We start from the raw sequence: 144,179 nt of genomic DNA on the forward strand, positions 1-144,179 counted from the left end.
GGGGTCTGGGGTGTGTGAAGCTGGGGTCCTTCTTCTTCGAGCAGAATGGCAGTTAATAGTTGTGTTCAACATTGTGAAGAGTTTTTATAAGAATAAAGAAGTTTGACTGCAATTAGACAGAGCCTTGGTGAGATCACACATTATGGGCGGCACAGTGGCGCAGTGGTTAGCACCGCAGCCTCACAGCTCCAGCAACCCGGGTTCAATTTTGGGTACTGCCTAGGTGGAGTTTGCAAGTTCTCCCTGTGTCTGTGTGGGTTTTCTCCAGGTGCTCTGGTTTCCTCCCACAAGCCAAAAGACTTGTTGGTAGTTAAATTGGCCATGATAAATTGTCCCTAATATCGGTAGGTGGGAGGGAAATATAGGGTCGGTGGGGATGTGGTAGGAATATGGGATTAGTGTAGGATTAGTATAAATGGGTGGTTGTTGGTTGGCATAGACTCGGTGGGCCGAAGGGCCTTTTTCAGTGCTGTATCTCTCTGTGACTCGAGAGATGTGGATGCTCAATCATTGGGTATATCCAAGAGAGAGATCGATAGGTTTTTGGATACTAAGGGGATCAAGGGATCTGTGCTAGTGTGGTAAGATGGAGTTGATGTAGGAAATCAGCTGTGATCTTATTGAATGGCAGAGCTATTTCGATGGGCCGAATGGCCTACTCCTATTTTTTATGTAAAGTTCCATTCCTCTCAGGGAATATTTTATTTTCAAAAAGAGAAATACTGCACACACTGGAAATCTGAATAATAACAGAAGATTCTGGAAACACTCAGCAGTTCCAGCAGTATCTGTGGAGAGAGGAAGGTAGGAGCAATGTTTCAGGCCTATAGAAGGGTCACAGAACTGGACCATTAACCCGAGCTTCTCTTCTCCACAGTTGTTTCCGGACTGGCTGAGTGTTTTCAGTATTTTAGGCTTTTTCTTTCTGTATTTCATCCATTTCCCATTTGACTATTTGCTGTGAAACTTTCAGCGTTGTGCTCAATTCTTTGTGTCGTTGTGTTTTCTTTATTTGAAGTAATGTAAATAGTATCCTGAAATGAATTTGCCAAATGGTTGGGCAAATTGTTACAACCAGTTTTTGAGCAAGTTCTCCACATACACAGTGAAGGATTCCTTCACATTTGTGAAGACCATACAGGACTTGCATATCGATAGCAATGCCGTGTCCATGTGTTCATTTGACATTGCTAGCCTATTCACCAATGTACCACTTCAGGAAGCCATAGATATTTGCACTGCAGTGCTATATCATGGCGATATAGACCCGTCACCATTGTGTGAATCCGTATTCATTGAACTTATGAACTCGGCAACTTGCACAGTTGAGTTCAGTTTTATTGACACCATGTATCGCTGGTGTTGCCATGGGATCCCCTCTAGGCCCAGCTCTCACAAACATCTTTGTTGGATTCCATGACAAACCTGTTTATAAGGGAATGACACCTAACCTCCGACCTCTTGCATATTTCCAATATGTAGATGATACGTTTGCTATATTTGAATCCGCAGCTGCATGAAATAATTTCCTTGCACGTCTTCATGGGCTCCATCCTACACTCAAATTCACCTTTGGAATGGAGCAGTCAAATGAGTTCCCTTTCCTTGATGTACTAGTTGAGAAATCTGCTAAGTGGTTTTCTACCACGGTCTACCGCAAACCTACCTTCACTGGTCAATACACGCGTTGGGATTCTTACAGTTCCACGCGCTATAAGATTGGTCTTATCGACAACCTCATAAATAGGGCTGAGCCATTTGCTCACCATGCAAGCTTGATGCTGAAATAGGGCGAATCAAAGACATCCTGCATTACAATGGCTACACTGATCAGATCATTTCTATCTGTATATCACACAAACTTAGAAACGGGCTGAAGGACGTCATTTTGAGCCCTGAAAAGTGCCCAGTCTCCCTCAAATTACCCTGGAAGGGTAATATATCCCCAGTATTTGAGTAACAGGTGAAGCTCGCTGTTTCCTGCTGTTACTATGCAGGAGCAACAAGTGTGGTGTTCGCCACTAACAGGATGCTGCTGTCAAGCAAAAGAGACATCCTGCCTATCACACAAATAAGTAACGTGATATATGAATTTCAATACCAGTGTGATGCTAATTTTCTAGACCGTACATCCCAAAACTGGCGGATTGTATCAAATAACATGTCCCTTCCGCTGTTTGCAATGGGCCCTACCCAACCAACCCGTGCTTGCAAAACTCAAAACACAGTATCCAACATGAGATGTGATTCCACAATAGGACAACATTTGCTAAATAATTCTCAGTGTGCTAAGAATTACGTTGACAACCAATTTAAGACTGTCAGTAGGGCTCGCAGTGTGGTGCATTGGTGTGTACTGTAAGCTACATATATTAATACACAGGGCCCTGTTCTTTGCAGATAGAAAGAACATGCACACATATTGTGCCAGTTTCAGCTAAACAAAATAAGTGACAGCCATTCACTGGCTCATTCCACAGGGCAATGCCTTGACCAATCAGAGTCAAGCTGCCTGGTTTAAATTTCAAACAAAGCTGGGCAGTTATCTGTCAGTTACCATAAACTGATGCATTCTGAATGGCAATGCCTCGCCCAATCAGAGTTCACTTGCCAACCAATCAGCATTCTCTTCTCATACAGAAGAAAGTTGTTGTTTTCCCTTAAATTGGTATTCTTGTGGATTGCCCTGCTGAGTGCAAGACGAAAACAACTGGCTACCAAAGTTTGGACAATATGTCACTATTTTCACGAAATAATTACTTTTATTTCCAATATAAAAATATAAAGCAATATGAGTGTAACATTTACAGACAAATTCTATTACCTCACATTGCCTGATTCTTTCACACTGACAGACTGTGTGAACTACTGTCCCGATTTTGCAGTTCTCACTTCCAGTTAGCAAATGTCAGCAATCTGTGATACAGTGCAGTTTACAGACCAGACCGTCAATCACAACATGCAATAATTGTTCAGCTTATGTTGGACTGGTGGGATTTAGAAATACTAGGAATTGAGATGAGCTGTTATTGCATTTAATTATTTGTTTCATGGGATGTGGACGTCGCCAGCCAGGCCAGCATTTATTGTCCATCCCTAATTGCCCATGAGAAGGTGGTGGTGAGCTTCCTTCTTGAACCACTGCAGTCCATGTGGGGTAGGTACACCCACAGTGCTATTAGGAAGGGAGTTCCAGGATTTTTACCCAGCGACAGTGAAGGAAGGAATGTTGATATAGTTCCAAGTCAGGATGATGTGTAGCTTGGAGGAGAACTTTCAGGTGGTGGTGTTCCCATGCATCTGCTGCCCTTGTCCTTCTAGGCAGTAGAGGATGTAGGTTTGGAAGGTGCTGCCTGAGTAGCCTTGGTTCATTGTTGCAGTGCATCTTGTAGATGGTACACACTGCTGCCACTGTACGTCAGTGGTGAAGGGAGTGAATGTTGTGGATGGGGTGCCAATCAAGCGTGTTGCTTTGTCCTGGATGGTGTCGAGCTTCTTGAGTGTTGTTGGAGCTGCACCCATCCGGGCAAGTGGATAGTATTCCATCACACTCCAGACTTGTGCCTTGTAAATGGTGGACAGGCTTGGGGAGTCAGGAGGTGAGTTACTCACCGCATGCTTCCTACCCTCTGACCAGCTCATGTAGTCACACTATTTATAAGGCTACTCCAGTTCAGTTTCTGGTCAATGGGAACGCCCAGGAAGTTGATAATGGGGGATTCAGCGATCGTAATGCTGTTGAATGTCAATGGGAGATGGTTAGATTCTCTCTTGTTCGAGATGGTCATTGCCTGGCACTTGTGTGGCGCGAATGTTACTTGCCACTTATCAGCCCAAGCCTGGATATTGTCCAGGTCTTGCTGGATTTCTACATGGACTGCTTCAGTATCTGAGGAGTCGTGAATGGTGCTAAATTTTGCAATCATCAGTGAACATCCCCACTTCTGACCTTATGATTGAAGGAAGGTCACTGATGAAGTAGTGAAGAAGGTTGGGCCGAGGATACTACCCTGAGGAACTCCAGCAGTAATGTCCTGGAGCTGAGATGATTGACCTCCAACAATCACAACCATTTTCCTTTGTGCTAGGTACGATTCCAACCAGTGGAGAGTTTTCCTCTTGATTCCCATTGACTCCAGTTTTAGTCTGGCTCCTTGATGCCATACTCAGTCAAATGCTACCTTGATGTCAAGGGCAGACACTCTCACCTCACCTCTTGAGTTCAGCTCTTTTGTCCTTGTTTGAACCAAGGCTGTAATGAGGTCAGGAGCTGAATGGCCCTGGCGGAACCCAACTGAGCGTCACTGAACAGGTTATTGCAAAGCAAGTGCCCCGTCGATGACATCTTCCATCACTATACTGATGATTGAGAGTAGACTGATGAGGCAGCAATTGGCTGGGTTGGATTTGTCCTGCTATTTGTGTACAGGACATACCTGGGCAATTTTCCACATTGCCGGGTGGATGCCAGTGTTGTAGCTGTACTGGAACAGCTTGGCTAGGGGCGCGGCAAGTTCTGGAGCACAGGTCTTCAGTACTATTGCTGGAATATTGTCAGGGCCCGTAGCCTTTGCTGTATCCAGTGCCTTCAGTCGTTTCTTGATATCACGTTGAGTGAATCGAATTGGCTGAAGACTGGCATCTGTGATGCTGGGGACTTCAGAAGGAGGTCGAGATGGATCATCAACCCGGCACTTCTGGCTGAAGATTGTTTCAAATTCTTCATCCTTGTCTTTTGCACTGATGTGCTGGGCTCCCCCATCATTGAGGTTGGGGATATTTGTGGAGCCACCTCCTCCTGTTGGTTGTTTAATTGTCCACCACCATACATCATTGGATGTGTCAGGGTGTAGATCTGATCCGTTGGTTGTGGGATCACTTAGCCCTGTCTATTACATGCTGCTTCTGCTGTTTGGCATGAAAGTAGTCCTGGGCTGTAGCTTCATCAGGCTGACGCCTCATTTCAAGGTATGCCTGGTGCTGCTCCTGGCATGCCCTCCTGCACTCTTCATTGAATTAGAGTTGATCCCCAGCTTGTTGGTAATGTTAGAGTGGGGGAATATGCCGGGCCATGAGGTTATAGAATATGGTTGACTGCAATTCTGCTGCTGCTAATGGTCCACAGCACCTCATGGATGCCCAGTTATACATTGCTAGTTCTGTTCAAAATCTATCCCATTTAGCACAGTGGTAGTGGCACACAACACGATAGAGGGTATCCTCAATGTGAAGACGGGACATCATCTCCACAAGGACTGTGCAGTGGTCACTCCTACCAATACTGTCATGGACTGATGCATCTGCGGCAGGCAGATTGGTGAGGATGAGGTGAAGTATGTATTTCCCTCTTGTTAGTTCCCTCACCACCTACTGCAGACCCAATCGAGCAGCTGTGTCCATTGGGACTTGGCCAGCATGGTCAGTAGTGGTGCTACCGAGCCACTCATGGTGATGGACATTGAAATCCCCCAGCCAGACTACATTCTGTGCCCTTGCCACCCTCAGTGCTCCCTCCAAGTGGTGTTCATCAGTCTCTCGCTGTCTCTTGCTGGTTTGCTCAGTACCTTTCTCTGTCTGTTCATTTCTGAGTCCTGATAATCTCTTCCTGGTTTTCTGTGTGTCTTTCTCTGCCTGCCTCATTGTCGGTGCTGTTACTCCGTGTCCTTGTGTCATTGCGCAGTGAGGGTGAGTCCGTCAGCACGTGTGTTGCTGAGGCCAGAATTCTTGAGCATTCAGACGACAATCCTATTTTTATAAAAACATTGGGGAAATGAACATATTTCACTAACGGGCAGCTAAAATTTAAGCCAACAGTTAGCAGAGTGGCGCAGCGGAAGCGTGCTGGGCCCATAACCCAGAGGTCGATGGATCGAAACCATTCTCTGCTATTTATGTTCGGTAGTAACACAAACAGTTCACTTTCAAAACATCAAGTGTTTCCCTATAATTACAAGATGCGCTCGATTGCGATCTGCTGGTTTGCTCAGTACCTTTCTCTGTCTGTTCATTTCTGAGTCCTGATAATATCTTCCTGGTTTTCTGTGTGTCTTTCTCTGCCTGCCTCATTGTCGGTGCTGTTACTCCGTGTCCTTGTGTTATTGCGCAGTGAGGGTGAGTCCGTCAGCACGTGTGTTGCTGAGTCCGGGATTCTTGAGAAATCCGACAACAATCCTATTTTTATAAAAACATTGGGGAAATAACACAAACAGTTCACTTTCAAAACATCAAGTATTTACCCATAATAACAAGATGCTTCCAAACGCACTCTATTGCAATCAGCTTCTTCTTTCTAGTGAACACATCAATCAGCAACAAAATCACTTTTGCTCACACGAACACAAGCTGCAAACACGGACCAGCCGAGTCTCTCCCACTTTGTCAACCCCTTCCTGCAGAGCCTCCTCTCCACCACCAGATAGTGATGTTGGCCACAATAAAACCAGGACAAATGGTCACAGTGAGGAGACGGTCAGGAACAGCAAATAAAACAATAACAGGGAAAACCTTTACACAACAACAGGGTACATCTTTACACAACAGAAAACATATTTACACACCACGAAATACCTTTAGACAACAGGGAGAATACAATCATACAAATGCCTTGTTTCTCCATCTCAGTTTCGTTGTCTCTCTCTCTGTCCCTCACTTTTGCTTCTTCACAGTCTATTCTTGGTTTTCTGTGTGTTTTTCTCTCTGTCCCGTTGTCGATGGTGTTACTCAGCGTCCTTGTAACATTGTGTAGCCAGGCTGAGCCTCCCAACACCTGTGTTGCTGTAATAAAAACAGAAAATGCTGGAAATGCTCAGTAGGTCTGGCAGCATCTGTGCAGAGAGAAACAGTGAACAGTTCATGTCTGTTTCGTTAGCTCACATTAACTTTGTTCTCTCTCCACAGATGCTGCCAGACCTGCTGACTATTTCAAGCATTTTCTGTTTATATTTCAGATTTCCAGCATCTGCAGTATTTTGCTTTTGTACGTGTGTTGCTATGTCTGGGACTGTTTGAGTGCAATGCTATTGCTTTATAAACAGCATTGAAACAAACATTTATCTCGTTAACACACAGCACTAATACACAGCTGGATATAAACAGCAGCCTGCAGCAGAGGGCGCAGTGGAAGTTTATTAACACAAATAATTCACCAACACTATATTTACTGCTATCCACAATCACACCACGCTTCATCTTAACACGTTTTACTCTTTATTTACATCAACTTCTTCCTTCCAGTAAACACTTCAATTTGGAACACAGCTTCCAAATCACCTTTATTCACAAACCCGAACACACACCAGCCCAGACTTTCCCCTTTCTGTTAACCCATTCCTGCATCACTGCCTCTCCACCAACAGTTGTTGCTAGAATCATACAATCATAGAATGGCTACAGCACAGAAGGAGGCCATTCGGCCTGTCGAACCCGTGCTGGCTCTCTGTTAGAGCAACTCACCTCATTTCACTCCCCAGTCAGTTCAATTTTGGAGGTGGGAAAACTGCTCGAAAGAATAATTTGGGACAAAATTAATAGTCCCATGGACAAATGTGGGTTAATTCAAGAAAGCCAGCATGGATTTCTTAAGGGAAAATCATGTTTAACTGTCCTGCTGGAGTTTTTTGATGAGGTAACAGAGAGGGTTGATGAGGGCAATGCTGTTGATGTGGTGTACATGGACTTTCAAAAGGTCTGGCAGCATCTGAAAGGTCACTGACCTGAAACGTTAACTTTGCTTCTCTCTGTACAGATGTTGCCTGACCTGCTGAGTATTTCCAGCATTTCTTGTTTTCATTATGGCACAGAGTTCCCTTTTCAAACTTACAGAATTAACCACAATAATGTACTCAGAGATTCAAGTTAAATACCAGCCCAATATTTACACACATTATGAGTTTATAAGTTTCAGTATTAATTCCCATTAGTGCATCCTGACATATACATTAGATATAACATAACATAAGAACAGAAGAAATAGGAGCAGGAGTAGGCCATTCGGCCCCTCAAGCCTGCCTCGCCATTCAGTAAGATCATGGCTGATCTGCCCCAGACCTCAACTCCTCTTTCATGCCAGCTCTTCATGGACCTCAACTCTCCAATATTTCAAAAATCTATTTACATCCTCTTTAAATACTTTCAGTGATTTAGCCTTCAATACTGTCTGGGGTAGAGAATTCCAGACATTCATTACCCTCTGAGAGAAGAAATTCCTTTGCATCTCAGTTTTAAATGAGTGTCCCCTTATTCTGTAACTATGTCGCCTAGTTTGAGATTCCCCCACGAGTGGAAACATTTTCTCAGCATCTTCCCTGTTAATAAAAACAAGAAATGCTGGAAATACTCAGCAGGTCTGGCAGCATCTGTGAAGAGAGAAGCAGAGTTAATGTTTCAGGTCAGAGACCCTTCTTCACCCTGTTAAGCCCCCTCAGAATCTTGTACGTTTCAAAAAGATCACCCCTCATTCTTCTAAACACGAATGAATAACCTGTTTAGCCGTTCTTGATAAGTCAACCCCTTCATCTCAGGAATCAGCTGAGTGAATCGCTTTTGAACTCCTCCAATGCCAGTACATCCTTTCTTAAGTCTAAATCTCAAGTGTGATATCAGATTGAGAGAATCTGAAAGATAGTATAACCTGAGATACAAACTGAGAATTCAGTTTAAAACTCCCCCGGATTGTGAAACTAAAAGATACAATAGCAATTCAATTTGTATAGACTGTGCTTTGGATCACATTCCAGCCCTCATACAGTATCAGACTGGAAGATACTGTAGCAATTCCATTAGTGCAGACTCAGCTCTACATTACAGAGCAGGGAACATATTTAAACAACCGGGAACACTTTTACACAAGACGGATCATATTTACACAACTGAGAAGATCTTGACCCAACAGGGAACCATTTTACACAATAACAGAGAACATCTTTACACAACAGCGAATACAGTAACACAACAGAGAACATATTACACAGCAGGAAATATCTTTAAAAGAACACAGGGAACATCTTTACACAACAGAGAACACAATTACATAAATCATCAGTCTTTCGCTGTCTCTTGCTGGTTTGCTCAGTTCCTTTCTCTGTCTGTTCCCTTCTGGGTCCTGATAATCTCTTCCTGGTTTTCTGTGTGTCTTTCTCTGTCTGTTCCCTTCTGGGTCCTGATAATCTCTTCCTGGTTTTCTGTGTGTCTTTCTCTGTCTGTTCCTTTCTGGGTCCTGATAATCTCTTCCTGGTTTTCTGTGTGTCTTTCTCTGCCTGCCTCATTGTCGGTGCTGTTACTCAGTGTCCTTGTGTCATTGTGCAGTGAGGGTGAGTCCGTCAGCACGTGTGTTGCTGAGTCCGGGATTCTTAAGAAATCCGACCACAATCCGATTTTGATAAAAACATTGGGGAAATGAACATATTTCACTAACAGGCAGCTAAAATTTAAAACAGCAGTTAGCAGAGTGGCGCAGCGGAAGCGTGCTGGGCCCATAACCCAGAGGTCGATGGATCGAAACCATTCTCTGCTGTTTATGTTTGGTAGTAACACAAACCGTTCACTTTCAAAACATCACGTGTTTCCCCATAAAAGCAAGACGCGCTCGATTGCAATCAGCTTTTTCCTTCTAGTGAACACATCAATCAGTAACAAATCACTTTTGCTCACACGAACACAAACTACAAACACGGACCAGCCGAGTCTCCCACTTTGTCAACCCCTTCCTGCAGAGCCTCCTCTCCACCACCAGATGGTGATGTTGGCCACAATAAAACCAGGACAAATGGTCACAGTGAGGAGACGGTCAGTAACAGAAAATAAAACAATAACAGGGAAAACCTTTACACAACAACAGGGTACATCTTTACACAACAGAAAACATATTTACACAACAGGAAATACCTTTAGACAACAGGGAGAGCACAATCATACAAATGCCTTGTTTCTCCATCTCAGTTTCGTTGTCTGTCTCTCTCTCTCCGTTCCTCACTTTTGCTTCCTCACAGTCTATTAGTTTTCTGTGTGTTTTTCTCTCTGTCCCGTTGTCGATGGTGTCACTCAACGTCATTGTAACATTGCGTAGCCAGGCTGAGCCTCCCAACACCTGTGTTACAGAACATAGAACATAGAACAGTACAGCACAGTACAGGCCCTTCGGCCCACGATGATGTGCCAAACCTTTAACCTGCTCTAAGATCAAAACTACCTACATACCCTTCATTCTACTATCATCCATGTACCTATCCAAGAGACGCTTAAATGTCCCTAATGTATCTGCTTCTACTACCACCGCTGGCAGTGCATTCCATGCACCCACCACTCTCTTGTGTGAAGAACCTACCTCTGACATCTCCCCGAAACCTTCCTCCATCACCTTAAAATTATGCCCCCTGGTGATAGCCCTTTCCACCCTGGGAAAAAGTCTCTGGCTATCCACTCTATCTATGCCTCTCATCATCTTGTACCCCTCTATCAAGTCACCTCTCATCCTTCTTCGTTCCAATGAGAAAAGTCCCAGCTCCCTCAATCTTTCTTTGTAAGACATGCCCTCCAGTCCAGGCAGCATCCTGATAAATCTCCTCTGCACCCTCTCTAAAGCTTCCACATCCTTCCTATAATGAGGCGACCAGAACTGAACACAATATTCCAAGTGTGGTCTAACCAGGGCTTTATAGAGCTGCAGCATAACCTCGCGGCTCTTAAACTCAATCCCCCTGTTAATGAAAGCCAACACACCATACGCCTTCTTAACAACCCTATCAACTTGGGTGGCAACTTTGAGCGATCTATGGACATGGTCCCCAAGATCCCTCTGTTCCTCCACACTACCAAGAATCCTGTCTTTTCGCCTGTATTCTGCATTCAAATTCAACCCTCCAAAATGAATCACTTCACACTTTTCCAGGTTGAACTCCATCTGCCACTTCTCAGCCCAGCTCTGCATCCTGTCAATGTCCTGTTGCAACCTACAACAGCCTTCCACACTATCCACAACTCCAGCAACCTTCGTGTCATCGGCAAACTTGCTAACCCAGACTTCCACTTTCTCACCCAAGTCATTTATAAAAATCACAAAGAGCAGAGGTCCCAGAACAGATCCCTGCGGAACACCACTGGTCACCGAGCTCCAGGCTGAATACTTTCCATCTACTACCACCCTCTGTCTTCTATGGGCCAGCCAATTCTGTATCCAGACAGCCAACTTTCCCTGTATCCCATGCCTCCTTACTTTCTGAATGAGCCTACCATGGGGAACCTTATCAAACACCTTGCTGAAATCCATATACACCACATCCACTGCTCTTCCTTCATCAATGTGTTTTGTCACATCTTCAAAGAATGTAATAAGGCTTGTGAGGCATGACCTGCCCCTCACAAAGCCATGCTGACTGTCTCTAATCAAACTATGCTTTTCCAACTAATCATAAATCCTGTCTCTCAGAATCCTCTCCAATAATTTGCCCACTACCTACGTAAGACTGACTGGTCTATAATTCCCAGGGTTATCCCTATTCCCTTTCTTGAACAAGGGAATAACATTTGCCACCCTCCAATCATCTGGTACTACTCCAGTGGACAGTGAGGATGCAAAGATCATCGCCAAAGGCGCGGCAATCTCTTCCCTCACTTCCCTTAATATCCTTGGGTATATCCCGTCTGGCCCCAGGGACTTATCTGTCCTCATGTCTTTCAAAATTTCCAGCACATCCTCCCTCTTAACATCAACCTGTTCGAGCATATCAGCCTGTTTCACGCTGTCCTCACAAACGACCAGGTCCCTCTCACTAGTGAATACTGAAGCAAAGTATTCATTTAGGACCTCCCCTACCTCCTCCGACTCCAGGCACAAGTTCCCTCCACTATCCCTGATCGGCCCTACCCTCACTCTGGCCATCCTCTTGTTCCTCACATAAGTGTAGAACGCATTGGGATTTTCCTTAATCCTACCCGCCAAGACTTTTTCATGTCCCCTTCTAGCTCTCCTAAGTCCATTCTTCAGTTCCTTCCTGGCTACCTTGTAACCCTCTAGAGCCCTGTCTGATCCTTGCTTCCTCAACCTTAAGTAAGCTTCCTTCTTCCTCTTGACTAGCTGTTCCACATTTCTTGTCATCCAAGGTTCCTTCACCCTACCATCCCTTCCTTGCCTCATCGGGACAAACCTATCCAGCAGTCGCAGCAAGTGCTCCCTAAACAACCTCCACATTTCTGTCGTGCATTTCCCTGAGAACATCTGTTCCCAATTTATGCACCCCAGTTCCTGCCTAATAGCATTGTAATTCCCCCTCCCCCAATTAAATATTTTCCCATCCCGTCTGCTCCTGTCCCTCTCCATGACGATAGTAAAGGTCAGGGAGTTGTGATCACTATCACCGAAATGCTCTCCCACCAAGAGATCTGCCACCTGGCCTTGTTCGTTGCCAAGCACCAAATCCAACATAGCTTCCCCTCCAGTCAGCCTATCTACACAAACAGGTCAGTGGCAAGTGGTCCAGAGGAAAACCACAAAGAAAAAACATCCCAAAGCCACCACCCAAACCAGTGGCAAGAGGAGGCTCTCTTCTGAATCAGACTGCAACAACTCCTCTTCACTGGACGGGGAAATGCTGGAACGACAGCCCCTTCAAAAGAGGCGGCAGAACTCCGAGATGGATGATAGAGCATCCCAGCCCCCGGGCACTGGAAGCTGTGATGGGCCCGGCGTGCCCCAACCCCAATGCCCCACACGTAACGACGTGGCCAACGCATCTCAGCTCCGGGACACCGGGAGCAAAGACACGTCTGGCGCACCTTAGCTCCGGGAGACCGGGAGCTGTGATGTTTTCGAGGAGGAACAGATGGAAGCAGCTGAGGACAACCCAATGCTCTCTGCCTACAAGACCCCCCCGATGTCACCCGAGCGGAACAAACCCTGCATGAAAAATCAGGAGGGGTTTCTGAGCCCAGTCAACGTGAAACTGCTTGCGCTTACGATGGGTATGCAGGAACATCCCGAAGGGGAAGGACTGGGACTAGCGAGGACAAATGGTATGGGAAGCAACAACTAATTTTTAGTAAAAAATGGGTGTAAGAATTGCTTCCATTAATGTGCGTAGCATTAAATCTACTACGCGATGTATTTCAACCTTGGATTACCTTGCCAAGGTCAAAGCTGACCTACTGTTTCTGCAGGAGTGTGGAATACCACACCTCAGCACCGACAGGCAGTGGTCGCGATGGTGGTCCCACGGGCCATCGATCTGGTCGGGGGGTATTGACTGCCGTTCCTCCAGCCTGGGTATTCTGCTGCGGGGAGGTAACTTCACCATCTCCGAAGTTAAGGAGGTGGTGGGCGGCCGCCTCCTCATAGCAGACGTGATGTACAACAACGCTCCGCTCCGGTTGATCAACGTGTACGCCCCGGTACAACGCAGCGAGCGGCTGACCGTCTTCCAGCAGCTCCCACTGCTGCTGGCGACGTCCAGGCCGGTCATCCTAGGCGGTGACTTCAACTGCATCATCGATGCGGCTGGACGATCCGGCAGTGACGACAGCAAACTGGACGCTACGTCCAGATTCCTAATAGAAACAGTTAAAGATGCCAAACTGCACGACGTCTTCAGAAAACCTGCAGACGGAGCGCAGCGCAGATACACATGGTCAAGATCGGACGGGTCTGCCCGTTCCAGGATTGACTTCCTGTTTGTGTCTCGTGCTGTCACGGTCGGATCCACCGACGTCAAGCCGGTGTTCTTCTCCGACCACTGCCTCTTACTGGCCGACTGTCACTTACAGGACGTCCAGCGGGTTGGCAGAGGGACGTGGAAACTCAATGCTACACTGCTGACCCCAGAGAACGTTGAGGAACTCAAAAGGGATTACAAAGGTTGGAGGACCGTGAAACCCCTCTTTGAGTCTCCAGTTCACTGGTGGGAAGCGATTAAGGAGAACATCAAGAGGTTCTTCATCCACAAAGGTGTTCAGAAGGCGAGAGAGAGACAGAGGGAACTGTCCCGACTCCAGAAAATTATGCAAAATCTACTCCGGTTGCAGTCAATGGGGGTCAAGGTCAAGGAGGACCTCCAAGAGGTGAAGAGCCAGCAGGCCTCGCTCTTTGCCAAGGAGGCCTCCAAGATCATCTTCCGGTCCAGAGTCCGCTCCATCGAGCAGGATGAGACGTGCTCGCGTTACTTCTTCCAAAAGGTACACAGAGAGAGCTCTGTTATCAGCAGCCTGAAGGAAGAAGATGGCTCGGTAACGTCTTCGCAGTCCGACATACTAAGGATCAGCAAATCCTTTTGTGCTGGGCTGTATGACGCGAAGCCCACAGACAGCAGAGCCTCCCAGTCCTTCCTGTCATCTATCACAGAGGTCTTAGATGACAGCAGGAGGGAGAGACTGGACAAGCCGCTAACTCTGGACGAGCTGACAAAGGCCGTCGAGCCTTTCGAGACGAGTAAAACTCCCGGGAGCGACGGCTTACCGGTCGAGTTGTACTCGGCCCTGTGGGACTGGGTTGGCCCGGACCTGCTGGAAGTATACGAGAGTATGCTCCTGGCCGGCAGCATGTCAGAATCCATGAGAAAAGGCATCATCACGCTCATTTACAAGCAGAAGGGGGAGAGGGCAGAAATCAGAAATTGGCGGCCCATCTCACTGCTTAATGTTGATTACAAGATTCTGTCCAAAGTCATAGCCAGTCGAGTCAAGTCTGCTCTGGAGTTGGTGATTCACCCCGATCAGACCTGTACTGTACCCGGCAGGAAGATCTCTGATTGTCTTGCGCTACTCAGGGATACGATCGCCTACGTACGGGACAGGAGGGTGGACACCTGCCTCATCAGCCTGGACCAGGAGAAGGCTTTTGACAGGATATCGCACACCTACATGATGGACGTGCTTTCCAAAATGGGGTTTGGGGAGGGAATCTGCAATTGGATCCAACTGCTCTACACAAACATCAGTAGCACAGTCTCAATCAACGGGTGGGAATCTGAAAGTTTCCCGATCAAATCTGGAGTCAGACAGGGCTGTCCTCTGTCCCCGGTCTTGTTTGTTTGCTGTATTGAACCCTTTGCTGAGTCTAGTAGGAAGGATGTGAGCATAAGAGGGGTGACAATCCCAGGCAGCGGAGGCACTCAGGTCAAAACCTCCCTGTACATGGATGACGTCGCCGTTTTCTGCTCGGATCCGCTGTCCGTGCGCAGACTGATGAGCATCTGCGACCAGTTCGAACTGGCGTCGGGAGCCAAAGTTAACCATGGCAAGAGCGAGGCCATGTTCTTTGGGAACTGGGCTGACCGATCCTTTGTCCCCTTCACTGTCAGGTCAGATTACCTGAAGGTGCTGGGGATATGGTTCGGAAGGGCCGGGGCGTGCACCAAAACATGGGATGAGCGAGTAGCCAAGGTACGACAAAAGTTGGGCATGTGGGGGCAGCGATCTCTCTCCATTGTGGGTAAGAACCTGGTCATCGGGTGCGAGGCGCTCACGTTGTTGCCCTATGTGGCGCAGGTCTGGCCCATACCCCACTCCTGCGCCGTGGCAGTCACCCGAGCCATTTTCCGCTTCGTCTGGGGATCTAAAATGGACCGGGTCCGGAGGGACGCGATGTTCAAATCTCTGGACATGGGCGGGAAAAATGTACCCAACGTGGCCCTCATCCTGATGACCACCTTCGTGTGCGGCTGCATCAAGCTATGTGTAGATCCCCAGTACGCAAACTCCAAGTGTCACTACGTGCTGAGGTTCTATCTGTCCCCGGTGTTGCGAAGGATGGGCCTGGTCACATTGCCGCGGAACGCACCATGCAGTTGGGCGGCGCCGTACCACCTATCCTTCGTGGAGCAGTTTCTGCGGAAAAACACCTTTGACCACCGGTCCATCAGGCAGTGGTCTGCACGGAATGTCCTCAAGGCCCTACGGGAAAAGGAAACGGTGGATCCTGTCAGATGGTTCCCCGAGCAGACCGTCAAAGTCATTTGGCGGAATGCCTCATCACCAGAACTTTCAAACAAGCACCAAGACGTAGCTTGGCTGGTGGTGAGAAGGGCCCTCCCCGTCAGATCCTTCATGCACACCCGAAGTCTCGCCCCCTCCGCACAGTGCCCCCGCGTTGGCTGTGGTGGGGAAGAGACGGTCGCCCACCTCCTCCTGGAATGTGCCTTTGCAAAGCAGGTGTGGAAAGAGATGCAGTGGTTTTTGTCAAGGTTCATCCCAAGCAGCTCTGTAACACAGGAGTCTGTGCTCTGCGGGCTGTTCCCAGGGACGCACACCGAGACAAACATCAACTGCTGCTGGAGGACTATCAATTCGGTGAAAGACGCCCTTTGGTCTGCCCGAAACTTGCTGGTCTTCCAGCGCAAAGAGTTGTCCACCACCGAATGTTGCAGACTGGCACATTCCAAGGTCCAGGACTACGTGCTGAGGGACGCACTAAAGCTTGGGGCAGCCGCAGCAAAGGCTCAATGGGGAAAGACCACAGTGTAAGGTTCCCCCACCAAGCTGGACTGAGGGGCTGGAACCATGGGAAACCCCTCGAACTGTATCGTTAATATTCTCAATTGCTGTAAATGTAAAACTGTAATTGACATGACAATTGTGAAACGGAAGGGTTGGGAAGAAACTCATGACATTATTGAAAGAAACTGATCTCTTTTGCAATGTTTGTATTTTTTGGTGCTGTTTGGAAACTGTTTGGCAATGTAATTTTTACAGATTTTTATGAATAAAGTATATTTTGGAAATAAAAAAAAAAAATCTACTCCGGTGGGTTTGGTGAGGGAATCTGCAATTGGATCCAAAAGCTCTACACAAACATCAGTAGTGCAGTGTCAATCAACGGGTGGGAATCTGAAAGTTTCCCGATCAAATCTGGAGTCAGACAGGGCTGTCCTCTGTCCCCGGTCTTGTTTGTTTGCTGTATTGAACCCTTTGCTGAGTCTATTAGGAAGGATGCGAGCAGAAGAGGGGTGACAATCCCAGGCAGCGGAGGCACTCAGGTCAAAACCTCCCTGTACATGGATGACGTCGCCGTCTTCTGCTCGGATCCGCTGTCCGTGCGCAGACTGATGAGCATCTGCGACCAGTTCGAACTGGCCTCGGGAGCCAAAGTTAACCACGGCAAGAGCGAGGCCATGTTCTTTGGCAACTGGGCTGACCGATCCTTTGTCCCCTTCACCGTCACGTCAGATTACCTGAAGGTGCTGGGGATATGGTTCGGAAGGGCCGGGGCGTGCACCAAAACATGGGAGGAGCGAGTAGCCAAGGTACGACAAAAGTTGGGCATGTGGGGGCAGCGATCTCTCTCCATTGTGGGTAAGAACCTGGTCATCAGGTGCGAGGCGCTCACGTTGTTGCTCTACGTGGCGCAGGTCTGGCCCATACCCCACTCCTGCGCCGTGGCAGTCACCCGAGCCATTTTCCGCTTCGTCTGGGGATCTAAAATGGACCGGGTCCGGAGGGACACGATGTTCAAATCTCTGGACATGGGCGGGAAAAATGTACCCAACGTGGCCCTCATCCTGATGACCACCTTCGTGTGCGGCTGCATCAAGCTATGTGTAGATCCCCAGTACGCAAACTCCAAGTGTCACTACGTGCTGAGGTTCTATCTGTCCCCGGTGTTGCGAAGGATGGGCCTGGTCACATTGCCGCGGAGCGCACCATGCAGTTGGGCGGCGCCGTACCACCTATCCTTCGTGGAGCAGTTTCTGCGGGAAAACACCTTTGACCACCGGTCCATCAGGCAGTGGTCTGCACGAAATGTCCTCAAGGCCCTACGGGAAAAGGAAACGGTGGATCCTGTCGGATGGTTCCCCGAGCAGACCGTCAAAGTCATTTGGCGGAATGCCTCATCACCAGAACTTTCAAACAAGCACCAAGACGTAGCTTGGCTGGTGGTGAGAAGGGCTCTCCCCGTCAGATCCTTCATGCACACCCGAAGTCTCGCCCCGTCCGCACAGTGCCCCCGCGTTGGCTGTGGTGGGGAAGAGACGGTCGCCCACCTCCTCCTGGAATGTGCCTTTGCAAAGCAGGTGTGGAAAGAGATGCAGTGGTTTTTGTCAAGGTTCATCCCAAGCAGCTCTGTCACACAGGAGTCTGTGCTCTACGGGCTGTTCCCAGGGACGCACACCGAGACAAACATCAACTGCTGCTGGAGGACTATCAATTCGGTGAAAGACGCCCTTTGGTCTGCCCGAAACTTGCTGGTCTTCCAGCGCAAAGAGTTGTCCACCACCGAATGTTGCAGACTGGCACATTCCAAGGTCCAGGACGACGTGCTGAGGGACGCACTAAAGCTTGGGGCAGCCGCAGCAAAGGCTCAATGGGGAAAGACCACAGTGTAAGGTTCCCCCACCAAGCTGGACTGAGGGGCTGGATCCATGGGAAACCCCTCGAACTGTATCGTTAATATTCTGAATTGTTGTAAATGTAAAACTGTAATTGGCATGACAATAGTGAAACGGAAGGGTTGGGAAGAAACTCATGACAGTATTGAAGGAAACTGATCTCCCTTGCAATGTTTGTATTTTTTGGTGCTGTTTGGAAACTGTTTGGCAATGTAATTTTTACAGATTTTTATGAATAAAGTATATTTTGGAAATAAAAAAAAAAGTTTGAAGTGACTATGTGCTGAGGTTCTATCTGTCCCAGGTATTGCGAAGGATGGGCCTGGTCACATTGCCGCGGAATGCTCTGTGCAGTTGGGACGTGCTGTACCAGTTGTCCTTCGTGGAACAGTTTCTGCGGGAAAGCACCTTTGACCACTGGTCCATCAGGCAGTGGTCTGCACGGAATGTCCTCAAAGCCCTACGGGAAAAGCAAACGGTGGATCCTGTGGGATGGTTCCCCGAGCAGACCGTCAAAGTCATTTGGCGAAAAGCCTCATCACCAGAACTTTCAAACAAGCACCAAGACGTAGCTTGGCTGGTGGTGAGAAGGGCCCTCCCCGTCAGATCCTTCATGCACACCCGAAGTCTCGCCTCCTCCGCCCAGTGCCCCCGCGTTGGCTGTGGTGGTGAAGAGACGGTCGCCCACCTCCTCCTGGAATGTGCCTTTGCAAAGCAGGTGTGGAAAGAGATGCAGTGGTTTTTGTCAAGGTTCATCCCAAGCAGCTCTGTAACACAGGAGTCTGTGCTCTACGGGCTGTTCCCAGGGACGCACACCGAGACAAACATCAACTGCTGCTGGAGGACTATCAATTCGGTGAAAGACGCCCTTTGGTATGCCCGAAAGTTGCTGGTCTTCCAGCGCAAAGAGTTGTCCACCACCGAATGTTGCAGACTGGCACATTCCAAGGTCCAGGACTACGTGCTGAGGGACGCACTAAAGCTTGGGGCAGCCGCAGCAAAGGCTCAATGGGGAAAGACCACAGTGTAAGGTTCCCCCACCAAGCTTGCCTGAGGGGCTGGATCCATGGGAAACCCCTCGAACTGTATCGTTAATATTCTCAATTGCTGTAAATGTAAAAGTGTAATTGACATGACAATTGTGAAACGGAAGGGTTGGGAAGAAACTCATGACAGTATTGAAGGAAACTGATCTCCCTTGCAATGTTTGTATTTTTTGGTGCGGTTTGGAAACTGTTTGGCAATGTAATTTTTACAGATTTTTATGAATAAAGTATATTTTGGAAATAAAAATAAAAGTTTGAAGTAATGTAGTGGTTTTTGTTTTGGTTCATTCCAGGCAGTTCAGTAACACAGGAGTCTGTGCTCCATGGTCTGTTCCTGGGGATGCACACTGATAGAAACATCAACTGCTTCCAGAGGACTATTAATTCAGCAAAAGATGCCCTTTGGTCTGCTGGAAACTTGCTGGTCTTCCAGTGCAACGAGTTGTCTGTGACACAATGTTGCGAAGAAGGGTCACTGACCCGAAACGTTAACTCTGCTTCTCTTTCCACAGATGCTGCCAGACCTGCTGAGTGATTCCAGCATTTCTTGTTTTTGTTACAGAATGTTGCAGACTGGCTCAAGGTCCAGGACTACATGCTGAGGGGCGCACTTAAGCTTGGGGCAGCTGCAGCAAAGGCTCAATGGGGAATGACCACAGTGTAAGGTGCCCCCACCAAGCTGAACTGGGGGGCTGGATCCATGGGAAACCCCTCGAACTGTATCGGGAAAATTCTGTGTGCTGTAAATGTAAAATGACAATGAAATGGAAGAGTTGTGAGGCAACTCATGATTGTATAGAAGGAAACTGATCACCTTTGCACTGTTTGTATTTTTTGACTTGATGCTGTTTGAAACTGTTTGGGAATGTAATTTTTACAGATTTTTATGAATAAAGTATATTTTGGAAATAAAGAAAAAAGTTCTCCCAGGATGAGGCTAACCTATTGTACTGTGGGTTTGCTGATGCCTGCGATGTCTTCAAATGTGGGATACTCAACTGCAGAATTTGTGATAGTTGGGGGTCTGCTTTTGCGCTCACCCCTGATTATATGAATCAAAAATAGAATTTACTAGCTGTTGCTGGACAGTGTTTCTGCTCCCAAATATTTTTTGCTATAAACACTCGTGCTCGTTTCTTCGCAGCTCCAAGTACGCACTTCTCCACCTCAATGCTTGGACTTAGCTGGCAGGGGAGAGACCGTGATCAGTGGCGTTTGATAATGCAGGTGCTGTTTTTGTGTTTTTTTGGGGGTGGGAGGTGGTTTCAGCACCGTATTTAGGGCATTCCGCCCTTTGGGATTGGAGATCTACCGTGGTGGTGGTTTCCCTGTCAGTTGAGGATTTAGTACTTGTCCCAGGAAAACGTCAAGTAAAAATGGCTGCAACCAACACCAGAGCTCCAGGCCAGGGGGTGTGTAACACCGTTAGGGTGGCGGTGAAAGATAGTGAAGGAGGTGCACCCATCGACTGCGCCTACTTCATTAAGAATTTTGTTTTTCCAAAATATACTTTATTCATAAAAATCTGGAAAAAAACACTGCAGCCTCACAGCTCCAGCGACCCGGGTTCGGTTCTGGGTACTGCCTGTGTGGAGTTTGCAAGTTCTCCCTGTGATCGCGTGGGTTTCCGCCGGGTGCTCTGGTTTCCTCCCACAGCCAAAGACTTGCCGGTTGATAGGTAAATTGGCCATTGTAAATTGCCCGAGTGTAGGTAGGTGGTAGGAGAATTGAGGGAAGGTGGGGATGTGGTAGGGAATATGGGATTAATGTAGGATTACTGTAAATGGGTGGTTGGTGGTCAGCACAGACTCGGTGGGCTGAAGGGCCTGTTTTAGTGCTGTATCTCTCCATGACACTATGACATTCCAAAAAGTGTGAAAGAAATCAGTTTTCTTCAATAGAGGAGTGAGTTGCCTCACAACCCTTCCATTCCATTTTACCTGCCATGTACATTTTACAGCAAAACTATATTTGGTGTATACAGCCCGAGGGGTTTCCCATGGGTCCAGTTCCTTAGTTCACTATGGTGGGAGGACCTTACACAATGGTCTTTCCACATTGAGCCTTTGCAGCGGCTACCCCAAGATTTAGTGTGTCCCTCAGCATGTAGTCCTGGACCTTGGAATGTGCCAGTCTGCAACACTCGGTCGTGGACAACGTTTTGCGCTGGAAGACCAGCAAGTTTAGGGCAGACCAAAGAGTGTCTATCACCAAATTGATAGTCCTCCAGCAGCAGTTGATGTTTATCTCGGTGTGCATCCCTGGGAACAGCCCGTAGAGCACAGACTCCTGTGTTACAGAGCTGCTTGGGATGAACCTCGACAAAAACCACTGCATCTCTTTCCACACCTGCTTTGCAAAGACACATTCCAGAAGGAGGTGGGCAACTGTCTCTTCCCCACCTACTCAGCAGAGATGACATCTGTTATTGAAGCAAAAAGCAGAACCGACCTGACGCACAACATGAAACCAGCAGCCAGAACATTATATGACTTGAAATTAGCCAAGGCAGTTGTGCAAGAGACAGTGAGACACTGCGCAAATAAACACTGGACAAAATCACAAATGTAACAATGCTTTCAAAAGCAAATCTCCCGAGTATGCTCACACTCGTCAAGCAGAGGTGACTTTGCTGGCTCAGGCACGTTTGCAGGATGGAAGATGACACATTCCCAAGGGTATTCTGTATGGGGAGGTAGCCGGAGACAGAAGACCAGTTGGATGCCCAAAGCCCCACTTCAAGGATGCCTGCAAGCAGGACATGAAGGCCCGAAACATCGATTTTCACACATGGGAGACACTGGCCAACAACAGAGGGAAATGGTGATATTACCCCTGGACTGGTGTGTGCGTCACCATGACGATCAGTGACTACAGCAGCTTGACAGCAGGTGCCAACATGGAAAACAGCAACACCTGATAATCCCACCTCATATGTGTCACTTGTGGAAGAACCTGCCTCTCACAGATTGACCTCTTCAGCTATCGGACAAAGTGCACCATGGGAAACTATCCCATCACCAATGGATTTGCTGCAAGTCCATCATCTCACATAGAAGGAAGGATGACGACGACGACATCTACAACCAGGGCGGCCCATCGTGCCTGTGGCAGCTCTTTCATTTCCTTTCAACTATTTATCAAAATTCCCTTTTCAACCTTACGATTGAGTCTCCTTCCACCATTCTCTCAGGCAATACATTCCAGACCAAAAACAACAACAACTTGTGTGTAAATTTATAGAGCACCTTTAACGTAATACAGCGTCCCATGGCACTTCACAGGAGTGTCGGAAAGCAAATTTGGACCCCAAGCCACACAAGACCGTATTAGAGCAGATGGCCAAAAGCTTGGTCACAGAAGTAGCTTCCATGAGTGTTTTAAAGGAGGGAAGAGAGGTCGAGAGGCAGAGAGTTCAGGGAGGGAAATCTCAGGCTTCGGGCCTGGACAGCTGATGTCACAGCTGCCAGCGGTGGAGCGATAAAAATCAGCGATGCTCAAAAGACCAGAATTGGAGCAGGGCCGGAATCTCGGGGGGAGTGAACCAAATAAGATCCGGTCCTTTGTATCCCCCTCACAGCTTACATTCCCACCGAGCTTTTTATTATCAATCAATTTCCCTCTTGCAGTTCTATTTCACACCAAGAGATGTCAGTCTCATGCCATTTCACAGCAAGCTGCATGCAAGCTTACTTTACTGCCAGTCTAATACTGTGTTGAGTGGACAAGGATGTGTGTGGTGTGCAGTGTGTGGTTTGCAGCAAGGTTAGACTCAAACCAAAGAAGCTGCATCACTCCAAGCGGAAGGGCCGCCTGCGCATCAACACGAGCAGAATTTCTTATCCACAGCTGTTACGTAAGTTTCTAAATTCACTTGATAAAGTCCTTCAAAACACTCCGACAAGGGATGCAGAGACCAAGTGGGCCCACATCAGAGATGCCATCTATGACTCAGCTATGATCACCTATGGCAAACGTGTGAAGCAGAATGCAGACTGGTTTCAATCACACTTTGAAGAGCTGGAACCTCTCATAGCCGCTAAGCGCATTGCACTGTTGAACTACAAGAAAGCCCCCAGCGAGTTAACATCCGTAGCTCTTAAAGCAGCCAGAAGCGCTGCACAAAGAACAGCCAGGCACTGTGCAAATGACTACTGGCAACACCTATGCAGTCATATTCAGCTGGCCTCTGACACTGGAAACATCAGAGGAATGTATGATGGCATTAAGAGAGCTTTTGGGCCAAACATCAAGAAGATCGCGCCCCTCAAATCTAAATCAGGGGACATAATCACTGACCAACGGAAGTAAATGGACTGCTGGGTGGAGCACTACCTAGAACTGTACTCCAGGGAAAATGTTGTCACTGAGACCGCCCTCAATGCAGCCCAGTCTCTGCCAGTCATGGATGAGCTGGACGTACAGCCAACAAAATCAGAACTCAGTGATGCCATTCATTCTCTAGCCAGCAGAAAAGCACCTGGGAAGCACAGCATTACCCTGAAATAATCAAGAGTACCAAGCCTGCTATACTTCCAACACTCTACGGACTGCTTTGCCTGTGCTGGGACGAGGGAGCAGTACCACAGGACATGCGCGATGGCAATATCATCACCCTCTATAAGAACAAGGGTGACCGTGGTGACTGCAACAATTACCGTGGAATCTCCCTGTTCAGGATAGTGGGGAAAGTCTTCACTCGAGTCACTTTAAACAGGCTCCAGAAGCTGGCTGAGCGTGTCTACCCTGAGGCACAGTGTAGCTTTCGAGCAGAGAGATCCAACATTGACATGCTGTTCTCCCTTTACCAGCTACAGGAGAAATGCCGTGAACAACAGATGCCCCTCTACGTTGCTTTCATAGATCTCACCAAAGCCTTTGACCTCGTCAGCAGACATGGTCTCTTCAGACTACTAGAAAAGATTGGATGTCCACCAAAGCTACTAAGTATCATCACCTCATTCCATGACAATATGAAAGGCACAATTTAGCAAAACGGCACCTCATCAGACCCCTTTCCTATCCTGAGTGGCATGAAACAGGGCTGTGTTCTCGCACCTACATTGTTTGGGGTCTTCTTCTCCCTGCTGCTCTCACATACGTTCAACCCTTCAGAAGCAGGAATTTTCCTCCACACAAGATCAGGTGGCAGGTTGCCCGTCTAAAAGCGAAGACCAAAGTACGGAAAGTCCTCATCAGGGAACTCCTCTTTGCTGACGATGCTGCATTAATATCTCACACTGAAGAGTGGCTGCAGAGTCTCATCGACAGGTTTGCGGCTGCCTGCAACGAATATGGCCTAACCATCAGCCTCAAGAAAAAGAACATCATGGGACAGGACGTCAGAAATGCTCCATCCATCAATATCGGCGACCACGTTCTGGAAGTGGTTCAAGAGTTCACCTACCTAGGCTCAACTATCACCAGTAACCTGTCTCTCGATGCAGAAATCAACAAGTGCATGGGAAAGGCTTCCACTGCTATGTCCAGACTGGCCAAGAGAGTGTGGGAAAATGGCGCACTGACACGGAACACAAAAGTCCAAGTGTATCAAGCCTGTGACTAAGTACCTTGCTCTACGGCAGCGAGGCCTGGACAACGTATGTCAGCCAAGAGCGACGTCTCAATTCATTCCATCTTCGCAGCCTCCGGAGAATCCTTGGCATCAAGTGGCAGGACCGTATCTCCAACACATCCCCAGCATATACACCCTAGTGAGCCAGTGGCACTTGAGATGGCTTGGCCATGTGTGCACATGGAAGAAGGCAGGATCCCCAAGGACACATTGTACAGCGAGCTCATCACTGGTATCAGACCCACCGGCCGTCCATGTCTCCGCTTAAAAGACGTCTGCAAACGCGATATGAAGTCCTGTGACATTGATCACAAGTCGTGGGAGTCAGTTGCCAGTGATCGCCAGAGCTGGCAGGCAGCCATAAAGGTGGGGCTAAAGTGTGGCGAGTCGAAGAGACTTCGCAGTTGGCAGGAAAAAAGACAGAAGCGCAAGGGGAGAGCCAACTGTGTAACAGCCCTGACAACCAATTTTATCTGCAGCACCTGTGGAAGAGTCTATCACTCTAGAATTGGCCTTTATAGCCACTCCAGGCGCTGCTTCACAAACCATTGACCACCTCCAGGTGCTTACCCATTGTCTCTCGAGACAAGGAGGCCAAAGAAGAAGATTCTTCCACCTCTCTGAGATTTGGCTACATATTTTCTCCTCTATCTCTTCCTGTCTGTTTAGAGGCCTGTAGGACACTCCCAGCCAAGTGATTGTCCCCTTTTTGTTTTTAGGTTCTACCCATATGGCCTCATTTGAGGAATTTCTAAGATATCATCCTTCCTTACTGCAGTAATTGACTCCTTGATCAACAGTGCAATGCCACCTCCTCTTTTACCCCTTCACCTGTCTTGCCTGTAGATTCTGTACCCTGGAATACTGAGCTGCCAGTCCAGCCCCTCCCTCAACCATGTCTCTGTGATAGGAATAAGATCATAATCCCATGTGCTAATCATCGCCCTCAATTCATCTGCCTTATTAGTAAGACTCCTTGCATTAAAATAGATGCAATCCAGCCTTGCATTTTTCACTTGTGCCATAACAGGTCTATATTTGCTCTGCCTTCCAGACTGACTCAGTTTCTCTTTTAAATTTGACTGTGATTAACCCCCTACTGTACCTCCACTCTGTATCCGACCCCCCTGCCAAATTAATTTAAACCCCCGCTACCCCGCAAAACAGCACTGGCAAACCTCTCAGCAAGTATGTTGGTCCCGTTCCAGTTCAGGTGCAACCCGTCCAACTTGGACAGGTAGGTCCCATCTTTGCCAGAAACAGACCCAGTGGTCGAGGAAACTAAGGCCCTCCCTCCTGCACCATATCCTCAGCCAAGCATTCATCTGCTCTACCCTCTTACTCCTATACTCATTAGCAATTGGCATTGGGAGTAATCCAGAGATTACAACCTTTGAGGTCCTGCTTTTTAATCTGCTATCTAGCTCCCTAAATTCTGGTTGCAGGACCTCATCCCTCTTTCTACCTATGTCATTGGTGCCAATGTGTACCATGACCTCTGACTGTTCACCCTCCCCCTTGTCCTGCAGCCACTCTGTGACATCCTTGACCCTAGCACCAGGGAGGCAACATACCATCCTGGAGTCACGTTTTCAGCCACAGAAATGCCCATCTGTACCTCTTACGATAGAATCCCCTATCACTATAGCTCTTCTACTCCTTTTCCTCCCCTCTTGTGCAGCTGATCCACCTGTGGTGCCACAGACTTGGTTCTTGCTGCATTCCCCTGAGAAGCTATTTCCCCCAACAGTATTCAAAGTAGAAAATCTGTTAGAAAGCGAGATGGATCCAGGAGACTCCTTCACTACCTGTCTAGTTCTTCTACTCTGCATGGTGGTCACCCATTCACTTTCTGCCTGAGCAGTCTTTACCTGCGGTGTGACCACCTCCCTATATGTGCTATCCACAATGATCTCAGCCTCGCGGATGCTCCACAGTATCTCCAGCCACCACTCCAGATCCGAAACGTGGATTTCGAGTAGCTGCAGCTGGAGACACTTCCTGCACACGTGTTCGCCCTGGACACTGGAAGTGTCCCTGACTTCCCACATTGCACAGGAGGATCACTCCACATTGCTCAGCTGCCCTGCCATGACTTACCCTTAATTTATCCCCTTAAATTACCCAAAAATAAAATTATTTACACTAGGGACTTTGATTCTCCCCCAAAAAACACGACCTCCTTTATTGAAAAAACTGTAGACCTTTCCCTTTACTTTTAGTTACTTACCCAGCTATTTAGAGTAACTCCCTAACAGCAGATACTCACCAACCAATCACCTTGCAGCCTTCCTGTGACATCACTGCTCACTTTGTTTTCATACTCCGGCGTGCCTGGACTGCTCTCCGCTTCTCACCCGGAAGGTGAGTGACTGGGCCGCAATCCTCAGGCTCAATTTATCGGCTCCACTCTCGGTGTTCTCCCCACAGGTCCGCTCCTCTCCCGGAAGGTGAGTGACTGGGCCACGATCCTCAGGCTCAATGTATCGGCTCCACTGTCGGTGTTCTCCCCACAGGTCCAGACCTCTCCCGGAAGGTGAGTGACTGGGCCGCGATCCTTGGGCTCAATTTATTGGTTCTGCTCTCGGCGTTCTCCCCACAGGTCCACTCCTCTCTGCTCCGCTCCCGGAAGGAAAGTAAGTCTAGTATCTGTGACGGACAATGAGGAGAAACACAATATAAGGAGATGGTGAAATACATTTTACTCTTTAGACGATATTATTTATTATATTTCAGCTGTTCCTTGTTTCACAAATATTTTTGCGGGCTTTTCAAATTTGTGAATGGGTTTCAGCTCTGACAATTTGCCGCTGCCAATCTCCGCCCCATTTTCTCATTGCCCTTTGATGATCGGCAAAATAGCAGCTACCTGATTGGTGACATGAACCAGCCAATGAGATTCAGCAGACAGTAACCAATCAGAAGTAGCCGGACTGCATTCCTCCAGAAGGTAAAGCAGGGAAGTGCGGGAGGAATTCCTCACTCTTTGTGAAAGTATTTGTGAGATTGTGGAAATGTCTGGAAGAGGAGCAGGGGAGAGACCATGATCCTGTCTCAGGTAAGTTTTTGAGTAAAATGGCTGTAACCAATTCTGTAACTTCAGGCCAGGGAGTGTGTAACACCATTCGGGTGGCAGTGAAGGATAAGGAAGGAGATGCACCGGTTGATCGTACCTTCTTCATTAAGAAAATCCTTATTGATTGCTGTGGATTCCAAGCTGTAAACATCTTCTGCCTGCAGGACTTCCCCAGCTGTGTATATTTTGACGTGACGTCCAAGAACATGGCGGATGCATCAAGTTCCTGAAGGTGTTCAAGGAGAAGGGAAACCAGGCGCCGCTGTAGATCCTCACAATGGAGCCGCTCTTCACACTGCCATCGCAACGTGACTGGGTGGTGAGAATCCACCTCTACAACCTCCATGTTCCTGTCGTGGATGTACTCACCTTCCTCACCAGGCACGTCGAGGTGGCCGGCGGCAGCACTGATGTCAAGGACACATTTGGATTTGGACCAGCAAGCGTCAGGTCAAGGTGACCTTGAAGGTCAATGCCAACGGAGCCATCATCCATCCTCCCTCCAGCTTCACTTTCGGGGGAAGTCGAGGCTTCATGGTCTATGCGGAGCAGCCCAGAGTTTGTCGTACCTGCGGCAAATCTGGTCACGTGGCAGCTAACTGCAGCACAGTCGTCTGCAAGAACTGCAAGAAGGAAGGCCATCACACCAAGGACTGTAAACATTGTAAGTACTGCAACCTGTGAGGTGGGGCAGGCCACCTCTACAAAACCTGCCCCAAACGCTGCCTCAGTTATGCTCAGGCAGCAAGGACCAAGGAAAGACCGGGTTAAGGAACAGTGAACATGTCTGGTGCTGGGAGGGAAACAAGCAATCCTCCCCACAGCGATGAAAGTCTATCTGAGAAAGAGAAGAAAGGGGAAGCAGCTGCAACCAGAGACCCAACACCTACTCCGTGCCTGGAAACTCCTCCTCTACAGACAGAATTAATGGAGGAGGAGGCAGCAGATGGACAAACAGGTCAGTGGCAGGTGGTACAAAGGAAGACCACAAAGAAAAAACCTCCAAAAAAAGAACAGGTCACCACCCAAACCAGTAGCAAGAGGAGGCTACCGTCTGAGACAGACTACAGCAGCTCCTCCTCACTGGACGAGGAAGGGCCGGAACGATGGCACCTCCAAAAGAAGCAGCAGAACTCAAAGGAGCTGGAAGATAAAGCCCCCCAGCTCCGGGGCACTGGAAGCTGTGACACGCCCAGCGCACCCCAAACCAAAAGCATGGAACCCAAGGAGATGCTCCGTACACCCCAGCTCCGGGAGACCGAGAGCAGCGAAGTGTCCTGCGCACTCCAGCTCCAGCTCCGGAAGTCAGGAACAGTGATGTCTTTGAGGAGGGACCGAGGGGAAAGACACCAACAGCAGAGGACAACCCAAGCCTTGCTGCCTACAAGACCCGCCCCCCCACCCACCGATGTCACCCCAGTGGAACAAAACCCTCATGAATAACCATGAGGGGTTTCTGGGCTCAACGAATGTGAAACAGCTTGCGTACACTATGGGTATGCAGGAACATACTCAAGGACTGGGACTAGCAAGGACACCTGGTGTGGTGAACAACACCCAACTTTATAGTGGATATAAAGATTGCTTCGATTAACATGCATTGTGTTAAATCCACCACGTGATGTGTTTCAACCTTGGATGACTTCGCAAAGGTCAAAGCCGGCGTACTGTTTTGTCAGGAGTGTGGAATCCTGCACCGCAGCACTTACAGGCAATGGTCACGATGGTGATCCCATGGGACATCGATCTGGTCCAGGGGAAATGATTCCTGTTCCTCCGGCCTGGGGATTCTGCTGCGGGAAGGCAATTTAACTATCTCTGAAGTTAAGATGCTGGTGGGCGGTCGCCTTCTCGTAGCAGATGTAATGTACAACAATGCTCTGCTCCAGTTAAGCAACGTATATGCCCCGGTCCAATACAGCGAGCGGCTGACCATCCTCCAGCAACTCACACTGCTGCTGGCGACATCCAGGCCGGTCATTCTTGGAGGTGACTTCAACTGCATCATTGATGCAGCTGGACAATCTGGCAGTAACGACAGAAAACTGGATGCTCCGCACAGATTCTTAAAAAATGCCAAACTGCACAATGTCTTCAGCAAACCTGCAGACGGAGAGCAGCGTAGATACACCTGGTCAAGATCGGACGGGTCTGCCCGTTCCAGGATTGACTTCCTGTATGTGTCCCCTGCTTTCACGGTCAGATCCACCGACATCAAGCCGGTGTTCTTCTCCGACCACTGCCTCTTACTGGCTGACTGTCACTTACAGGATGACCAGCGGGTTGGCAGGGAGACATGGAAGCTGAATGCTACAATGCTAACCCAGAGAACATTGAGGAACTCAAAAGAGATTGAAAAAGTTGGAGAACAGTGAGACCCTCTTTGAGTATCCGGTGAACTGGTGGGAAGTGATCAAGGTGAATATCAAGACGTTCTTTATCTCCAAAGGTGTTCAGAGGGTGTGAGAGAGACAGAGGGAAATGTCCGCACTCCAGAAAAGAATGCAAAATCTGCTCCGGCTGCAGTCGATGGGGGTCGAGGTCAAGGAGGTGCTCCAAGAGGTGAAGAGCCAGCAGGCCTCGCTCTTTGCCACGGAGGCCTCCAAGATCATCTTCCGGTCCAGAGTCCGCTCCATTGAGCAGGATGAGAAGTGCTCACGTTTCTTCTTCCAAAAGGTACACAGAGAGAGCTCTGTGATCAGCAGCCTGAAGGAAGAGGATGGCTCGGTCACAACTTCGCAGTCCAACATACTAAGGATTAGCACATCCTTGAATGCTGGGCTGTAAGACGTGAAGTCTATGGACAGCACGTCCTCCCAGTCCTTCCTGTCATCGATCACAGAGGTCTGAGATGACAGCATGCAGGAGAATCTGGACAAACCGCTAACTCTGGACAAGCTGACAAAGGCCATCAAGTCTTTTGAGACGAAGAAAACTCCCGGAAGCGACGGCTTACCAGTTGAGTTGTATTCGGCCCTGTGGTACTGGGTCAGCCCAGACCTGCTGGAAGTATACGAGAGTACGCTCCTGGCTGGCAGCATGTCAGAATCCATGAGGAAAGGCATCATCACCCTCATCTACAAGTAGAAGGAGGAGAGGGCAGAAATCAGAAATTGGCGGCCCATCTCACTGCTTAATGTAGACTACAAGGTTCTGTCCAAAGTCATCGCCAGTCAAGTCAAGTCTGCTCTGGAGTTGGTGATTCACCCTGACCAGACCTGTACTGTACCCAGCAGGAAGATCTCTGATAGTGTCGTGCTACTCAGGGATACTATCGCCTCTGTACAGGTCAGGAGGGTGGACACCTGCCTCATCAGCCTGGACCAGGAGAAGGCTTTTGACAGGATATCGCACACACACATGATGGACGTTCTTTCCAAAATGGGGTTTGGGGAGGGAATGTGCAATTGGATCCAACTGCTCTACACAAACATCAGTAGCACAGTACAAAAAATTGGGTGGTAATCAGAAAGTTTCCAATCAAATCTGGAGTCAGACAGGGCTGTCCTCTTTCCCCTCCCTTGTGTGTTTGCTGTATCGAACCCTTTGCTGAGTCTATTCGGAAGGATGCGGGCATAAGAGGGGTGACAATCCCAGGCAGTGGAGTCACTCAGGTCAAAGCCTCCCTGTACATAGATGATGTTGCTGTATTCTGATCGGATCCGCTGTCCATTCGCAGACTGATGAGCATCTGCGACCAGTTCGAACTGGATTCGGGAGCCAATGTTAACCATGGCAAGAGCGAGGCCATGTTCCTTGGGAACTGGGCTGACCGATCCTTTGTCCCCTTCACTGTCAGGTCAGACTACCTGAAGGTGCTGGGGATATGGTTTGTAAGGGCCGGGACGTGCACCAAAACCTGGGAGGAGCGAGTAGCCAGGGTACAACATAAACTGAGCATGTGGGAGCAGCGATCTCTCTCTATTATGGGTAAGAACCTGGTCATCAGGTGCAAGGTGCTCACGTTGTTGCTGTATGTGACGCAGGTCTGGCCCATACCCCACTCCTGCGCTGTGGCGGTCACCCGAGCCATTTCCCGCTTTATCTGAAGACGCAAAATGGACAGGGTCCGGAGGGACACGATGTTCAAACCTCTGGATAAAGGCGAAAAAATGTACTCAACGTCGCCCTCAACCTGATGGCCACCTGAGTATGTGGCTGCATCAAGCTGTGCGTAGAGCCCCAGTATGCAAACACCAAGTGTCACTACATGCTGAGGTTCTATCTGACCCCAGTGTTGCGAAGGATGGATCTGGTCACATTGCCACGGAACGCTCCATCCAGTTGGACCGTGCCTTCGCGGAAATGTTTGTGTGGAAAAACACCTTTGACCACCAATCCATCAGGCAGTGGTCTGCACGGAATGTCCTCAAGTATATTTTTGGAAAAGTCTGGAAGAGGAAAGACCGGCGGGAAAGCTCGGTCCAAGGCCAAGTCTCGCTCCTCCCGGGCTGGACTGCAGTTCCCGGTGGGCCGTGTACACAGGCTCCTGAGAAAGGGCAACTATGCTGAGCATGTGGGTGTCGGAGCCCCGGTCTATCTGGCTGCTGTGCTCGAGTATCTAACCGCTGAAATCCTCGAGTTGGCCAGTAACGCGGCCCAGGACAATAAGAAGACCCGCAACATCCTCAGACACCTACAGCTGGCTGTCCAGAATGACGAGGAGCTCACCAAGCTGCTGGGAGGGGTGACCATCACTCAGGGCTGTGTGCTGCCTAATATCTAGGCCATGCTGCTGCCCAAGAAAACAACGTTCGCAGACCTCCAATCCTCCGGCACCTCCCCCATATTCAGTGAGGATTTGAAGATGATCCTCAGCGCATCCACTATTTCCTCCCTGGCTTCCTTTAACAACCTCAGATGCAAACCATCTGGCCCTGGTGATTTATTCATTTTGAAGGATGTCAGACTCTCTCGTACTTCCACTCTCATTATGCTTATCGTATCTAATATTTCACACTCCTCTTCTTTTCCTACAATGTCTGCATCATCCCTCTCCTTTGTGAAGGCAGAGACAAAAAACTCATTAAGAACCCCACCCACATCTTCTGGATCCACACAGAAGTAACCTTGTACATCTCTGATAGGCCATACCCTTTCCTTAGTTATCCTCTTGCTCTTAATGGACTGATAAAACATCTTTGGGTTTCCTTCACGTAGTTGTATCCAGTCCACATCCACCAAATCACCTCTCAGTTTTGTAAAATTTGCCTTCCCCCAATTTCGAACTTTTACTTTTCGAGCTGCCCTGCCATTACTTAGCTTTACAAACTCATTATTGCTCGTGTAATAAGTGTAATAAGTAGAATTATTTACCAGTTACTCACCGATCAGCTTCTTCCCCTGTATCATGGAGGCTGAAAAGGCAGAAAAGAAAAGAGAGACCAAAGAGCACCTCCTTCCCCTAGTCAGTGAAGTCCCTCACACATCAACTCACAGCTTTACACTCTGTCCAAACAGCACTTTCTAATTAGTAATTATTCATAAATTACACTAACTAAAACATTAGTAACCTGACAAGGTAGCTATTTGAGGGTTTTTAAACAAAGAGCTTTTTTCCCTCTCCTGATTTCAGGCCCCACTCTGGACACTTGCTTTTGATTCCAGGACACTGAGGGCAGGGTGCTGCCGAATATCCAGGCCGTGTTGCTGCCCAAGAAAACCAGCGCTCCGGGCACCAAAACCAAGTCAATCTGCCAGGATTTTATCAAATATCCAAAGGCTCTTTTCAGATCCACCCACAGTATCTGAAAGGGCTGATTACTGTCTGAAGTCTGCTGTACCCACACCTCTGTCTATCCCTCTTCATCTAGAACAACCAGTGTTATCTTCCATTCCTTTCACCATCATGTGTTTAACTCGCTTCTCCTTATAGACAGTCAGATATCAATGTAATAATGAAATGATCTGTGTCAGTGCTGGCCATTTCCCTGTCCTGATTTCAGACCCCACTCTGGACACTTGTTTCCCATTCCAGGACCTTCTTGTATTAATATTCAGCACCACCTGTCAGTCAGAAACTTGTCTCAATTAACCGATCCTTTTACTGAACTTCCAACTGCTGCTGTCTATTTCTCGAGGGAAAGAGCTGCTCACTGTATAAGGATGTGAGGGGAATGTAACCCGGCTGCTGGTGAGAAGGTCCCGTCTTCTCAATCAAAAGCCTTTTATTTTACTTCAGTGATTCCCAGATTCCCAGCTGGTCCGTTGAGGATTTTGTTTTCACAGAAATAACTTGTTAAATACAAATCTGATTCCAACATGTCAGTAACAGGACAGAATGGGAACCTTTTAAAAGGATGAAGCAACTATTTCAGTGGCTTCTCACTGTCCCCCTGAAGCCTGTGTGAAGGGGAATTACCAATAGTCTGTAATTTATTACTTCCACACTGAGTTTGAGTTATTTGTCGTGTGAAAGATTGCTGAACGGAGTCTTTTACTGTCAGTTACGGATAAGAAGTTGACAAAAATTGGCAAAATAAAGCTGTTCATAAAATAGCACCAGCAATTTGAGTCGGTAAAAGCAAAATTGTGTTTTAAAAGTTTATTTAAACCGCTACGGGAAAATAGATTTTTATGTACTTTTCCAGTCGATCACTTCTTTTCCAAAGTGAAATTGGCGGCTTTCACAAATTCAAATATTCTGCCAGGTTGACAGGTTCAACCAATGATTTGCTGTATTTTGTGCTTCGAGATTCTCTGATTGAATCATTCCTGTGAGTTAATGGCCGTGTGGCCTAATGGATAAGGCGTCTGACTTCGGTATATTCTATGATGTTATCAGAAGATTGCAGGTTCGAGTGCTGCCACGGTCATTTTGACCCAAAGGGATTATGCAGGGCTTTGGGGAACGAGTCGGGGACTGAACAGATTGGAAACCCGACATGGACTTAATGGGGCGAATGGCCTCCTCATGTTCTGTCACTGACTTTATGAGAAGAGGGTGACCAATCAGAAGTGGGCTGGGGTTACAGCGGGCTCAAACTGCAGGAATTCCAGGTCCCTGAATGACTGAGCTGAAACTGATCAGTTTCACAAACCCTGTCAGTTTCACTGCAGGAAACACCGTCTCGGGGGAAATAACATCACAAATAATTCCATTTGACTAATTATTCAGTTATAAAACAATGGGCAGATGTGACGGTGCGATGTTACTTTTCACTGTGAGGGGAGAATCCGCCATCTGGGTAAATCAGCAACTTTATAACATCGTCTGTACGTTTGGAAAAGAAACGATGAAAACTCTCCCCATAACCCTGGTGTGGTGGAAAGGCTCAATTCAGAGATTGGAATATAACGAGAGCACAACATAAATCATTAACTGATATTTCCGGCATAAAACACACCCCAGCTCCTGTTCCCATGTCACTGCTGTCCCTATGAGGCGGTGGGTGACTCTGAAAAGAGACTTTGTTTTGTGTTTCTGCAGGAAAACCACAAAGATCCTCCCAGGCAGTGAAACTCATCTTCCCAGAATCTCCATACCAGATTGAAACAGAAAACACAAAGACAGTGAAAAAGTTCCAGAGAGTTACTGAGCATTAAAACCAATGAAATAAACCAATTCTAGAGAGATGTTGGTGCAGCTTTTTCAGAGAGATTGTGGGTGGCTCTTAAAAGAGCCGTTGTGTTTCGAGTGTTTTCACTACATGGTGGAGTTTTACTTGGAGTTGATGTACTTGGTCACTCACTTTGTCCCTTCTCACATTCCGAGCGCTTTGTTGGGTGGAAATATTTATTCAGGCAGTTTCAACAGCTCAGAGCCGACATTGAGTCAGAAACCAGAAATGGGAGTACGGGACACAGACAAGGAATTGAGGCTGAACCTTTCTAAATCTCACTGGTTATAGGCCTCAGCTAGAGCATCGTGTCTAATTCCATGCTCCACACTTTAGCAGGAATGTCAAGGCCTTAGAGAGGGTGCAGAGGAGATTTGCTAGAATGTATCAGAGATGCAGGAATTCAGCTAATGTGGAAAGAATAGGGGTCTGGGGTGTGTGAAGCTGGGGTCCTTCTTCTTAGAGCAGAGATGTTAATGGGGCAGTTAATAGTTGTGTTCAACATTGTGAAGAGTTTTTATAAGAATAAAGAAGTTTGACTACAATTAGACAGAGCCTCGGTGAGATCACACCTGGAGCACTGTGTACAGTTTTGGCCCCCTTATCTAAGGAAGGATATACTTGCCTTAAAGGAAGTGTATCAAAGTGTCACTCGATTGCTTCCTGGGATGAGGGGATTGTCCGATGAGAAGAGATTGAATAGACGAGGCCGATATTCCTCAGAATTTAGAAGAGTGAGAGGTAATCTTACTGGCACCTAAAAATCTTAAGGGATTTAACAGGGTAAATGCTGGGAGGATGTTTCCTCTGGCTGGGGAATCTAGAACTAGGGATCACAGTCTCAGTATAAATGGCTCAATCATTTAGGACTGAGAAGAGGAGAATTTTTTTTCACTCAAAGTATTGTGAATCTTTGGAATTCTCTACACGCAGTGGTTAGCACCGCAGCCTCACAGCTCCAGTGACCTCGGTTCCGTTCAGGGTATTGCCTGTGCGAAGTTTGCAAGTTCTCTCTGTGACCACGTGGGTTTCCGCCGGGTGCTCCAGTTTCCTCCCACAGCCAAAGACTTGCAGGTTGATAGGTAAATTGACCATTGTAAATTGCCCCTAGTGTAGATAGGTGGTAGGAGAATGGTGGGAATGTGGTAGGGAATATGGGATGAATGTGGGATTAGTATAAATGGGTGGTTGTTGGTCGGCACAGACTCAGTGGGCCGAAGGGCCTTTTTGAGTGCTGTATCTCTCTGTGACTGTAGAGATGGAAATGCTCAATCATTGGGTATATCCAAGAGAGAGATCGATAGGTTTTTGGATACTAAGGGAATCAAGGGATCTGTGCTAGTGTGGTCAGATGGAGTTGATGTAGGAGATCAGCTGTGATCTGATTGAATGGCAGAGCTATTTCGATGGGCCGAATGGCCTACTCCTATTTTTTATGTAAAGTTCCATTCCTCTCAGGGAATATTTTATTTTCAAACAGAGAAATACTGCACACACTGTAAATCTGAATAATAACAGAAGATTCTGGAAACACTCAGCAGTTCCAGCAGTATCTGTGGAGAGAGGAAGGTAGGAGCAATGTTTCAGGTCTATAGAAGGGTCACAGAACTGGACCATTAACCCGAGCTTCTCTTCGCCACAGTTGTTTCCGGACTGGCTGAGTGTTTTCAGTATTTTAGGCTTTTTCTTTCTGTATTTCATCCTTTTCCCATTTGACTATTTGCTGTGAAACTTTCAGCGTTGTGCTCAGTTCTTTGTGTCGTTGTGTTTTCTTTATTTGAAGTAATGTAAATAGTATCCTGAAATGAATTTGCCAAATGGTTGGGCAAATTGTTACAACCAGTTTTTGAGCAAGTTCTCCACATGCACAGTGAAGGATTCCTTCACATTTGTGAAGACCATACAGGACTTGCATATCGATAGCAATGCCGTGTCCATGTGTCATTTGACATTGCTAGCCTATTCACCAATGTACCACTTCAGGAAGCCATAGATATTTGCACTGCAGTGCTATATCATGGTGATCTAGACCCGTCACCATTGTGTGAATCAGTATTCATTGAACTTATGAACTCGGCAACTTGCACAGTTGAGTTCAGTTTTATTGACACCATGTTTCGCTGGTGTTGCCATGGGATCCCCTCTCGGCCCAGCTCTCACAAACATCTTTGTTGGATTCCATGACAAAACTGTTTTTAAGGGAATGACACCTAACCTCCGACCTCTTGCATATTTCCAATATGTAGATGATACGTTTGCTATATTTGAATCCGCAGCTGCATGAAATAACATCCTTGCACGTCTTCATGGGCTCCATCCTACACTCAAATTCACCATTGGAATGGAGCAGTCAAATGAGCTCCCTTTCCTTGATGTACTGGTTGAGAAATCTGCTAAGGGGTTTTCCACCACAGTCTACCGCAAACCTACCTTCACTGGTCAATACACGCGTTGGGATTCTTACAGTTCCACGCGCTATAAGATTGGTCTTATCGACAACCTCATAAATAGGGCTGAGTCATTTGCTCACCATGCAGGCTTGATGCTGAAATAGGGCGAATCAAAGACATCCTGCATTACAATGGCTACACTGATCAGATCATTTCTCACTGTATATCGCACAAACTTATAAATGGGCTGAAGGCCGTCATTTTGAGCCCTGAAAAGTGCCCAGTCTCCCTCAAATTACCCTGGAAGGGTAATTTATCCCCAGTATTTGAGTAACAGGTGAAGCGAGCTGTTTCCTGCTGTTACTATGCAGGAGCAACAAGTGTGGTGGTCGCCACTAACAGGATGCTGCTGTCAAGCAAAAGAGACGTCCTGCCTATCACACAAATAAGTAACGTGATATATGAATTTCAATACCAGTGTGATGCTAGGTTTCTAGACCGTACATCCCAAAACTGGCGGATTGTATCAAATAACATGTCCCTTCCGCTGTTCGCAATGGGCCCTACCCAACCAACCCGTGCTTGCAAAACTCAAAACACAGTATCCAACATGAGATGTGATTCCACAATAGGACAACATTTGCTAAATAATTCTCAGTGTGCTAAGAATTACGTTGACAACCGATTTAAGACTGTCAGTAGGGCTCGCAGTGTGGTGCACTGGTGTGCACTGTAAGCTACATATATTAATACACAGGGCCCTGTTCTTTGCAGACAGAAAGAACATGCACACATGTTGTGCCAGTTTCAGCTAAACAAAATAAGTGACAGCCATTCACTGGCTCATTCCACAGGGCAATGCCTTGACCAATCAGAGTCAAGCTGCCTGGTTTAAATTACAAACAAAGCTGGGCAGTTATCTGTCAGTTACCATAAACTGATGCATTCTGAATGGCAATGCCTCGCCCAATCAGAGTTCACTTGTCAACCAATCAGCACTCTCTTCTCATACAGAAGAAAGTTGTTGTTTTCCCTTAAATTGGTATTCTTGCGGATTGCCCTGCTGAGTGCAAGACGAAAACAACTGGCTACCAAAGTTTGGACAACATGTCACTATTTTCACGAAATGATTACTTTTATTTTTAATATAAAAATATAAAGCAATATGAGTGTAATATTTACAGACAAATTCTATTACCTCACATTGCCTGATTCTTTCACACTGACAGACTATGTGCACTACTGTCCCGATTTTGCAGTTCTCACTTCCAGTTAGCAAATGTCAGCAATCTGTGATACAGTGCAGTTTACAGACCAGACCGTCAATCACAACATGCAATAATTGTTCAGCTTATGTTGGACTGGTGGGATTTAGAAATACTAGGAACTGAGATGAGCTGTTATTGTATTTAATTATTTGTTTCATGGGATGTGGACGTCGCCAGCCAGGCCAGCATTTATTGTCCATCCCTAATTGCCCATGAGAAGGTGGTGGTGAGCTTCCTTCTTGAACCACTGCAGTCCATGTGGGGTAGGTACACCCACAGTGCTATTAGGAAGGGAGTTCCAGGATTTTTACGCAGCGACAGTGAAGGAATGGCGATATAGTTCCAAGTCAGGATGATGTGTGGCTTGGAGGAGAACTTTCAGGTGGTGGTATTCCCATGCATCTGCTGTCCTTCTCCTTCTAGGCAGTAGAGGATGCAGGTTTGGAAGGTGCTGCCTGAGTAGCTTTGGTGCATTGTTGCAGTGCATCTTGTAGATGGTACACACTGCTGCCACTGTACGTCAGTGGTGAAGGGAGTGAATGTTGTGGACGGGGTGCCAATCAAGCGTGTTGCTTTGTCCTGGATGGTGTCGAGCTTCTTGAATGTTGTTGGAGCTGCACCCATCCAGGCAAGTGGATAGCATTCCATCACACTCCAGACTTGTGCCTTGTAAATGGTGGACAGGCTTGGGGAGTCAGGAGGTGAGTTACTCACCGCATGCTTCCTACCCTCTGACCAGCTCATGTAGTCACACTATTTATAAGGCTACTCCAGTTCAGTTTCTGGTCAATGGGAACCCCCAGGAAGTTGATAATGGGGGATTCAGCGATCGTAATGCCGTTGAATGTCAATGGGAGATCGTTAGATTCTCTCTTGTTCGAGATGGTCATTGCCTGGCACTTGTGTGGCGCAAATGTTACTTGCCACTTATCAGCCCAAGCCTGGATATTGTCCAGGTCTTGCTGCATTTCTACATAGACTGCTTCAGTATCTGAGGAGTCGCGAATGGTGCTAAATTTTGCAATCATCAGCAAACATCCCCACTTCTGACCTTATGATTGAAGGAAGGTCACTGATGAAGTAGTGAAGAAGGTTGAGCCGAGGATACTACCCTGAGGAACTCCAGCAGTGATGTCCTGGAGCTGAGATGATTGACCTCCAACAATCACAACCATTTTCCTTTGTGCTAGGTACGATTCCAATCAGTGGAGAGTTTTCCTCTTGATTCCCATTGACTCCAGTTTTACTCTGGCTCCTTGATGCCATACTCAGTCAAATGCTACCTTGATGTCAAGGGCAGACACTCTCACCTCACCTCTTGAGTTCAGCTCTTTTGTCCTTGTTTGAACCAAGGCTGTAATGAGGTCAGGAGCTGAATGGCCCTGGCGGAAAGCAACTGAACGTCATTGAACAGGTTATTGCAAAGCAAGTGCCACTTGATAGCACAGTCGATGACATCTTCCATCACTATACTGATGATTGAGAGTAGACTGATGAGGCAGCAATTGGCTGGGTTGGATTTGTCCTGCTATTTGTGTACAGGACATACCTGGGCAATTTTCCACATTGCCGGGTAGATGCCAGTGTTGTAGCTGTACTGGAACAGCTTGGCTAGGGGCGCGGCAAGTTCTGGAGCACAGGTCTTCAGGACTATTGCCGGAATATTGTCAGGCCCTGTAGCCTTTGCTGTATCCAGTGCCTTCAGTCGTTTCTTGATATCACGTGGAGTGAATCGAATTGGCTGAAGACTGGCATCTGTGATGCTGGGGACTTCAGAAGGAGGCCGAGATGGATCATCAACCCGGCACTTCTGGCTGAAGATTGTTTCAAATTCTTCATCCTTGTCTTTTGCACTGATGTGCTGGGCTCCCCCATCATTGAGGCTGGGGATATTTGTGGAGCCACCTCCTCCTGTTGGTTGTTTAATTGTCCACCACCATTCATCATTGGATGTGGCAGGGTGTAGATCTGATCCGTTAGTTGTGGGATCACTTAGCCCTGTCTATTACATGCTGCTTCTGCTGTTTGGCATGAAAGTAGTCCTGGGCTGTAGCTTCATCAGGCTGACGCCTCATTTCAAGGTATGCCTGGTGCTGCTCCTGGCATGCCCTCCTGCACTCTTCATTGAATTAGGGTTGGTCCCCAGCTTGTTGGTAATGTTAGAGTGGGGGAATATGCCGGGCCATGAGGTTATAGAATGTGGTTGCCTGCAATTCTGCTGCTGCTCATGGTCCACAGCACTTCATGGATGCCCAGTTATACATTGCTAGATCTGTTCAAAATCTATCCCATTTAGCACTGTGGTAGTGGCACACAGCACGATAGAGTGTATCCTCAATGTGAAGACGGGACATCATCTCCACAAGGACTGTACAGTGGTCACTCCTACCAATACTGTCATGGACTGATGCATCTGCGGCAGGCAGATTGGTGAGGATGAGGTCAAGTATATTTTTCCCTCTTGTTAGTTCCCTCACCACCTACTGCAGACCCAATCGAGCACCTATGTCCGTTAGGACTCGGCCAGCATGGTCAGTAGTGGTGCTACCGAGCCACTCACGGTGATGGACATTGAAACCTCCCAGCCAGACTACATTCTGGACCCTTGCCACCCTCAGTGCTCCCTCCAAGTGGTGTTCATCAGTCTCTCGCTGTCTCTTATAATAAAAACAAGAAATGCTGGAACCACTCAGCAGGTCTGGCAGCATCTGTGGAAAGAGAAACAGAGTTAATGTTTCGGGTCAGTGACCCTTCATCGTTCCGATGAAGGGTCACTGACCCGAAACGTTAACTCTTCGTTCCGATGAAGGGTCACTGACCCGAAACGTTAACTCTTCGTTCCGATGAAGGGTCACTGACCCGAAACGTTAACTCTGCTTCTCTTTCCACAGATGCTGCCAGACCTGCTGAGTGGTTCCAGCATTTCTTGTTTATATTTCAGATTTCCAGCATCCGCAGTATTTTGCTTTTATCTCGCTGTCTCTTGCTGGTTTGCTCAGTACCTTTCTCTGTCTGTTCATTTCTGAGTCCTGATAATCTCTTCCTGGTTTTCTGTGTGTCTTTCTCTGTCTGTTCCTTTCTGGGTGCTGATAATATCTTCCTGGTTTTCTGTGTGTCTTTCTCTGTCTGTTCATTTCTGGGTCCTGATAATATCTTCCTGGTTTTCTGTGTGTCTTTCTCTGTCTCCCTCATTGTCGGTGCTGTTACTCAGTGTCCTTGTGTCATTGTGCAGTGAGGGTGAGTCCGTCAGCACGTGTGTTGCTGAGTCCGGGATTCTTGAGAAATCCGACTCCAATCCTATTTTTATAAAAACATTGGGGAAATGAACATATTTCACTAACAGGCAGCTAAAATTTAAACTAACAGTTAGCAGAGTGGCGCAGCGGAAGCGTGCTGGGCCCATAACCCAGAGGTCGATGGATCGAAACCATTCTCTGCTATTTATGTTTGGTAATAACACAAACAGTTCACTTTCAATACATCAAGTATTTACCCATAATAACAAGATGCTTCCAAAGGCACTCTATTGCAATCAGCTTCTTCTTTCTAGTGAACACGAACACAAGCTGCAAACACGGACCAGCCGAGTCTCTCCCACTTTGTCAACCCCTTCCTGCAGAGCCTCCTCTCCACCACCAGATGGTGATGTTGGCCACAATAAAACCAGGACAAATGGTCACAGTGAGGAGACGGTCAGTAACAGAAAATAAAACAATAACAGGGAAAACCTTTACACAACAGGGTACATCTTTACACACCAGGAAATACCTTCAGATAACAGGGAGAACACAATCATACAAATGCCTTGTTTCTCCATCTCAGTCTCGTTGCCTCTCTCTCTGTCCCTCACTTTTGCTTCCTCACAGTCTATTCTTGGTTTTCTGTGTGTTTTTCTCTCTGTCCCGTTGTCGATGGTGTTACTCAGCGTCCTTGTAACATTGTGTAGCCAGGCTGAGCCTCCCAACACCTGTGTTGCTGTAATAAAAACAGAAAATGCTGGAAATGCTCAGTAGGTCTGTCAGCATCTGTGCAGAGAGAAACAGTTAACAGTTCAGGTCTGTTTCCTTAGCTCACATTAACTTTGTTCTCTCTCCACAGATGCTGCCAGACCTGCTGATTATTTCAAGCATTTTCTGTTTATGTTTCAGATTTCCAGCATCCGCAGTATTTTGCTTTTGTACGTGTGTTGCTATGTCTGGGTCTGTTTGAGTGCAATGCTATTGCTTTATAAACAGCGTTGAAACAAACATTTATCTCGTTAACACACAGCACTAATACACAGCTGGATATAAACAGCAGCCTGCAGCAGAGGGCGCAGTGGAAGTTTATTAACACAAATAATTCACCAACACAATATTTACTGCTATCCCCAATCACACCACACTTCAACTTAACACGTTTTACTCTTTATTTACATCAACTTCTTCCTTCCAGTAAACACTTCAATTTGGAACACAGCTTCCAAATCACCTTTATTCACAAACCCGAACACACACCAGCCCAGACTTTCCCCTTTCTGTCAACCCATTCCTGCATCACTGCCTCTCCACCAACAGTTGTCGCTAGAATCATACAATCATAGAATGGCTACAGCACAGAAGGAGGCCATTCAGCCTGTCGAACCCGTGCTGGCTCTCTGTTAGAGCAACTCACCTCATTTCACTCCCTAGTCAGTTCAATTTTGGAGGTGGGAAAACTTCTCGAAAGAATAATTCGTGACAAAATTAATAATCCCATGGACAAATGTGGGTTAATTCAAGAAAGCCAGCATGGATATCTTAAGGGAAAAATCATGTTTAACTGTCCTGCTGTAGTTTTTTGATGAGGTAACAGAGAGGGTTGATGAGGGCAATGCTGTTGATGTGGTGCACATGGACTTTCAAAAGGTCTGGCAGCATCTGAAAGGTCACTGACCTGAAACGTTAACTTTGCTTCTCTCTGTACAGATGCTGCCTGACCTGCTGAGTATTTCCAGCATTTCTTGTTTTCATTATGGCACAGAGTTCCCTTTTCAAACTTACAGAATTAACTACAATAATGTAGATTAGATTAGAGATACAGCACTGAAACAGGCCCTTCGGCCCACCGAGTCTGTGCCGAACATCAACCACCCATTTATACTAATCCTACACGAATCCCACATTCCTACCAAACATCCCCTCCTGTCCCTATATTTCCCTACCACCTACCTATACTAGTGACAATTTATAATGGCCAATTTACCTATCAACCTGCAAGTCTTTTGGCTTGTGGGAGGAAACCTGAGCACCCGGAGAAAACCCACGCAGACACAGGGAGAACTTGCAAACTCCACACAGGCAGTACCCAGAATCGAACCCAGGTCCCTAGAGCTGTGAGGCTGCGGTGCTAACCACTGCGCCACTGTGCCGCCTTAATGTACTCTGAGATTCAAGTGAAATATCAGCCCAATATTTACACACATTATGAGTTTATAAGTTTCAGTATTAATTCCCATAGTGCATCCTGACATATACATTAGATATAACATAACATAAGAACAGAAGAAATAGGAACAGGAGTAGGCCATTCGGCCCCTCAAGCCTGCCCTGCCATTCAGTAAGATCATGGCTGATCTGCTCCAGACCTCAACTCCTCTTTCATGCCAGCTCTTCATTGCCCTCAACTCTCCAATATTTCAAAAATCTATTTACATCCTCTTTAAATACTTTCAGTGATATCGCCTCCAATACTGTCTGGGGTAGAGAATTCCAGACATTCACTACCCTCTGAGAGAAGAAATTCCTTTGCATCTCAGTTTTAAATGAGTGTCCCCTTATTCTGTAACTATGTCGCCTAGTTTGAGATTCCCCCACTAGTGGAAACATTTTCTCAACATCTACCCTGTTAATAAAAACAAGAAATGCTGGAAATACTCAGCAGGTCTGGCAGCATCTGTAAAGAGAGAAGCAGAGTTAATGTTTCAGGTCAGAGACCCTTCTTCACCCTGTTAAGCACCCTCAGAATCTTGTTCGTTTCAAAAAGATCACCCCTCATTCTTCTGAACACGAATGAATAACCTGTTTAGCCGTTCTTGATAAGTCAACCCCTTCATCCCAGGAATCAGCTGAGTGAATCTCTTTTGAACTCCTCCAATGCCAGTACATCCTTTCTTAAGTCTAAATCTCAAGTGCGATATCAGATTGAGAGAATCTGAAAGATAGTATAACCTGAGATACAAACTGAGAATTCAGTTTAAAATTCCCCCGGATTGTGAAACTAAAAGATACAATAGCAATTTAATTTGTATAGACTGTGCTTTGGATCACATTCCAGCCCTCATACAGTATCAGACTGGAAGATACTGTAGCAATTCCATTAGTGCAGACTCAGCTCTACATTACAGAGCAGGGAACATATTTAAACAACCGGGGACACTTTTACACAAGACAGATCATATTTACACAACTGAGAAGATCTTTACCCAACAGGGAACCATTTTACACAATAACAGAGAACATCTTTACACAACAGCGAATATAGTTACACAACAGAGAACATATTACACAGCAGGAAATATCTTTAAAAGAACACAGGGAACATCTTTACACAACAGAGAACACAATTACATAAATCATCAGTCTTTCGCTGTCTCTTGCTGGTTTGCTCAGTACCTTTCTCTGTCTGTTCCCTTCTGGGTCCGAATGATCTCTACCCGGTTTTCTGTGTGTCTTTCTCTGTCTGTTCCTTTCTGGGTCCTGATAATCTCTTCCTGGTTTTCTGTGTGTCTTTCTCTGCCTGCCTCATTGTCGGTGCTGTTACTCTGTGTCCTTGTGTCATTGTGCAGTGAGGGTGAGTCCGTCAGCACGTGTGTTGCTGAGTCCGGGATTCTTGAGAAATCCGACTCCAATCCTATTTTGATAAAAACATTGGGGAAATGAACATATTTCACTAACGGGCAGCTAAAATTTAAAACAGTAGTTAGCAGAGTGGCGCAGCAGAAGCGTGCTGGACCCATAACCCAGAGGTCGATGGATTGAAACCATTCTCTACTATTTATGTTTGGTAGTAACACAAACAGTTCACTTTCAAAACATCAAGTGTTTCCCCATAATAACAAGATGCGCTCGATTGCAATCAGCTTTTTCCTTCGAGTGAACACATCAATCAGTAACAAATCACTTTTGCTCACACGAACACAAGCTGCAAACACGGACCAGCCGAGTCTTTCCCACTTTGTCAACCCCTTCCTGCAGAGCCTCCTCTCCACCACCAGATGGTGATGTTGGCCACAATAAAACCAGGACAAATGGTCACAGTGAGGAGACGGTCAGTAACAGAAAATAAAACAATAACAGGGAAAACCTTTACACAACAACAGGGTACATCTTTACACAACAGAAAACATATTTACACAACAGGAAATACAGTTACACAACAGGGAGAACACAATCATACAAATGCCTTGTTTCTCCATCTCAGTTTCGTTGTCTGTCTCTCTCTCTCCGTTCCTCACTTTTGCTTCCTCACAGTCTATTAGTTTTCTGTGTGTTTTTCTCTCTGTCCCGTTGTCGATGGTGTCACTCAACGTCATTGTAACATTGCGTAGCCAGACTGAGCCTCCCAACACCTGTGTTATAGAACATAGAACATAGAACAGTACAGCACAGTACAGGCCCTTCGGCCCACAATGTTGTGCCGAACCTTTAACCTACTCTGAGATCAAAACTACCTACATACCCTTCATTCTACTATCATCCATGTACCTATCCAAGAGACGCTTAAATGTCCCTAATGTATCTGCTTCTACTACCACCACTGGCAGTGCATTCCACGCACCCACCACTCTCTGTGTAAAGAACCGACCTCTGACATCTCCCCGAAACCTTCCTCCATCACCTTAAAATTATGCCCCCTGGTGATAGCCCTTTCCACCCTGGGAAAAAGTCTCTGGCTATCCACTCTATCTATGCCTCTCATCATCTTGTACCCCTCTATCAAGTCACCTCTCATCCTTCTTCGTTCCAATGAGAAAAGTCCCAGCTCCCTCAATCTTTCTTTGTAAGACATGCCCTCCAGTCCAGGCAGCATCCTGATAAATCTCCTCTGCACCCTCTCTAAAGCTTCCACATCCTTCCTATAATGAGACGACCAGAACTGAACACAATATTCCACGTGTGGTCTAACCAGGGCTTTATAGAGCTGCAGCATAACCTCGCGGCTCTTAAACTCAATCCCCCTGTTAATGAAAGCTAACACACCATACGCCTTCTTAACAACCCTATCAATTTGGGTGGCAACTTTGAGCGATCTATGGACATGGGCCCCAAGATCCCTCTGTTCCTCCACACTACCAAGAATCCTGTCTTTTAGCCTGTATTCTGCATTCAAATTCGACCTTCCAAAATGAATCACTTCACACTTTTCCAGGTTGAACTCCATCTGCCACTTCTCAGCCCAGCTCTGCATCCTGTCAATGTCCCGTTGCAACCTACAACAGCCTTCCACACTATCCACAACTCCAGCAACCTTCGTGTCATCGGCAAACTTGCTAACCCAGACTTCCACTTCCTCATCCAAGTCATTTATAAAAATCACAAAGAGCAGAGGTCCCAGAACAGATCCCTGCGGAACACCACTGGTCACCGAGCTCCAGGCTGAATACTTTCCATCTACTACCACCCTCTGTCTTCTATGGGCCAGCCAATTCTGTATCCAGACAGCCAACTTTCCCTGTATCCCATGCCTCCTTACTTTCTGAATGAGCCTACCATGGGGAACCTTATCAAACGCCTTGCTGAAATCCATATACACCACATCCACTGCTCTTCCTTCATCAATGTGTTTTGTCACATCTTCAAAGAATTCAATAAGGCTTGTGAGGCATGACCTGCCCCTCACAAAGCCATGCTGACTGTCTCTAATCAAACTATGCTTTTCCAACTAATCATAAATCCTGTCTCTCAGAATCCTCTCCAATAATTTTTCCACTACCTACGTAAGACTGACTGGTCTGTAATTCCCAGGGTTATCCCTATTCCCTTTCTTGAACAAGGGAATAACATTTGCCACCCTCCAATCATCTGGTACTACTCCAGTGGACAGTGAGGACGCAAAGATCATCGCCAAAGGCGCGGCAATCTCTTCCCTCGCTTCCCGTAATATCCTTGGGTATATCCCGTCTGGCCCCAGGGACTTATCTGTCCTCATGTCTTTCAAATTTTCCAGCACATCCTCCCTCTTAACATCAACCTGTTCGAGCATATCAGCCTGTTTCACGCTGTCCTCACAAACGACCAGGTCCCTCTCACTAGTGAATACTGAAGCAAAGTATTCATTTAGGACCTCCCCTACCTCCTCCGACTCCAGGCACAAGTTCCCTCCACTATCCTTGATCGGCCCTACCCTCACTCTGGCCATCCTCTTGTTCCTCACATAAGTGTAGAACGCATTGGGATTTTCCTTAATCCTACCCGCCAAGACTTTTTCATGTCCCCTTCTAGCTCTCCTAAGTCCATTCTTCAGTTCCTTCCTGGCTACCTTGTAACCCTCTAGAGCCCTGTCTGATCCTTGCTTCCTCAACCTTAAGTAAGCTTCCTTCTTCCTCTTGACTAGCTGTTCCACATTTCTTGTCATCCAAGGTTCCTTCACCCTACCATCCCTTCCTTGCCTCATCGGGACAAACCTATCCAGCAGTCGCAGCAAGTGCTCCCAAAACAACCTCCACATTTCTGTCGTGCATTTCCCTGAGAACATCTGTTCCCAATTTATGCACCCCAGTTCCTGCCTAATAGCATTGTAATTCCCCCTCCCCCAATTAAATATTTTCCCATCCCATCCGCTCCTGTCCCTCTCCATGACTATAGTAAAGGTCAGGGAGTTGTGATCACTATCACCGAAATGTTCTCCCACCGAGAGATCTGCCACCTGGCCTGGTTCGTTGCCAAGCACCAAATCCAACATAGCCTCCCCTCCAGTCAGCCTATCTACCATGTTCAAATCTCTGGACAAGGGCGGGAAAAATGTACCCAACGTGGCCCTCATCCTGATGACCACCTTCGTGTGCGGCTGCATCAAGCTGTGTGTAGATCCCCAGTACGCAATCTCCAAGTGTCACTACGTGCTGAGGTTCTATCTGTCCCCGGTGTTGCGAAGGATGTGCCTGGTCACATTGCCGCGGAACACTCCATGCAGTTGGGCGGTGCCGTACCACCTATCCTTCGTGGAGCAGTTTCTGCGGGAAAACACCTTTGACCACCGGTCCATCAGGCAGTGGTCTGCACGGAATGTCCTCAAGGCCCTACGGGAAAAGGAAACGGTGGATCCTGTCGGATGGTTCCCGGAGCAGACCGTCAAAGTCATTTGGCGGAAAGCCTCATCACCAGAACTTTCAAACAAGCACCAAGACGTAGCTTGGCTGGTGGTGAGAAGGGCCCTCCCCGTCAGATCCTTCATGCACACCCGAAGTCTCGCCCCCTCCGCACAGTGCCCCCGCGTTGGCTGTGGTGGGGAAGAGACGGTCGCACACCTCCTCCTGGAATGTGCCTTTGCAAAGCAGGTGTGGAAAGAGATGCAGTGGTTTTTGTCAAGGTTCATCCCAAGCAGCTCTGTAACACAGGAGTCTGTGCTCTACGGGCTGTTCCCAGGGACGCACACCGAGACAAACATCAACTGCTGCTGGAGGACTATCAATTCGGTGAAAGATGCCCTTTGGTCTGCCCGAAACTTGCTGGTCTTCCAGCGCAAAGAGTTGTCCACCACCGAATGTTGCAGACTGGCACATTCCAAGGTCCAGGACTACGTGCTGAGGGACGCACTAAAGCTTGGGGCAGCCGCAGCAAAGGCTCAATGGGGAAAGACCACAGTGTAAGGTTCCCCCACCAAGCTGGACTGAGGGGCTGGATCCATGGGAAACCCCTCGAACTGTATCGTTAATATTCTCAATTGCTGTAAATGTAAAACTGTAATTGACATGACAATTGTGAAACGGAAGGGTTGGGAAGAAACTCATGACAGTATTGAAGGAAACTGATCCCCCTTGCAATGTTTGTATTTTTTGGTACTGTTTGGCAATGTAATTTTTACAGATGTTTATGAATAAAGTATATTTTGGAAATAAAAAAAAAAAAATCTACATATTGAGTCAGGAAACCTTCCTGGACACACCTGACAAAAACTGCTCCATCCAAACTATTTGCACTAAGGAGGTTCCAATCAATATTAGGGAAGTTGAAGTCACCCATGACAACAACCCTGTTACTTCTGCACCTTTCCAAAATCTGCCTCCCAATCTGTTCCTCCGTGTCTCTGTTGCTATTGGGGGGTCTATAGAAAACTCCCAATAAAGTGACTGCTCCTTTCCTGTTTCTGACTTCCACCCATAATGACTCAGTAGACAAACCCTCCTCGATGACCTCCCTTTCTGCAGCTGTGATACTATCCCTGATTAATAATGCAACTCCCCCACTTCTTTTACCTCCCTCCCTATTCCTTTTGAAACATCTAAACCCCGGAACATCCAACATCCATTCCTGCCCCTGTGATCCCCAAGTGTCCGTAATGGTCACAACATCGTAGCTCGAAGTACTGATCCATGCGCTAAGTTCATCACCCTTATTCCTGACACTTCTTGCATGAAAATGGACACACTTCAACCCATCATACTGGCTGCAACTTTGCCGTGTCAACTGTCTAACCTTCCTCACAGACTCTCTGCACTCGGTATCTGCCTGTTCAACAGCTACCCCATCCACTGATCCATAGCTCCGGTTCCCATCCCCCTGCCAAACTAGTTTAAACCCTCCCGAAGAGCTCTAGCAAACCTCCCGCCCAGGATATTGGTGCCCCTCCAGTTCAGATGCAACCCGTCCTTCTTGTACAGGTCCCACCTTCCCCAGAAGGTATCCCAATGATCCACATAACTGAAGCCCTCCCTCCTACACCAGCTCTGTAGCCACGTGTTCAGCTGCACTCGCTCTCTGTTTCTAGCCTCACTAGCACGTGGCACCGGTATCAATCCTGAGAATACTACTCTGCTCGTCCTGTCTTTTAGCTTCCAACCTAACTCCTATATTCGCTTTTCAGGTACTCATCCCTTTTCCTAGCTATGTCATTGGTACCGATATGCACCACGACTTCTGGCTGCTCCCCGTCCCCCTTAAGAATCCTGTAGACTCGATCTGAGACATCCCTGACCCTGGCACCCAGGAGGCAACATGCCATCCGGGAGTCTCATTCGCGACCACAGAATCTCCTGTCTGTTCCTCTAACCATTGAATCTCCTATCACTATCGCTCTCCTATTCTCCACCCTTCCCTTCTGAGCCGCAGAGCCAGGCTCAGTGCCAGAGACCTGGCCGCTGTGGCTTTCCCCTGGTAGGTCCCCCCCCCCCAACCGTATCCAAAACGGTATACTTATTATTGAGGGGAACGGCCACAGGGGATCCCTGCACTGTGTGCCTATTCCCTTTCCCTCCCCTGACGGTCACCCAGCTACCTTTATCCTGTGACTGAGGTGTCAGTACTTCCCTATAACTGCTCTCTATCATCCCCTCTGCCTCCCGCATGATCCGAAGTTCATCCAGCTCCAGCTCCGGTTCCCTAACGCGGTCTGTGAGGAGCTGGAGTTGGGTGCACTTCTCACAGGTGAAGTCAGCAGGGACACAAGTGGTGACCCTTACCTCCCACATCCTGCAAGAGGAGCATGCAACTGCCCTAGCTTCCATCCCCTCTGCTCGAAATTGACAACAGAGAATAAAAAAATATAAAGGAAAACCTTACCTTACCAAACCCTCCACACAAGAGTCCTTTTATTTGGTTGGAGGAGGAGGATGGGTGGGAGACACTACACATGTAGTGTTTCGGGTTTAGCCACTGCCCGAATATATAAGTTCACTTACCCAGCAGTCCCCGTGTCCGCGTCCGCCGAATCGCCAGGTCAGTACTTTATAGTGAAACGTACCTTCCCAGCTGCCCCCTGGCTCGCACTATCACCGCTACTGCTGATCAAAGGTGTTGCTGTAATAAAAACAGAAAATGCTGGAAATGCTCAGTAGGTCTGGCAGCATCTGTGCAGAGAGAAACAGTTAACAGTTCAGGTTTGTTTCCTTAGCTCACATTAACTTTGTTTCTCTCTCCACAGATGCTGCCAGACCTGCCGACTATTTCAAGCATTTTCTGTTTATGTTTCAGATTTCCAGCATCCGCAGTATTTTGCTTTTGTACGTGTGTTGCTATGTCTGGGACTGTTTGAGTGCAATGCTATTGCTTTATAAACAGCGTTGAAACAAACATTTATCTCGTTAACACACAGCACTAATACACAGCTGGATATAAACAGCAGCCTGCAGCAGAGGGTGCAGTGGAAGTTTATTAACACAAATAATTCACCAACACTATATTTACTGCTATCCACAATCACACCACGCTTCATCTTAACACGTTTTACTCTTTATTTACATCAACTTCTTGCTTCCAATAAACACTTCAATTTGGAACACAGCTTCCAAATCACCTTTATTCACAAACCCAAACACAAGCTGCAAATGCTGCAAACACACACCAGCCCAGACTTTTCCCTTTCTGTCAACCCATTTCTGCATCATTGCCTCTCCACCAACAGTTGCTGCTAGAATCATACAATCATAGAATGGCTAAAGCACAGAAGGAGGCCATTCGGCCTGACGAACCCATGCTGGCTCTCTGCTAAAGCAACTCACCTCGTCTCACTCCCCAGTCAGTTCAATTTCGGTGGTGGGAAAACTTCTCGAAAGAATAATTCGGGACCAAATTAATAGTCCCATGGACAAATGTGGTTAATTCAGGAAAGACAGCATGGATTTCTTCAGGGAAAATCATGTTTAACTGTCCTGCTGGAGTTTTTTGATGAGGTAACAGAGAGGGTTGATGAGGGCAATGCTGTTGATGTGGTGTACATGGACTTTCAAAAGGTCTGGCAGCATCTGAATGGTCACTGACCTGAAACATTAACTCTGTTTCTCTCTCCACAGATGCTGCCAGACCTGCTGAGTATTTCCAGCACTTTTTGTTTATATTTCAGATTTCTAGCATCTGCAGTATTTTGCTTTTATTGACTTTCAAAAGGAGTTTGATACAGTGCAACACAACAGACTTGTGAGCAAAGTTATAACTCATGGAATAAAAGGGACAGTAGTAACATGGATATGGAATTGGCTGAGTGACAGGAAACAAAGAGTAGTGAGCAATGGATGTTCTTCAGGCTGGAGGAAGGTTTGTAGTGGAGTTCCCCAGGAGTCAGTGTTGGGACCCTTGCCTTTCCTGATATATATTAATGACCTAGACCTTGGTGTACAGGGCAGAATTTCAAAGTTTATGGATGATACGAAAATTGGAAGCATTGTGAACTGTAAGGATGATAGTGTAGAACTTCAAAAGGACATAGACAAGTTGGTGGAATGGGAGGACAGATGACAGGTGAAGTTCAATGCAGAGAAATGTGAATTGATTCATTTTGGTCAGAAGAACATGGAATGACAATATAGAATAAAGGGTACAATTCTAAAGGGGGTGCAGGAGCAGAGGGACCTGGGGTATAAGTCATTGGTTGAGAGAGCGGTTAATAAAGCATACAGTATCCTCGGCTTTAGTAATAGAGGCATAGAGTACAAGAACAAGGAGGTCATGTTGAACTTGTATAAGACACTAGCCTCAGCTGAAGTACTGCGTCCAGTTCTGGGTGCCACACTTTAGGAAAGATGTGAAGGCATTGGAGAGATTATGGAAAAGATTCATGAGAATGGTTCCAGGGATGAGGAACTTCAGTTATGAAGATAGATTGGAGAAGTTAGGACTGTTTTCCTTGGAGAAAAGAAGGCTAAGAGGAGATTTCATAGTGGTATTCAAAATGATGAGGGGTGTGGACAGAGTGGATAGGGAGAAACTGTTCCCACTTGTGAAAGGATCGAGAACGAGAGGGCACAGATTTAAAGTAATTGGTAAAAGAAGCAAAAGCGACATGGGGTAAAACTTTTTCACGCAGCGAGTGGTTAAAGTATGAACTGCCTGAGAATGTGATGGAGGCAGGTTCAATTGAAGAATTCAAAGGGGAATTAGACTGTTATCTGAAAAGGAAGCATGTGCAGGATTATGGGGAGAAGACGGGGAAGTGACATGAGGTGAATTGCTCATTTGGAGAGTCAGTGCAGACACGATGGGCCAAATGGCCTCCTTCTGTGCAGTAACAATTCTGTGATTCCAATATTCAAGTCATTTATATATATGGTGGTCCTGACACTGACCCTTGTGGACATCACTGTTCACCATCTTCCATTCTGAAAAACAACCAAATACCACAACTCGCTTTTCTTGATATTTCATACATTTTTTAACCTAAGCAGATACTGACCCTCCTATTCCAGGAGCCTCAGTTTTGTTACCCAGCCTTTTATGTGGTAGTTTGTCAAACGCTTTCTGAAAATCCATATGGACAACATCCATTGCTTTCCCTTCATCAACCTTTTCTGTTATTTCATCAAAAAAATCAGTTATTTATTAATAGATGCAGCACTGAAACAGGCCCTTCGGCCCACCAAGTCTCTGCCGACCAACAACCATCCATTTATACGAATCCAACATTATTCCCATATTCCAGACCACATCCCCCACCACCGACCTCCACTGGGGGCAATTCACAATAGTCAATTTACCAATCAACCTGCAAGTCTTTGGCTGTGCGAGGAAACACACGCAGTCACAGGGAGAACTCAAACTGCGCACAGACATTAGCCAGAACTGAACACGGGTCGCTGGAGCTGTGAGGCTGCGGTGCGAAACACTGATCGCCCAAAATGACGGTAGCAGGACTCGAACCTACAATCTTCTGATAACCTCATTAAATATACCAAAATCAGACGCCTTATCCATTAGGCCACACAGCCAATAGCGAAGGATTGGAGAGGTGCTGAACCTCTCAGTTTTCGGTCTACCCAAACCAAGTTCAAGACCTGAATAATGAACCGATTGCCTCATTAGTTCTGTGAATAATACAATGATTTAATAGACAAAGTTTTGAAACATTCCTGCCCATAAATCTTGATAACAGAGAGTGTGTGAATCTCCTGACTCAGAATGTTTAATGGATACAGTCCTCAGATCCGACAAGGAACCCCTGAACATCCACAGTAAAGACAGTGTGGATGAGGAAATGTAAGAGCCGGGAGCTGAAACTCAGGGACGGCCGAGCTCTCCTGTCATTGAGCTTGTGTGTCTGCTCTGCTCGCCGCACTTCCGGCTCTACTTTGTTTCCAATGAAAAGATGAAAAGGGCCGTTTGGTTTTCCTCTCACTGACAGCGTGTTTCACTCGGGTTAATATAACCCGGGTCTTTTGCTGCTGAAATGAATTCTGCAAGGTCCCAGCAAACACACCGGCTCCCTCCTTTCTCCCCTCTTTCCATCGGATTGTTTTACCAGGAGGGGCTCAATAATAACAAACCTCCTGCAGGGAATGACCGCAAATTGAACATCTAAATGGGGCAAGTGGGCAGCTTTCTGGGTTCTAGGTTCCCCCTACCCCGCCCCTCCCTCCCTCCAGTCCAAGCCCCTCTTCACTTTCTTTGGGACTTTGATGAGGGTGAAATGGGGAAAGTTCCCATTGATGTTTGAATGCTGAATTGCTGCAGAGATCTGCGCACGCGCGGTGTTGCTCCGCCCCCTGTGGGACGTCACTATGAGGAGTGGAGCGCATGCGCAGCCTTTCCCCAACCCAGTCTGTGAGGCCATTCACTCAATCAGGGGAAGATGCTTTAAATCAGCTGCTAATGGAGACTTCCCGGGCCCGGGGGAAGGGAACAAACAGCATCTGCTTCCAGCAGCCACTGCTTTGGGAGCGTGTCCGCAGATGTGCTCAGAGATTAGCATTGAGTGGTGGGAAGTTGAGGGGGAGTCGGGGAGTGTTTGGAACAGACACTGTGGAGCAGGAGCTGCTCCCGGAACATGGAGTGAGCCGGGGACACGGGGAAGGGAGAGTTCATTCTCGGACAGTGTCTGTACAGGCTCAGGGAGACACAATGGGAAGAAATCACTATTGAAAATCACTGACAATTTCACCACCCAAAGGAGAGGGAATTTTCCTGCTTTAGTTCCAGTCTCTCACTGTTTGTTGGATCGTGAACAGTGACGGAAAAATAGCCGCAAAATAACGAGCGTTTATTGCAGACACCAGGTGAGAAGTGTGAAAGGCACATTTTAAATAGTGGCTGCTTGTTTTCCGTTGAAATAGAAATGTGACTGTGTAAAGGTCACTGCTCTATCGGACAGTCCCAGTCATTGAGCAGTGCAGGGCTTGTGTTGTTTCTGAATGTCACAAACTTGTTGTAAAACCACTGCAAACACCTGGTAAACAGAAGCTGAATACTGCAGTACTGCAGTGGAGTCAGACACTGACACTGTTTGTGTTCCTGGTTTTCATTTCGCGATTGTTCATAATGATTATTATTGGGACGATTACATTGATCGCTTTTGTATCTTCTATCTCACCAGTTCTTTCATTCCTGCAGGAAAATACATGAAGGAACCTGAATGGATGTGGTGATTCTTGGACACAAGGAAAAGTGCAGCGAGCTCGTTCCAACACACAGTCGGTACAGGATCACTCCCAAAGCACAGAGATACTGCCAGCTCATCAGTTCCACTGGAACAAACAAAAGAAGTAGTCAGACAGACACTGATCCCAAAGTCGAGAGAGACACATTTTCAATCCAACAGTCAAACAACAGCAGGAGAGACAGAAGTTGTTTCCATTTCACTCCAATTCAATACAGCTGACAGGTTGATACATCAATCACAGTCCAAAAACAAACCCATCATCAGATCTAAATAAACTCTGTCACCATGGTTACATTTTAAATATAAACCTTGAAACAGAACAGACAAAATTTGCATGATTGAAAGGTACAGAATAAATGCAAGGAGGCTTCAAGGGGATTTGGACAGGGTAAGTGAATGGGCAAGAACATGGCAGATGGAATATAATGTGAATAAGTGTGAATTTCTCCACTTTGGGAGAATAAACAGAAAGACAGAGTATTTCTTAAATGGTGAGAGGTTGAGAAGTGTCGATGTCCAAAGGTACCTGGGTGTCCTTGTTCATGAGACACTAAAAGCTAGTGTGCAGGTGCAGAAAGCAATTAGGAAGGCAAATGGTATGTTGGCTTCATTGAAAGGGGATTTGAGTACATGGTTAAAGATGTATTGCTTCAATTGTATAAAGTCTGGCTGAGACTGCACCTGGAATATTCTGTACTATTTTGGTTTCCTTATTGAAGGAAGGATAGACTTGTCACAGAGGGAGTGCAACAGAGATTCACCGGACTAATCCCCTGGGATGGTGGGATTGTCTTATGATGAGAGACTGCAGAAACTGGGCCGAAATTCTCTGGAGTTTCGGAGAATGAAAGGTGATCTCATTGAAACTTACAAAAGTCTTACAGGGTGTGACAGGGTAGATATGGATAGGATGTTTCCTTTGTCTAGTGAGTCTAGAACAAGGGGACACAGTCTCAGAATAAGGGCAGGCCATTTGAGACTGAGATGAGCAGGAATTTCTTTACTCAGAGGGTGGGAAATCTGTGGAATTCTTTATCCCAGTGGGCTGTGGAAGATCAATCATTGAACATATTCAAGACAGAAATCGATAGATTTCTAAATACTAACAGGATCAAGGGATATGGAGATCGCAGGAAAAATGGCGTAGAGGCAGATGATCAGTCACGATCTGTTTGAATGTTGGAGCAGGCTTGATGGGCTGAATGGCCTAATGCCCCTATTTCCTATCATCCTTTGAATCCCAATAATGTACATCAGAACGTTAGACCAAGTTATGCATTATATACCAGTTCAAAAATCCCACAGAGATTAAGACTGAAAGATACAGTATCAATTCCATTACTACAAAATGAAGGACTTGGGGCTTGCAGACCAGCCCATGTATAAGATTGAAAGTTATATTTTCATTCACAATCGTTTTCACAGAGCTAAATATTAAATACCAGTCCACAACTTGTACAGGACTACCAAATAAAACCTACAACTGTAAAATACAGTTAATCCATATTTTAAATTAAACACAAGGCAAACAAATATTGATACATTAAGAGAGTAGGAAACAGTGAGAGCAGAGTGGAGCATCAAGAGCCCAGGAGAGAGAGGGAGCAAGAGTTCACTCGGAGAGCAGGGAACAGCGAGAGCACGCGTCAAAAAAGGCAAAGGAATCCACAATTAATGGGAAAACACTGAATGGTGTAGAGGAAGTGAGGGACGTTGGAGTGAATGTCCACAGATTCCTGAAGTAGCAGTACAGGTCAATAAGGTGGTTCAACAGGTATATGGAATCCTTTCCTTTATTAACTGAGTTATAGAATATAAGGGTGATCTGGGTGTCCATGTCAATAAGTCACTGACAGCTAACATGCAGGTGCAGCAAGCAATTAGGAAGGCTAATAGTATGTTAGCCTTTATCACAAGAGGATTTGACTACAGGAGTAGTGAATTCTTGCTTCAATTGTATAGAACCCTGGTTAGACCGCACTTGGAGTACTGTGTGCAGTTTTGGTCTCCTTACCTTCGGCAGGATATTATTGCCATGGAGGGAGTTCAACAAAGGTTCATCAGACTTGTTCCTGGGATGGTGGGATTGTCCTATGAAGAGAGATTGGGGAAACTGGGGCTGTATTCTCTGGAGTTTTGAAGAATGAGAGGTGATCCCATTGAAACCCACAAAATACTTAAAGGACAGTCAGGGTAGATGCAGCTAAGATGTTTCTCCTGGTTGGGGAGTCGAAAATCAGGGGACACAATTTCAAAATAAGGGGGAAGCCACTTAGGACAGAGATGAGGAGAAATGTTGTTACTCAGAGGGTTGTGAATCTTTGGAATTCTCTATCCCAGAGGGCTGTGGAAGCTCAGTCGTTGAGTATGTTTAAAGCAGAGATTGACAGATTTGTAAATACAAATGACATAAGGGAATATGAGGAAAGTGTGGGAAAAAGGGCATTGAAGTGGATGTTCAGCCATGATCATATTGAATGGCGGGGCAGTCTCGATGGGCTGAATGGCCGACTCCTGCTCCTATGTTTCGATGTTCCTAACTCCACATTATCGATGAGACACAGCCTCAGGCCGACTTGTCGGGTGGTGCAAACAGATAACACTGCTTCTGATCTTCACCAGAACAGAGACTGAGATGTAAAATTGATCATCAAACAGACTGTGAGAGAATACAACAGAATAAAACACATGGAGAGACACTGTGGAATAACAAATAGATTTGATTGGAATGTTGAATTTTGATTGGAATGGATAAAACACCAGAAACAGCAGATTAAATTGGGATTCTCATCATTATATTGATCTGAGACAGAAAAGAGAAACTGATGGGAAGAAGGAAGAATGGAACTGTTAAGTTTTTTTGAGTTTTTCACTCACCCATGAAAGCTGATTAAAAAAAGATGCAAATAACAGAGAATTTCACCAAAAAGGGAGATTAAATGCTGCCGAAACCTTGGATCGAAGGATGCCCCAACAGATCACCTGTTTAACTGTCTCCTCACTGGGGGATTTCAATCAGTGAGCAATATTATTCGCTACCTTTTTTTTGTTAAATGAACCCAGAACTGTCACTTGGAATTAATATCTGCATTCCGACTCCTGAATATACTACACTGTCTGTCCAAACAAATGGGTGGAGGGAACTTCCTTCATTTATTCAAACACTTGAAAATCAACTCAAAGCCATCAGAGAGAGAGAGGGAGAGAGAGTGTCAGAGAACTTCCTGCATCCAGTCCTGACCCTGTCACACTCAGCAGCTGCTCACCCAGACCCCACTCTCCTCAACACTGAACATTGTTACAGAGACCCTTCAAATAATGTTTATAAAAGGCGGAAAAATTCAAAGTTCATCGCAGCCGGATTGAATGGAACAAAGTTTAATATCTTCTCACCGTCTCTCAATACCCACGAGACATAGGTTTTCTTATTTGGTTCCTTTGATTTTTCTTGTTCCTGATTGACAAATATTCCAAACCTCGGATCAACCTTCCCACTCGTGTCATGTCCCCAGTCTCGGTTAAAAGCAACACATAACGACACAAACACTCTGAAACATACAACGCAGTCACACTTTCCTTCAGTGAGATTAATGTCGAGCTGTTTTCCAGATTGAATGTAACCGTGAACAAATTTGTATCAAAGAAGTTGCCTTTGGCGTATCAGCACTGAATTTCTGGACAAGGAGGAACAGCCATTCCCAACTCACATCCTTCACAAAGGCTGTTTTCTCCTGTGACTGAAATTCATCATGTAATTTGAATTCCAAGTTCAAGTTCACAAAACAGAGATATAAATGATTGACAAGGAAACTTCTAAAGCATATCACAAATGTGAAATAAGGCTCTGCTGGGAGTTGAACCCAGGCTCTTCTGTTTACTAGACAGGTGCTTTAACCAACTAAGCTACAGAGCCAAATCACAAATGCTTGTGTAGTTGAAATCAGAGGAGGATCTGTTTATTCTCATCACACGTCTCCACTGGTCACAACATATTTTAACTTTTCCTACTTACTGATACAGTCATATACTCTATTTTTCCCAAAACTGAGAATGGAGGTGGAGGGGCGACATGATAGAGGTTGACAAAGTTATGAGTGGCAGAGACAGAGTGGATAGTCAGAAGCTTTTTCACAGGGTGACAGAGTCAGTTACGAGGGGACATAGGTTTAAGGCGAGGGGGGCAAAGTTTAGAGGGGATGTGCGAGGCAAGTTCTTTACACAGAGGGTGGTGAGTGCCTGGAACTTGCTGCCGGGGAAGGTGGTGGAAGCAGGGAAGATAGCGACGTTTAAGAGGCATCTTGACAAATACATGAATAGGATGGGAAGAGAGGGATACGGTCCCCTGAAGTGCAGAAGGTTTTAGTTTGGACAGGCATCAAGATCGGCGCGGGCTTGGAGGGCCGAATGGCCTGTTCCTGTGCTGTACTGTTGTTTGTTCTTTGTACATAGATAACACGTTTATAGATGTGGTCACCCCACAGCTTAAGAGTATGCAGGGAGAGAGGGAATGGGTGACCACCAGGCAGTCAAAAAGAATCAGGCAGGTAGTGCAGGACACCCCGAGTGCGTCTCACTCTCCAGCAGGTATTCAGTTCTGAATACAGAGGACAATGATGCTTCACCTGGGGAGTGCAGCCGGAGCCAAGTCCATGACACCATGGGTGACTCAGCAGCAAAGGGGAGTACAGGGAAGACTGGAAAAGCCATAGTTGTAGGTGATTCAATCGTCAAGGGAACAATCAGGTGTTTCTATGGCCACAGACGTGAATCCAGGAATGGAGTGTTGGCTCCCTGGTGCCAGGGTCAAGGATGTCATTGAGCAGTTACAGAGCACCCTGAAGCGGGAGGGTGAACAGCCAGCAGTGGTAGTCCACATCAGAACCAACAACATAGGTAGATATAAGGATGTTGTGCTGCAGTCAGAACTTAGGGAGTGAGGTAAGAAATTAGCAAGCAGGACATCAAAAGTAATAATCTCTGGATTACTCCCAGTGCCACGTGCAAGTGAGTACAGGAATAGATGGATAAGACAGATGAATGTACAGGAATAGATGGATAAGACAGATGAACGTGTGGCTGGAAAAATGGTGCAGGAGGGAGGACTTTCGATTTTTGGGACAGGTTGGACGGGTTTGCACCTGAACCGAGCCAGGACGGAGTTCCTTGCAGGATGTTTTGCTAGTGCTGTTGGGGAGGGTTTAAACTAGTTTGGCAGGGAGATGGGGACTGGAAGGTAGAGTCAGATCAGAAATGAAAATGGAAGGCAGAAAATTAATGGAGTCTGGAAGAGAGAGGAAACACTGATTAGAAAATTCAAAACAAAAAATGTTGGCAGTGCTCAAGGATATCTAAATCAATGCAAGGAGTATAGCAAATGAAGCAGATGAGCTCAGGGCACAGTTAGACACACGGCAGTATGATATCATAGCTATTACACAAACATGGCTAAAGGAGGGACAGGCATGGCAGCTCAATCTTCCTGGTTACAGGGTTTTCAGACGTGAGAGGGAAGGGGATAAAAAAGGAGGGGGAGTGGCAATTTTGGTCAAAGAAATTATTACAGCTGTGAGGAGGGATGATATGTTGGAAGGTTTATCAAATGAGACCGTATAGATTGAGCTGAGGAACAAAAAAGAGGCAATCACACTGCTGGGAGTGTACTATAGACCCCTAAACAGTCAGAGGGAGATGGAAGAGCAGATATGCAGGCAAATATCTGAGAAGTGCAAGAACAATAGGGCAGTAACAGTGGGGGATTTGTTCCACCCAAACATTAACTGGGATACTTTTTGTGTAGAGGGAATTGAGGGAGCAGAATTCTTGAGGTGCATTCAGGAGTACTTTTTTAGCCAATATGTAGCAAGTCCAACAAGAGAGGGTGAAGTTTTAGACTTAGTTTTAGGAAATGAAGAGGGGCAGGTGGAAGGAGCGGCAGTGGGACAGCAATTTGGTGGTAGTGATCATAATTCAGTCAGTTTTAATATAATTATGGAAAGGACAAGGACAGAACAGGAGTTAGAGTTCTCAATTGGGGTAAGACCAACTTTACTAAGGTGAAGATTGATTTACCGAAAGTGGACTGAAAACAGGTAGTTGAAGGTAAATCAGTGTCAGAGCAGTGGGAAGAATTCAAAGGGGAGATTCCAGGGGTTCAGAGTCAACATGTTCCCACAAAGAAAAAGGGTGGGAAGGCCAAATCTAGAGCCCCATGGATGTCAAGGAGTTTACGGGTATAATAAGGCAGTAAAGGAAAGTTTATGCCCAACACAGAGAACTGAATACTACAGAAAGCCGAGAGGAGTATAGAATGTGGAGGGGGGAAATCAACATTGAAATTAGGAAAGTTAAGCGACAGCATAAAAGAATATTGGCAATCAAAATTATGGTGAACCCAAAGATGTTTTATCAATACATTGAGAGTAAAAGGATAAATAAGGAAAGAATAGGGCACAGAAAAGACCAAAAAGGTAACCTATGTGTAGGGCAGAAGATGCTGGCATTGTTCTGAATAAATACTTTGCATCTGTCTTCACAAAAGAGGGGGAAGATGCATATATTGTAGATAAGGAAGAGGGGTGTGAAGTATGGATGTGATCCATACAGAGGGAGAGAGGACATATTAATGGGATTAGTGTATATGAAAGTTGATAAATCACGAGCGCCGGATGGTTTGCACCTCAGGCTGTTAAAAAGAAGCAAGAGAGGAAATAGCAGAAGAGCTGATCATCATTTTCCAGACCTCACTGGATACAGGTTTTGTGATGGAGGATTGGAGGACTGCTAACCTTGTACCTTTGTTTAAAAAGGGAGTGAGGGAGACCAAATAATTACAGGCCAGTCAGTCTAACATCAGTAGTGGGCAAATTATTGGAATCTATTCTGAGAGACAGGATAAAATGTTACTTCGAAAGGCACAGATTAATCAAGTATAGTCAGCATGGATTTGTTAAGGGAAGATCTTGTCTAACCAACTTGATCGAAATTTTGAAGAATTAAGAAGGAAGATAGATGAGGGTAGTGCAGTTGATGTAGTCTTCACGGATGTAAATGTAGGGGGTATGAGTTTGCAGATGGCACAAAGATTGGCTGTGTGGTAAATAGCAAGGAGGATAGCTGTAGACTGCAGGAAGATCTTCATGGTCTGGTCAGATGGACAGAAAAATGGCAAATGGAATTCAATTCAGAAGTGTGAGTTGATGCACTTGGGGAGGTTAAACAAGGCAAAGGAATACACAATTAATTGGAGAAGACTGAGAGGTGTAGAGGAAGTGAGGGACCTTGGAGTAAATGTCCACAGATCCCTGAAGGTAGCAGGACAGGTCGTTAAGGTGGTAAGAAGGCATATGGAATCCTTTCCTTTATTAGCCGAGGTATAGATTTAAGAGCAGGGAGGTTATGCTGGAACAGTATAAATCATTAGTCAGGCCACAACGAATACTGTATGCAGTTCTGATCACCTTATTACAGAAAGGATGTAATTGCACTAGAGAGGGTGCAGAGGAGATTCACGAGCATGTTGCCGGGATTGGAAAAATGCAGCTATGAGGAAAGACTGGATAGGCTGGGGCTGTTCTCCTTGGCACAGAGAAGGCTGAGGGGAAATCTCATTGAAACATACAATATTTTGAGGTGCCTGGATAGAGTTGAAGTGAAGGGCCTATTTACCTTAGCAGAGAGGTCAGTGACTGGGGGAAACAGATTTAAAGTGATCTACACTAATGGAATTGATTCTGTATCTTTCCATTTCACAGTGTGGGTGAGTTCTGAACTGGTATCTAATTTGTGTCTCAGGTTACAATATCTTTCAGCACCTTAGAAACTTTCTCTGTAATGAATGTTGAACTTGTATGTAACTTGTATCTCAGGGTACACTATGGGGATGTTTAAACATCCTTTATCATGAATGGATGTGAGCTTTGATTATGGTATTTAATTTAAATCTCAGGGTACAGCATTACGTTAGATTCTGTGCCATTCAATCAATACTGTGTGCCAATTCTATCTGATATTTAATTGATAGCTAAGTCTGCATTATATTTAGATTGACACATTGTATTTCAATCTGTTAATGTGTGTGATTTTGACTTGGGATTGATGTATCTGACTGTCAATGGGACTGAATTGGGGTGAAATGGAAACAACTTATTTCTCTCTTGCTTTGTTTGATTGTTGGATTGAAAATGTGTCTCTGGAATTCGGGATCAATGTGGGCCTGACTACTTCTGCAGTCTGAGACTAGGGAACTGATGAACTGTCTATCCCTCTGTACTCTGAGTGATAATGTACCTACTGTGTGTGAGAGGAGCTGGCTGCACTGTTCCTTGTGCCTCGAGTGCAGCAACCATCACATTCATCACGATTCCTTCAAGTATTTGCCTGTATGAAGAAAAAATATGTCCTAACTCAAGAACAGGGGAGGTGCAAAATATCAAAGAGGTGAATTTAATTTCGCAATTAATATTCATTAAAAACACCCACAAATGAAAACCAGTGTCAGTATCTGTCTCCACTGAAGTACTGAAGTTCCCAGCTCCTGCATCACAAGTATTCTGGGCAGATCCATCCAGACAAAACACTGCACTGGGATCATCCCAACTGCTCGATGCTCGACACATATTTCCAGCCACCCTGCTTCATATGCACAAATAAAGAAAAATAAAGCCCCATATGTATATCCCTCAATTCCTTTCTTCCCATACAGTTGTTCCACCTCCCCTTAAATGCATCGATATTATCGCCTCGACCTCTCCCTGTGGTTGCAAATTCCAGATTCTAACCACTCACTACATTAATACCTTTTTCATGAATTCCTCATTGGTTTTATGAATGTCGATTTTATATTTTTGGCTCTTGTTTCAGACACCACCACAAGTGGAAACATATCTGCATGTATTCTATAGAAGCCCTTCACTATTTCCTCACTTTTTTCATTTGTTAGTGTGATGTAGGCATCACTGGCTATGCCAGCATTTATTGCCCATTCCAAATTGCCCTTGACAAAATGGTGGTGAGCTGCCTTCTTGAGCTGCTGCAGTCCTTGAGATGTAGGAATTCCAACGGTGCTGTTTGGAAGGGAGTTCCAGGATTTTGACCCAGCGACAGTGCAGGAATGGTGATATAGTTCCAAGTCAGGATGGTGTGTGGCTTGGAGGGGAACTTGCAGGTGGTAGTGTTCCCATGCATCTGCTGCCCTTGTCCTTGTTGGTGGTAGAGGTTCCAGGTTTGGAAGGTACTGTCGAAGAAGCCTTGGTGTGTTGCTGCAGTGCATCTTTTAGCTGGTACGCACTGCTGCCACTGTGCATCAGTGGTGAATGGAGTGAATATTGAAGGTGGTGGATGTGGGCAATCAAACAGGCTACTTGAGTGTTGTTGGAGCTGCACTCATCCAGGCAAGTGGGCAGTATTCCATCACACTCCTGACTTGTGCCTTGTGAATGGTGGCCGGATGTGGGGAAACAGGAGGTCAGTTACTCGCCGCAGAATTCCTAGCCTCTGACCTTGCTCTTGCAGTCACAGCACTTATATGGCTGGTCCAGTTCAGTTTCTGGTCAATGGTAACCAATGGTCAATGTTAATGGTGGGGGATTCAGTGATGGTAATGCCATTGAACATCAAGGGGAGATGATTAGATTCTCTCTTGTTTGAGATGGTCATTGCCTGGCACTTATCTGATGCCAATGTTACTTGCCACTTATCAGCCCAATCCTGGATGTTGTGCAGGTCTTGCTGCATCTGGACATGGGCTGCTTCAGTATCTGAGGAGTCATGAATGGTGCTGAACATTGGGCAATCATCAGAAAACATCCACACTTCTGGCCTTGTGATGGAGGGAAGGTCGATGATGAAGCTGCTGAAGATGGTTGGGCCTAGAACACGAGCCTAAGGAATTCCAGCTGTAATGTCCTGAGACTGAGATGATTGACCTGAACAACCACAGCCATCTTCCTTAGTGCCAGGTATGACTGCAAACAGCAGAGCATTTTGCCCCGATTTCTATTTACATTGGTTTTGCTAGGGCTGCCTTGTTGCCATACACGTCAAAGGCTGCCTTGATGTCAAGGGCAGTCACTCCCACCTCACAATGCAATGTTTCTTTAACTCTAAAATAAAAGCAAAAGTCTGTAGATGCTGGAAATATGAAATAAACAAAAATGCTGGAAATACTCAGCAGTTCAGGCAGCATTTGTGGAGGGAGAAACACAATTAACATTTCAGGTCTGTGTCCTTTCATTTTACAATATGCTTTATGTCCTGGTAGATAACAGTGCATTCAGTTTGCAGTAATGGAATTAATACTGTATCCTCCAGTCTGACCACTTGTGAGATTTGTGGAGTGGTGTGTAACATGTAGCTCAGTCTGCAGTCTGGGTACATTATTGAGATTAATTCTGTACTTTACAATCAGGGACTGTTGTGTCTGTTCTATCTGACATTGAATTTGTAGTTCAGGCTGCTCTCTTGTGACAGTGACACAGTGCCTTGCAATCTGATAGTGGGTGTGATTTTGGACTGGGATTGATGTATCTACCTGTCAGTGGGACGGAGTTGGGGTGAAATGGAAACAACTTCAGTCTGTCATGCTCTGTGTGACTGTTGGATTGACTGTTAGTCTCTGGAACTTGGGATCAGTGCCAGTCTGACTAGTACTGCTGGCAGTGATTGTGGAACTGATGTCTCTTTTCTCTCTGAGTGATACTGTCCTTACTGTGTGTGAGAAGCCGGCTGCACTTCCCCTTGTGCTGAGGCATCATTCTATTTATTCTGCTTCCTTCAAGTATTTGCCTGTAGAAAGAAAAAGTATTTATTATAATTCAGGAAGAGGTGTGGTGGAAGTTACAAGAGAGACCAAAACAATCTTTGAATGAATAATCATTGTGAACAATCACAAAGGAAACCCAGCAATACAAACAGAGTCAGTGTCTGATTCCACTGCAGTCCTTCAGCCCCCAGCTACTGCACACCAGGGGCTTTGGCCGTTTTACAACAATTAAATGACATCCAGAAACAATCCACTGGGCCATGAATGGGACTGACCGACGGAACAGGGACTTTTACACAGGTCAGATTTCCAGTTCCCGCTCCCATGGTCTAACCGTTCAAGCGAAACCAAACAGCCGCTGTTCAAAATGTGTCCTTCACACTTCTCACCTGGTGCCTATAATAGATTCTCTTTGAGTAAATCCCCACATCCTGACTGTCCGCTTCTGTTTCCACACTTCACTGTCCAATAACAATAAACTGCGGGACCAGGCTGGATCGCTCTCTTTGAGCTGGCACGGACATGTTGGGCCGAATGGCCTCATTCTGCGCCGGAAATTTTCTATGTTTCTGTTTGCTGAATTGTTGCCTGAATCTGCGCCTCCGCTCCCCTCCCCCAGCACTGCCTGTGAGCGGAAGAAGATGGTTTGAAACAGTCGCGAATGGAGAGATCCTGTTCCCGGGGGAAGGAAGCAAACAGCAGCCTCCTTCCAGCAGCACATCGCTTTGGGAGCGTGTCCGCAGATAGACTCAGAGATCAGCATCGAGTCCGGGGCAAGTTCAGGGGCAGGCGGGGGCTGTTTGTAAGAGGCGGAATGGAGAATCAACTGGTCCCGGAACATGGGGTGAGTGGGGGAAGGGAGAGGCCATTCTCAGGCTGTGTGTCGACGGGGAAAGGAGACAGAATGGGAAGAACCTGTTACTGCAGTGCAGTCAAACAATGATAATATTTGTATGACTGGGCTTCCTTTGTGGGGGCTCATTATTATTCGAGAGATTAAATTCATTAAAATCCTGTATCTTCTATCTCACCTGTATTTTAGTTATAAACATACTTTTGTTCAAACAGACAAATAATTGAATGAACCAGAATAAATGTGATGTTTCCTCCACCCAAGTTACAAGGAAGAGTGTCACCAGCTCCTTCTCACACAGTCCGTACATTATCATTCACAGAGCGCAGAGACACAGACAGGTCATCAGTTCCACAGTCTCAGACAGCAGAAATAGATCCAGAGACACATTTTCAATCCATCAATCAAACAGAACAGGAGAGACGGACGTTGTTTCCATGTCACCCCAACTCAGTACCACTGACAGGTAGATTCATAAATCCCAGTCCAAATTCTCACCCACTATCAAATTATCAGTGTGTCAATCCCACAATAGTGCAACCTCAGCTACAAATTAAATACACATAGAACTGACACATGGTTCCCTTTTCAAAGTTATAGAATTAAGGGCGGTGCAGTGGATGGCACCGCAGCCTCACAGCTCCAGCGACCCGGATTCAATTCTAGGTACTGCCTGTGTGGAGTTTGCAAGTTCTCCCTGTGTCTGCGTGGGTTTCCTCCAGGTGCTCCGGTTTCCTCCCACATGACCAAAAGATTTACAGGTTGATAGGTAAATTGGCCATTATAAATTGCCCCTAGTATAGGTAGGTGGTAGGAAAATATCGGGACAGGTGGGGATGTGGTAGGAATATGGAATTAGTGTAGGATTAGTATAAATGGGTGGTTGATGGTCGGCACAGACTCGGTGGCCGAAGGGCCTGTTTCAGTGCTGTATCTCTAAACTAATATAATCTGAGATTCAAGTTAAATACCAGCCCAATATTTACACATGTTATCAGTTTATTATCAGTATTAATTCCCATAATGTGTCCAGACATATACATTAGATACTAGTCCAAATCTCAAGTGCATAATCAGATTGAGAGATTCTGAAATATCGTATAACCTGAGATACAAACTCAGATTCCAGTTTAAAACTCATCCGGATTGTGAAACTAAAAGATACATTATAAATTTGATGAGTTTAGTCTGAGCTATAAATTACATACCAGTCCTGAAACCTCGTAGTGTCAGATGGAAGATACTGTACAATTCCAGACTGAGCTCATTTTACACACAAGTCCAAGATTCTCCCTCAGAGTCAGACTGAATGGCATTGATCAAATTGATTAGTACAGCCTGAGTTACATTTGCACATCAATCCTGTATCAGATTGAAAGATACATTATCTTTCGCTATTATGTTCACAGTGACAGATATTTAATACTTGGCAAAACTTCAAACATATTGTCTGCTTAAAACCAACCACATCTGTGGCCTGCTGCTGTGCTGACATTTTATGCAGAATGAATCCAGACTTGCAAACAGTCCCAGGGACGGAAGGTTATATAATGAATCCCCCACTCACACAGAGTACCAGATACTGACAGATAAAGTGATGCTGATACACATGCTCAGTGCCAGATGCTGAAAACTATAGGTTGATTATTGCACTCACTCACAGTACCTCAGCCTGAGTCATCTAAAGCAACCTAACACACAAATAGTAGCACTGAGAGATTGAGAAAGAGTCCAAAACTCACATAGAGTACCAGACACTGACAGATACAAACTGAAAACTACACACACATGGATATGGGATTGGCTAACTCACAGAAAACAGAGAGTGGGGATAATTGGAGCATTTTCAGATTGGCAAACTGTAACTAATGGAGTGCCACAGGTACAGTGCTGGGGCCTCAACTATTTATGGTCTATATTAATAACTTGCATGAAGGGACCACGTGTATTGTTGCGAAATTTGTAGATGGTACAAAGATAGGTAGGAAAGCAAGTTGTGAGGAGGACACAATGTGTCTGCAAAGAGATATAGATAGGTTAAGTCAGTGGGAAAACATTTGGCAGATGGAGTATAATATGGGGAAATGTGAGATTGTCTACTTTGGCAGGTAGAATAGAAAAACAGAATATTATTTACATAGAGAGAGACTGCAGAACGCTGCTGTACCAAGGAATCTGGGTGTCCAGGTACATGAATTACAAAAATGTTAGCATGAAGGTATAGCAAGTAATTAGGAAGGCAAATGGAATGTTGGCATTTTTAGCAAGGGGAATGGAGTTTAAAAGTAAGGAAGTTTTGCTATAACTTTACAGGGCATTAGTGACATCCCAATTCCATACAGTTTTGGTCTCCTTACATAAGGAGGAATATACTTGCATTGGAATCAGTTCAAAGAAGGTTCACTCGACTGATTGCTGGGATGTTGGATTGTCTTATGAGAAAAAGTTGAGCAGTTTGGGCCTATACTCACTGGAGTTTAGAAGATTGAGTGGTGATCTTATTGAAACCTGTAAGATTCTCAGTGGGCTGGACAGGTAGATGCTGAGAGGATGTTTCTCCTTGTGGGGGATTATAGAATTAGGGGCCAGAGTTTAAGATAAGCAGTCTCTCTTTCAAGAAGGAGATGAGGAGGAATTTCTTCTCTGAGAGGGTTGTTAATCTTTGGAATTCTGCTCTCCAGAGGACTGTGGAGGCTGTGTCATTGAATATATTCAACGCAGCGATAGACAGGTTTTTGATCGACAACAGAGTCAATGGTTATGGGGGCAGGCAGGAAAGTGAAGTTATGGCCACAATCAGAACAGCCATGATCTTATTGAGTGGCAGAGCAGGCTTGATGGGCCAAATGGTCTACTCCTGTCCTATTTCGTATCTTCTTATGTTCTTACACACACACACACACACACACAAAACCAATGTGTGGCGGATCTAGAATTAATCCCACTTTCATACACAATACCAGTGACTGAAAGGTACAGAATTAATCCCACAGATAGATACAGTACCACCGACAGGTACAGAATGAATCCCATGCTCACAGTCAGCACCCGGGATCGAAAGATACACGTGATTCCTACCCTCACATAACAATATCAGACTGAGTTACAGAATGATTTACACATTCATACTGGGCACCAATGACTGCGAATTAATTCATCCCACAATCACACACACTACCAAAGGCTGACAGATACAGAATTAATCCCACACTCCTATGTAGTAGCAAAGACTGACACATACAAAATCATTCTCAAATACTCCTACAGTACCTGGCAGATTCAGTGACTGCCAAACTCACATAAATCACCAGAGACTGACAGATAAAGAATGAACTCACACACACACACTGAGATACTGACAGATATAGCTTGAATTCCACACATACAGAACCACTGACAGTTTCAGACTAAGTCCCAAATCACATAACATTCCAGAGACTGACAGAATGAATCAAATACTCACACACAGTGCCACTGACAGAATGTATTCCACACTCACATACAATACCGAAGACTGCCAGATACAGAATGTATCTCCCACTTACACAAAGTACCAGTGAGTGACAGGTACAGAATTAATCCCACATTCACACATGACGTTAGAGATGGACAGCCAAAAAACAATAAGACTGCCAGAATAGATAGAATTCACATCAAAATTCTAAAATATGGCAGAGAAACACTCGACACAAATACATGTCTCATTTCCCTCATCTGGAAGGAGGAGAGGGGATCGCCGTGATGCGGTAATTGTGATCATCTTTAAAAAAAGTTGACAAGACCGACTGTGTTAACTATAGAGGGGTATCCCTGCTGTCCACCACAGGGAAGGTCATCACAAGAGTCCTTCTCAACTGCCTCCTCCCCGTGGCTGAAGAGCTCCTACTGGAATCACAATGTGGATTCTGTCCATCAACAGGCACAGTGAACATAATCTTCACAGCAAGACAACTTCAAGAAAATGTAGGGAGCAGCAGCAACTTTTATACATGGCCTTCTCTGACCTGACAAAGGCCTTCGACTCTACCAACCGAGAGGGATTATGGAATGTCCTCCTCAAACATACTGCACTACGACATGCAAGCTGTAATCCTTGCCAACGGATCTATCACTGACCCAATCCGAGTGCAAACTGGGGTCAAGTAAGGCTGTGTCATCGGCACCAATGCTCTTTTCCATCTTCCTTGCTGCAACACTCCACCTCATCTCCTCACACTCAAACACAGTACCTGACAGAGACAGAATGAATCCATACAGCACCAGAGACTGAGTTACCAAATTACATAAAACACTCAAACACAGTAGCCTAGACTAAAAATGAAATTAATTGCACACTCACATGCAATAGCAGAGACACAACGACACAGAATCAGTCAATAAATGTCCTCCTAACAACAGCCAGGACATTTCCAGGAAGCTCCACACAGGCAGCAGCTCTTTCAATACAAACTGGGGCTGGAGAGAGTCTTTGTGCAATATACTTCCTGATTGCTGTACGGGGATTTGTGATTGGTTGCAAATATTTAATCTGATTGGATGGCGAAAGAGACCAAATGTCGATTCGCAATATTATATCGTGGGGACATCATTCCAAATCACCCAATCACAATCTTTACTTTCCCCCATCCCTCATTAGCATAGAGGTGTGGGATTGTCTATTTAATCCGCACTCGGAAGGGGTTTGGTTTATTTCTGTGTCTGAAATTGAAACTAAAGATGGTTGAGGAGAAGAAGAAAGCAGCTGCTAAGAAGGGCGCCAAGAAAACCTTAAATAAACCGTCAGCAAAGGGCAGCAAGAAGCGGAGAAAGTCGAGGAAGGAGAGTTACTCCATCTACATCTACAAAGTGATGAAGCAGGTTCACCCCGACACCGGCATCTCCTCCAAGGCCATGAGCATCATGAACTCGTTTGTGAACGATATTTTCGAGCGCATCGCGGGTGAGGCTTCCCGCCTGGCCAATTACAACAAGCGCAGCACCATCAGCTCCCGGGAGATCCAGACCGCCGTGCGCCTGCTGCTGCCCGGGGAGCTGGCCAAGCACGCCGTGTCGGAAGGGACAAAGGCGGTGACCAAGTACACCAGCTCCAAGTAAAACTGCACAATGGACTGAATAACATCCCAAACACAACGGCTCTTTTAAGAGCCACCCACAATCTCTCTGAAAAAGCTGCATCCGAACATCTCTATGAAATCATTTTAAGACAATGTGTAACATAATAAATGTCCCACTGCTGTGTTTTTGTCTGCTGTCCCATAAACCGAACTCAAACCCATAATCCGCTCATCCGCCTTTACTTTTTTGCTTAAAGCTGTTATTGTGGTTTTGCACAGCCCCTGAATGACCGCATTAACAGCTGCTTTCAGCGGCAAGAGTCAGACATCAGTCCCTTCACTCTATTCCTGAAATGTGAACTGATTCATCATTTTATTAACAGTAACTCTCCGCACTGTAACAGCCCGGAATGGGATTATTACACAGCAGACTAAGGGCTGTTTGAGGACTCGATCCGGCTCCCTCTTTTCAGAGAAGGACACTGATTGAAGATAAACTGAATGTTTCCCTTCAGGGAAATGCTGTGAACAGGGATTTAGTCCCTCCCGGGACAGTCTGAAAGCAATTGTAGAAAGATCCACAACTTAAATAACATTTTAAACCCGCGTCTGTAATTCGTGACGGAAAAAGTTGAATAAAGCAAAATAAAGAGAAGGGATTTTAAATATTTGACGAAGGATGACATTTATTTTAATCCGCTCCTTTCTGACAATGAAATTGGCGGTCTTTTTGAAATTGACAAATTTTCTGCTTCTGATGTTTTGGCGATAAACCCCGCCCTCTTCTGTTGTCAGTGACCTGATTGGTGAAGAATATAGGCAAATGAGGTGAATTAAGTACCGGCCAATGGGGAGAGTTTTCAGTCTATAAGTAAAGTAAATGCGGCGGAAATTATCCATTCTTTGTGAAAGTATTTGCGAGATTGTGGAAATGTCTGGAAGAGGAAAGACCAGCGGCAAAGCTCGGGCCAAGGCCAAGTCTCGCTCCTCCCGGGCTGGATTGCAGTTCCCGGTGGGCCGTGTTCACAGGCTCCTGAGAAAGGGTAACTATGCTGAGCGTGTGGGTGCCGGAGCCCCGGTCTATCTGGCTGCTGTGCTCGAGTATCTGACCGCTGAAATCCTCGAGCTGGCTGGCAACGCGGCCCGAGACAACAAGAAGACCCGCATCATCCCCAGACACCTGCAGTTGGCCGTCCGCAACGATGAGGAGCTCAACAAGTTGCTGGGGGGAGTGACCATCGCTCAGGGTGGGGTGCTGCCTAATATCCAGGCCGTGCTGCTGCCTAGGAAAACCAGCGCTCAGAGCTCCCAGAAAAAGTAAAGCGGCCAAAATATCATCTAATAAACCAAAGGCTCTTTTCAGAGCCACCCACAGTCTCTGTGAAAGGGCTGATTACTGTCTGATTCCAGAATGCCAGTAACAGGACCGAATGAGAACTATTTCAAATGTTTAAGCATCTGTTTCAGTGATTTCTTACTGTCACCCCAAAGCCTGTCTAATTTATTACTTCCACACTGAGTGAGTTATTTGTCCCGTTACAGATTGCTGAATAGAGTCTTACCGCCATGTACAGATAAGTAGACAAAAAATTACAGATTAAAACTTCGTAATATATATAATCCATCAAAAGCTTTTCTTATTCCGCTTTTATCAGCACAAAGTCTTGGCCCGATTTTACGAACAGCTTTCAACTAACGCCAGATTTACCATTAATTCGCTTCTTTCCGACACTGAAATTGACGGCTTTTTCGAATTCAAACTTTCTGCCAATTTAAGCCAGTGATTTGCTGTATTTTCTAATTCGAGGCTCGGCAATTGGTTAAGACATGTGAATGAGACGTGGGTGACCAATCAGAAGTGGGCTCTGGACAGCGCGGGCTCAAATTGTGGGAATTCCAGGTCCCTGAATGATTGAGCTGAAACTGATCAGTTTCACAAACCCTGTCAGTTTCAGTGCAGGAAACACCGTCTCGGGGGAAATAACATCACAAGTGGGTCTGGTTCCAGTGACCGATTCAACGGCTGCTGCAAAACTCCCGGATTCCCTCATTGCAGCGAAATCATTTTGAAATTCTATGAAAACAATGAGTGATTCTGGAGAAGTGATGTGGCTTTTCACTGAGGGCATGTGTCGACTGGGGAAATAACCAACTGGAGAGTCTCAGGCACTGTTTACACAGCCTGTTTTGAAAATCAAATCCACTGCACATCCTTGCTGCAAATGAAATGTCAAATTCGGGGATTCCAGTTTTTTTCATCCCGAACACAGCAGATTGATTGAACAAACAATTAAAAGTAAAATACTGCGAATGCTGCAAATCTGAAATATTTCAGATTGATTGAACTGTTCTGAACAGCCTATCCCAGCTCCCATTTCTCGGTCAATGCTCTCTCTGTGAGGCGGTGGGTGGCTCTGAGAAGAGCCTTTGTTTTGTGTTTGCTGGAAATGGTCGAATTGTTCAACCGCCGAATCCGTAGAGAGTGCGGCCCTGCCGTTTCAGAGCGTACACCACATCCATGGCAGTGACCGTCTTGCGCTTGGCGTGCTCAGTGTAGGTGACCGCATCCCTGATCACATTCTCCAGGAAAACCTTCAACACCCCGCGAGTCTCCTCATAGATCAAACCCGAGATCCGCTTGACCCCGCCACGGCGAGTCAGGCGGCGGATTGCTGGTTTGGTGATGCCTTGGATATTATCACGAAGCACTTTCCGGTGCCGCTTTGCTCCGCCTTTGCCCAGTCCTTTGCCTCCTTTACCTCTGCCAGACATGATGATTCTTCACTCAGGTCACTACACAATATAAAAAGCAGACTCTTGCAGGCTCTACTTTATACAGACTGCCCGGACCTGCCTGAGAATGGCAGAGAGAGAGAGCAGGAAGGGGAGGAGACAGAGTGAAGATTGAACAGAGAGCAGATGGGGAGGAGACACCCAGAGTGACAGACGGAGAGAGAACGGCCCCTCATCTTTCAGCTCCACCTCCAGTTTCCTCTGGTTCGCCAATTTCAAACCCTTTATTAACAGTGGAACCGAAACCCAGCTCTCCACACAAACCCTTCCAGACTCGGCCTTCATAGTCAAGGCTTTCCAGAAAGCCGGAGCTTTTAAATATGGTTCCGCTACAATTAACACTCAGTAATATTCCCACCTAAACACAGTCCATTCTATAACAAATAACCTACTCAGTAACATCACCATTTCCACACACATCCTCTTCCAGCAGTTTACAAACACCTTATTGCAGCTGTTTGGGGAATCTCCTGTGTTAAGATTGGAGTTGGAAAGCGGCCTTTACCCGGCAGTGTTACCGTCTCACACTGAATCTGCCAGACATCCTGTTGATCTGTCTCGTTCCCCTCTGTCTCTCTTGACTATTACATGGCACGGGTAGTATTTCAGAAAGTACTGCAATGGAGGGAGTGCTGGAGACTCCAGGCCAATCCTGGAGGGATGGGGGAAATATCTTTAGAAATTCCCTGGAGAGAATCGTGATATGACAGGTCTCCAGGGACAGACCAAGGAGAGAGTGTGGACATTGAATGGAAACATGGCAAAAAGAGTTGGGGATTCAGGAACACAATCCTCTCTGATAGGTTACAGCCTCCCCTCTGCTCCTGCTCTTTACGAGACACTTTTCCAGTTTAAATTTATGGACAAGGTGGGTTAGTTGCTCTCAGGGTGGGTGGGGGGAGAGGAGCCTCAGTGGCCATGGGTGGGACAGGGAAAATGGAGACAGAGAACCAGGACTCCGGTCACTCCCCAGCGATGTCTGCTGGAAAGTATCTGTGGATCGGATGATGCCGGGGTCCCATGGAGAGGGGAAGGGGGTGGGGTGATGGAGTGAGGAGGTGGAGAGGGAGTGTTCGTGGTGTCACAGCCAACCCCCTGCCCAAACCAAACTCCCACATCCCAGCATTATATTGTCCAATTCCTGGAGGCGGAGGATGGCGATTCCCGTTGGATTAATTTCTAATGTTCGCCATCTTATCCTGATAAAATCACCAGTTCTGAAGGAGGCCATTCTGTACTTATTCTCAGGTCATCGAGGGGTCATCTTTCCCTTTTCAGCTCCTGACTGCTGGTATTTTTGCTGTTAAATGTGAAATGCAACGTATGTTCGCAGCTGTTTCTGCCCTGTTGCAGCCATAGGAACATAGAAATGGGGGTAGGCCATTCAGCCCCTCGAGCCTGCTGCACCTTTCAATTAGATCCTGGCTCACCTGTATCTTAACTCCAGCTACCTGCTGTGATTTCATAAACCCTCAGACCGTCACTGGATAAACATCTCTCAATCTCAGGTTGGAAATTGTCAATTGACCCTCTGGTTTATCTTATTTTTCGGAGAGAATTCCAGGTTCCCGCTCCCCTTTGTGTGAAAAAGTGCTTCCCGGCAATATTCCTGAAAGGCAGAACTCTAATTTTTGAGTTCTCTCCCTTTGTTGTGGAACTGCTTGTTTACAGCTCAGACCGAAGTCCACACTGCAGAACAAACAGCTGTTCCTCTGATCCTGTCACTTCAGCTTTGGATTTGAAGCTCATGCCTCTTTCCATGATGATTCTTTGTGCCCTATCTCTGTAAATGGTTATGCCTGTCTTTTTGTGGGGTATGTCAAACATTCTTTTTTCCAGTCCTACTCAGGACCCCACCCCCAGCTCTTTTTCCGGTACAATGATGACTGGATCAGTGTCATTTCCTGCTCCCGCTCCGAACTGGAAAATTTCATCAACTTCGTTTCCGATTTCCCCCTCACTGTGGTTGACAGGGCTCTCAACCCTTTTTATTATTTTATTTTATCTTTTTTTTTTAACCATGTGCCTGCCTTAAACTTGGTTTTTCAAGTATGTGCTTTTGGACAGAACTATTGATTATTCTGTCATTAACACTCTCTCTGCACTAATATTTTGTCTTTCACTACACCATTAGCACACTCCCCTTGCCTTTGCCCCATGACCTCCTTGTCAGTTAATCTCTCCTGCCCTCTGCCCTATTACACACCTTCCCTTTTCTTCTCTTCCCCACCTCCCCCCACCCCCGCTTCACTTGCTTAAAACCTATTACATTGAGTGTGGGACAAATTCAATCCATCTTTTGTACTGTATGAGATTAATTTTGACACACTTTCTGGTACATTATGTGACAGCGAGTATAATTCTACATCTATCTGTCTGTGGTACTGTGTCTGAGTGTGAGATTATTTCAGTGTCAGTCTATGAAACTAAATGTGATTGTTTGATTCATTCTGTATGTCAATCATAAGTATTCTATGTGAATGTGTGGCAGCTTCTGTATCTATCTGCTACTGTGGGTGAATATGGATATCATTCGGTATCTGTCAGTGTCCAGAACTAAATGTGAGTGTGAGATTCATTGTGTATGCATCAATCTTACAGTCAGAATGTGACTGTATGGTTCATTCTCTATGTGTCAGTCTAAGGTACTATATATGCCAGTGGTTTTAATTATGTGTCTGTCATTGTATGTGAGTCATTTTATGGTCTCACTGTATATCTGTCAATCTCTGGTTCTTTCTGTGAGAGTGAGATTAATTCTCTATTTGCTGGTCTCTGAAATTAATTGATTTTGTGACTCACTCTGTGCCTGTCAGTCTATGATACTGTGAATAAGAGGGGAATCTATATGGTGTCTGCCTGAACTTGGTATCGAGTATGATTGTAGGATTCATTGTGCATCTATCAGTATCCAGACTGAATGAGAAATAAGGTTCATTCTGTACGTGAAAATCTCTGGTATTCTAGCCACGTGAACTCGAATGTGCCTGTCAGTCTTTGACACAGTATCTGATTATGGGATTGACTCAATACCTTTCAGACTTTGGTACTATGCATATGTGTGGTTCAAGTTCTGCATGTCAGTCTCTGTTACTCCATGTGAGTGTCGATATCCTTTATGTATCTGTCAGTCTCTCGCAATGAATGCAAGTGTGGGATTAACTCTCTTTTCAACAGTATCTGGTACTGACTGTGAGCATGTGACTCCTACAGTATCTGTCAGTGTTTTCTATTGTATGTGAATGTGCAATTCCTCCTATGTCTTTCAGTGCCTAGTACAGTGTGTATGGGATTCATTCTGTACCTGTCAGTATCTGGTACTGAATGAGATTGTGGGATTCATTCTGTTGTCTGTCAATCTCTGCTAATGTACGTGAGTGATATCTGTTATGCATATATTATTTTCTCGTACTGGAAGTGTATATTGTATTTATTCTTTACTTGTTAGCCTCTGGTACCGTGTATGAGTATGGGTCTCATTCTGTATCAGTCAGCTTCTGGTACAGTCTGCATGCGCATATCCACGGCTCATTTTGCATTTGGCAGTCTCTGGTACGAAATATGCGTTACAATTCATTTTTTATGTGTCTGTCTCTTGGACAGTCCATTACAGTGGGATTAATTTTGTACCTCTCAGCTGCTGGTTATGTCTGCAAGTGTACATTCTGTATCTATGTGACGCTGGTGCAGTATGAGTGTGGAATTCTTCTGTACCTGTACTTAATATGTATCTACGGGATGGTATTGAGAACTATTTGTTTAATGCCATAATGTATCACCATTTTCTTGTCTCACTAGTATTTTAAAATATAGATCACTGCACATTTTAACTGTGTGCATTACTGAGTTGTGGTTTGAGCTTTTTGGACTAGTATTCAGTCTGTAACTGTATGAACACATTTGTGAATGACAACATATATTTCAAACTCACACATGGCATGCTCAGTATAATCAGAATCATTCAATTGATAAGATATCATTCAGTACAGCTCTTGGAGAGATTATTGGATTGGTATGTAATGTGCAGTGCAGTGTGCACTAATTGACATAATACTGTAACTTTCCTTTTGATACTGTATCAGATGTTTGTACTACATTGTAATCTGTCACTCAGTCTGCAGTCTGGGCTACATTATTAGGATTCATTCTGTACCTTTCCATCAGCTGCTCTACCTCATATTTAATTTGTAGCTTAGGGTGCACTCTTGTGGGATTGATCCGGTGCTTTTCAATATGATAGTGGGTGTGATTTTGAACTAAGATTGATGTACCTAGCTTTCAGCAGTACTGAGTTGGGGTGAATTGGAAACAACTTCTGCCTCTCCTGCTTTGTTTGATTGTCTGCTGGATTGAAAATGTGTCTCTGGAACTTGGGATCAGTGTGAGCCTGACTGCTTCTGCTCTCTGTGACTGTGGAACTCATGGCCTGTCTGTGTCTCTGAGCTCTGGGAGTGATAATGTACCTACTCTGTGTTAGAAGGAGTGGACTGTACATATCCTTGTGCCGGGGAATCATCACAATCCTTCTGGTTCCTTCAAGTATTTGCTGACAGAAAGAAAGAAAAATATCTCTTGTAACTCATGATCAATTGAGGTGGAAGCTTGAAAAGACATGAATATACTATTTCAATTAATAATCATTATGACCAACCACAAAGGATGATCAGTAATACAAAGAGTGTCAGTGTCTGATTCCACTGCAGCACTCAGCTTCTGCTGATCAGGTTTTCTTTGGTAGTTTTATAACAATTTAGTGGCAGCCAGGAACAACCCAACATCTGCACTGCTCCATGAATGGGAATACCTGCTGGAGCAGGGATATTTGCACAAGTCAAGTTTTTAATTCCACCTGGCATTATAATGCAAGAACATAATAACTAGGAGCAGGATTAGGCCATTCCGCCACTCGAGTCTGTTCCAACATTTAATAAGATAATGGCAGATCTGATCAGAGTCTCAACTCCACTGTCCTGCCTGTCCCAATAACACTTCACTCCCTTGTAAATCAAAAGTCAGTCTAACTCAGCCTTGAATATATTCAATGACCAGCTTCCACCATCCTCTTGGGTAGAGAATTCCAAAGAACAACAACCCTTTGAGAGAAGAAATTCCTCTTCAATTCCATCGAAAATGGGTGCCCCCTTATGTTGAAACTGTTCCCCCTAGTTCTTGATTCCCTCATGAGGGGAAACATCATCTCAGTAAATACCCTGTCAAGCCCCTTCAGTATCTTATATGTTTCATCAGATCACCTATCATTCTTCTAAACTCCAATGAGTGGAGCACAACCAGGTCAAACGTTCCTCATAAGACAACATCTTCATCCCTGGGATCAAGCCAGTGATGTTTGCCTGAACTACCTTCAATGCAAGTATTTTCCTCCTTAAATAAGGAGACCAAAACTGTATACACACTCAAGGTGTGGTCTCACCAACACGCTGTACAGTTGTAGCAAGACTTCCCTACATTTCTACTCCATCCCCATTGCAATAAAGGCCAAAATTCCAATAGCCTTCCTAATTACTTGCTGTACTTCCATGCTAACTTTTTGTGATTCATATAAGAGGACACTCAGATCCCTCTATACCACAGCATTCTGCAGTCTCTCCTTATTTAAATAATATTCTTCTTTTCTCTACATCATACCAAAGTGGATAACCTCACATTTTCCCACATTATACTTAAAATGCCAAATTTTTCCCACACACTTAACTTGTCTTTATCTCTTTGCAGACTCATTGTGTCCTCCGCACAACTTGCTTTCACACCTTTCTTTGTATCAACAGCAAATTTAGTTACAATACACTCGATCCCTTCATCCAAATCATTAATATAGACTGGAAGTAGTTGAGGCCCCAGCACTGATCCCTGTGGCACTCCACGAGTTCCAGTTTGCAAACCTGAAAATGACACATTTATCCGAATTCTCTGTTTCTTGTTAGTAAGCATGTACCAGCGACCTGGGTTCGATTCTGGGTACTACCTGTGCAGAGTTTGCAAGTTTTCCCTGTGACCGCGTGGGTTTTCGCCGGGTGCTCCGGTTTCCTCCCACAGCCAAAGACTTGCAGGTTGATAGGTAAATTGGCCGTTATAAATTGCCCCTAGTATAGGTAGGTGGTAGGGGAATTGAGGGAAGTTGGGGATGTGAGAGGGTAATGGGATTAATGTAGGATTAGTATAAATGGGTGGTTGATGGTCAGCACAGACTCGGTGGCTGAAGGGCCTGTTTCAGTACTGTATCTCTAAATAAATAAAATAAATAATATATTACCCGTTAACACCACAAGTGCTTACCTTGTGCAGTAACATTTTGCATGGCACTTTAGCGAATGCCTTTTCAAAATACAACTACACTACATCTACTGGTTCCCCTTCAGTTACCCTGCTTCTTACACCCTCAAAGAACGCTAATAATGTTGGCAAACTTGAAAGTGCGAGAGTCTATTATAAAGGATGTGGTAGCAGAACACCTGGAAAGCATAAACGGGTTTGGACAAAGACAGCATGGGTTAACGAAAGGGAAATCTTGCTTAACAAATCTGCTGGAGCTTTTTGAGGATGGAACTAGTAGAATAGATAAAGGAGAACCAGGGAATGTGTTGTATCTGGATTTTAAGAAGGCTTTTGATAAGGTCCCACATAAGAGGTTCGTGTGCAAAATTAAAGCAGATGGAATTGGGGGTAATATACTGGCATTGATTGAGAATTGGTTGACAGACAAGAAACAGAGAGTAGGAATAAACGGGCCTTTTGCCAGGTGGCAGGCAGTGACGTGTGGCGTACTACAGGGATCAGTGCCTGGGCCCCAGCTATTCACAATATATATTAATGACTTGGGTGAGGGAACATTTCCAGGTTTGCAGACGACACAAAGCTGGGGAGGAAACTGAGTTGTGAGGAGTATGCAAAGAGGCTCCAATGTGATTTGGACAAGTTGGGTGAGTGGGCAAATGCATGGCAGATGCAGTATAACTTGGATAAATGTGAGGTTATTCACTTCGGTTGTAAAAACAGAAAGGCAGATTATTATCTGAATGGTGACAGATTGGGAAAGGGGGAGGTGCAAAGAGACCTGGGTGTCCTTGTACACCAGTCGCTGAAAGCAAATATTCAGGTGCAGCAAGCAGTTAGGAAGGCAAATGGTATGTTGGCCTTCATTGCAAGCGGATTTGAGTACAGGAGCAAGGAAGTCTTACTACAGTTATACAGGGCTTTGGTGAGAGCACATCTGGAGTATTGTGTGCAGTTTTGGTCTCCTTATCTGAGAAAGGATGTTCTTGCCATGGAGGGAGTGCAAAGAAGATTTACCAGGCTGATTCCTGGGATGGCAGGATTGACAATGAGGAGAGATTGGGTTGACTAGGCCTATATTCACTAGAGTTTAGAATAATGAGAGGGAATCTCATAGAAACCTATAAAATTCTAACAGCACTAGTCAGGCTATATGCAGGGAGGATGTTCCTGATGGCTGGGGAGTCCAGAATCAGGGGTCACGGTCTCAGGATATGGGTATGCCATTTAGAACCGAGATGAGGAGAAATTTCTTCACTCAGAGGGTGATGAACTTGTGGAATTCTCTACAAAGAAAATTACAGCACAGGAACAGGCCTTTCGCCCTCCAAGCCTGCGCCGATCCAGATCCTCTATCTAAACATGTCGCCTATTTTCTAAGGGTCTGTATCTCTTTGCTTCCTGCCCATTCATGTATCTGTCTAGATACATCTTAAAAGACGCTATTGTGTCCACGTCTACCACCTCCGCTGGCAACGTGTTCCAGGCACCCACCACCCTCTGCGTAAAGAACTTTCCACGCATATCCCCCCCGAAACTTTTCCCCTCTCACTTTGAACTCGTGACCCCTAATAATTGAATCCCCCACTCTGGGAAAAAGCTTCTTGCTATCCACCCTGTCTATACCTCTCATGATTTTGTACTGCAGAAGGCAGTGGAGGCCAAGTCATTAAATATATTCAAGAAGGAGATAGATATATTTCTTAATACAAAAGGGATCAAGGGATATGGGGAGAAAGCGGGAAGAGGGTACTGAATTATATGATCAGAATTGATCATTTTTGAATGGCAGAGCAGGGCCGAATGGCCTACTCCTGCTCCAATTTTTCTATGTTTTCTGCGATGACTGACTTAATCATTGGTTCCAGCATTTTCTCAATGGCAGACATTAGGCTAACAGGCCTATCGTTGCCTGCTTTCTCTTTACTGCTTTCTTGAACAGGGACATTACATTTGCAGTTTAATATCCACTGGAACTGTTGCAGGATCTAGGGAATTTAAGAAGATTACAACCAATGCATCCACTATCTATGCAGACACTTCTTTTAAACCTTAGAATGTAGGCCATCAGATCCAGGGGACTTGTCAACCTTTAGTCCCATTAGTTTTCCAAAAACATGTTTTTCTCGCGATGGTGATGTTTTAAGGTCCCCCCTCCTTACTCCCCTTGATTTTCTACTATTCTTGGGATGTTTTTTGTGTCTACTTCTGTGAAGACAGATGAAAAATTCTTGTTCAGAGTATCTGCCATTTCCTTGTTTCTCTTGGATCAATCGTTCAACGGAAACCGACAGCTGCTGTTTAAAATGTTTCCTTGACACTACTCACCTGGCGCCAGCAATAGGTGTTGTTTGCATAACTGTCCCCATCCCTACTGTCTGGCTCTGTTCCCTCTATTCACTGCTCAATAACAACACAGTGTGAAACTGGAGCTAAACCATGAACATGCATTACAGGTTTGAGGAGAGAAAACAACAATGATTTTCAACAGCAGCTTCTTCCTGCTCTGTCTCCGTTACCTTGTCCACAAACAGCCTGAGAAAGGCTTCTCCTTCCGCGCTCACTCCATGTTCCTGCTCCACTCCGCCTCTTACAAACAGCCCCCAACTCCCCCTGAACTTGCTCCGCAGTCAATGCTGATCTCTGAGCCCCTCTGCGGACAGGCTCTCAAAGCAATGTGCTGCTGGAAGGAGACTGCTGTTTACTCACTTACCCCGGGGCTCTAAGTCTCCATTCCCGTCTGTTTCAAACAAACTTCTTCCGCTCACTAATTAAATGACGCAGAAGGACACGGCTGGAGGAGGCGCATCGCGCATGCGCTTCTTTCCCCACTCATTTACAAAAGAAAATAAATTGGAATAAAAGCAAAATACTGCGGATGCTGGAAATCTGAAATAAAAACAAGAAATGCTGGAACCACTCAGCAGGTCTGGCAGCATCTGTGAAAAGTGAAGCAGAGTTAACGTTTCGGGTCAGTGACCCTTCATCGGAACTGACAAAAATAAACTGGAACTTTCCCCAGTTCAGTTTTCTCCGAGTTTGAGCAAAGGAACTGGGGCTGTGGGGAAAGGTCAGAGAACGTTTCAAGCTGGGGGATTCCCCCTTTCTGAAGCTCAGTTTGAGATCATTCCCTGCAGTGTGTTTGCTCTTCATTCATCCGTCTTCTCAAAGCAATCCTCCGAGGGAGTCGCTGTGTTTGCTGCGATCGCGCAGGAGTTAATATCTGACAGTAACAGTCCCAGATTAATGTCATCACATTGAAACTGTCCCTCACTGACAGTCATATCGAACGGTGTGAGCTGAGAGATTACAGAGATCAACAGGGCCAAGAGCGTTAAATTTGGAACATTGTTCACCTCACTCTCTAACTGTTACCCAGAGTCTAGGAATAATAATGTGTCTGTTTCTGATACAATATCAGTTAGAGATGAGACTGCACCGTCTGTCTCCCACGGATCTTTCAAGATAAAATGAGGCTTCCAGGTCAGCCTGTAACTGCTGATGGGGATCTCTCTCTCTCTCTCACTTATTCACTTTCAGCTCTGTCTCTAGTGCTCCATAAAAACGTGGGATCCAGTTATTGGGTGTGATATGGACACACGAATAGAAAATGCACTATTGACACTCCCTCTCTAATGCTGTACATATGTTTGGGATACCATTATTTAGGATGATATGTATGCACTTTATTGTGTTACTAATACTGTCTCTGATGATACATGAGAATGTGTAATACAGTGTGATATGGACACACTGTTACGAATGGTCGGACTGATTCTCTCTCTCTCTGTGGTGCTGTATATGAAAAGGGGATAATGTTAGTGAGCATGATAGAATCATAGAAGGTTTAAGGCAGAGAAAGAGACCACTTGGCCCATCATCGTATGCGGCAGCCGAAAAACAGTGAGCGTAAAGGAATGGCAGGGGGGCTTCAACCTCGAGAGTCCACCTCCTGTGCTATGTGGGAGCTCCTGGTTGCTTCCCGTGTCCTGGAGAACCATTTAGCGGTCATCACCTCGTAGCAGATGTAATGTACAACAATACTCCGCTCTCGTTGATTGACGTCTACGCCCCGGTTCAATGCAGCGAGCAGCTGACCGTCTTCCAGCATCTCCCACTGCTGCTGGCGACGTCCAGGCCGGTCATCCTAGGCAGTGACTTCAACGGCATCATCGATGCACCTGGATGATCCGGCAGAGACGACAGCAAACTGGATGCTATGTCCAGATTCTTAACAGAAACAGTTAAAGATGCCAAACTGCACGACGTCTTCAGCAAACCTGCAGACAGAGCGCAGCATAGATACACATGGTCAAGAACGGACGGGTCTGCCCATTCCAGGATTGACTTCCTATTTGTGTCCCGTGTTTTCACGGTCAGATCCACCGACGTCAAGCCGGTGTTCTTCTCCAAGCATTGCCTTTTACTGGCTGACTTTCACTTACAGGATGACCAGCGGGTTGGCAGCGGGACATGGAAGCTCAATGCTACACTGCTAACCCCAGAGAATGTTGAGGAACTCAAAAGGGATTACAAAGGTTGGAGGACTGTGAAACCCCACCTTTGAGTCTCCAGTTCAGTGGTGGGAAGCGATCAAGGAGAACATCAAGAGGTTCTTTATCTTCAAAGGGTTCAGAGGGCGAGAGAGAGAGACAGATGGAAATGTCACGACTCCAGAAAAGTACGCAAAATCTGCTCTGGCTTCAGTCGATGGGGGTCAAGGTCAAGGAGGACCTTCATGAGGTGAAGAGCCAGCAGGCCTCGCTCTTTGCGACAGAGGCCTCCAAGATCATCTTCCAGTCCAGAGTCCGCTCCATTGAGCAGGATGAGATGTGCTCGTGTTACTTCTTCCAAAAGGTACACAGAGAGAGCTCTGTTATCAGCAGCCTGAAGGAAGAGGATGGCTCGGTAACGTCTTCGCAGTCCGACATACTAAGGATCAGCAAATCCTTTTATGCTGGGCTGTATGACCCGAAGCCCACAGACAGCAGAGCCTCCCAGTCCTTCCTGTCATCTATCACAGAGGTCTTAGATGACAGCAGGAGGGAGAGACTGGCAAACCGCTAATTCTGGATGAGCTGACAAAGGCCGTCAAATCCTTCGAGATAAGTAAAACTCCTGGAAGCGACGGCTTACCGGTTGAGTTGTATTTGGTCCTGTGGGACTGGGTCGGCCCGGACCTGCTGGAAGTATACGACAGTATGCTCCTAGCCGGCAGCATGTCAGAATCCATGAGGAAAGGCATCATCACCCTCATCAACAAGGGGAAGGGGGAGAGGGCAGAAATCAGAAATTGGCGGCCCATCTCACTGCTTAATGTAGACTACAAGATACTTTCAAAAGTCATAGCCAGTCGAGTCAAGTCTGCTCTGGAGTTGGTGATCCACCCAGATCAGACCTGTACTTTACCCACTCAGGGACACGATCACCCACATACGGGACAGGAAGGTGGACACCTGCCTCATTAGGCTGGACCAGGAGAAGGCTTTTGACAGGATATCACACACCTACATGATGGACGTACTTTCGAAAATGGGGTTTGGGGAGGGAATCTGCAATTGGATCAAACTGCTCTACACAAACATCAGTAGCACAGTCTCAATCAATGGGTGGGAATCGGAAAGTTTCCCGATCCAATCTGGAGTCAGACAGGGTTGTCCTCTCTCCCCTGTCTTGTTTATTTGCTGTATTGAACCCTTTGCTGAGTCTATTAGGAAGGATGCGAGCATAAGAGGGGTGACAATCCCAGACAGTGGAGGCACTCAGGTTAAAACCTCCCTGTACATGGATGACGTCACGGCCTTCTGCTCGAACCCGCTGTCTGTGCGCAGACTGATGAGCATCTGCGACCAGTTCGCACTGGCCTTGGGAGCCAACGTTAACCACGCAAGAGAGAGGCCATGTTCTTTGGGAACTGGGCTGACCGATCCTTTGTCCCCTTCACCGTCAGGTCAGACTACCTGAAGGGGCTGGGGATATGGTTCTGAAGGGCCACGGCATGCACCAAAACCTGGAAGGAGCGAGTAGCCAGGGTACAACACAAGCTGAGCATGTGGGAGCAGCAACTCTCTCCATTTTGGGTAAGAACCTGGTCATCAGGTGCGAGGCGCTCACGTTGTTGCTGTAAGTGGCACAGGTCTGGCCCATACCCCATTCCTGTGCTGTGGCGATCACCCGAGTCATTTTCAGCTGCATCTCTGGATCCAAAATGGAGCGGGTCCAAAGGGACACGATGTTCAAAGCTCTGGATAAGGGTGGGTATAATGTACCCAATATCACCCTCATCCTGATGACTACCTTCGTGTGCGGCTGCATCAAGCTGTGTGCAGATCCCCAATACGCCAACACCAAGTGTCACTATGTGCTGAGATTCTCTCTGTCCCCAGTGTTGTGAAGGAAGGGCCTGGTCTCATTGCCGTGGAACGCTCCATCTAGTTGGACTGTGCCGTACCACCTATCCTTCGTGGAACAGTTTCTGCGGAAAACACCTTTGACCACCAATCCATCAGGCAGTGGTCTGCACGGAATGTCCGCAAGGCCCTACGGGAAAAGGAGATGGTGGATCCTGTCGGATGGTTACCCGAGCAGACCGCCAAATCATTTGGCGGAATGCCTCATCACCAGAACTTTCAAACAAGCACCAAGGTGTAGCTTGGCTGGTGGTGAGAAGAGCCCTCCCCGTCAGATCCTTCCTGCACGCCCGAAGTCTCACCCCCTCCGCACAATGCCCTCGAAGTGTCTGTGGTGGGGATGAGATGGTTGCCCAGCATCTTCTGGAATGTGTCTTTGCAAAGCAGGTGTGGAAAGAGATGCATTGGTTTTTGTCGAGGTTCATCCCAAGCAGCTCTGTAACACAGGGGTCTGTGCTCTACGGGCTGTTCCCAGGGACACACACCGAGATAACCACAACTGCTGCTGGAGGACTATCAATCCGGTGAAAGACACTCTTTGGTCTGCCCAAAACTTGGTAGTCTTCCAGCGCAAAGAGTTGTCCACGACGGAATGTTGCAGACTGGCACACTCCAAGGTCCAGGACTACGTGTTGAGGGACGCACTAAAGCTTGGGGCAGCCACAGCAAAGGCTCAATGGGGAAAGACCACCATGTAAGCTCCCCCCACCAAGCTGAACTGAGGGGCTGGATCCATGGAAAACCCCTCAAACTGGAGCAGGAAAATTTTCATTTGCCATAAAATGTACATGGCATGAAAAATGAAATGGAAGGGTTGTGAGGCAACTCACTCCTGTATTGAAGTAAACTGACCTCCTTTGCACTGTTTGTATTTTTTGACTTGGTGCTGTTTGGAACTGTTTTGTAATGTATTTTTTACAGATCTTTATGAATAAAGTATATTTTGGAAATAAAAAAAACATTTGTGCAAGTAAGTGTTGTCAATTGCGGCTGCTTGTGCTCTGTGTTTGGAACTTGAGCAGCAGCTGGAGACACTGCTGTGCATTCATGAGGAGAGTTACATGGAAAGCATGTTCATAGATGTGGTCACCCCACAGCTTAAGAGTACGCAGGGAGAGAGGGAATGGGTGACCACAAGGCAGTCAAAAAGAATCAGGCAGGAAGTGCAGGACACCCCGAGTGCATCTCACTCTCCAGCAGGTATTCAGTTCTGAATACGGAGGACAGTGATGCTTCACCAGGGGAGTGCAGCCAGATCCAAGTCCATGGCACCATGGGTGACTCAGCTGCAAAGGTGGGTACAGGGAAGATTGGAAAAGCCATAGTGATAGATGATTCAATAGTGAAGGGAACAATCAGCTGTTTCTGTGGCCACAGACGTGAATCCAGGAATGGTGTGTTGCCTCCCTGGTGCCAGGGTCAAGGATGTCATTGAGCAGTTACAGAGCATCCTGAAGGGTGAGGGTGAACAGCCAGCATTTGTGGTCCACATCGGAACCAACAACATAGGTAGAAATAAGGATGTTGTCCTGCAGTCAGAATTTATGAAGCTTGGTAAGAAATTAGCAAGCAGGGCATCAAAAGTAGTAATCTCCAGATTATTCCCAGTGCCACGCGCAAGTGAGTACAGGAATAAAAGGATAAGACAGATGAACGTGTGTCTGGAAAGATGGTGCAGGAGGGAGGGCTTTAGATTCTTGGGACAGGTCGCACGGATTGCAGTTGAACAGAGCCTGGACAGAGTTCCTTGCGGGACATTTTGCTAGTGCTGTTGGCGAGGGTTTAAACTCATTTAGCAGGGGGATGGGAACCGGAAGGTAGAGTCAGATGGGACAAAATCAGAAATGAAAATGGAAGGCAGAAAATTAATGGATGAGTCTGGAAGAAAGAGGAAACAAAGGTTAGAAAATTTAAAAAGAGTTTGGCAGTGCTCAAGCATATCTATTTCAATGCAAGGAGTATAGAAAATAAAGCAGATGAGCTGAGGGCACAAATAGACCTGTGGCAGTATGATATCACAGCTATTACAGAAACATGGCTTAAGGAGGGACAGGAATAGCAGCTCAACATTCCTGGTTACAGGGTTTTCAGATGTGATAGGGAGGGGGATAAGAAAGGAGGGGGGGTGGCAGTTTTGCTCAAAGTAACTATTACAGCTGTGAAGACGGATGATATGTTGGAAGGTTTATCAAATGAGGCCGTATAGATTGAGCTGAGGAACAAAAAAGGGGCAATCACACTGCTGAGAGTGTGCTATAGACCCCCAAACAGGAGATAGAAGAGCAGATATGTAGGCAAATCTCTGAGAAGTGCAAGAACAATAGAGCAGTAATAGTAGGGGATTTTAACCACCCCAACATGAACTGGGATACTTTTAGTGTGAAAGAAATTGAGGGAGCAGAATTCTTGAGGTGCATTCAGGTGAACTTATTTAGCCAATATGTAGCAAGTCCAACAAGAGAGGGTGCAGTTTTAGATGTAGTTTTAGGAAATGAAGATAGGCAGGTGGAAGGAGTGGCAGTGGGAGAGCATTTTGGTGGTAGTGATCATAATTCAGTCAGTTTTAACATAATTATGTAAAGGACAAGGAGAGAACAGGAGTTAAAGTTCTCAGTTGGGGCAAGGACAACTTTACTAAGCTGAGGAGTGAGTTAGCAAAAGTGGACTGGAAACAGCTACTTGAACGTAAATCAATGTCAGAGCAGTGGGAAGCACTCAAAGGGGAGATTCCAGGGGTTCAGAGTCAATATGTTCCCACAAAGAAAAAGGGTGGGAAGGCCAAATCTCGAGCCCCATGGATTTTATAAGGTAGTATTATAAGGCAGTAACGGAAAGCTTATGCCCGACTCAGAGAACTCAATACCACTGAAAGCCGAGAGGTGTATAGAATGTGGAGGGGGGAAATCAACATTGAAATTAGGAAAGCCAAGAGAGGGCATGAAAGAATATTGGCAATCAAAATCAAGGTTCGCACAAAGATGTTTTATCAATACATTAACAGAAAAAGGATAACTATGGAAAGAGTAGGGCCCATAAAAGATCATGAAGGTAAACTATGTGTAGGGGCAGAAGATGTTGGCACTGTTCTTAATAAATACTTTGCATCTGTCTTCACAAAAGAGGGGGATGATGCAGATATTGGAGTTAAGGAAGAAGGGTATGAAGTATTGGATGTGATCAAAAGAGGGAGAGAGGACATATTAGTGACAGGACATACAAATAGCATATTTGTAAGTTGATAAATCACTAGGGATGGATGAAATGTACCCCACGGTGTTAAAAGAAGCAAGAGAGGAAACAGCGGAAGGTTTGACCATCGTTTTCCAGACCTCACTGGATACAGGTGTGATGCTGGAGGATTGGAAGACTGCGAACATTGTACCTCTGTTTAAAAAGGGAGTGAGGGATAGACCGAATAATTACAGGACAGTCAGTCTAACCTCAGTAGTGGGCAAATTATTGGAATCTATTCTGAGTGACAGGATAAAATGTCACTTAGAAAGGCACAGATTAATCAAGGATAGTCAGCATGGATTTGTTAAGGGAAGATCTTGTCTGCCCAACTTGATTGAAATTTTGAAGAATTAACAAGGAAAATAGATGAGGGTAGTGCAGTTGATGTCGTCTACATGGATGTAAATGTAGGGGGCATGATCAAGAAGTTTGCAGATGACACAAAGATTGGCTGTGTGATAAATAGCAAGGAGGATAGCTGTAGGCTGCAGGAAGATCTTCATGGTCTGGTCAGATGCACAGAAAAATGACAAATGGAATTCAATCCAGAGAAGTGTGAGGTGATGCATTTGGGGAGGTCAAACAAGGCAAAGGAATACACGATTAAGAGGAAAATGTTGAGAGGTGTAGAGAAAGTGAGGTACCTTGGAGTAAATGTCCACAGATCCCTGAAGGTAGCAGGACAGGTCGATAAGGTGGTAAGAAGGCATATGGAATTCTTTCCTTTATTAGCCAAGGTATAGAATATATGAGCAGGGAGGTTATGCTGGAACTGTATAAATCATTAGTCAGGCCACAACTTGAGTACTGTGTGCAGTTCTGATCACCTCATTACAGAAAGGATGTAATTGCACTCGAGAGGGTACAGAGGAGATTTACGAGGATGTTGCCGGGACCGGAAAAATGCAGCTTTGAGGAAAGATTGGATAGGCTGGGGCTATTCTCCTTGGCACAGAGAAGGCTGAGGGGAGATCTGACTGGCATGTACAAAATTTGTGGAGTCTGGATAGAATTGAAGTGAAGGGCCTGTTTACCTTAGCAAAGAGATCAGTGACTAGGGGAATAGATTCAAAGTGATTGGCAGAAAGATCACAGGGGAGATGAGGAAAAGACTTTTTAGCCAGAGGGTGGTGGGGGTCTGGTGGAATTGATACTGTATTTTAGTTTGATATTGCATCACTTTTTAGAATGCTATGTAATGTTTATATCAATCTACACTGATGGAATTGATTCTGTCTCTTTCAATTTCACAGTGTGGGCGAGGTCTGAACTGGTATCTAATTTGTGTCTCAGCTTACAATATCTTTCAGCACCTTTGAAACATTCACTGCAATGAATGTTGTACTTGTATGCAACTTGTATCTCAGGGTACACTATGGGGATGTTTAAACATCCTTTATAATGAATGGGTGTGAGCTTTGGGTATGATATTTAATTTAAATCTCAGGGTACATCACTAGGTTAGATTCTGTGCCATTCAATCAGTAGCGTGTGCCAATTCTATCTGATATTTAATTGCTAGCTCAGTCTGCATTATATTTGACAGGCAGAGAGATCTGGGCGTACAGGTCCACAGGTCACTGAAAGTGGCAATGCAGGTGGATAAGGTAGTCAAGAACGCATATGGCATGCTTTCCTTCATCGGTCGGGGCATAGAGTATAAAAATAGGCAAGTCATGCTGCAGCTGTACAGAACTTTAGTTAGGCCACACTTAGAATATTGCATGCAATTCTGGTCGCGACACAACCATTAGGACGTGGAGGCTTTGGAGAGGGTACAGAAGAGGTTTACCAGGATGTTGCCTGGTCTGGAGGGCATTAGCTATGAGGAGAGGTTGGATAAACCCGGATTGTTTTCACTGGAACGACGGAGGTGGAGGGGCGACATGATAGAGGTTGACAAAGTTATGAGCGGCATGGACAGAGTGGATAGTCAGAATCTTTCTCCCTGGGTGGAAGAGTCAGTTACTCGGGGACATAGGTTTAAGGTGCGAGGGGCAAAGTTTAGAGGGATGTGCAAGGCAAGTTCTTTACACAGAGGGTGGTGAGTGCCTGGAACTTGCAGCCGGGGGAAGTGGTGGAAGCAGGTACGATAGCGACGTTTAAGAGGCATCTTGACAAATACATGAATAGGATGGGAATCGAGGGATACGGACCCCGGAAGTGCAGAAGGTTTTAGTTTAGGCAGGCATCAAGATCGGCGCAGGCTTGGAGGGCCGAATGGCCTGTTCCTGTGCTGTACTGTTCTTTGTTCTTTGTTAGATTGACACATTGCATTTCAATCTGCTAGTGGGTGTGATTTTGACGTGGGATTGAAGTATCTGACTGTCAGTGGGACTCAATCGGGGTGAAATGGAAAAAACTTCTTTCTCTCCTGCTTTGTTTGGTTGTTGGATTGAAAATGTGTCTCTGGAACTTGGGATCAATGTGAGCCTGACTATTTCTGCAGTCTGAGACCAGGGAACTGATGAACTATCTATACCTCTGCACTCTGAGTGATAATTTACCTACTGTGTGTGAGAGGAGTTGGCTGCACTGTTCCTTGTGCCTCGAGTGCAGCAACCATCACATTCATCACAATATCTTCAAGTATTTCCCTGTATGAAGAAAAAAATATATCTGATAACTCAAGAACAGATGCGGTGCATAATATCAAAGAGGTCAATTTAATTTCTCAATCAATAATCATTAAGAACATCCACAAATGAAAACCGGTGTCATTATCTGCCTCCACTGAAGTACTGAAGCTCCCAGCTCCTGCATCGCAAGTGTTCTGGGCAGATCCATCCAGACAAAACACTGCACTGGGATCGTCCCAACTGCTCTCTGCTCTACACATATTTCCAGCCACCCTGCTTCACATGCAAAAATTTTTTTTAAATGAAGCTCGATATGTATATCCCTCGATTCCTTTTTCCACATACAATTGTTCATTTGTTCCACCTCCCCTTCAGTGCATCGATACTATTCACCCCAACCTCTCCCTGTGATAACAAATTCCAGATTCAAACCATTCACTGCGTAAATACATTTTTCATGAATTCCTCATTGGTTTTCTGAATGACGATTTTATATTTTGGCTCTTGTTTCAGACGCCACCACAAGTGGAAGCATGTCTCCATGTACTCTATAAAAGCCCTTCACTATTTCCTCACTTTTTTCATTTGTTTGTGGAATGTAGGCATCACTGGCTATGCTAGCATTTATTGCCCAATCCAAATTGCCCTTGACAAAGTGGTGGTGAGCTGCCTTCTTGAGCCGCTGCAGTTCTTGAGATGTAGGAACACCAACAGTGCTGTTTGGAAGGGAGTTCCAGGATTTTTACCCAGCGACAATGAAGGAATGGCGATATAGTTCCAAGTCAGGATGATCTGTGGCTTGGAGGGGAATTTGCAAGTGGTAGTGTTCCCTTGCAACTGCTGCCCTTGTCCTTCTCAGTAGTAGAAGTTCCAGGTTTGGAAGGTACTGTCAAAGGAGCTTTCGTGTGTTGCTGCAGTGCACCTTGTAGATGGTACGCACTGCTGCCACTGTGCATCAGTGGTGAATGGGGTGATTGTTGAAGGTGGTGCTTGGGGGCAATCAAGCAGGCTACTTGAGTGTTGTTGGAGCTGCACTCATCCAGGCAAGTGGAGAGTATTCCATCATACTCCTGACTTGTGTCTTGTGAATGGTGGATAGGTTTGGGGAGACAGGAGGTAAGTTACTCACCACAGAGTTCCTAGCCTCTGACCTGCTCTTGTCGCCACGGCATTTATGTGGCTGGTCAAGTTCAGTTTATGGTCAATGGTAACCATGGGTGACTCAGCTGCTGTACTGTTTGTCTGTTCCATCTGACATTGAATTTGTAGTTCAGGCTGCTCTCTTGTGAGAGTTACACAATGCCTTGCAATCTGATAGTGGGTGTGATTTTGGACTGGGATTGATGTATCTACCTGTCAGTGGGACTGAGTTGTGGTGAAATGGAAACAAGTTCAATCTTTCCTGCTCTGTGTGACTGTTGCATTGACTGTTGGTCTCTGGAACTTGGGATCAGTGCCGGTCCGACTACTTCTGCTGGTGGCGATTGTGGAACTGATGTCTCTGCTCTCTGTGAGTTGATACTGTCCTGACTGTGTGTGAGGAGCTGGCTGCACTTCCTCTTGTGTCGAGAAATCATGACATTTATTCTGCTTCCATCAAGTATTTGCCTGTAGAAAGGAAATGTATTTATTATAATTCAGGAAGAGATGTGGTAGAAGATACAAAAGTGACCACAACAATTTTTCAATGAATAATCATTATGAACAATCACAAAGGAAACCCAGCAATACAAACAGAGTCAGTGTCTGATTCCACTGCAGTCCTGCAGCCCCCAGCTACTGCATACCAGGGGCTTTGGCCATTTTACAACAATTAAATGACATCCAGAAACAATCCACTGGGCCATGAATGGGACTGACCGATGGAACAGGGACTTTTACACAGGTCAGATTTCCAGTTCCCGCTCCCATGGTCTAACCGTTCAAGTGAAACCAAACAGCCACTGTTTAAAATGTGTCCTTCACATTTCTCACCTGGTGCCTATAATAGATTCTCTTTGTGTAAATCTCCACATCCTGACTGTCCGCTTCTGTTTCCACACTTCACTGTCCAATCACAAGAAACTGTGGGATGAGGCTGAATCGCTCTCTTTGCGCTGGCACGGACATGATGGGCCGAATGGACTCATTCTGCGCCGGAATTTTTCCATGTTTCTGTTTGCGGAATTGTTGCAGAAATCTGCGCCTGCGCTCCCCTCCCCCAGCACTGCCTGTGAGCGGAAGAAGATGGTTTAAAACAGCCGGCAATGGAGAGATCCCGGTCCCAGTGGAAGGGAGAAAACAGCAGCCTCCTTGCAGCAGCACATCGCTTTGGGAGCGTGTCCGCAGATGGACTGAGAGATCAGCATCGAGTCCGGGGCAAGTTCAGGGGCAGGCGGGGGCTGTTTGTTTGAGGCGGAGTGGAGCAGGAACTGGTCCCGGAACATGGAGTGAGTGGGGGAAGGGAGAGGCCATTCTCGGGTTGTATGTGGACAAGGGGATGGAGACAGAATGGGAAGAAACTGTTACTGCAGTGCAGTCAAACAATGATAATATTTGTATGGCTGGGCTTCCTTTGTGGGCGTTTATAATTATTATGAGAGATTAAATTCATTAAAATCCTGTATCTTCTACCTCACCAGTATTTGAATTATAAACATTCTTTTGTTCAAACAGGCAAATAATTGAATGAACCAAAATAAATGATGTTTCCTCCACCAAGTTACATGGAAGAGTGTCACCAGCTCCTTCTCACACACAGTCCGTACATTATCACTCACAGAGTGCAGAGACACAGACAGGTCATCAGTTCCACAGTCTCAGACAGCAGAAACAGATCCAGAGACACATTTTCAATCCATCAATCAAATGGAGCAGGAGAGACTCACGTTGTTTTCATGTCACCCCAACTTAGTACCACTGACAGGTAGATACACAAATCCCAGTCCAAATTCTCACCCACTATCAAATTATCAGTGTGTCAATCCCACAATAGAGCAACCTCAGCTACAAATTAAACACACATAGAACTGACACATGGTTGCTGTTTCAAAGTTACAGAAATAATCTCAATGAAGTGCTCCGAGATTCAAGTTAAATACCAGCCTAATATTTACACGGGTTTTGACTTTATTATCAGTATTAATTCCCATAATGTGTCCAGACATATACATTAGATACAAATCTCAAGTGCATAATCAGATTGCAGAGATACAAACTCAGATTCCACTTTAAAACTCATCCGGATTGTGAAACTAAAAGATACAATATAAATTTGATTCGTATAGTTTGAGCTATAAATTACGTACCAGTCCTAAAACCTCATATAGTGTCAGATGGAAGATACTGTACAATTCCAGACTGAGCTCATTTTACATGCAAGTCCAAGATTCTCACTCAGAGTCAGACTGAATGGCACTGATCAAATTGATGAGTACAGCCTGAGTTACACTTGCACACCAATCCTGTATCAGATTGTAGGATACATTATATTTCACTATTGTGTTCACAGTGACAGATACTATTTAATACTAGGCAAAACCTCAAACAGGATTTATGTATCTACCTGTCTGCTTAAAACCTGCCACATCAGTGGCCTGTTGCTATGCAGAATTTTTTTGCAGAATAAATCCAGACTTGCACCAGTCCCAGGGACGGAAGGTTATATAATGAATCCCACAATCAGACAGAGTACCAGACACTGACAGTTAGAGAGTGATTTTGAAACCCATGCTAGGTGCCAGATGCTGAAAGTTATAGGTTGATTACTGCACTCACTGACAGTACCTCAGCCTGAGTCATCTAAAGCAACCTAACACACAAATAGTAGCACTGAGAGATTGAGAAAGAGTCCAAAACTCAGAGTAACAGACACTGATAGACACAATCTGAAAACTGCACGCACATGGATATAGTATTGGCTAACTCACAAGAAACAGAGTGGGGATAATTGGGGAATTTTCAAATTGGCAAACTGTAACTAATGGAGTGCCACAGAGATCAGTGCTGGTGCCTCAATCTTTATGGTCTTTATTAATAACTTGCATGAAGGGACCGAGTGTAAATCCAAATTTATGGATGGTACAACGATAGGGAGGAAAGCAAGTTGTGAGAAGGACACAAAGTGTCTGCAAAGAGATATAGATAGGTTAAATCAATGGGAAAATGTTTGGAGTATAATATGGGAAAATGTGAGATTATCTACTTTGGCAGGAAGAATAGAAAAACAGAATATTACTTACATAGAGACAGATTGCAGAATGCTGCTGTACCAAGGGATCTGTGTGTCCAGATACATGAATTACAAAAAAGTTAGCATGCAGCTATAGCAAGTAATTAGGAAGGCAACTGGAATGTTGGCATTTTTAGCGTGGGGAATGGAGTTTAAAAGTAGGGAAGATTTGCTGTAACTGTACAGGGCATTAATGACATCCCAACTAAAGTACTCCACACAGTTGTGGTCTCCTTACTTAAGGAGGGCTATACTTGCATTGGAATCAGTTCAGAGAAGGTTCACTCGGCTGATACTTGGGAAGTTGGATTGTCTTATGAGAAAAAGTTGAGCAGGTTGGGCCTATACTCACTGGAGTTTAGGAGATTGAGAGGAGATCTTATTGAAACCTATAAGTTTCTCAGTGGGCTGGACAGGTAGATGCTGAGAGGATGTTTCTCCTTGTGGGGGAATGTAGAATTAGGGACCACAGTTTCAAGATAAGTGGCCTCCCATTCAAGAAGGAGATGAGGAGGAATTTCTTCGCTCAGAGGGTTGTTCATCTTTGGAATTCTGTTCTCCAGAGGACTGTGGAGGCTGGGTCATTGAATATATTCAAGGCTGTGATAGACAGATTTTTGATCTAAAAGGCAGTCAATGGTCATGGGCGCAGACAGGAAAGTGGAGTTAAGGCCACAATCAGAACAGCCCCGATCTTATTGAATGGCGGAGCAGGCTCGATGGGCCAAATGGCCATCTCCTGCTCCTATTTTGTATCTTTTTATCTTCTTGCACACACACACACTCAACCAGTGTGTGGCAGTGGATCTAGAATTAATCCCACGTTCGTACAAAATACCAGCGACTGAAAGGTACAGAATAAATCCCACAGATACATACAGTATGACTGACAGGTACAGAATGAATCCCATGCTCACACACAGCACCAGGGATTGAAAGATACATGTGATTCCCACCCTCACAGAACAATATCAGACTGAGTTACAGAATGATTTCCACATTCACATCGAGCACCACTGACTGCTAATTAATTCATCCCACGATCACACACACTACCAGAGGCCGACAGATACAGAATGTATCGCACACTTTCACAAAGTACCAGTGAGTGACAGGTACAGAATGAATCCCACATTCACAAACTGTACTAGAGAATGGCAGATCCAGTACCAATGACCAATTCAGAATGAACTCCAAATTTACACATGACACTAGAGATGGAGAGATACAAAATTAATTCCACATTCACACTCTGCGAGAGACTGATAGTTACAAAATGGATCCAGAACATGCAGACAGTGCCAGAGACTGACAGTTACAGAATGAAGTAAACACTCACATACAGTACCAGAAATGACAGAAATGGAATTGATACCACACATATATGCAATACCAGAGATGGAGCATACAGAATGAATCACACACACACAACAAGAACAGAGATAGAGTTATACAGAATGAATCTCACACTCATGTACAGTACAACAGATTAACAAGTAAACGATCAACCTCAAACACACATCCATTACCAAGGGTCAGTTCAGAATGACTACAAAACTCAAATAATGTGTTAGAGGCTGAAAGATGCAGGTGAATACAAAACTCACACACAAGATACTAATAGATACAGCCTGAAAACTGCACTCAAACACAGTACAAGGGAGTGACAGATACTGAATGAATCCCACACTCATATTCAAAACCAGAGACTGACAGATGCAGAATGGATGTCACACTAAACTTCTTCTTCGGAACTCCCTCGGGAATGAGGATGACTTTCTTCCACTCCAGGGTTGTGGGTCCTTAGGTAACTGAATAGTCCAATTCTTGATCCACACACTCGGCCACAGGTGGGGCAGGTGGTGCTTGGTGAAGTGGGTGAATGGGATTCTCCAATTTCCAAATACTCCTTCCACTGTTTGCATTTGGTTGCTTCCTGGGCATGTCGACGAATTTCAAACTGGCTGGCACCTTCGCGGATGCTTCTTCTCCATTTTGGGTGGTCTCAGGCAAGAGATGCCCATGAATCAGTGCAGATGTCACATTTTTTCAGGATGTCTTGAAGGAAATTCTTGTAATGTTTCCTCTGCCCTCCTGGTAGCTTCTTGCCCTGATGGAGTTCAGAGTAGAAAGCTTGTTTTGCGACTCTGGCGTCAGGCATGGGGATGATGTGGCCCATCCAACATACCTGACTAGCCATGACCAGTGTCTCGATACTGGGGATGTTGGCCTGAGAGAGGACACTGATATTGCAGCGCCTGTCCTGCAACTGAATTTGCAGGATCTTGCGGAATCACCACCGGTGATATCTCTCCAGGGCTTTGAGATGTCTGCTGTACAGTGTCCATATTTCTGACACATACAGGAGGGCAGGTAACACTGCAGCCATGTCAACCATGAGCTTGGTGTCTGATTTGAGTTCTTTGTCATCAAACATTCTTTTCCTCAGAGGACTGAAGGCTACGCTGACACACTAGACGTGATGCTGAGTGTCATTGTCGATATCTGCCCTTGGTGACAGGAGGTTCCCAAGGTATGAGCAGTGATCCACATTGCCCAGTGGTTCACCATGGATCTTGATAGTCGAGGGGCAGTGTCGGGGAGCAGGCTGGTAGAGGACCTCTGTCTTCTGGATGTTTTGCTTAAGGCCAATTATTTCATACACCTCCGTGAATGCATTGATCAGGGTTTGACGCTTGGCCTCTGAGTGTGCGCATACGCAGGCGTCGTCAGCATACTGCAGCTTGATGACAAAGGTTGGAGTGGCCTTACATCTGGACTGGAGGCAACATAGGTTAAATAGTTTCCCTCTCGTCCTGTAGAGTAGATCTACACATGCGACCTAAAGAACAGCTGATGGGCTGAAAGAACACTGGAACAACAAAAACTTGCTGACAGCCACGACATGTGAGGATTCTTCAGCACAGTCAAGACCATTTCTGGCCCAAATTACCAAGGACCTACCCTACTGAGAGTAAAGAATGGAGTGACACTGATCAAGGTCAGAGAGGCAATCAGCACTCGTTGGAAGTAGCACTTTGAAGATCTCCTCAATCGTGACTCAGTCCTTGATGCGAGTGCCCTTGACCGCATTCCACAGCATGCTACCCACCGTGCTGTCAGTACAATCCCAGGCTGACAGAGATTGAAAAGGACATCTGACAGCTAAAAAACAATAAGGCCGCTGGCATAGATGGAATTCCCATCAAAATTCTAAAATCTGGCAGAGAAGCACTCTTGACACAAATACGCGGTCTCATTTCCCTCATTTGGAAGGAGGAGAGTATGACAGGGGATCTCCGAGACACTGTAATAGTGATCATCTTTAAAGAAGGTGACAAGACTGACTGTGGTAACTACAGAGGGGTATCCCTGCTGTCCACCACAGGGAAGGTCATCACAAGAGTCCTTCTCAACTGCCTCCTCCCCGTGGCTGAAGAGCTCCTACTGGAATCACAATGTGGATTCTGTCCATCAAGTAGCACAATGGACATGATCTTCAAAGCAAGACAACTCCAAGAAAATGTAGGGAGCAGCAACAACCTTTCTACCTGGTCTTCTCTGACCTGACAAAGGCCTTCGACTCTACCAACCAGGAGGGATTATGGAACGTCCTCAAATTTGGCTGCCCAGAGAAATTCATCATCATCCTCTGACGACTGCATGATGACATGCAAGCTGTAATCCTTCCAACGGACCGACCACTGACCCAATCCCAATGCAAACTGGGGTCGAGCAAGGCTGTGTCATCGCACCAATGCTCTTTTCCATCATCCTTGCCGCAACACTCCACCTCATCTCCTCATACTCACAGTACCAGAGACTGACAGATACAGAATGGATGTCACACTCACAGTACCAGAGACTGACAGATACAGAATGGATGTCACACTCACAGTACCAGAGTCTGACAGATACAGAATGGATGTCACACTCACAGTACCAGAGTCTGACAGATACAGAATGGATGTCACACTCACAGTACCAGAGTCTGACAGATACAGAATGGATGTCACACTCACAGTACCAGAGACTGACAGATACAGAATGAATCCACACAGCACCGGAGACTTCTTTTGTTCTTCTTCTTCTTTGGCCTCCTTGTCTCGAGAGACAATGGGTAAGTGCCTGGAGCTTGTCAGTGGTTTGTGAAGCAGCGTCTGGAATGGCTATAAAGGCAAATTCTGGAGCGACAGACTCTTCCACAGGTGCTGCAGATAAAATTGGTTGTCAGGGCTGTTACACAGTTGTCTCTCCCCTTGAGCTTCTGTCTTTTTTCCTGCCAACTGCTAAGTCTCTTCGACTCACCACACTTTAGCTCCGCATTTATGGCTGTCCGCCAGCTCTGGCAATCACTGGCAACTGACTCCCACGACTTGTGATCAATGTCACAGGACTTCATGTCGTGTTTGCAAACGACTTTAAAGCAGAGACATGGATGGTCGGTGGTTCTGATACCAGTGACGAGCTCGCTGTACAATGTGTCCTTGGGGATCCTGCCATCTTCCATGCGGCTCACATGGCCAAGCCATCTCAAGCGCCGCTGGCTCCGTAGGGTGTATATGCTGGGGATGTTGACCGCCTCAAGGACTTCTGTGTTGGAGATACGGTCCTGCCACCTGATGCCAAGGATTCTCCAGAGGCAGCAAAGATGGAATGTATTGAGACGTCACTCTTGGCTGACATACGTTGTCCAGGCCTCGCTGCCGTAGAGCAAAGTACTGAGGACACAGGCTTGATTTACTTGGACTTTTGTGTTCCGTGTCAGTGTGCCATTTCCCCACACTCACTTGGCCAGTCTGGACATAGCAGTGTTCTCGCACCTACACTGTTTGGGATCTTCTTCTCCCTGCTGCTCTCACATGCGTTCAAGTCTTCAGAAGAAGGAATTTTCCTCCACACAAGATCAGATGGCAGTTTGTTCAACCTTGCCCGTCTAAGAGCGAAGAGCAAAGTACAGAAAGTCCGCATCAGGGAACTCCTCTTTGCTGACGATGCTGCATTAACATCCCACACTGAAGAGTGTCTGCAGAGACTCATTGACAGCATTGCGGCTGCCTGCAACGAATTTGGCCTCACCATCAGCCTCAAGAAAACGAACATCATGGGACAGGACATTATAAATACTCCATCCATCAATATGGGCGAACACGCTCTGGAAGTGGTTCAAGAGTTCACCTGTCCAGGCTCAACTATCACCAGTAACCTGTCTCTCGATGCAGAAGTCAACAAGCACATGGGAAAGGCTTCCACTGGTATGTCCAGACTGGCCAAGAGAGTGTGGGAAAATGGCGCACTGACACGGAACCAGAGACTGAGAGCTACCAAATTACATAAAACACTCAAACACAGTAGCAGAGAGTAAAATAAACGGAATTAATTGCACACTCACATGCAATAGCAGAGACACAACGACACAGAATCAGTCAATAAGTGTCCTCCCAACAACAGCCAGGACATTTCCAGGGAGCTCTGCACAGGAAGCGGCTGTTTTACTCTAAACTGGGACTGGAGAGAGTCTTTCTGAAATATACTTACAGATTGCAGTAAGGGTGTTTGTGATTGGTTTCAAATATTTATTCTGATTGGATGGCGGAAGACACCAATTGGAGAATTACAATATAAAACCGTTTTGACATCACTCCCAATCACCCAATCACAATCTTAACTTTCCCCCATCCCTCATTAGCATAGAGCTGTGGGATTGTCTATTTAATCCGCACTCGGAAGGGGTTTGGTTTATTCCTGTGTCTGAAATTGAAACTGAAGATGGTTGAGGAGAAGAAGAAAGCAGCTGCTAAGAAGGGCGCCAAGAAAACTGTGAGTAAACCGTCAGCAAAGGGAGGCAAAAGGCGGAGAAAGTCGAGGAAGGAGAGTTACTCCATCTACATCTACAAAGTGATGAAGCAGGTTCACCCTGACACCGGCATCTCCTCCAAGGCCATGAGCATCATGAACTCGTTTGTGAACGATATTTTCGAGCGCATCGCGGGTGAGGCTTCCCGCCTGGCCCATTACAACAAGCGCAGCACCATCAGCTCTCGGGAGATCCAGACCGCCGTGCGCCTGCTGCTGCCCGGGGAGCTGGCCAAGCACGCCGTGTCGGAAGGGACAAAGGCGGTGACCAAGTACACCAGCTCCAAGTAAAACTGCACAATGGACTGAAAAACATCCCAAACACAACGGCTCTTTTAAGAGCCACCCACAATCTCTCTGAAAAAGCTACAACATCATCCCGATAGGATCAATTTTTTTTTATACTAAGGGTCTGGAACTTTCTAATTGCCTTTGTGATATCTGTTTTAACCCCATGGATTCTGGGTGATTCAGGTTCACTGTTGAGATCTTTGTGTCTCTACTTAATAATGCCGTGTAAATTAATTACTGATCACTGACCCCATGTGCGCGTTCATTTTCGCTATTGTACTATTTCGTCAATGAGCTGACAGATCAGTTCTCAGTCACTTGTTTCCCTTGTTCAAGCTCGGCCTCAATAATAAGTACATTTACTAGAAACCCCGCTGTTGTAGGAAACCTCAGTCTCTCATTTCAACTCCTGACAGTAAAAATCTTCTCTCCACTTTTGTCTCCCACAAATAGGTTCAATCTCGAATCAGTGATGCGGTATCTTGACAAAGATTGATCTGAAATGTGTCCGCTTCCAGAATGCTGTGAATGAGACTCTCTGCCGCCGCTTACAGACTGTTTCAAAAAGGACGGAGAATAGTCCGAGATCAAAGCGCACATGGGCTCAGTGATCAGTAATTAATTTACGCGGCACTATTACGTAGAGACACAAAGATCTCAGACAGTGAAACTGAATCACCCAGAATCCATGGGGCTAAAAGAGATCAGAAAGGCAATTAGAAAGTTCCAGACTCTTCGTATAAAAGAACAAAACAAATCAAAACCCGAGAGATGATGTTGTAGCTTTTTCAGAGAGATTGTGGGTGGCTCTTAAAAGAGCCGTTGTGTTTGATCTGTTTTTCAGTCCATTGTGCAGTTTTACTTGGAGCTGGTGTACTTGGTCACCGCCTTTGTCCCTTCCGACACGGCGTGCTTGGCCAGCTCCCCGGGCAGCAGCAGGCGCACGGCGGTCTGGATCTCCCGGGAGCTGATGGTTCTGCGCTTGTTGTAATGGGCCAGGCGGGAAGCCTCACCCGCGATGCGCTCGAAAATATCGTTCACAAACGAGTTCATGATGCTCATGGCCTTGGAGGAGATGCCGGTGTCGGGGTGAACCTGCTTCATCACTTTGTAGATGTAGATGGAATAACTCTCCTTCCTCGACTTTCTCCGCTTCTTGCCGCCCTTTGCTGACGGTTTACTCACAGTTTTCTTGGCGCCCTTCTTAGCAGCTGCTTTCTTCTTCTCCTCAACCATCTTCAGTTTCAATTTCAGACACAGAAATAAACCAAACCCCTTCCGAGTGCGGATTAAATAGACAATCCCACAGCTCTATGCTCATGAGGGATGGGGGAAAGTAAAGATTGTGATTGGGAGTGATGTCACAATGGGTTTAAGTTGTCATACTATAATTGGTGTCCTTCACCATCCAATCACATTCAAACTTTGCAGCCAATCACAAACATTCGTACTGCAATCGGGAAGTATGTTTCACAAAGACTGTCTCCAGCTGCAGTTCACATTGAAAGAGTCGCTCCCTGTGTCAAGCTCTCTGGAAATGTTCTGCATGTTGTTGAAAGGACGCTTTTTGATGATTCTGTGTCGTTGCTATTGCATGTGAGTGTGCAATTAATTCCATTTCTTTTATTCTCTGCTCCTGTGTTTGAGTGTGTTCTGTCATTCAGCAGTTCTCAGTCTCTGGTGCTGGATGGATTTATTCCGTATTTATTTATTTCGAGATGTTGCACTGAAACAGGCCCTTCGGCCCACCGAGTCTGTGCCGACCAACAATCACCCATTTATACTAACCCTGCAGTAATCCCAACCTACACTAGGAGCAATTTACAATGACCAATTTACCTATCAACCTGCAAGTCTTTGGCGGTGGGAGGAAACCGGAGCACCCGGCGAAAACCCACGCGGTCACAGGGAGAACTTGCAAATTCCGCACAGGCGGTACCCAGAATTGAACCCGGGTCCCTGGAGCTGTGAGGCTGCAGTGCTAACCACTGCACCACTGTATCTGTCAGACTCTGGTACTGTGTTTGAGTATGACATCCATTCTGTATCTGTCAGTCTCTGTTGCTGTGTTTGAGTGTGAGGAGTTGAGGCGGAGTGTTGCGGCGAGGAAGATGGAAAAGAGCGTTGGTGCGATGACACAGACTTAGTTGACCCCAGTTTGCATTGGGATTGGGTCAGTGGTAGGTCCGTTGGGAAGGATTACAGCTTGCATGTCATCATGCAGTCGTTGGAGGTTGGTGACGAATTTTTCCGGCAGCCAAATTTGAGGAAGACGTTCCATAATCCCTCCTGGTTGGTAGAGTCGAAGGCCTTTGTCAGGTCCGAGAAGACCAGGTAGAAAGGTTGCTGCTGCTCCCTACATTTTCTTGGCGTTGTCTTGCTGTGAAGATCATGTCCATTGTGCTTCTTGATGGACAGAATCCACATTGTGATTCCAGTAGGAGATCTTCAGCCACGGGGAAGAGACAGTTGAGAAGGACTCTTGTGATGACCTTCCCTGTAGTGAACAGCTGGGATTCCCCTCTGTCATTACCACAGTCGGTCTTGTCACCATTTTTGGTGATGATCACAATGACAGCATCTCAGAGATCCCTGGCATGCTCTTGTCCTTCCAGCTGAGGGAAATGAGACCATGTATTTGTGTTAAGTGTTCTTCTCTGTCGTATTTTAGATTTTCAGAGGGAATTCCATCTATGCCGGTGGCCTTCATTTTTTTTTTACCTGTTAGATTGCCTTTTCAATTTCTGTTGGGCTGGGATTGTGCTGACGTCATGGTGGGTAACATGCTGTGGAATGTGGCACTTGCATCAAGGACTGAGTTGCGATTGAGAAGATCTTCAAAGTGCTACTTCCAACGAGTGCTGACTGCCTCTCTGACCTTGATCAGTGTCACTCCATTCTTTACTCTCAGTAGGGTAGATCCTTGGTAATTTGGGCCATAAATGGTCTTGATGGTGCTGAAGAATCCACACATGTCGTGGCTGTCAGCAAGTTGCTGTATTTCCTGCACTCTTTCAGCCCATCAGCTGTTCTTTAGTTCGTGTAAGCAGATCTACTCTACAGGACGAGTGGGAAACTATTGAAACTACATTGCCTGCAGTCCTGAAGCAAGGCCACTCCAACATCTGTCATCGAGCTGCAGTATGCTGACAATGCTTGCATATGCGCACACTCAGAGGCCAAGCTTCAAACCCTCATCGATGCCTTCATGGAGGCGTATGAAAGAATTGGCTTGAAGCAAAACATCCAGAAAGCTAAGGTCCTCTGCCAGCCTGCTCCCCGACACTGCCCCCGACTATTAAGATCCACGGCGAATCACTGGACAATGTGGATCACTGCTCATACCTTGGGAACCTCCTGTCACCAGGGCAGATATCGACAATGACACTCAGGATCGCTTCCAGAAGGCCATGTGGCCCAAAAATCCTGCTCTGCCATTCAATAAGATCATGCCTGTTCTGATTGAGGCCTTAATTCCACTTTCCTGCCTGTGCCCATTGACCAATGACTCCCTTGTACATCAAAAAATCTGTCTATCACAGCCTTGAATATATTCAATGACCCAGCCTCCACAGTCCTCTGGAGAACAGAATTCCAAAGATGAGCAACCCTCTGACAGAAGAAATTCCTCCTCATCTCTTTCTTGAATGGGAGACCTCTTATCTTGAAACTGTGGCCCATAATTCTACATTCCCCCACAAGGAGAAACATCTTCCCAGCATCTACCTGTCCAGCCCACTGAGAATCTTATAGGTTTCAATAAGATCACCTCTCAATCTTCTAAACTCCAGTGAGTAGAGGCCCAATCTGCTCAACTTTTTCTCACAAGTCAACCCTTCATCCCAGGAATCAGCCTAGTGAACATTCTTTGAACTGATTCCAATACAAGTATATCCCTCCTTAAGTAAGGAGACCAAAACTGTATGGAGTACTTTAGTTGGGATGCCACTAATGCCCTGTACAGTTACAGCAAAACTTCCCTACTTTTATACCCCATTCCCCTTGCTAGAAATTCCAACATTCCATTTGCATTCCTAATTACTTGCTGTACCTTCATGCTAACTTTTCTGTAATTCATGTACCTGGCACCCAGATCCCTCAGTACAGCAGCATTCTGCAGTCTGTCTCTATGTAAGTAATATTCTGTTTTTCTATTCTTCCTGCCAAAGTAGACAATCTCACATTTTCCTATATTATACTCCATCTGCCAAACTTTTGCCCACTGACTTAACCTATCTATATCTCTTTGCAGACACTTTATGTCCTCCTCACAGCTTTCTTTCCTACCTATCTTTGTACCATCCATAAATTTGGCAACAGTACACTCGGTCCCTTCATGCAATTATTATAATAGATCATAAATAGTTGAGGCACCAGCACTGGTCACTGTGACAATCCATTAGTTACAGTTTGTCAATCTGAATATGCCCCATTTGTCCCCACTCTCTGTTTCCTGTGAGTTCGCCAATCCGATATCCATGTGTGTGTCGTATTCAGTTTGTATCTATCAGTGTCTGGTACTCTATGTGAGTTTTGAACTCTTTCTTACTCTCTCACTGCTATTTTTTGTGTGTTAGGTTGCTTTAGATGACTCAGGCTGAAGTACTGTGAGTGAGTGCAGTAATCAACCTCTATCTTTCAGCATCTGGCACTGAGCATGTGTTTCAGCATCACTCTCTATCTATCAGTATCTGGTACTCTGTGTGAGTGTGGGATTCATTATATAATCTTCCGTCCCTGGGACTGATGGCAAGTCTGGATTTATTCTCCATAAAATGTCAGCACAGCAACAGGCCATTGATGTGGTAGGTTTTAAGCAGACAATATATTTGAGGTTTTGCTTAGTATTAAATATCTGTCACTGTGAACACAATAGTGAAAGATAATGTATCCTACAATCTGATACAGGATTGGTGTGCAAGTGTAACTCAGGCTGTACTGATCAATTTGATCAGTGCCATTCAGTCTGAGTGAGTATCTTGGACTTGCATGTAAAATGAGCTCAGTCTGGAATTGTACAGTATCTTCCATCTGCCACTGTACGAGGTTTCAGGACTGCTATGTAATTTAGAGCTCAGACTATACTGATCAAATTTATAATGTATCTTTTAGTTTCACAATCCGGATGAGTTTTAAACTGGCATCTGAGTTTGGATCTCAGGTTATACGATATTTCAGAATCTCTCAATCTGATTATGGACTTGAGTCTAATGTTTATGTCTGGAAACATGATGGGAATTAATACTGATAATAAACTCATAACCTGTGTAAATATTGGGCTGGTATTTAACTTGAATCTCAGAGTACATTATTGAGGTTAATTCTGTAACTTTGAAACAGGAACAACGTGTCAGTTCTCTGTGTGTTTAATTTGTAGCTGAGGTTGCACTATTGTGGGATTGACACACTGATAATTTGATTGTGGGTGAGATGTTGGACTGGGATTTATGTATCTACCTGTCAGTGGTAATGAGTTGGGATGACATGGAAACAACGTCTGTCTTTCCTGCTCTATTTGATTGATGGATTGAAAATGTGTCTCTGGAACTATTTCTGCTGTCTGAGACTGTGGAACTGATGACCTGTCTGTGTCTCTGCGCTTTGTGAGTTATAATGTACGTATTGTGTGTGAGAAGGAGCTGATGACACTCTTCCTTGTAACTTGGGTGGAGGAAATAGCCCATTTATTCTGGTTCATTCAATCATTTGCCTGTTTGAACAAAAGTATGTTTGTAACTAAAATACAGGTGAGATCAAAGATATTGAGTTTTAATGAATTTAATCTCTCAAATAATAATCATTATGGATACCCGCAAAAGAACCACCGCAACACAAATATTGTCACTGTTTCACTCCACTACAATAAGTTTCTTCCCATTCTGTCTCCATCCCCTTGTCCACACACAACCGGAGAATGGCCTCTCCACTCACTCCATGTTCCGAGACCAGTTCCAGATCCACTCCGCCTGCCCCTGAACTTGCCCCGGACTCGATGCTGATATCTGAGTCTTTCTGCGGACATGCTCCCAAAGCGATGTGCTGCTGGAAGGAGGCTGCTGTTTTCTCTCTTCCCCCAGGACCGGGATCTCTCCATTCGCGGCTGTTTTAAACCATTTTCTTCCGCTCACAGGCAGTGCTGGGGGAGGGGAGCGCAGGCCCAGATTTCTGCAGCACTTCAGCCAGAAACGTGGAAAACTTCCGGCACAGAATGAGTCCATTCGGCCCATCATGTCCGCGCCAGCGGAATGAGAGGGATATAGCCTGTTCCCACAGTTTATTGTTATTGGACAGTGAAGTGTGGAAACAGAAGCGGACAGTCAGGATGTGGGGAGTTACACAAAGAGGATCTATTATTGGCACCAGGTGAGAAGTGTGAAGGACACATTTTAAACAGCGGCTGTTTGGTTTCATTTGAACGGTTCGACCATGGGAGCGGGAACAGGAAATCTGACCTGTGTAAAAGTCCCTGCTCCGTCGGTCAGTCCCATTCATGGCCCAGTGGATTGTTTCTGGATGTTATTAAATTGTTGTAAAATGGCCAAAGCCCCTGGTATGCAGTAGCTGGGGGCTGCAGGACTGCAGTGGAATCAGACACTCTGTTTGTATTGCTGGGTTTCCTTTGTGATTGTTCACAATGATTATTCATTGAAAAATTGTTTTGGTCTCTCTTGTAACTTCCACCACATCTCTTCCTGAATTATAATTAATACTTTTTCTTTCCACAGGCAATACTTGAGGAAGCTGAATAAATGTAGTGATTCCTCGACACAAGGGGAAGTGCAGCCAGCTCCTCACACACAGTAAGTGCAGTATCACTCACAGAGAGCAGAGACATCAATTCCACAATCACCGACAGCAGAAGTAGTCAGAACATAAAAACACACACAATAGGAGCAGGAGTAGATCATGTGGCCCGTGGAGCCTGCTCCGCCATTCAGTACCATCATGGATGATCTTAGGCTTCAATTCCACTTTCCCGCCTGCTCGCCTTATCCCCTGATTCTCTGAGAGATCAAAAATCTGTCTATCGCAGCTTTACATGTATTCAATGATGGAGCATCCACAATCCTCTGGAGTAGAAAATTCCAAAGTTTCACAACCCTTTGAGTGAAGTAATTTCTCCTCATCTCAGTCCTAAATGATCATCCCCTTTTCGTGGGACTGTGTCCCCATGTTTTAGATTCTCTGACCAGCAGAAACAATCTCTCAGTGTCTCCCCTATCCAGCCCCTTTGGAATTTTGTATGTTTCAATGAGATCACCTCTCATTCTTCTAAACTCCAGAGTATAGGCCCAATTTACTCAGCCTCTCATCATAGGACAATCCCCTCATCCCAGGGACTAATTTAGTGAACATTTGCTGCACCGCCTCCAATGCACATATATCCTTTCTTAAGTGTGCAGACTCAAACTTCACACTGTATTCCAGATGTGGTCTCACCGAAATCCTGTACAATTGTAACTCACTTCTTTATTGCTGTATTCTAATCCCCTCGCAATAAAGGCCAACACGCCATTTGCCTTCCTAATTGCTTGTTGTACCTGCATGCTAACTTTCTGTATTCCTTGGACAAGTACACTCAAGTCTCTTTGAACACCAACAGTTACAAGTTTCACACCTTTTATCAAATATTCTACTTTTCTATTCTTATGACCAAAGTGAAGAACTTCACACTTCCCTACATTATACTCCATCTACCATCTTCTTGCCCACTCACTGAACTTGTCTATATCTCTTTGCAGCCTCTCTATGTCCTCCCACAGCTTCCCTTTCCACCTACCTTTGTATCATCAGCAAACTTAGATACATTACTCTCTGTCTCTTCATCTAAGTCATTAATTTAGATTGTAAATAGCTGAGACCCCAGCACTTATCCTTGCGACACTCCATTATTCACTGCCTGCCAATCTGTTTATACCCACTCTTTGCTTCCTGTCCATTAACCAATCCTCTATCCATGCTAATATATTACCCACAATTCCATGAGTCCCTTATCTTCTCCATTAACCTTTTATGTAGCACCTTAATGTCCAGGGGCGGCACGGTGGCGCAGTGGTTAGCATCGCAGCCTCACAGCTCCAGCGACCCGGGTTCAATCCTGGGTACTGCCTGTGTGGAGTTTGCAAGTTCTCCCTGTGTCTGCGTGGGTTTCCTCCGGGTGCTCCGGTTTCCTCCCACATGCCAAAAGACTTGCAGGTTGATAGGTAAATTGGCCATTATAAATTGCCCCTAGTATAGGTAGGTGGTAGGGAAAATATAGGAACAGGTGGGGATGTGGCAGGGATATGGAATTAGTGTAGGATTAGTATAAATGGGTGGTTGATGGTCGGCACGGACTTGGTGGGCCGAAGGGCCTGTTTCAGTGCTGTATCTCTAAACTAAACTAAACTTATTGAATGCCTTTTGGAAATCCAGGAATACGACTAGTTTCCCTTTACCCTGCTAGTTACATCCTCAAAAAACTCTCATAAATTTGTCAAACAAGATTTCCCTCCAGGAAAATCATGTTGACTTGTTTGAATGCTTTTCTCAGTGCATTGTTCAGACTTCCTGCATTTTCCCAAGGACTGATATTAGGCTAACTGACCTGTAGTTCACAGTTTTCTCGCTCCCTCCTTTCCTGAAAAGCAGTGTAACATTTGCCAACTTCCAATCTGATGGAAATTTTCTGACCCCCTCCCACACCCACTGCAATATTACACGGAACGGCGGTGGGGAGAAACAGCCTGTCTGCCCCAGGCCAATCAAGGCCCTTAATTGGCCAATTAACAGCCACTTATGGGCCTCCTCTCTCTGCTGCAGGTATTTTATCCTCGGTTGGGTTGGGGGCGGGGAGGCAGTGTGGCAAAGGCACCAAGAACCCTGCCTGATAAAACCAGGCGTCTTTCTTGCAGGCTGCGGAGGGGGGGGGGGGGGTCCTCCTGATTAGGCACCCTGTTCCCCATGGAGAGCCACCCTCAAAGCTCCAACCACCCCGATTGGGCACCTCCGGACCCTGTACCTGACCCCCCCATTGCCTCAGACTTAAAGGTAACATTATATATTCTATCAGAACAGACTGAATGACAGATAACATAGCACTCCACAAAACTATAGTGTTAGAGTGACAGATATTGTCTCAGTTATTTATTGCAGCCTGAGCTACACATTATATGCCAATCTAAAATCACATACAGTTTCAGACTGAGATACAGTATTTATTCCATAAATGCAAACCGAACTATATGTTCCACAGGAGTTCATACTATTGAACAAGCCTGGGCTCTTTTCTCTAAGTGGTCACCTAATAGAAGCATTGCATAATATGAAGGGTTTTGTTAGGGTAGAGGTAGAGATGTTTCCCACTTGTGGTGGAGTCCAAAGCTGTCGATATGAAATAGTCAGTAATAAATTAAATAAATAACTCAGGGGAAACTTCTTTACCCTGCTTTGACAGCACTTGAGCTGCTGAACATTGTTACATTTAACATCAAGCTAAATGATTAAATGAGGCAGAAACAATTTGAGAGATTTGCTGATAGGATTAGATGAAGTAGGGTTGGAGTAACCTCATTGGAACTACCAGCACTTGGGCAGAAAAGCCTGTCTCTGTGCTGTAAATACTATGTAATTCTGTGTAGAGTGAATCCAGAATGACAAACTAACCCAGAGATTAATGGCTACTGAATGCATCCCACACACAGGCAGTACCAGAGACTGACAGATACTGAACAAAACCCACACTCACAGGCAGTACCAGAGACTGACAGATACTGAACAAAACCCACACTCACAGGAAGTACCAGAGACTGACAGATACTGAACAAAACCCACACTCACAGGCAGTACCAGAGACTGACAGATACTGAACATAACCTACACTCACAGGCAGTACCAGAGACTGACAGATACTGAACAAAACCCACACTCACAGGAAGTACCAGAGACTGACAGATACTGAACTTAACCTACACTCGCAGGCAGTGCCAGAGACTGACAGACATTGAACATAACCTACACTCACAGGCAGTACCAGAAACTGAAAATATTGAACAAAAAGTACACACGCGGACAGTACCTGAGACTGACAGATACTGAACAAAACACACACTCACAGGCAGTACCAGAGACTGACAGATGTTATGTCCATCCCAAATTCACAACAGAAAAAATAACTGAGAGATCCAACAGAAATCCAACACTTACATATAATACCAGTGACTTAAAGGTACAGAATTAATCGCACTCTCAAATATAGTGCATGTGACTGGGATACAGAATGAGTCTATACTGACACATAATACCAGGGAATGACAGATACAGAATGAATCACACAGTCACATACAGCAACAGGGACATTTTGGCACAGTATGAATCTGACAGTCGTGTACAGAAACAGAGGCTGACAGATATCAAATGAAACCCACACACACATACAGTGACACTGAGAGCTATAACATATATGCCACATTCATATATAGTACCAGAGATTGACAGATACAGAATGAATTCCACACACACAAACAGTTCCAGAGCCTTATACATTCAGAGTGAATATGACACTTTGTACCAGAGACTGACCAATGCAGCATGAATCCCACACTCCCACTCAGTAATAGAGACTGACAGATAGCCACAAATAAAGAATGATTCTCATTCTCATGTACAGGACAACAGACTGCTTTGCCACAATGGTGTCTCTAATCTTTGGGCAAACTCAGTGTAATAACAACTCATCTCCATTCCCAGTATTTCTAAATCCCACCTGTCCTCCATAATCTGAACAATTATTGCATGTCGTGTTGACTGTCTGATCTGTAAACTGCACTGGATCACAGATTGCTGACATTTGCTAGCTGAAAGTGAGAACTGCAAAATAGAAGCAGAAATTGGCACAGCCTGTCAGGGTTAATAAACAGGTAATGTGAGGTAATAAACTTTGTAATAAACTCATATAGCTTCACATTTTTATACTGAAAATAAAAGTAATCAATTCTTAATAAAAATGTTTACTATATTGATCTGATATTTGTAAATGTGCCCTGTTATATATTACACTACATTGAGCTGTATTTCTGTCTGATTTTTCAGGATACTATTTGCATTACTTCAACTAAAGAAAACATAACTACACAAAGAACTGAGCACAATGCTGAAAGTTTCACAGCAAACAGTCAAAAGGGAAAGAGATAACATATAGAAAGAAAAAAAGCTAAAATACTGAAAACACTCAGCCAGTCCGAAAACAACTGTGGAGAAGAGAAGCTCGGGTTAATGGTCCAGTTCTGTGACCCTTCTATAGACCTGAAACATTGCTCCTCCCTTCCTCTCTCCACAGATACTGCTGGAACTGCTGAGTGTTTCCAGAATCTTCTGTTATTCAGATTTCTAGCGGCTGCAGTATTTCTCTTTTTGAAGAATAAAACAATCCCTGGGAGGGAATGAAAGTTTACATAAGAAATAAGAGCAGGAGTGGCCACTCTGCCCATCGAAATAGTTCCACCATTCAATAATATAACAGCTGTTCTCCTACCTCAACTCCATCTTACCACACTGGCACAGCCCCCTTGATTCCCTTAATATCCAAAAACCTATCGATTTCTCTTGAATATACACAATGATTGAGCATCCAGAGCTCTCTGGGATAGAGAATTCCAAAGATTCATAACCCTTTGACTGAAAAGAAAATCTCCTCTTCTCAGTCAAATATGACCAAGCCCTTTATACTGAGACTGTAACCCTTCATTCTAGATTGCCCAGCTAGAGGAAACATCCTCCCAGCATTTACCATGTCAAGCCACTGAGCATTTTATCTGCCAGTGAGATTACCTCTCACTCTACTGAGTTCTGGGGAATAGAGGCCTAGTCTATTCAATCTCTTCTCATAGGACAATCCCCTCATCCTAGGAAGCAGCCTAGTGGCACGTCTCTGTACTCCCTCTAAGGAAAGTATATCCTTCCTTAGATAAGGGGACCAAAACTGCACAGCACTCCAAGTGTGATCTCACGCTGTATAATTGCAATAAATACTCATACTCTAATCTCTTTGCAATAAAGACAAACATATCATTTGCTTTCCTAATTGGTTGAGTACCTGCACGTTAACTTTCTGTGATTCCTGGACAAGGACACTCGGGTCCCTCTGAATGTAAACATTTCCCATTCTCTCACTAATTTCAAAAATGTTCTGTATTGCTGTTTTAGATTAGAGATACAGCACTGAAACAGGCCCTTCGGCCCACCGAGTCTGTGCCAAACATCAACCACCCATTTATACTAATCCTACACTAATCCCATATTCCTACCAAACATCCCCACCTGTCCCTATATTTCCCTCCCACCTACCTATACTAGTGACAATTTATAATGGCCAATTTACCAATCAACCTGCAAGTCTTTTGGCTTGTGGGAGGAAACCGGAGCACCCGGAGAAAACCCACGCAGACACAGGGAGAACTTGCAAACTCCACACAGGCAGTACCCGGAATCGAACCCGGGTCCTTGGAGCTGTGAGGCTGCGGTGCTAACCACTGCGCCGCCCTGCCAAAGTGTGTAACTGTACACTTCTCCCCATTATATTCCATCTCTCACATTCTTGCCCACATACTTAGTCTGTCTAAATCCCTTTTTTCCCCCTTTGCATCCTCCTCACAGTTTACTTTGCCACCTCACTTTATATCATCGGCAAACATGGATAACATGACATTCGGTCACCTCATCTAAGTCATTGATACAGAATGTAAATAACTGAGTCCCGAGCACCAATCCTTGCAGTATCCAACTACTTACAGCTTTCCTGCCGAAAATGACTCGGTTATTCCTACTCTCTGTTTTTTGTCTGTTAACTACTACTCAATCTATACTAATATATTATCCCCAAATTGCATGGGACCTACATTGGTGTAATAACCACTTGTTTGATAACTTATTGAATGCTTTTTGAAAATCCAAACAGACTACATCCACTGGTTCCCCTTATCTACCCTGGCAGTTACAACATCAACATATTCTAATAATTTATCATTGACAATTTCCTTTTAATAAATCCATGTTGACTCTGCCCAACCATATTCTGATATTCCACATCACCCTTTACCATGTCTGTAATAATAGATTATAGCATATTCCCCATTGCTGATGTCAGGCAAACTGGCCTCTAGTTCTTTGCTTTCTCTCTCGTTCCTTTCTTGAATAGTGTGGATATGTTTGTTACCCTCCAATTCACAGCTTCCAGAATCCAGGAATTGTTTCTTCTAAGGAACGGGAATAGCTGTGGGAAAATGAATCTGAGTAATTCTATTCTGAGTCCACTGTAGGATTCAGGTCAAATAATAATTATCAATAAAAAGGAGTAAAATCAGAGTTCAATTGAACTTTAATTTGAAGGAAATCAGCGTTGGAAATATGTTTATTCAAATTATACACTTCTTGCTTTGGGAAACAAAATTCCTTCGAGACAGCACCCAACTCAGTTCCTATCTTTCAGTTTCTCATCTGAGGAATTTAAGGAATGCCAAACTGTAATGGCTGGGAATCAAACCCGGGCACAGCTGCTTGGAAGGTCATTGACCTGAAACATTAACTCTGTTCTCTCTCCACAGATGCTGCCTGACCTGCTGAGTATTTCCAGCATTTTCTGTTTTTATTCCAGCTGTTTGGAAGGCAGCTATGCTCATTGCTCTAACAGCATCGCTCACATGGAGCAATACATTGAGTCTTTCTGTGGATTTTGGGACTGGGCCGCTGTCTTTTGGTCTCTGATGCTATAATCACAGCCAATAAAATACTCAGCTCAGTTCCAGGTGTTTAAAACTGGTGAACTGAAAGGCGACATGATGTGTCAGGATGTTTCTGAACAGCAATAATCACAATTTTACAACACAGAAAGAGTTCATTTGAACAATTGTGCTGCTCTTTGAACGATCTATCCAATCAGTCCCACCTCCCTGTCATTTTCACATTGCCCTGTAATTTCCCCATCAAATAATGATCCAATTCCCTCAGGAAAGTTATTATTGAATCTGTTTTCACCTCCCTTTTCAAGCAGTACATTTCTGATCATCAGAACGCGTGTTAAAATATCACCTCATCTTCCCCTGATTCTTTTAACAATTCTGTGTCCATTGGTTACAGACCCTTCTGCCAGTGGGAACAGTTCCTCTTCAACCCATTAGAATGTAGAACACAACTATTAAATATTACATTAACATCTCTGCAGCAAGAAGAACGACCCTAGATTTGCTACAAAAACAAGAAAAGCTGGAATCACTCAGCAGGTCTGGCAGCATCTGTGGAAAGAGAAGCAGAGTTAACGTTTCGGGTCAGTGACCCTTCTTCGGAACTGACAAATATTAGAAAAGTCACAGATTATAAGCAAGTGAGGTGGGGGTGGGGTAAGAGATAACAAAGGAGAAGGTGCAGATTGGACCAGGCCACATAGCTGACCAAAAGGTCACGGAGAAAAGGCAAACAATATGTTAATGGTGTGTTGAAAGACAAAGCATTAGTACAGATTAGGTGTGAATACACTGAATATTGAACAGCAGCAAGTGCAAACCTGAAAAAAAACCTGAAAAAAACAGTGGGTAAGCAAACTAAACAAACTAAGATGAAATGAAATAAATGCAAAAAAAGATAGTAAAAAATGTAAAAAAGAATGTATAAAAAAGGAAGAAAAAATAACTAAAAATGAAAGTAAAATGGGGGGCTGTCATGCTCTGAAATTATTGAACTCAATGTTCAGTCCGGCAGGCTGTAGTGTGCCTAATCGGTAGATAAGATGCTGTTCCTCGAGCTTGCGTTGATGTTCACTGGAACACTGCAGCAATCCCAGGACAGAGATGTGAGCATGAGGGCAGGGGGGAGTTTTGAAATGGCAAGCAACCGGAAGCTCAGAGTCCTGCTTGCGGACTGAGCGGAGATGTTCCACAAAGCGGTCACCCAGTCTGCGCTTGGTCTCCCCAATGTAGAGGAGACCACACTGTGAGCAGCGAATACAGTATACTACATTGAAAGAAGTACAAGTAAATCGCTGCTTCACCTGAAAGGAGTGTTTGGGGCCTGGGATAGTGAGGAGAGGGGAGGTAAATGGGCAGGTATTACACCTCCTGCGATTGCAGGGGAAGGTGCCCTGGGACGGGGACGAGGTGGTGGGGGTAATGGAGGAGTGGACCAGGGTGTCGCGGAGGGAACGATCCCTTCGGAATGCTGACAGGGGAAGGGAGGGGAAGATGCGACTGGTAGTGGCATCACGCTGGAGGTGGCGAAAATGGCGGAGGGTGATCCTTTGGATATGGAGGCTGGTGGGATGAAAAGTGAGGACAAGGGGAACCCTGTCACGGTTCTGGGAGGGAGGGGAAGGGGTGTGGGTAGAGGTGCGGGGAATGGGTCGGACACGGTTGAGGGCCCTGTCAACCACAGTGGGGGGAAATCCTCGGTTGAGGAAAAAGGAGGTCATATCAGAAGCACCGTCATGGAAGGTAGCATCATCAGAGCAGATGCGTCGGAGACGGAGAAACTGGGAGAATGGAATGGAGTCCTTACAGGAGGTAGGGTGTGAAGAAGTGTAGTCGAGGTAGCTTTGCCATCCTTTCACGCATCTCTAGTGCCATTCTAGTCAATCTCCTCTGCACTCTCTCTCAGGCCTTGATATCCCTGCTAAAATGTGGAACCTAGAATTAGACACAATGCTCCAGCTGAGGCCGATAACCAGTGAGATTTATAAAGGTTCAGCATAAACTCCTTGTTTGTGACCCGTATTCCTATTTCTGGTTTCTAACCCAATGTCGGCTCTGAGCTGTTGAAACTGCCTGAATAAATATTTCCGCTCAATTTAGAGGCCGGAATGTGAGAAGCTGCTGAGAATAAGAGACCCTCGCAGTCAGGTGTCATTTCCCGGTGGATTTTTCAATAGAAACTGGGGCTGGAGAGAGTCTTTGGGAAATGTAATTCCTGAATGCAGTGAGAGAGTTTGTGATTGGTTGCAGATATAAAACTATTGTGACATCACTGCCAATCACCCAATCACAATCTTTACTTTCTCCCATCCCTCATTAGCATAGAGCTGTGGGATTGTCTATTTAATCCGCACTTGGAAGGGGTTTGGTTTATTTCTGTATCTGAAACTGAAAATGGTAAGGTCCCCCCACCAAGCTGTACTGAGGGGCTGGACCCCTGGGAAACCCCTCGAACTGTATCGGGAAAATTTTCATTTGCTGTAAATGTAAAAATGTAATTGGCATGACAAATGTGAAATGGAAGGGTTGTGAAGCAACTCATGATTGTATTGAAGGAAACTGATCTCCCTTGCAATGTTTGTATTTTTTGGTGCTGTTTGAAACTGTTTGGCAATGTATTTTTAACAGATTTTTATCAATAAAGTATATTTTGGAAATAAAAAAAAGAGAAGAAAGCAGCTCCTAAGAAAGGCGCCAAGAAAACCTTAAATAAACCGTCAACAAAGGGCGGCGAGAAGCGGAGGAAGGAGAGTTACTCCATCTACATCTACAAAGTGATGAAGCAGGTTCATCCCGACACCGGCATCTCCTCCAAGGCCATGAGCATCATGAACTCGTTTGTGAACGATGTTTTCGAGCGCATCGCGGATGAGGCTTCCCGCCTGGCCCATTACAACAACCATCAGCTCCGGGTGATCCAGACCGCCGTGCGCCTGCTGCTGCCCGGGGAGCTGGCCAAGCACGCCGTGTCGGAAGGGACAAAGGCGGTGACCAAGTACACCAGCTCCAAGTAAAACTGCACAATGGACTGAAAAACATCCCAAACACAACGGCTCTTTTAAGAGCCACCAACAATCTCTGAAAAAGCTGCATCCGACATCTCTATGAAATCACTTTAAGACGATGTATAATATAATAACTATCCCACTGCTGTGTTTGTATCTCCTGTTATTAACCGAACACGAACCCATAATCTGATCACCCGCCTTCACTTTTTTTGCTTTAAGATGCTCTTATTCTGGTTTTTCACAGCCCCTGAATGACCGCATTAACAGCTGATTTCAGCGGTAAGGATTAGACCTTAATCCCTTCACTGATTAATCATTTTATTAACAGCAACTCTCCGCAGTGTAACAGCCTGGGATGGGATTATTACAGAGCAAGTTAAGGGCCGTTTGAGGACTTGATCCGGCTTCCTCTTTTCAGAGAAGGACACTGGGCTCTGATTGAAAACTAAACTGTGTATTTCACTTCAGGCCAATGCAGTCCCCACCCGGGACAGTTTGAAAGCGATTGTCGAATGAGTCACAATTTAAATAACATTTTACAAGTTGAATAATACAAAATCAAGAGATGGGACTTTAAATCTTTGACTAAGGATGACATTTATTTTAATCCGCTCCTTTCCGGCAATGAAATTGGCGGGCTTTTTGAAATTGACAAATTCTCTGCTTCTGATGTCGTGGCGGGTAAATCCCGCCCTCTTCTGTTGGTCAGTGACCTGACTGGTGAAGAATATAGGCAAATGGAATTAAGTACCGACCATTGAGGAGAGTTCTCAGTCTTTAAGTAAAGTAAATGCTGCGTAAATTATCCATTTGTGAAAGTATTTGTGAGATTGTGGAAATGTCTGGAGGAAAGACCGGCGGGAAAGCTCGGGCCAAGGCCAAGTCTCGCACCTCCCGGGCTGGGCTGCAGTTCCCGGTGGGCCATAGTGAACTGAGGGGCTGGATCCATGGGGAAACCCCTCGAACTGTAGCCAGAAATTTTTGTTTGCTGTAAAATGTACATGGCATGAGAAATGAAATGGAAGGGTTGTGAGGCAACTCGCTCCTGTATTGAAGGAAACTGATCTCCTTTCTACTCTATGTATTGTTGGACTTGGTGCTTTTTGGAACTGTTTTGTAATGTATTTTTTTTTACAGATTTTAATGAATAAAGTATATTTTGGAAATTAATAAAAGAAAGTCTGGCAGAGGTAAAGGAGGGAAAGGACTGGGCAAAGGCGGAGCAAAGCGGCACTGCAAAGTGCTTCGTGATAATATCCAGGGCATCACCAAACCAGCAATCCGCCGCCTGGCTCGCCGTGGCGGGGTCAAGCGAATCTCGGGTTTGATCTATGAGGAGACTCGCGGGGTGTTGAAGGTTTTCCTGGAGAATATGATCAGGGATGCGGTCACCTACACTGAACACGCCAAGCGCAAGACGGTCACTGCCATGGATGTGGTGTACGCTCTGAAACGGCAGGGCCGCACAACTCGACCCTTTCCAGCAAACACACAACAAAGGCTCTTCGAAGAGCCACCCACCGTCTCACAGAGAGAGCAGTGAGCTGGAAACGGGAGATGGGATAGGCTGTTCAGAACTGTCTGGAATAAATCTGTGCTGTGTTCGGGTAGAAAACTGGAATCCCCAAATTTGACATTTCATTTGTAGCAAGGATATGCAGTGGATTTGATTTTCTGAACGGGCTGTGTAAACAGTGCCCGAGACTCTCCAGTTAGTTATTTCCCCAGTCGACACATGCCCTCAGTGAAAAGCCAGATCACTCCTCCAGAATCACTCATTGTTTTCATAGAATTTCAAAATGATTTCGCTGCAATGAGGGAATCCGGGAGTTTTGCAGCAGCCGTTGAATCGGTCACTGGAACCAGACCCACTTGTGATGTTATTTCCCCCGAGACGGTGTTTCCTGCACTGAAACTGACAGGGTTTGTGAAAATCAGTTTCAGCTCAATCATTCAGGGACCTGGAATTCCCGCAGTTTGAGCCCGCGCTCACTTCTGATTGGTCACCCTCTTCCCAGTCGCATTTCTTAACCAATCGCAGAGCCTCGAATTAGGGAAAATGCAGCAAATCATTGGCTTAAATTGTCAAAATTGGCAGAAGCTGTCGCACTGGTTCAGGGAATTCAGCCCTGTTTCTCTACTCTCAAGGCTCAGCCATGCTTGATCTGCGTGGTATTTTGCTTTTATTGCAATGTGACAAGACCTCCAATCCTCTGGAAAACGATGGTCAGACCTGCCACTATTTCTTCCCTGGCTTCATTCAACAGCCTGGGGTACATTTCATCTGGTCCTGATGATTTATCCACATTCAAGGATGCTCATCCCATTAAAACTTCCTCTCTCCTTAAGTTATCACGTCCAATACTTCACACTCCTCCTCCTTAATAACAATATCTGCATCACCCTCTCATTTGAGAAGACAGTAAAGTATTCATTAAGGATATTGGCAACATCTTCCACCCCGATACAAAGGTTACATTTTTGATCTTTTCTGTGCCCTGCTGTTTGCTTAGTTGCCTCTTACTCTAATGTTTTGATGCAACATCTTTGGGTCCATTGTTATTTTGCTTGTCCATGTTCTTTCCTGCTTTCTCTTTGCTCTTCACCGCTGCTCCCAAACGCCTCCATTGCAGTCAAAACACAAGGTGTCAGAAGTGGGATTTGAACCCACGCCTCCCATGGAGACTGCGACTTAAACGCAACGCCTTAGACCGCTCGGCCATCCTGACCGCCTACTGGCTATTATTAATGCTAAGGAAATTAACCATTCTTTGTGAAAGTATTTGTGAGCTTGAGGAAATGTCTGGAAGAGGAAAGACCAGCGGGAAAGCTCGGGCCAAGGCCAAGTCTCGCTCCTCCCGGGCTGGACTGCAGTTCCCGGTGGGCCGTGTTCACAGGCTCCTGAGAAAGGGTAACTATGCTGAGCGTGTGGGTGCCGGAGCCCCGGTCTATCTGGCTGCTGTGCTCGAGTATCTGACCGCTGAAATCCTCGAGCTGGCCGGCAACGCGGCCCGGGACAACAAGAAGACCCGCATCATTCCCAGACACCTGCAACTGCCCGTCCGCAACGACGAGGAGCTCAACAAGCTGCTGGGAGGGGTGACTATCGCTCAGGGCGGGGTGCTGCCTAATATCCAGGCCGTGCTGCTGCCCAAGAAAACCAGCGCTCAGAGCTCCCAGAAAAAGTAAAGCGGCCAAAATGTCATCAAATAAACCAAAGGCTCTTTTCAGAGCCACCCACAGTCTCTGTGAAAGGACTGGTTACTGTCAGGAGGGAATCAGTGATGGAGTTATTGTAACAGTGGATTGACCTGTTTCACATCTGTCCAGGTGTCTTTTCAGTTCCCTCTCTGGATTTCGCTCTGTTTCTCTGCTCACACATCTCCCCCTCCAGTTAAGTGAAGAACTGAACTACAGGGTGTAGAATCAACAATTTAATAAATCCCGCTGCCTTCGATTTGATAAATCCCGAGATTATCCCGGTACATTAACGGGAACTGGTTCGGAGCTGATGAATTAATTTAATAATGGAAGTGTCCGGGTTAATTCTCTGTTTTTCATTTGGACAGTTTGAATTGTGTTTTTTTTTCTCTCTGGTGATCTGAGCACCGCTTCTCAATGAGAATCTGCTCCCAGAACAGAGTAAATGCAGGAAGAAAGAGGCCATTCTCGGGCTGTGTGTTTCTCTCCTAACCTGATCTGTTTAGACCGCACTGTTCCCAGAGGACGGAATCAGTGAGAGTTGTGCACACACAGGAGCTGAGTCCACTGCAGCGCTTTAAGATGTACCTTCTCCCCGGCCCTCCCTCTTCTCCGGACACAAAGTTGTTTGTTCCCCCGGCGACGGGATAGAGTCGGGGATTCTCTCCCCGCAGTGTCAGTGGCTGCAGCCCCGGGGAACTGGCGGTTTCAGTCAGAGTGACCGAGCTACCTTACAGGACTCTCCCCCTGAATTTGTGAACTGAGACTACACCGAACACATCTCCAGTTAGAGTGAGGGCCGGACATCCTTCTGTTTTATTACAGAGAGTGGGGAAAGGGCTGGTGGAGGGGATGTCAGCGAGTCACCAGGGATCCTGGATTTACTCCAAATCATTTCCATGTGGAATCTGCAGGCGGGGCCGGGACAGGGATCATTTGATCAGGGGATCAGCTCTTTCCTGAGAGATGTGGGTGGCTCTGAGAAGAGCCTTTGTGTTCAGATGTTTACAAGTTTCCCGCGCTCTTTCACTTCTTTCCAGACCCTGCTTTCTGAGCCTTCGCTGCTTTCGGCTTGACCTTGCTCTTCCATGTCTGCACTTTCTTCAGCGCCTTTCCGCCCGCCGCACTCTTGCCTTTTTTGACCTTCTTCGCAGGAGACTTTTTCTGAAGCGCTGCTTTCTTCACCGCCTTATTTGGCGTTGCCGCCGCCTTGCTGCTCGTTTTCTTGGCTGTTACTTTCTTTGTTGTCACTTTCTTGGCTGCTGGTTTCTTCACCAATGATTTCTTGTCTGCTGGTTTCTAACGAAGGATTTCTTGTCTGCTGGTTTCTTCACTAAAGATTTCTTGGCTGCTGATTTCTTCACTAAAGATTTCTTGTCTACTGGTGTCTTCACGAAAGATTTCTTAGCTGCTGGTTTCTTCACTAAAGATTTCTTGTCTGCTGGTTTCTTCGCTAAAGATTTCTTGGTTGCTGGTTTCTTCACTAAAGATTTCTTGTCTGCTGGTTTCTTCACTAAAGATTTCTTGTCGGCTGGTTTCTTCGCTAAAGATTTCTTGTCTGCTGGTTTCTTCACTAAAGATTTCTTGTCTGCTGGTTTCTTCACCTTCTTTCCCACTTTTCCCTGGGTTTTCCTTCTTGCTGATTTTTTAAGGAGCCGGAGGCTCCCTGTCCCTTGCTCTGCACCAGGGAGCCTTTGTTCACATTCCTCTTGATACTTTGCTTGATCTGGGTCCTGAGCTTCTCCACATCGACACCGCTGCTACCCAGAGCCTTCTTTATGGCGGCCAGGGACATCCCCTTGCGATCGCTGAAAGCCGGCACAATCTTGAGGATCTGTTCGCCCAACGGGAGACCGGCTGGCTTGTTCCGGGGAGCCGCCGCCTTCTTCTTGGGGGTCTTGACTTGGGCGGCGGCGGCGGCTGGAGGAGCCGTTTGGGCGGCTGCACGATCGGTCATGTCCGGGACTCTGCACAAATTCTCTCTGTCAATGTGAACTGGGTCAGAAATGAAGCCGGTGATGGTGGCACAGAGCAACTTAAAGGCAGAGAGAGGACGGGGCGGAGACAAGCTGCTGTCAGCTCCCGGCTCCTGCTGTCTCTCTGTGTTTCTCTCTCCTCACAAACTCTCCAATTCCATTGAAATTCAGACACTCCAGACTTCCAGACTAGATCTTTCCGGTCTCTCACTCCAGTATGTTTGCTGTTGAAAAGCTTTCACTAGGATTGAGGACTCCATTTTCCATTTCACCTGGTTTTATTGCTGCACTGACCGCCCTCTCTCACCCCTCGCTGACATGTTCTCTACTTTTCAACTGAAATCTTGAAATTAAAAAAAATGATCCCGAATTCCCACTTTGGGGCTGAGCAGGGAGCAGGGCGGTTCTTTGACTGGAAAATCATTTGATTTTACACAAGAATGACTCTGAAATCCGGCGATGAGAGCGGACCCACAAACACAGTGGCTTCAGACTAACCCGCCCTCCCCTTTAATACAATCTCTCTTCCACAATATTCACATCTGCATATTCACAGGACAAACTGTTCCCTGAATGTAGAGTTCCCAGGACAGGTTTTCCTCTCCGCTCGGTCTGTGCTGCGGATTCTCGGGGGTGAGTTGTATTTTCTCAGCTCAGTCAGTGTCAAACAGTCTGGGGCCGGCGCTCCGAATATTGTCTATTAACCAGAGTCCGCTACAAGAGCCAATCACAGTTGTGACTTTTTTTATTCGTTCATGGGATTTGGGTGTGAGTCCAGAACCAGGGGTCATAATCTAAGGATACGGGGTAAACCTTTCAGGTTGTCCTTTCTCTCTCTGCCCCTCTCTCTCTGCCGACACCCACCCCCGGTCTCCTCTCTCCCTCTTACTCTCCTCTCTCTCTCTCCCTCTCTCTGACAGTTGCAGAGAGCGAGAACTCTCAGCTTTATGGTTAGTCTTTGTTAAAAAATCGCAGCCGTCAGTTTCACAGCTGACAGGTGCTTTGAGCAGAGACAGCACTTCCGAAACTCGGACAAGCTCGGGTTTTTCTGGAGGGCTTTTAAATGAAATCAGAACTGCCGGAAAGCTCCGAACTTGTCCGAGGTTCTGAAACGTTGTCTCTGCTCTCAGGACCTGTCAGCTGTGAAACTGACGGCTGCGATTTGATTGAAAGTCAGACTGGTCTGGAAGAAGAAGCCAATGGGAAATTTCTCATCCCTGAAATTATCAGTCACGGACCGAACTGTTTTAACGTGGACACTGGTGTCCATGTACAGACATGTTGCCAACCCTTGTTCTTCACACAGACTTACCAATCACACACTGATCAACGCCAACAAATAATTTGACTTTTTTATTGAAGACTGACAATACTATATACAATTTACAGGAGAGTATTACAGGCACATCTTACCGGGGATCATCCCATCTCCTACTCTGTCACATACTGTATGACATCACTTCCTGAAGTGATGATGCACACACGAGTTACCAATTCCTTGAAACAAAGAGTAGGCATAAATGGGCCATTTTCTCATTGGCAGGATGTGACTGGTGGAGTGCCACAAGGATCAGTGCTTGGGGTTCAATTATTTACTATCTATATTAATGACATGGAGGAGGGGGCAGAGTGTAATATATCCAAATTTGCTGATGATACAAAAATAGGTAGGGCATGTTGTCATGAAGACATAAGGAATCTCCAAGGGGATATAGATAGGTTGAGTGAGTGGGCAAAAACTTGGCAGATGGAGTTTAATGCAAGAAAGTGTGAGGTCATACACTTTGGTAGGAAGAATCAAAATGCAGACTATTATATAAATAGACAGAGACTCCAAAAAAGAGGGATCTGGGTGTTCTTGTGATTGAAACACAAAAAGTTAGCATGCAGGTGCAGCAAGTAATTAAGAGGGCAAATGGAATTTTGGCCTTTTTTGCTAGGGGGCTGGAGTTTAAAAATAGGGAAGTCTTGTTAAAGCTGTACAGGGTGTTGGTGAGGCCACACCTGGAGTGCTGTGTACAGTTTTGGTCCCCGTATTTAAGAAAGGATATATTGGCATTGGATACAGTCAAAAGAGATTCACTCGGCTGATTCCTGGGAGAAAGGGGTTGACTTATCAAGAATGGCTAACAAGTTAGGCCTTTATACATTAAAGTTTAGAAGAATAAGGGTGATCTTATTGAAATGTATAAGATTCTGAGGGGGCTTGACAGGGTAGATGTTTCCACCAGTGGGGGAATCTCAAACTAGGTGACATAGTTACAGAATAAGGGGACAGTCATTTAAAACTGAGATGCAAAGGAATTTCTTCTCTCAGAGGGTAGTGAATGTCTGGAATTCTCTACCCAGAGAGTTGTGGAGGCTAAATCACTGAAAGCATTTAAAGAGGAGGTAGATAGATTTTTGAAATATTGGGGAGTTGAGGGCTATGAGGAGCTGGCACGAAAGAGGAGTTGAGGTCTGGGGCAAATCATCCCTGATCTTATTAAATGGTGGGGCAGGCTTTGGGGACTGAATGGCCTACTCCTACTCCTATTTCTTATGTTCTTATAAGGGGGCTACAAAGAGATGTAGATCGGTTAAGTGAGTGGGCAACAACCTGGCAAATGGAGTAAAATGTGGGAAAGTGTGAAATTGTCCACTTTGGCGGGAAGAATAAAAAAGAAGCATATTAACTAAATGGTGGGAGATTGCAGAGCCCTGAGATGCAGAGGGATCTGGGTGTCCTCGTGTATGAATCGCACAAGGTTAGTATGCAGGTACAGCACGTAATTAGGAAAGCTAATAGAATGCTCGTGTTTATCGCGAGGGGAATTGAATACAAAAGTAGGGAGGTTATGCTTCAGCTATACAGGGCATTGGTAAGACCACATCTGGAGTACTGTCTACAGAACTAGTCTCCTTATTTAAGGAAGGATGTGAATGCATTGGAGGCAGTTCAGAGAAGGTTTACTGGACAAATACCTGGAATGGTGGGCTGTCTTACAAGGAAAAATTGGACAGGCTTGGCTTGTATCCACCAGATTTTAGAAGAGTAAGAGGCAACTTGATTGAAACACATAAGATCCTGAGGGTCTTGACAGGGTGGATGTACAAAGGATGTTTCCTCTTGTGGGAGAATCTAAAATTAGGGGTCACTGTTTAAAAATATGGGGTCGCCCATTTCAGACAGAGATGAGGAGAATTTTTTTCTCTTAGAGGGTTGTGAGTCTTTGCAGTTCTCTTCCTCAAAACACAGTGGAAGCAGAGTCTTTGAATATTTTTAAGGCAGATGTAGATAGATTCTTGATAAGCAAGGGGGTGGTCAGGGGTAGCTGGAAATGTGGGTCATCAGTTCAGCTATGAAATTATTGAATGGCAGAGCAGGCTGGAAGGGCCGAGTGGCCTACTCCTGCTCCTAATTCATATGTTCGTATGCTTGTATGTTTGTATAAAGCCCAAGATGCCATATATTTTACTACTACTCTCTCAATATGCCCTGCTACCTGCAAAGATCGATGCACATGCATCCCCAGGTCCCTCTGTCCCTGAACACTCTTTAGAACTGTGCCATTAAGGATACATTGCCTCTCCCTATTCCTTCTGTCAAAATGCATCACCTCACACTTAACAGTATTAAATTCCATCCGTCACCTCTCTGCTCATTCTGCTAGCCTATCTATGTCCTATTGCAGGCGGTTCATATCATCCTCACTGTTTGCCTCACCTCCAAGTTTGGTATTGTCAGCAAATTTTGAGATTCTGTTCCGTATTCCAAGATCCACATATTTTATACATAGCAAGAAAAGCAGTGATCCCAGCACTGACCCTCGGGGAACACCACTGTCGACCATCCCCTAGTCTGAAAAGAAACCATTTACTACAACTTGCTTGTTTCTGCCCTTAATCCAATTTTTTAACCAATTGGACACTGACCCTCCTATTCCATGAGCCTCAATTTTGTTAACCAGCCTTTTATGTGATACCTTATCAAATGCTTTCGTAAAATCCATAGAAACAACATCCACTGCATTTCCTTCATCAAACTTCTCTGCTCCTTCATCAAAAAATTCAATTAGATTAGTGAAGCATGATCTGCCTTTTACAAATCCATGCTGGATATCCTTAACTAACTCAAACCTCTCTAAATGTCCATTGATATTTTCCCTGATTATCATTTCTGAAACCTTACCCAGCATTGTTGTTAAATTAACTGGCATGGAGTTGCTTTGACTGTCCTGACACCCTTTCTTGAATAAGGGTGTCATTTGCCACTCTCCAATCCCCTTATCCAGGGAAGATTGGAAGATTATGGCAAGCCCTTCCTGGAGGAGTTTAGACATGCAAGGACTCAACTACCAGCAAGCGTAGAAAGCAAGACCCAGGCTCAGGGCCTTCAGTTTCCCCTGGAGGGGAGTCGGAGAGGCAGCGGATCCTGTGAGGAACCACAGTTCAGGAAAGATGAGAAGGTCATTGTGAGGGGACAGAGGAGATTAAGTTCAAGGTTTCCCAGCTTATAAGCAAGTGCAGAGACAAGGAACGGTGCTGGGGCAAATAATAGGAAGCTGTGATCGGTTGGAAGGCAGGAGTGATTAAATGACAGAAGAGATGATGGTGCAAGGCAAAAGTCAGGGAAACAACAAGTAACATTTGGCCGGCACAGATACCAGGAGTGGGGTTTGAACACACACAGACATATATTCATTGGATTTTAAGTCCAACACCTTAACCACTCAGCCCTCCTGGTTCATTAACCCGTTGCTGAAAATGAAATTTAATGTGATCCGGGTGACATCTGGCCTTTTACAATATACATTTATGACTCCTCTCCCATGCTAAATTGGACCCTTCATTACTTAAGAACCTCAATTGGATCACCCCTCAGTCTAGGTTTCTCTAAGGTGTAGGGTCCCAACTCTTTTAGTCTAACTTGATAACGAAGATGTCTTACACTGGGAATTAGTTTAATGTCTCTCCTCTGTACCCTGTCAAAAGCGTCAATAGCACCCATCATGTGAGGAGACCAAGACTGGATACAATATTCCAAGTGAGGCCTGACCAAGGTTTCATAAAAGGACAAATTCGGGACATCTCAGATACTGAAGGAGTCCGTGTCCAGAAGCAGCAAGACCTGGACAACATTCAGGCTTGGCCTGCTAAGTGGCAAGTAACATTCACACCACATAAGTACCAGGCAATGACCATCTCCAACAAGAGAGAATGTAACCATCTCCCTTTGACGTTCAACAGCATTACCATCGCTGAATCCCCCCCACCATCAACGTCCTGGGGGTAACCATAGACACAAGCTTAACTGGACCATTCATATAAATACTGTGGCACCAAAGGTAAAACAGACAGTGAGAATTCTGCAATGAATAATTCAGCTCTCGGCACGAGGTGAAATGCTCATTAGGAGAGCTGGAAAAATGGACTGGTCAGGTGTGCAGAAAAGTGGCAAATGGAATTCAACTTGGAGAAGTGTGAGGTGATGCCTTTGGTGAGGTCAAACACGGCAAAGGAATACACAATTAATGGGTGAATACTGAGAGGTGTAGAGGAAGTGAGGGACCTTGAAGTGAATGTCCACAGATCCCTGAAAGTAGCAGGACAGGTTGATAAGTTGGTTCAGAAGGCTTATGGAATCCTTTCCTTTATTAGCCGAGGTATAGAATATCAGAGCAGGGAGGTTATGCTGGAACTGTATCAATCATTAGTTAGGCCACAACTTGAGTTCTGTGTGCAGTTCTGGTCACCTCATTACAGAAAGGATGTAATTGCACTCGAGAGGTTACAGAGGAGATTTACGAGGATGTTGCCAGCTCTGGAAAAATGCAACGATGAGGAAAGATTGGATCGGCTGGGGTTGAATAGAGGAGGCTGAGGGGAGATTTGATTGAAATGTATAAAATTGTGAGGGGTCTGGATAGAGTGGATGGGAAGGGTCTATTTATCTTAGCAGGGAGGTCAATGACTAAGGGGCATAGATTTAAAGTGATTCGTTGAACGATTAGAGGGGAGATGTGGAACCGTTTTTTCACCCAGAGGGTGCGAGGGGTCTGAAACTCACTGCCTATAAGGGTAGTTGAGGCAGAAACCCTCAACTCATTTAAGAGGAGTCTGGATGTGCACCTCAAGTACCTGAACCTGCAGGGCTACGGTCCAAATGCTGGACAATGGGATTCTGCTGGGTTGCCCGATTTTTGGCCTGCCTGTGCTGTAAACTTTCTATGTTCAATGATTCTATGCAGACACAATGGGCCGAATAGCCTCCTTCTGCACTGTAATAATTTTGTGATTTTTGACTCTCCAAAACTTGTCCACCATCTACAAGGCACAAGCCAGGATGAGTGCAGCTCCAACAATACTCTAGAAACTCGACACTGTTCAGGACAAAGCAGCTGCCTTGATTGTCACCCCATTCACCACCTTAAACATTCACTCCCTTCATCACTGATGCACAGTGGCAGTAGTGTGTACCATCTACCAGATGCACTGCTGCAACTCACCAAGGCTCCTTCAAAAACACCTTCCAAACCGAAGACCTCCACCACCTTGAAGGACAAGGGCTGCAGATGCATGGAAACACCACCATCTGCAAGTTCCCCTTCAAGTCACACACCATCTGATCTGCAACAATATCGCTGTTCATTCACTGATGTTGGGTCAAAATCCTGGATCTCCCTTCCTAACAGCACTGTGGGTGTACCTACACCACATGGAGTGCAGCAATTCAAGAAGGCAGCTCACCGCCATCTTGTCAAGGACAATTAGGGATGGGTAACAAATTCTGGCCTTGCCAGTGTCGCTCACATCCCATGAAAGAATATGCCCCATCTTATATGCAATTATCCTCTGAATGCAGCCCAACCCTCTATTTGCTCCAACTATCACTTCACAGCATTGCTGCTGTAACTTTAGAGATCTGTGCACTAGAACATCCAGATCTCTGCTCAAAATTATTTTCTTTCTCCACCTGCTTTAATGTTTTTCCCTGAAGGGTGTATGAATGTTGAGCATTCGCCCTGTCCACATGAATAACACTGCACTTACCCAAATTAAACATCATTTACCAGTCATGAACCCAATCTCCCAACACATTAAGATCAGCCTGAAACAGTCGAGCATCGTCTACAGTCTGAACACTCGCACAGATCTTCAAATCATCTGTCAATTTACAGATGGTGCCCCCTACACCTACATCCAGATCATTAATAAAAATAATAAAGAGCAACAGACCCAACACCGATCCCTGTGGGACACCACTGGTAACTGGTCTCCAAACAGATCCAGATCCATCTGTAACTACTTTCTGCCTACGTCATGCCAGTCAGTTCCCAATCCAGATCAATATATTACCACTGATACCAGGGACTTTAATCTTATAGAGAAGCCTCTTGTGTGGAACCTTATCAAAATCTTTTGGCTGCGATCCGCTAATTGAGCACAGGCCGGGGATAAGGCCTAAGCCTGTCCTGCTCTGTGTGTGGGTCTCAGGAAGGCACAAGGTGAGATCAGCTCACTGAGCACAGGCCCTTCCTGCTCTATATAGTGCTCAGTACCTCACCAAATGAGAATAACTAACACACCACAGGCCAGGGAGCCTCGGCCCATCCTCCCCTGATTGTGGTTCAGTGCCAACCAGGTCAGATCAGCTAATTCAGCACAGGCTGGAGGTGGAAGCTGGATCTTTCCTGCTCTGGGGGCTCCGTACCATACCAGGTGTGATGAAGTAAAATACCACAGGCCGGGGATGGAGCCTGGGATTTTCCTGTTCTGTGTGGGGCTCTGTACAACACCGTGTGAGATGAACTATCATCCCTCAGGCTGAGGAAGGAGCCTGGGCCCATTCTGTTCTGTGTGGCTCCTACAACATTGGGTGGGTTCAGTTAACTCAACACAGGCCATGAATACAACCAGGCCCTTTCCTGCTCCATGTGGCTCAGTATCACACCAGGTGACGTCAGCTAACACAGCCCAGGTGGGGCTGGGGCTGGAGCCTGGGCCTGTCCTGCTCTGTGGGCTCAGAAACACAGCCCGTAAGATGAACTTTTTTCAAAAGACTTCAGTGTATTTAACTCTGTGTCCAACACTTTGAGGCAGCTTTCTGTGTTTATAAAGAGTGTAATTTATTGACTGGTCTCTTGGATCTTGGAGCAAACAGGGTGACAGACAGAGGTCTGTGTGCAGAGGGTTTGGGGGTGAGCTCTGATTCCTAACCCTTTCTGGATTGTGAGGAATAAAGAATGAATGAGAGAGAGAGAATGTGGGAGAAGGGATGATGGAAGAATTTGTCCGTGAACCTGATTAAAAGTGGCTCAAACGCATAATAATATGAAGATATCAAGAGCAGAACATTAACATAATCTGAGTTCCGCGATCTGGTCGGGTCCCATTCCCCTGAAGTGAGGAATGAACGGGTGGGGAAATTCCGCCTGGAGTTATATTTGTCTCCAATGAAGATGAGTTCACAGTGAGGATGGAATAGCTCAGTTGGGAGAACACTAGATTGAAGAACCAGGATACAATCCCTGGTTTCATCAGTTTTAATTTGGTGTCTCCTTCATTTTAAGTAGAGAGAATCAGAGGGGAGATTTTCCACTCTTGACCCCATGGGCTGAATTTTAAACTAACGGTGCGGCTCTCGGCAGAGACACCGGAAGCGGGTGTCGTCACCACACGAGTGAAATGTGGCCGACCGACTCCGATCACGGAGCAGCCGACAAATTAATGAAGGGGAGGCGTGGGGCCCATGCAAACAAGGACCAGAGGCAGGGAACGAGGTGCCGATGGCACCGACATCTGACACAACGGCAGGTGCTGGCACCATATTTAAAGGGCTGCCAGCCCTGCATTCACTGCTGCATGGTTTAAAGGAGTGTCTTCCTGAGAGCCCTCTGCTGTCCCAGGACCAGTTCTGCTGCCTCTGATGTCCCAGGACCAGTTCTGCTGCCTCTGATGCCCCAGGACCCGTTCCGCTGCCTCTGTTGCCTGATGGGTAAGGAGCTGAATGCGAGCCTGCAGTGACCATGGTGCCACGGTTTAGCGATGCCTCCCTGCAGGTTCTCCTCCAGGTGACAAGAGAAAGGTGCAAGATCCTCTTCCCCAGGGATGGGAGGTGGAGACCTGTCCACCTGACCAAGCAAAGCTGGCTGGAGATAGTAGGTGAGGTCAGCAGCCATGGGTTCACCCCCAGGACATGGATCCAGTGCAGGAAGTGGGTCAATGACCTGATCCAGGTTGCTCAGGCGACAACTCAAAACACTTTGGACCCTTTGGACATTGCATGTGGCAGAGTGAGAGGGAATGTTTAGTGGAAAGGGAGTGACCACCCAGTCACGTGTATTGGGGAAGGGCAGCAGGAGAGGCACACGTCAGTCATTATATAACCTCACACAGTCCCTCGAGAGGGGCCGCATGCAGGAGGCATATGTGTGTCCACATCATGGACTGCTGGACTATCACCATCAGAGATGTTGGGCTTGTCCCCGCTGGGAGACTAACTTTGTTCATCATTGTGTCTGCAGGAAAAGACATCCCACAATTGGAAAGAGCGTGTCAAGACTGGCGGTGGAGTGCCTTATCTCCGTGTCCTCATCCCGATGGAGGAGGAGGCCATGGAACAGGCAGGGCAGCAAAGCAGCTGCTCCATAGCTGATGGAGAGACAGGGGCATCTACGCAAGAGAGTGAGTGAACATCTCCTGGGGCACAAGGGAGCATCCGCTGCAAAGGAGCCACACTGCTCATCTGTTCACCACTGCATCAATGGTGCTGCACAGTAGAGGTGGTTGGAATGTCACGATGGGCAGACCGTAACCCTTCAATGTCCCTGTTTTCTCATGAAGGCCCGGATGAACGACAAAAGCAAAGAGCTGGAGAGACTGGGAGACAGCCGGACACATCTGAGGAGGAGGAGGGAGCCTCAGATGGTGCACCATCACCTCATTCCCCTGCACCCTCCACCAGAACAGAAACGCTCACGCAAACTGATGAGCACATCACAGACAGGCCCGGGCAGCTGACGGAGGCTGTGACAGCCGAGGCCACTGACAGTTGGTGGTCTGTGGGAGGCCAGGCCCACACTGAGCCTCAGGCTGATGACATGCCTCGGGTGTCACCAGCAACACGGGAAATACCGCAGCTGCAGCGAGAGGTCAGGTAACATCTGGCAGAGTTGCCGGAGGCTATGTGTACCCAAACAAGGATGGTGGAGGAGTCCATCCAGGCCTTGGGTGCTGCACTGTCTCTGATGGGGGTGTGTCTGGCTTCCTCCATTGAGAGATTGGTGACTCTCATGGAGAGCCAGATCCAGCCGATTAATCAGTGGCTGCCGGAGATGTTCGCAGACCTGCACAGTGGCGCAGTGGTTAGCACCGCAGCCTCACAGTTCTAGGGACCCGGGTTCGATTCCAGGGACTGCCTGTGTGGAGTTTGCAAGTTCTCCCTGTGTCTGCGTGGGTTTTCTCCGGGTGCTCCGGTTTCCTCTCACAAGCCAAAAGACTTGCAGGTTGATAGGTAAATTGGCCATTATAAATTGTCACTCGTATAGGTAGGTGGTAGGGAATGTAAGGACAGGTGGGGATGTTTGGTAGGAATATGGGATTAGTGTAGGATTAGTATAAATGGGTGGTTGATGTTCGGCACAGACTCGGTGGGCCGAAGGGCCTGTTTCAGTGCTGTATCTCTAATCTAATCACTTTGTCCATGAGCTCCATCCAGCGGTGACAAGGTGAGAAGGGGGACGAGGCACCTGAATTCTCCACCAGGTCCACGTCCCTCTCAGGTCAGCAGGGAGGTCCAAGTGTGTCTTATAAGGGGGAGGAGCAGCTGGCTGCTACATCTGGGGTCTCCTCTCAGGGTGCTCCTGGTGTGGACAGTAGCTCGAAAGTCCCTCTGTCAGTGACACCAGTGATGCCAGTGCCTCCATCATCCTCGATGACAGAGGGGGGTCCCTGTACCTGTGCAGGAGGCCCTTAGTGTGCCGGGGGCCTCCAGGCCTCAGGCAGCCAGAGGACGGCCACCAATGTCATCCCAAGCCATGGGGCAGCAAGGTCAGCAGCCTGTCTCCACCTCAGCTGCCAGAGCAGGGGGAGCACCGCGTAGGAGCACCCGGAAAAGATTTAAGAAGAGCACCTAGATTCACTGAGGGGTTCACAGGTGAATGTACATTCCAGATGGATAGGGTTGTGTTTGGTGTCACACAGAATAAAGAAATGATGTTCTCTCACTATTTCTCCTTCTAATTGTTGATGCCCTTTGGGACTTCATTTAAACCCTTCCTCCCAAGGGGCTGGAAGTGAGGGACCAAGCCCTGAGTTCACAAAGCTTCGGCCTTGCCACTGTGCGATGTGTACCTGGGCGCTGTAGTGCAGAAGGAAGGAGGTGACAACAGGGCTGATTAAAGCTAAGACTTTATTGACTTGGTTCCAGAAGGTGGTAAGGCTCAAAGGAAACGTGAATATATAAGGGTGTCTCGTGTCTCCCTTGTGTGTATCTCATGGTGGCTTTCCTGCTGTGCCTGAGGTCCTTCATCTGGCACTGCTTGGGCAGCGTCCTCCTCCACATCCTCATCATCAGAGGAGACATCACACTCCATGATCTCCTCACGAGTCAACACCTCACCCCTCTGTCATGCCAGATTATGCAGTTCACAGCAAACCACCACGATATACGAGACCCTCGCCGGGACATACTGAAGGACTCCACTGGAACAATCCAGGCGCTTCAATCTCATCTTCAGGAGACCAATGGCCTCCTTGATGGTCACTCGGGTTGACCCGCAGCAGGTGTTGTACCTCTCCTTTGCATCCTTCTGTGGATTCCTCACAGGCGTCAGTACTCATGTCCTCACTGGGTTGCCCTTGTCTCCAAGGATCCATCTCAGAAAGCGCATGGGGCCACGGAAAAGTTCTGGCACCTGCGACTGCCTTGGTATGCAGGCGTTGTGGCTGCTTCCCGGGATTTGTGCACACACCTGTAGGATCCATTTGTGATGGTCACAGACCAGTTACACACTGAGCAAATGGAAGCCCTTCCTCTTGAAGGCTGCTGGCTGGTCTGCAGGAGCCTTGATGGTCACATGGGTGCAGTCAATGACACCGTACACCTGGGGAAATCCAGCGATGGCCCTGAATCCTATAGCCCTCTCAGCTTGACTGTTTGGATCGATGTGCACATAGTCACCGGCCCTCCTGAAGAGGACATTGGTGACCTCCTTGATGCACTGATTCACCACAGACTGTGAGATTCCACACATATCTCCAGTGGATTCCCGCAATGATCTGGTCATCCAGAAGTTCAGTGGCACAGTGACCTTCAGTGACACCGGCATCAGGTGCCCACCAAGTCCCATGGGGCACAGCTGCATCATGACAGAGAGATCATTGACAACCTCCGTGGAGAGGTGCAGTCTGTGGAGACACTATCACTCGGACATCTGCAGGTAGTTGAACCTTGGCTGACGTGTTCCTCTGCCTCCTTCTCCAGCCTCCTGTTCGAGGTTGGCCTTCCTGTGGGCACCCAAGCTGCTGTGGTGTCCCTGCTGGTGCCTGCCCTTCCCTCCCTCCCTCTCTACTCCTCCTCAACGGGAGCCTCGAATCCAGGGTGAATGAGGCCCATGACAGGTTGCCCCTCCCTGAGTGCAAGGCCTTCACAGTAAACAACACCCAGCCACATTTACTTCACTCTTTACCCACTCACATTTACCCTCATTGAGGTGGCACTGCCTCAATGCCACCCTGGTGTAGCTCCCCCTGCAGAGCTGGCACATTGGCCCCCACTCCTGACAGTGATTCCGGATGCCCTTTCCCCCTCCACCCTTGCTGCCAAGTTAAACTACCTCACCCAGTGAAGCCAACACTCTGCTCCCACCTCCCAGTCACCTCCTTTAACCAGGCGAGGCTCTGAAGCCCCGTGGTTCCCGTGTGCTATTAGTTCAATTGGATCCAGTGAATAAAATTGCTGACAATTGGACTCATAAATACTTGAAATGCCTTCTTGCCGTGTGGATGTGCGAAGTCTGCCCTCCATGTCAGCCGCCAACAGAAAAATCCATTCCAATGTATTCTATTCCAATTGGCCATTCTCAATAAAGTGTCAGGAATGAAGGTCAGAGGAACAGACCAGGCTGGAAACACAGAAAGAGCGAGGAGAAGCTGGTGTGAAAAACAGAGATTAAACAACAGGCTTGTTCAGTTGGTTTGGGTCTGGTGTTTAGAATACCCGGAATCTGGGTTCACTTCCCTTCCAACTCAGCGAATTATATCAACATTATGTTCATAAAACCACAGACTGATACCCAAAGAAGGAGACCATTTAGTCCATTGTGTCTGTGCTGTCTCTTTGGTTGTGCTATCCAATTAGTCCTGCTGCTCAGCTTTTTCCTGTAATCCGTACATTTTTCCTTCCAGTATTTATCCCTATTGCTTTTCAAAGTTACTACTGAATCTGCTTTCAAGTCCTGATCAGACAGTGCATTTCAGATCACAACACATCACTGTATAAAAAATCATTCCTCATTTCGCCTCTGGTTCTTTTCTCAATCACCTGATAAATACATCCTCTGGTTACTGACCCTTTTGCCACTGGAAACAATTTCTCCTTATTTAACTTATTGAAAATCTTCTTGATGATGTCACATACTAGACTGCCAGTAAAACTGAAGCCCATGTAATAAAAGGGACAATGACAGCATGCATATGAAGTTAGCAGACTGATAGGAACATAGAAGCAGGAGTAGGCCATTCAGCCCATCGGGACCACCCCACCATTCAATATGATCATGGCTGATCATCCACTTCAATGCCTTTTTCCCACACTATCTCCATATCCCCTATGTCATTTGTATTTAGAAATCTGTCAATCTCTGCTTTAAACATACTCAATGACTGAGCTTCCACAGCCCTCTGGGGTAGAGAATTCCAAAGATTCACAACCCTCTGAGTAAAGAAATTTCTCCTCATCGCTGTCCTAAGTGACTTTCCCCTTCTGTTGAAATTGTGTCCCCTGGTTCGATATTCCTCAACCGGAGGAAATAGCTTCTTCTACCCTGTCTATCCCTTTAAATATTTTGTAAGTTTCAATGAGATCACCTCTCATTCTTTGAAACTCTAGAGAATACAGGCTCAGTTTCCCCAAAATCTCTTCATTTGACAGTCCTGCCATCCCGGGAACAAGTCTGGTGAACCTTCATTGCACTCCCTCTATGGCAATGATATCCTTCCTCAGGTAAGGGGACCAAAACTGCACACAGTATTCCAAACTGCAGACCAACTAAGGTTATATACAACTGAAGCAAGATTTCACTACTCCTGTACTCAAATCCTCTTGTGATAGAGGCTAACATATCATTAGCCTTCCTAATTGCTTGCTGGACCTGCATGTTAGCTTTCAGTCACTTATTGACAAGGACACCCAGGCCCCTTTGTACATCTACACTTTCTAATCTCTTACCATTTAAGAAGTAATCTGCACATCTGTTCCTCCTACCAAAGTGGATAACCTCACATTTTTACACATTATATTCCATGTGCCACTTTCTTGTCCACTCACTAAGTCTGTCCAAATCCCCTTGAAGCCGCTTTGCATCTTCCTCACAACACACATTCCCACCTAGTTTTGTGTCATCTGCGAACTTGGAAATACTACATTTGGTCCCCACATCTGAATCATTGATGTATTTTGTGAACAGCTGGGTCACAGTGTAGTGGTGAACAGTTGTATTTCTGTCTGGAGGAAGGTTTACAGTGGGTTCCCCATGGTTCCTCATAACTTCAGACTGGAAAAGCTGGGGTTGTTCTCCTTGGAGCAGAGCAAGTTCAGAACAACTTTGACAGAGTTAGAATCAAGGAATCAAATGGTTACAGTACAGAAGGAGACCATTCAGTCCATCATGTCCATGACAGCTCTTTGCAAGAGCAAATCAGCTAATTCCACTCCTCTGCCCTTTCATTGTAACCCTGCAAATTTTCTCTATTCAGGTGTTTATCCAATTCCCTTTTGAAAACCACGATTGAATCTGCCTCCAGCACTCTCAGGCAGTGTAATCCAGATCCGAACCACTCACTCTGTCCCACACCCCTGGTACCATTGCAGAAAATCTCTTCTGTTCATTTCATCCCTCATAAATAATTGAAATGAAATGTTTATTAGGAAATGCACAATATAAAAAAGAGAGAGAAATAAATGCTGAGAAAAATAGAAGTCAATGTTTGGAAGGTAAAAAGAGCAAAAGATGCAACTTTTATTCTGGTTGAGTGAGAGGAATATATCACACTTTGGGGCTTTTTAAGAGGATTTACTGATAAACCTGGGATTTGAGAGGAAGCTGGTTCATGGTTTACAGAACAAATTCAGTCCCTGGGGTGGAGGCAACAGCTGCACCGTCCAATAACAGACAGGACGGGGACACTGTCTCAGGCCTGGTGAGCTCAGTCGATGAAAGCATGAAACTCTGCATCTCAAGTTTTTGAGTTTGAGCCCCACGATGGGTGTTTTTTATTTCCTTTTTAGGCTGATTTTACAGGCATTCTCCAGCTCTGAATTCCTCGGCAGAGAGTTCAAGGAGTGTTTGAAATGAGATTCAACAGCAGTATGAGAAAGTCTCTCCTTGATTCAGGACACTTACCTCTCTGCAGCAACTCGCTGCTGAAGATTGAACTTTTTCTCATTTCATTCTCAGCTCAGGGTCAGTGTGGATCACTGGGACTTCTGGCTGTCTCCCACTTCACAATTCATCAGTGCTGAGAAATCAATGGGGAATATTACTCACATGTTACAATGTTTTATAAATACTTGAATGCATTTCACACTGTGTCTAACAGTGTGAATCTCCCCTGGTATATCAGCTCACCAACACTTCAACAGAACATTCACATAATGTGAGCTCTGAGATCTGTTCAGATCCCATTCCCAAGACCTGGAAAGTGGGATTGGGCTGGATCGCTCTTTTTCAGCTGGCACAGACACGATTGCGAAATGGTCTCATTCTGTGCCATAAATTTTCTCCATTTTCTATGTTCTATGAAGTGAGGTGTGATTGGGAGGGACAATTCCACCAGGGTTATATTTTCTACCAAAACAATGACACAAGGGATACTTCACGTTTTTATTCATTCATTCATGCGATGTGGGCATCGCTGGCTAGGCCAGCATTTATTGCCCATGAGAAGGTGGTGGTGAGCTGCCTTCTTGAACCATTACAGTCCATGTGGGGTAGGTACACCCACAGTACTGTGAGAAAGGGAGTTCCAGGATTTTGACCCAGCGACAGTGAAGGAACGGCGATATAGTTCCAAGTCAGGATGGTGTGTGGCTTGGAGGGGAACTTGCATGTGGTGGTATCCCCTGCATTTGCTGCCCTTGCCCTTCTCGGTGGTAAAGGTCACTGATTTGGAAGGTGCTGTCTAAGGAGTCGTGGTGCATTGCTGCAGTGCATCTTGTAGACGGTCCACACTCTGCAACTGTGCGTCGATGGTGGAGGGAGTGAATGTTTGCAGATGGGGTGCCAATCATGCGGGCTGCTTTGGCCTGGCGGTGTTGAGATTCTTGAGTTGGAATTGCACCCATCCAGGCAAGTGGAGAGTATTCCATCACACTCTTGACTTGTGCCTTGTGGATGGTGGACAGGCTTTGGGGAGTCAGGAGTCATGGATGAGTGAGAGGAATATATCACACTTTGGGGCTTTTGTAAGAGGATTTATTGATAAATCTGGGATTTGAGAGGAAGCTGCTTCATGGTTTACAGAACAAATTCAGCCCCTGGGGTGGAGCCAACAGCTGCACTGTAATTACTCGCCTCAGGGTTCCAAGCCTCTGACCTGCTCTTCTTGTCACGTTATTTGTATGGCTACACATGGTAACCTCCATGATGTTGATGGTGGGGGATTCAGTGATTGTAATGCTATTGAATGTCAAGGGGAGATAGTTAGATTCTCTCTTGTTGGAGATATTCATTGCCTGGCACTTGTGTGGTGCGAATGTTACTTGCCACTTATCATCCCAAGCCTGTGAGACTGAAATAGCTCAGTTGGGAGAGTGTTAGACTGAAGATCCCTGGTTCAATCTGGGGTTTTGGCAGTTCTCCTTTATTCTGCATCACCATTTGGTTTTGACTCTTGAGCTGCACAATTTACACTGAAATTATTTCCCCAACTCTGAAGGTTGGATTGGAATAGAGAGATATCAAGGATGGGAAATATTTACATTG

The 144,179-nt window shown here is 45.9% G+C and overlaps 1 protein-coding gene and 6 non-coding genes across 7 annotated transcripts; 5 read left to right on the top strand and 2 right to left on the bottom strand.

Annotated features, from left to right (window-relative positions):
• The first annotated feature begins 5,816 nt into the window (after positions 1-5,816).
• Positions 5,817-5,888, top strand: trnam-cau (transfer RNA methionine (anticodon CAU)). The gene has a single exon. It is a non-coding gene; the product is annotated as a tRNA-Met (tRNA).
• Positions 5,889-9,439: 3,551 nt separating this feature from the next.
• On the top strand, positions 9,440-9,511 carry trnam-cau (transfer RNA methionine (anticodon CAU)). Its single transcript has one exon. It is a non-coding gene; the product is annotated as a tRNA-Met (tRNA).
• A 9,113-nt stretch (positions 9,512-18,624) lies between these two features.
• Positions 18,625-105,093, top strand: LOC137350399 (histone H2B 1/2-like). Its single transcript, XM_068015061.1, has 3 exons — positions 18,625-18,743; positions 19,115-19,181; positions 104,725-105,093. The coding sequence occupies exons 1-3, from the start codon at positions 18,625-18,627 to the stop codon at positions 105,091-105,093; spliced, it is 555 nt and encodes a 184-aa protein (XP_067871162.1).
• Positions 34,732-34,820, top strand: trnar-ucg (transfer RNA arginine (anticodon UCG)). The gene is given in 2 exon segments: positions 34,732-34,768; positions 34,785-34,820. It is a non-coding gene; the product is annotated as a tRNA-Arg (tRNA).
• trnam-cau (transfer RNA methionine (anticodon CAU)) lies at positions 42,591-42,662 on the top strand. The gene has a single exon. It is a non-coding gene; the product is annotated as a tRNA-Met (tRNA).
• trnat-agu (transfer RNA threonine (anticodon AGU)) lies at positions 60,603-60,676 on the bottom strand. The gene has a single exon. It is a non-coding gene; the product is annotated as a tRNA-Thr (tRNA).
• Positions 105,094-124,462: 19,369 nt separating the features above from the next.
• On the bottom strand, positions 124,463-124,545 carry trnal-uaa (transfer RNA leucine (anticodon UAA)). The gene has a single exon. It is a non-coding gene; the product is annotated as a tRNA-Leu (tRNA).
• Positions 124,546-144,179: the final 19,634 nt, after the last annotated feature.

The sequence above is a fragment of the Heterodontus francisci genome, chromosome 35 (assembly GCF_036365525.1).
Source record: "Heterodontus francisci isolate sHetFra1 chromosome 35, sHetFra1.hap1, whole genome shotgun sequence".
In the NCBI taxonomy this organism is placed as follows: Eukaryota; Metazoa; Chordata; class Chondrichthyes; order Heterodontiformes; family Heterodontidae; genus Heterodontus; species Heterodontus francisci.

Coding starts and splice junctions, on each gene's coding strand:
- LOC137350399 (XM_068015061.1), top strand. CDS start 18,625: ATGGGCCTGGTCACATTGCCGCGGAATGCTCTGTGCAGTTGGGACGTG. Junction 18,744..19,114: donor CACTGGTCCATCAGGCAGTG/GTCTGCACGGAA, acceptor GGCTGTTCCCAG/GGACGCACACCGAGACAAAC. Junction 19,182..104,724: donor TCGGTGAAAGACGCCCTTTG/GTATGCCCGAAA, acceptor AAGATGGTTGAG/GAGAAGAAGAAAGCAGCTGC.